The sequence below is a fragment of the Triturus cristatus genome, chromosome 4_2, assembly GCF_964204655.1.
Source record: "Triturus cristatus chromosome 4_2, aTriCri1.1, whole genome shotgun sequence".
Classification (NCBI taxonomy): domain Eukaryota; kingdom Metazoa; phylum Chordata; class Amphibia; order Caudata; family Salamandridae; genus Triturus; species Triturus cristatus.
The window spans coordinates 83791720-83913615 of NC_140586.1; the positions used below are offsets into that span (position 1 = coordinate 83791720).

At 45.8% G+C, this 121896-nt stretch overlaps 1 long non-coding RNA gene across 1 annotated transcript; it reads left to right on the plus strand.

Moving 5' to 3' along the window:
- Nucleotides 1–40808: 40808 nt before the first annotated feature.
- On the plus strand, nt 40809–114904 carry LOC146833044 (uncharacterized). The gene is made up of 4 exons (XR_014960192.1): nt 40809–40974; nt 62352–62450; nt 111852–111877; nt 114591–114904. It is a non-coding gene; the product is annotated as an uncharacterized LOC146833044 (long non-coding RNA).
- The last annotated feature ends 6992 nt before the right edge of the window (nt 114905–121896 follow it).

Consider the following 121896-nt stretch of genomic DNA (forward strand, 5'->3'; position numbering starts at 1 on the left):
CCACATCTAAGGAGATTAATATATATCCAGGGTCCCATTTCACATGTTCAATTTTGCCAAGAAAATCCCCCGTATCCTGTATATATGAAGGTAATTTGTTGACATGTTCTTGTAGAAAGTAATCAACAAATTTTGAAGCGTTCTCCATGATACTACCCTGGGCAGAGATTATTGGTCTATCTGGGGGTTTAGCTGCATGCTTGTGGATTTTAGGTATAAAGTAAATAACTGGAATGATGGGATATTGAATTTTTAAAAATTTAAATTCATTCAAAGTCAGTAAACCAGATGATTTCCAAGCTACCAATTTTGTGTAAAACGTGCTCCATGAGGTTCTAACTGCTTGCATGTCGCTACGTTTGTAGCATTCTCTGTCATTGAGATGTGAGAGAGCCTCCTCCATATACAAAGAACGTGGCCACAGCACAACGTTGCCTCCTTTGTCGGATTGTCTAATAATGATCTAATCGTTCCCCTTGCAATTTTTTCATCAATTGGAAGTATATATTATCCTGTTTTGTATACTTCTTGGGGGCATAGGGGACAGAACATTGTAATTTCTTTAGTTCTGATGTTATATATATATATGTATATATATATATATATTCACAGAAAAAAACATAGGTTTCAGGGTGTTATAGTTAGGTGGCCATTTCACTCGTACTTAACCATAGAAATTCCTCCATTATAGTTAGTTCTGCTAACTATAATTTGCGCGCCCGCAATGCACTGCTGATGATGTCACATATTGCATCATTCATGACATGGTCAGTGACATCACTGATGACATCTCAAATGACATCACTGATGACATCATCCAGTGAATGTGGTTTAGTTTGAAATTTAAATATGTATTATATATATATATATATATACCAATCTGTATTGAAGATTGAGTGGATACATAACTGTCTGGATGGAGGATTTAGTAGCTGTCTGACTGTCTGTTTAAGTGAGTAATTAAAAGTGTCTCACTTAATACATGGATTAGTAACTAAACTATGTGAATGTGTGCATCACTGTCTCTGTTGTTGTATAACATGCTGCATCAGTTGGTCACTAACTACATGAGTGTCTATATTAGTTATTGATTAGTTGGGTGAGTATTTGTATAGGACACTGAGTTTGTGTGTGGTTGGATGGGGTGTGTGTAACTCTATGCATAGATGTGCGAATGGTTGATTGACTAGGTGTATAGGTTTAAGAGTGCATGTGGAAACAGTTGTTTGGGTGACTGAGTGTATTTAGTTGTGTGTTGGTGAGCTAATATATGTTTTAGTTGTACATCTTCAACAAAGTAAAAAAATAAAAGGCATTGTATGTGAGAGTTGGTGTATATAAATACGAATGTGTAAGAGTCAGTGATTGTGAGAGTAACTATATGAATGAGTGTATAATTGTAATGGTGATTTCTTAACATATTAACTATGAGTTACTATGTGTTTGAATAAATGAGGTGTTGGATAATTGGGTAAGTGAGTAAATGTAAGTGTGATTAATTTTTTTCATGAGTGAGTAGGATGACTGCATAACCGACTAAGATGACTGCTGATGTGTCAATGTCTATATATGTGAATAAGTGCATTTGATAGTGTTCTATTAATTAGTGACTGCATGTATAAATGATTCTGTTGTTGAATGGGTAGTTGTGTGTGTAGACTTAGGAATCAGTGAGTGGGTATGTAGTAACTGGTATTGGTGTGTCAATGGTTTCAAATATGGTACTCTGTATTTTACAGTGAGTGATGAAAGGTTATACTAGTGTATGATGAGGTGTATCAGATTGTCACGTAGATGATGTCATCAGTGATGTCATTTGAGATGTCATCAGTGATGTCACTGACCATGTAATGAATGATGCAATATGTGACATCACCAGCAGTGCATTGCGGGCGCGCGTGTTATAGTTAGCAGAACTAACTATAACGGAGGAATTTCTATGGTTTTGTATGAGTGAAATGGCCACCTAACTATAACACCCCTGAAACCTATGTTTTTTTCTGTGAATTTCTAAGGTTTTTTAAATGCTAATTTCTAACTATAACGTCTCTGAAACCTATGGTTTTTTCAGTCAATTTCAAAGCTTTTTTAAATGCTAATTTCTAACTATAACGTCTCTGAAACCAATGTTTTTTTTCAGTGAATTTCAAAGGTTTTTTAAATGCTAATTTCTAAGTGTGATAGTAGTTATACCTATTTTTTTCTACTGATTTTCTACAGTTTTTAACTGTTTATTTATAAATATTTTATTCATTAAATACCATTAGATATTTTTCTGAAAATTGCACAGTTTTTTTTTATTCAAACTGAAATATTGATTAATTTTTTTGATTCCATTTTTTATTTTAATATATTTATATTATATATTTTTTTTTTTTTAATTCCATTTTTTTCGGAGTCGCGCACTCAAAGCGTACACATCACGGTGGGTGCGCAGATTCTAGCCACCATTTTAGAAAAGTCGTGAAGGATCCACGTACGGTGTGCGACAGCTGCGTGTTTTTCAGTTACATCATATACATTTAATATAACGTGATGTGTGCGATTAGTATGCGACCAGTCTGCGACTTCTGCTCCCGCGCATTCGCGACACATGCGCATAACGGTATCAGATGCTTGCGCGGTGGCGGGTCCCACGTGACGTCATATACGTGCTGGGTGCGCGACTCCCGCAAAAAAAATTATGTTCCAAAATGATATGAATGTGTGTTTAATTTACATATTAGGGCAAGAGATTATCGAAGATATTCATAAAAATAATATATTTGTACTTATAATAAACTTATATTATTTTTAAATATATTTTCGCGAAGTTGGGTGCATGCATCGTGAGTGCAGAGAACCAGGACAGCAGAGCTGCTGTAGAGCCATAGAACCAGGTCAGCAGAGCTGCTCTAGAGGTAGAGAACCAGGTCAGCAGAGCTGATTTAGAGGGAGAGAACCAGGTCAGCAGAGCTGCTTTAGAGCCAGAGAACCAGATCAGCAGAGCTGCTCTAGAGCCAGAGAACCAGGTCAGCAGAGCTGCTTTAGAGCCAGAGAACCAGTTCAGCAGAGCTGCTTTGGAGCCAGAGAACCAGGTCAGCAGAGCTGCTCTAGAGCCAGAGAACCAGGTCAGCAGAGCTACTTCAGAGCCATAGAACCAGGTCAGCAGAGCTGCTCTAGAGGTAGAGAACCAGGTCGGAAGAGCTGATTTAGAGGGAGAGAACCAGGTCAGCAGAGCTGCTTTAGAGCCAGAGAACCAGATCAGCAGAGCTGCTCTAGAGCCAGAGAACCAGGTCAGCAGAGCTGCTTTAGAGCCAGAGAACCAGTTCAGCAGAGTTGCTTTAGAGCCAGAGAACCAGGTCAGCAGAGCTGCTCTAGAGCCTAAGAACCAGGTCAGCAGAGCTGCTTTAGAGCCAGAGAACCAGGTCAGCAGAGCTGCTGTAGAGCCAGAGAAACCAGGTCAGTAGAGCTGCTTTAGAGCAAGAGAACCAGGTCAGCATCGGTGCTTTAGAGGGAGAGAACCAGGTCAGCAGAGCTGCTCTAGAGCCAGAGAACCAGGTCAGCAGAACTGCTTTAGAGCCATAGAACCGGGTCAGCAGAGCTGCGTTAGAGCCAGAGAACCAGGTCAGCAGAGCTGCTGTAGAGCCAGAGAACCAGGTCAGCAGAGCTGCTGTAGAGCCAGAGAACCAGGTCAGCAGAGCTGCTCTAGAGCCAGAGAACCAGGTCAGCAGAGCTGCTCTAGAGCCTAAGAACTAGGTCAATAGAGCTGCTCTAGAGCCAGAGAACCAGGTCAGCAGAGCTGCTTTAGAGCCAGAGAACCACGTCAGCAGAGCTGCTCTAGAGCCAGAGAACCAAGTTAGCAGAGCTGCTTTAGAGCCATAGAACCAGGTCAGCAGAGCTGCTTTAGAGCCAGAGAACCAGGTCAGCAGAGCTGCTCTAGAGCCTAAGAACCAGGTCAGCAGAGCTTCTCTAGAGCCAGAGACCCAGGTCAGCAGAGCTGCTGTAGAGCCAGAGAAACCAGGTCAGTAGAGCTGCTTTAGAGGGAGAGAACCAGGTCAGCAGAGCTGCTCTAGAGGGAGAGAACCAGGTCAGCAGAGCTGCTCTAGAGCCAGAGAACCATGTCATCAGAACTGCTTTAGAGCCATAGAACCGGGTCAGCAGAGCTGCTTTAGAGCTAGAGAACCAGGTCAGCAGAGCTGTTGTAGAGCCAGAGAACCAGGTCAGAAGAGCTGTTCTGTAGCCTAAGAAATAGGTCAGCAGAGCTGCTCTAGAGCCAGAAAACCAGGTCAGCAGACCTGCTGTAGAGCTAGAGAAACCAGGTCAGCAGAGCTGCTTTAGAGAGAGAGAACCAGGTCAGCAGAGCTGCTTTAGAGCCAGAGAACCAGGTCAGCAGAGCTGCTCTAGCTGCCACTGACTGACTGACACTGACTGACTCACTCTCTACTACTCTCTCTCTACTACTCACTCTCTACTACTCACTCTCTACTACTCTCTACCACTCACTCTCTACTACTCACTCTCTACTACTCTCTCTCTACTACTCTCTACTACTCACTCTCTACTACTCTCTACTACTCACTCTCCACTACTCACTCTCCACTACTCACTCTCTACTACTCTGCTACTCTCTACTACTCTCTCTACTACTCACTCTCTACCACTCTCTACTACTCACTCTACTACTCTCTACTACTCACTCTCTACTACTCTACTACTCACTCTCTACTTCTCTCTCTACTACTCACTCTCTACTACTCTACTACTCACTCTCTACTACTCTCTCTCTACTACTCTCTACTACTCACTGTCTACTACTCACTCTCTACTACTCGCTCTCTACTACTCTCTACTGCTCACTCTCTACTGCTCACTCTCCACTACTCACTCTCTACTACTCGCTCTCAACTGCTCTCTACTACTCACTCTACTACTCACTCTCTACTACTCTCTCTACTTCTCACTCTCTACTACTCTCTCTACAACTCACTCTCTACTACTCTCTACTAACTCTCTACTACACACTCTCTACTACTCTACCACTCACTGATTGACTGACACTGACTGACTGACACTGACTGACTGAAACTGACTGATTACTCTCTACTACTCTACTACTCACTCTACTACTCTCTCTCTACTACTCACTCTCTACTACTCTCTACTACTCACTCTCTACTACTCACTCTCTACTACTCACTCTCTACTACTCTCTACTATTCACTCTCTACTACTCACTCGCTCCTACTTTCTACTACTCACTCTCTACTACTCACTCTCTACTACTCTCTCTACTACTCACTCTCTACTACTCACTCTCTACTACTCTCTACTATTCACTCTCTACTACTCACTCGCTCCTACTTTCTACTACTCACTCTCTACTACTCACTCTCTACTACTCTCTACTACTCACTCTCTACTACTCTCTACTAATCACTCTCTACTACTCACTCGCTCCTACTCTCTACTACACTCACTGATTGACTGACACTGACTGACTGACACTGACTGACTGAAACTGACTGATTACTCTCTACTACTCTACTACTCACTCTACTACTCTCTCTCTACTACTCACTCTCTACTACTCTCTACCACTCACTCTCTACTACTCTCTACTACTCTCTCTCTACTACTCACTCTCTACTACTCTCTACTATTCACTCTCTACTACTCACTCGCTCCTACTTTCTACTACTCACTCTCTACTACTCACTCTCTACTACTCACTCTCTACTACTCACTCTCTACTACTCTCTACTATTCACTCTCTACTACTCACTCGCTCCTACTTTCTACTACTCACTCTCTACTACTCACTCTCTACTACTCTACTACTCACTCTCTACTACTCTCTCTCTACTACTCTCTACTACTCACTGTCTACTACTCACTCTCTACTACTCGCTCTCTACTACTCTCTACTGCTCACTCTCTACTGCTCACTCTCCACTACTCACTCTCTACTACTCGCTCTCAACTGCTCTCTACTACTCACTCTACTACTCACTCTCTACTACTCTCTCTACTTCTCACTCTCTACTACTCTCTCTACAACTCACTCTCTACTACTCTCTACTAACTCTCTACTACACACTCTCTACTACTCTACCACTCACTGATTGACTGACACTGACTGACTGACACTGACTGACTGAAACTGACTGATTACTCTCTACTACTCTACTACTCACTCTACTACTCTCTCTCTACTACTCACTCTCTACTACTCTCTACTACTCACTCTCTACTACTCACTCTCTACTACTCACTCTCTACTACTCTCTACTATTCACTCTCTACTACTCACTCGCTCCTACTTTCTACTACTCACTCTCTACTACTCACTCTCTACTACTCTCTCTACTACTCACTCTCTACTACTCACTCTCTACTACTCTCTACTATTCACTCTCTACTACTCACTCGCTCCTACTTTCTACTACTCACTCTCTACTACTCACTCTCTACTACTCTCTACTACTCACTCTCTACTACTCTCTACTAATCACTCTCTACTACTCACTCGCTCCTACTCTCTACTACACTCACTGATTGACTGACACTGACTGACTGACACTGACTGACTGAAACTGACTGATTACTCTCTACTACTCTACTACTCACTCTACTACTCTCTCTCTACTACTCACTCTCTACTACTCTCTACCACTCACTCTCTACTACTCTCTACTACTCTCTCTCTACTACTCACTCTCTACTACTCTCTACTATTCACTCTCTACTACTCACTCGCTCCTACTTTTTACTACTCACTCTCTACTACTCACTCTCTACTACTCACTCTCTACTACTCACTCTCTACTACTCTCTACTACTCACTCTCTACTACTCACTCTCTACTACTCACTCTCTACTACTCTCTACTATTCACTCTCTACTACTCACTCGCTCCTACTTTCTACTACTCACTCTCTACTACTCACTCTCTACTACTCTCTACTACTCACTCTCTACTACTCTCTCTACTACTCACTCTCTACTACTCTCTACTAATCACTCTCTACTACTCACTCGCTCCTACTCTCTACTACACTCACTGATTGACTGACACTGACTGACTGACACTGACTGACTGAAACTGACTGATTACTCTCTACTACTCACTCTACTACTCTCTCTCTACTACTCACTCTCTACTACTCTCTACCACTCACTCTCTACTACTCTCTACTACTCACTCTCTACTACTCTCTCTCTACTACTCACTCTCTACTACTCTCTACTATTCACTCTCTACTACTCACTCGCTCCTACTTTCTACTACTCACTCTCTACTACTCACTCTCTACTACTCTCTCTACTACTCACTCTCTACTACTCTCTACTACTCACTCTCTACTACTCACTCTCTACTACTCACTCTCTACTACTCTCTACTATTCACTCTCTACTACTCACTCGCTCCTACTTTCTGCTACTCACTCTCTACTACAACAGGGAATTAGCTCTTAGAAGGAAAGAATCCAAATGGATACTTGATTTGGAAACCAAATTCCCTGGGGGCCACAACATTGATGATGAATTAGCAACACACCTTCATGAGGAATAAAACTTGTATTGTGACTCCATTAAGTAAACTGGACTATATGTACTTTACTGTTTTTATGTTTTTATGCTTTGATTATGAATTGAAAAATATTTTCTTATGGAAAGTGAACTTATTCTCTTTTATCTTCTTTACTCTCACAGGAAGAAAGGAAGAGACCCACTGCATTGTATGGTCACTTCACGGGTACCCTACCCTTTTCTTCCCCGGGCTCGGATACACATTGAAATAAGATAAGAGACTTTTTTACACTTTTTCTAATGTCAAATAATTGTGGACTTTGATCACTTTCACTTTATTTCACTTTAATTTTGGACGAGGACTTGTACGAGTAGGCACTTGTCGAACTTAGTAACCCTGTCTCTAGTACTTGTACTTATGTAGGCCATTCATTTTCAAATTTGTAAGTGCAGTAGGTTATCTTTGAGATTTATCTCAAATACTGGGGACCATATAATTCCACTTGAACTTATATGAATTCCAAATATAGGTATACAATTATGAATATACTATAGTGTCTTGGACACGAATCTGTATACTATAAATGAAATTATCTGTAACCCGGTATGAATTTAATACGTTTAAATTTCAATTTTGGATGAATTATTATGTGTATTTCAAATGCTGTGACTAAGCCACTAGTGCGATGGAAAGCGGTTCTGTTACTAATAATAGCTATGTAACAACGGATAACATAATCGAGTACGTACATGTTCTTGTGCAAATTTGTTTGATAAAAATGTTGTTAAACAAATTTCGCTAAGAATAAATTGCATAAGATGAAACTTATCATTTGGTTAACTGCACTTCAAATGTCGATGTTTTAGCCACTAGTGCGGTATGAATACAAATTATTTATTCTACATATTTAATGTAATGTAAATAAGTCTGCATTTGATATAATTTCATTGGTTAAATGTAAAATTACTGCAATGTGCTTATATATACAAGCTTTATTTGAATGTTACAAGATGGCCGAAATTTTGGGACAGGTTTTGAAAGAAAATCAATGCAGTCCTTTGTTGCTTTTTTTGTTTACATATGCACGTTTATGTTGTCATTCCGTTCGTGTGATCAAGACATTAAGTTGTCGAAACGCGTAGCGAGCAATAAAGAGTTTTCTTTGTAGCACTATTACTTTGAGAGTGCGTTTATCTGGATAATAATTGGGGCTAGTAGATGGGTAGGGCATACCGGCTTCACGCACCACCTGACTATGGGCTCACTCCTGGAATGACCCAGTTTGTGGATTTAATATATAAACATATATATAATCTGCATATCTATATAAATACAAATATAAATGCATGCATACATATACATATATGCATACATATGCATGTTATGTACATGAAAGTTTGAAAAACACTAATAAAAGCAAAGCTAAAAAGCCACCTAATTACAAACAGAATTGCTTTAACTTAAACGAGGGCGAGACCTATTGCATTTTCAATGCTTGTTTACTTTGGTTCCATCAAGAAGGCATTCAGATGTGTCACACATTTGCCATAAATTCTGAATGGTAGCACTCTAGTTGCTCATTAGATCACTGTAGTAAAGCTGCTGCTCACCAGGGAAGTCTGCTGCTGGTATTCAACGTGCATGTTTCAGTCTGCATGTCAGAATTTTTTAATGAAATAGAAGAGTATTTGAGAAGTCAAAATGTGCCCTAATTTTTCTTTCTGCAGCACTAATCATAATTGTTATGGCAAAATAAACCCCCTAATTTCGTTCCTTTGCAAATCAAATGTTTTAAGTGTTACCACTTTATTCCAATCAAGATGGCTTCAGGTGTGCCATACTTTTGTCATAAGTAAGACTGTTACCACTCTAGTTGTTCTTTAGAACACTCTGGGACATTCTGTCATTGGGCTATACTTGGGCTACATCTGGGTGATATTTGTGCTACATTTAGGCTCTTTTGTCTCTGGTGGCCATCTTGGGAGACTTATTTGTTATGAAGTTTCCTAATTTTCTCATTTACTACAGTCTCCTCAGTAGGAATACTTTCAGTTTTTTACTTTGATTCCATCAAGAAGCCATTCAGATGTGTCACACATTTGCCATAAATTCAGAATGTTAGCACTCTAGTTGCTCATTCGATCACTGTAATAAAGCTACTGCTCACTAGGGAAGTCTGCTGCTGGTATTGAAAGTGCATGTTTCAGTCTGCATGTCAGAATTTTTTTATGACATAGAAGAGGATTTGAGAAGTCACTCAAAATGTGCCCTAATTTTTCTTTCTGCAGCACTAATCACACTTTCTATGGCAAAATGAACCCCCTCATTTTGTTCCTTTTTAAATTAAATGTTTTAAGAGTTACCACTTTATTCCAATCAAGATGGCTTCAGGTGTGCCATTCGTTTGTCATAAGTAGGACTGTTAACGCTCTAGTTGTTCTTTAGAACACTCTGGGAAGCTGCAGTAGAACACAAAGGAATCTACTGACAGTCTCTGCCCTTGTTGGATGTACATGTTTTACTGAGAATGTCAGACTTCATTCTCACATGACTGAGAAAGATAATGTGATTTTACAGAAAATATGCTCTCAGTTTAGCTTATAGATCACCTTCCAAACCTCTGTGGGAAAAGCATGAGAAAATAGGTTTCTCTCAAACATGATTCATGATATCCCAGCAGAAGGCTTTTTCACATGGTAAAATCACCTTAGAACACACCACAATTCCTAAAATGAGTATGGTACCATCAACAAATGATTTATAATGTAACTAAAGTCTTAAAACCTTCTATTAACTGCAATCCTTTTTAATGAGGTGCTATCATGTATATTGGTCCCAAGATGGCTGCCAACCCTTCTTGGATGAAGTGCTGACAGCCAATCAGATCTCACGATGAGATGTGTGGTTAGACTCCGCCCAGATTACCTATGATTTTACTTTTGATTTTCTCAGGAACTACTAAACGGATTTACACCATTTTACCAAAAGGCATGAGTGTGAACCAAGGGCTACCTTTTTGCCAAATTTTGAGTAATTCCGTACAGCAGTTCGGGCTGTAGCTGCGATTAAAGGTTCCTATGCAAAATTGCATGGGGAAAACACGTTTTGGGACCCCCTTTTTTCTCAGCCCTCGCTTGACGAATCACCCCGAGACTTTCAGGATAGAAGCGGACCGGAGCACCCCACCAGTTTTGAAAATTTCGCAAAGATTCGTCAACCGGCGCCAAAGTTATTCCAAATAGAATGTTGCGGATTTCCTATGGATAATAGGTCCTAACTATAACTACCTACTGGCGACCGCCAGTAGGTAATATATATATATATATATAATATATATATATATATTCACAGAGAAAACCATAGGTTTCAGGCCGGATATAGTTAGGAATTAGCATTTAAAAAACCTTAGAAATTCACTGAAAAAACAATAGGTTTTAGGAGTGTTATAGTTAGCTGGACATTTCACTCGAACAAAACCATTGAAATTCCTCCGATATAGTTAGTTGTACTAACTACATCTCGCGCGCCCGCAATCCACTGCTGATGATGTCACATATTACATCATTCATGACATGGTCAGTGACATCACTGATGACATCTCAAAGGTTTTTTAAATGCTAATTCCTAACTATATCAGGCCTGAAACCTATGGTTTTTTCAGTGAATTTCAAAGGTTTTTTAAATGCTAATTCCTAACTATATCAGGCCTGAAACCTATGGTTTTTTCAGTGAATTTCAAAGGTTTTGTAAATGACAATTTTAATGTATTCATTGTTATACTGATTGTTTTTATACTGATTCACTACATTTTTTAAACTGTTTATCTTTAGATAATCTTTTTTTTTAATTACATTATAATTACATTATACATTACATTACAAAATATACTTTCTCAGAATGAATTACTTTAGTTTAAATACTTTGCAAATAGGCAATAGACTTTTAAGTACAGTAGTTCAGTTGTTGCAATGGGCAACACAATTTCAAACACAATGCAACATTGAGCTCAATGTGAATTTCTAGTCAAATGCAATTAGTTACTTTATGGATTACTTTTCTAACCACAGGACTGGATCCTAGATTCAGTCCTTGGACATTTCCTGTAAACAGTTGAGTAAAAGCGTTTTGGTTACAGTAGTGATTTTTAAGGAATATTATTGTATTTTAAAAGGTGACAGAATTTTTTTCACTTAGAATCACCAATGTTATCCTATGGTAGAAAATTCACTTAGCAGGTAAGTAGTGTTATCGTTAATTTTCTTACTCAGTGGTGGATCCTGGATCCAGCACTGGTGAATCTCCTGTAAACAGTTGCAAGAATGTGTTTAAGTCATACAGACGAGTTTTTAGGAATATTTTTAGTTTGTGAAAATAGACACTTAGAAACTTTTCTATGGAAGGAAATACAAGTTACTGGTAAGTACGCTTAGAATTGCTTTTCAGGGTCAGTGCTGGTCTAAAAGATGCAGCCCTGGGTTCTCTCCTGATAACATGTGAGTAAATCGGAATTTGTAGTTCGGCTGATTTTAGAGGAATATTTGTACCATGGTAAAGGAAGGGGGCGGGGCCTGAGGTGAAGTGTGCAAACACGCCTTGTGGCACGTTTTAAGTTGGGGAATTAATTCCTCTTCAATCCTGCGGTCCCCTGGAGCCCAAATAGCCCACCAGGTACCTCCAGTATGCGCCAGGGAGCTGCGTTGCAGAGAGGTGTTCAGAGGCCACGCCTCTTTTTACAACACTCTGCATCGCAGCTCCGTGGCACTTCCTTGAGGTACCTGGTGGGCTAGTTGGCCCCTAGGGGACCTCTGGATTGAAGAGGAATGAATTCCCCAACTTAAAACGCGCCACAGGGCGTGTTTGCACACATATCACCTCAGGCCCCGCCCCCTACCTTCACCACTGTGCAAACACGCCCCGTGGCGTGTTTTAAGTTGGGGGATTAAGTCCCCTTGAATCCTGAGGTCCCCTGGCGGCCAACTTGCCCACCAGGTACCTCCAGTATGCGCCAGGGAGCTGTGTTGCATAGAGGTGTTCAGAGGCCACGCCCCTTTTTACAACCCTCTGCAACGCAACTCCGTGGCGCTAACTGGAGCTACCTGGTGGGCTAGTTGGCCCCTAGGGGACCTCTCGATTGAAGAGGAATGAATTCCCCAACTTAAAACGCGCCACAGGGCGTGTTTGCACAGTATCACCTCAGGCCCCACCCCCTATCTTCACCACTGTGCGAACGCGCCCCGTGGCGCGTTTTAAGTTGGGGAATTCATTCCTCTTCAATCGAGAGGTCCCCTAGAGGCCAACTAGCCCACCAGGTACCTCCAGTTAGCGCCACGGAGCTGCGTTGCAGAGGGTTGTAAAAAGGGGCGTGGCCTCTGAACACCTCTATGCAACACAGCTCCCTGGCGCATACTGGAGGTACCTGGTGGGCAAGTTGGCCGCCAGGGGACCTCAGGATTCAAGGGGACTTAATCCCCCAACTTAAAACACGCCACGGGGCGTGTTTGCACAGTGGTGAAGGTAGGGGGCGGGGCCTGAGGTGATATGTGTGCAAACACGCCCTGTGGCGCGTTTTAAGTTGGGGGATTAAGTCCCCTTGAATCCTGAGGTCCCCTAGCGGCCAACTATGCCACCAGGTACCTCCAGTAAGCGCCACGGAGCTGCATTGCAGAGAGGTGTAAAAAGGGGTGTGGCCGAATTACACCTCTCTGCAACGCAGCCCCCTGGCGCATACTGGAGGTTCCTGGTGGGCAAGTTGGCCGGTAACAATGTATCCAATTTCACCGCAGTAAAGAGGGATCGCACATTCTCGCATTTCGGTCCTGCTACTCGGACCTTGCTCGCAGGATCAAGGCCCGAGTAGCAGGACCGAAACGCGTTGGGGCATGGCAATAATTCTTTTGCGTTAATAAACCGCCATCAACCTGAATACAGAGCATGTGCGATCCCTCTTTGCTGCATCGAAATTGGATATATATATATATATATATATATATATATATATTGCAGCAACTCGTGATGCAATCCCGCTTATGCACGGAAATCACCAGTACAGACCAACTTGTGCAGCATTATTTTTTATTTCTCAATCTCCTCCTGTGTCAGGACGCGTTTCGGCCGTACATACACACACACACATATATTCTTGCAATTTATCCTCTGTTCGAAGACGCACTCTGAAGCAGATTAATTAAAGCAAACCGGCATACTGTGTTTCAGAAAATGTTCAAAGCCTTACGTGTTTCAGGGCAGCAGCCCTTTGATCACAGGCATTTCATGAGGCTGTGCAGTGTAGCTTGAAAGGCTTTCTCCCAGCATGTGATTTATTCCAATTAGTGGGCTTCACAGGTGAGTACAACATGTGTTGAATGCTGGGACATGTAGTCTAGGCTTGTTCTCTTCAGTGGGTTTTGTCGTGTCTTTCAATAAAATTATTTCCTTTGGTAGGTTCTGCGCTTGCCCAAGCTGTTCAATTCATTTTTCTAGCCCTCCAAGGGGCCTCTGAAGAAAGAATTGTTTGGTAATTATGCATGTCTGTTTCTCCACCAACAGGCTTCGATTGGAGAGGTGTGGCTCACTGGTTAGAGGCGGCAGACCCGTAAGCAGAGAATCGGCCAGGGACTAGGGTTCAATTCCCGACGCGGCAGGGTCGTGGACCAGGGTCAAAACGGACTCGATCATTCTCGCCTCGGTACCTACTCTAACCAGGAACACACCCGGCAACTCTGGGCATTAAGCTTGCCTCATCTCTACAACGGCCCCCCACAGACGCCGGGGATGCCTGGTTTCACCTTGGAGATACCCAGAAAGGGACCATCTCACAGGGATAGCCAGGACGGGTTCCCCAGCAGTCTACAGCGCCGGGACGCCCCGTTGCTGGGGCAGCTGTGCGCTTTACAAGTCTATAACATTTACATTTACATTTACAGTTCTGTGTCTTGTGGCCCCCTTTTCAACCATGAGGGATTGTGCTGTCTTCATGGCTGGACTGCCGTATATTTAGATGCTTGCAATTTATCCTCTGTTCGAAGGCGCACTCTGAAGCAGATTAATTAAAGCAAACCGGCATTCTGTATTTCAGAAAATGTTCGAAGCCTTGCACGTTTTGGGGCAGCAGCCCCTTGGTCACAGGCATTTCATGAGGCTGCACAGTGTAGCTTGAAAAGCTTTCTCCCAGCATGTAATTTATTCCAATTAGTGGGCTTCACAGGTGAGTACAACATGTGTTGCATGCTGGGACATGTAGTCTAGGCTTGTTTAGCTTCTGTGGGTTTTGTTGTGCCTTTCAATAAAATTATTCCCACTGGAGGGCTGGAAAAACGAAGTGAATCTATTTTGAGGAGGGATTCCTGTACACTGAGGCAAGAGAAGCCAAACCTGGTGCCAATAGTAGAGTGGTAGTGCATCAGCAGTACAGAGAGTTCTTGATCTCTTTAGCTAATGACATCCCCTTAGCTGGGCATCTTGGCCAGACCAAAACTTGGAGTAGGTTAGTCAACAACTTCTACTGGCCAGGTATGTCTCAGACGGTGAAGGAGTTTTGTAACTCCTGTGTTACCTGTCAAGCCAGTGGCAAGGCAGGTAACCACACAAGGACCGCCTTAATTTCACGTTAATGCCTCAAGTAAGCACCATCCATGGAGCTACTGGTTGGTACTCACCAGTTTGCTCGTTCTTTCTTCACTGGCACATTTCTTGACAGAAAGGAAAAGTGGGCGACCTAATCCTTAGGCTTTTTCTGACTTTTCTCACACTTTTTTCCTCCTTGGTGGGTGAGATTAGTTGGGGATGGTTGATAATTTTTAAATGAGGAACACTTAGAGGTAGGCATGACTAGATAATTTAGCATAGCCATACCTTGGAGTATATAAATGCCGGTTATATATAACTTATAAAGACTATGATGTGTTCCGCATAACCAGGATATTTGTGTATGAATTCTATGAGTGGAGGGCAACCTGGTTATATTCCCTCTTTGGCTCCTTATTTGTTTACTGCATTAATTGACTGTGCCATCTTTTCAAGAATGCCGTACGACACCAGCAGGTTACACAAAAAATGGCTCTGCAGTGGTCACTTAACTCACAATCCATACTGAAACCTGCAGAGACCAGGTAGATCTCTACAAAAGGGAAACCAACATACAGGGCTACTCTACCAGAGTTTAAATCTGTAAGGCGAAGGCTACACACAGATCGCATCAGCATGTGCATAACACAAGAGAGTAAAATTTACTATTTACACTGATGATTAGATATTGGTAATCGACAAGGACAACCAGGCCCGTCTTATCCGACAAGGCCAGTCTTATCTGCTCATAACCATAGTTGACACTGATATGGGAAAGAAGCAACCATTGTCACTTTCAACCTTTTCTCTGTTATCAGACCGAAGCCGGATATCTTTCACATGACCTTTGGAATCTAGTTGATGTTTTATCCAACTTCCTCATCTGGGAACATCTTGTGAGCTTTGCGGCTATTGTGTATAGCTTAGCTACAAGGAGCTTCATGCTTTGCTTTCCACGTGAACATCTAATGATAATAACTCTGATGATTTCTAGAGCACACCCCACGGCTAGAATAATCTCGAGGAGATTAAATAACAGGCTTTATAATCACTCCCCTCAGTGGTGCTCTGTTCATAAATCTCTGAAGGATGAAATGCTGAATTGACAATGCCAGTAATCAAACCTGCACACAACAGGCAACACTCAAATATGACAAGCAGGCACACTGACGCTCAGAGCTGCCTTACAGGGATTGGAACCTGTGATCTCGATGATATAGAAATATATCCACAGCAGGTGAACTAACCCACTGAGCCATCTTGCCGGCTGACTGAATACAAATGACCTTCCCTCCTGGATAACTACATCATGCTAGATAACTAGGCAGTAGCAATTGATTTAATTGGTTTCTGCAAGAACAGCCTTTTACTCAAAAGCAGACCTGGTCATTTCTTTTTTCGCCAGCTGACCTTTTTTAATATATCATTTACCATCAATTTGTATGTTTTCATTTTTTATCGTGCTGCTGTATCTAAAGTCATTAGTATGTGTTACATTTACCGGTAGGTTACAGTACAACATCCTGCTAAGTTAATCAGTAGAGTATAGTTAGAGTTCCATGGTTGAACTGAAAAAATGACAGAAAAGGATATTGAATAAAAAACATATAGTTTAAATGAAATCACAATAGGTGTCTTTTCAAGCAATTTCTGAAAGAGAAAGGGTCACGGTGTGTTCGGATGAAAGGTGGGCGGGAGTTGTTGTTTAGCCCCATTAGTTCTCTAGAGGTTTTGCCAGAAAATGTACAAAGTAGTAAAGCCTTCCACGTCAGACAGCATATTTTAAATACAGATGGAAATGTCAAAATAAATAAATAAATATAATAAAATTAGGATCCTTAGATATAATCAAATTTTCTTTTTGTCCTTATGAGGCAAGCCATGCCATTAAAACCAACATTGATCAGGACGATGGATGATTGGGGAACTCCAGGTAGAATGGCTGTAGCTACCTCCAATCTCCAGGCGTCAGACTTGATCTGGAAGATTTTCAAGCCGTACCCCTGCGCCCCGTTAGGAGATGCCGTTCGACTCCGCATGGGGGGCGGCATCTGCACCAGAAGTGATGTGTGTGGTACATACATAGGCGCCAGCTCGGTGCACTGATGTCAGTTTCTTTTGCAACTTTCCACGCCAGGAGTGCAGAGCCATGATGAGAACTGACCACTGGTTTGGAAAAGACCAAGTCCCTGAAAAAGGCATCCATTATTCCTGTTGCAGCTCACAAAGTGGGGAGGATGGGAGGGTCGGTAAGGAATCCGCAGCTAATTATCATCTCAACAAGATAAGCCATTACCGAAAGTAAGTAACTTGTTAATCTGATAGAGACTTCTAGCCGCGTATTACTTACCTGTGAATAGATACCCGAGCAATACCCCCCGGCGGTGGGTCTGCAAACTCGAACACACCAAAACATCCTGAAGTTCCCATCAATACATACCTGACTGTCCAGGCAGTAATGTTTTGTGAACGTGTGCAGTGCTGTCCACGTTGCTGCCTGACTGATGTCCAGGAGAGGAATAAATCGCTCTAACGCAGTGGTCGCAGCCTTGACTCTGGTAGAGTGAGCCTTCAAGTGCTCAGGAGGCTGTTTCTTGGCCAATGCGTAGCAGACCATCGTGAGATTGTTCTCTGCTGTATAGTTTTCTATTTCTTTGTTCCAATATAGCCCATGAGGAGTTGATTGTCCACCCGGAACTCTCTTGTGCGGTCAAAGTAGAATGACAATGCTCTTTTTGAGTTCAGGTGGTGGAGTCTCTCCTCTTCTTTGGAGGGAAAAGATTAAGCAAAGAAAGTAGGCAGGGTGATAGTCAGGCCTACATGGTATGAAGTCACAACCTTTGGAATAAAGGAGGCACGCGTCCGGAGAATCAGCTTGTCTGGGTAAAAGGTGGTATAAGGAGGGTGCGCAGAGAGCGTTTGTAGTTTGCTGACCCTCCTGGTCGATGTTATGGCCAATAAAAAGCATTTTTGATGGTTATGAGCTTAAGAGAGCAATCATGCAGAAGCTCAAATGGTGCACACATCAAAAAGGTGATAGGCATAGGTGGAAACATATGTTGCAGGCCTTTAAGGAACCTTGCCACAACATGTGACTTAAAGAGAGAAGGTTGGTTCAGCAACCACAGGAATGCCGAGATGGCAGAAAGGTAACCTTTAACTGTGCCCAAAGCAGAGCCCTCCTTGGCCAAAGACAACACAAATGAGAACTCGTGAGAGAGGTATAGATAGGGGTCAGCATTGTGGGAAGCACACCATGACACAAATTTCTCCCAACAGCAGGCGCATACCAACTTGGTGGAGGGACGCCTGGTTGGCAGAATAATATCACATACTTTGGTAGGAAGATCGAAAGGTTGAAGCTGTCAGCTGCCACCACTCAATCTCCACGCATTTGGACGGAGGGTGCGAAGGTTCAGGTTAAGATCTGCCACAAGCTCCTCCCATAGAGGCAGCTTGACTAGAGGACCTATAGTCATGCTCAACAGCTCAGTATGCTAGACTTTCTAATCCCAAGCCGGTGCCACAAGAATGACTTGGGCCCGGTCGTTCTTGACCTTCTTGAGAACTCTGGGCAGGAGCAGTATTGGTGGAAAGGCGTACAGGAGGCCGTAGCTCCACTCGAGTCGAAAAGCACATCCAAACGAGAGTCGTCTTGGAAACTCCAGCGAGCAGAACTGCTAACATTGTGCATTCTCTATGGTGGTGAAGAGATCTAGCCAGGGCTCTCCCCACTGCTAAAAAAGATCATGCTTCACCTCTGGGTGTTGATGTCATTTGTTGCTCCACTAGGCATCTTCAGCTGAGTTCATCCGCCCTGGCGTTCAGAGAGCCCGTCAGATGCTGCACCACTAGGAAAATGCCCTGATATTCCAGCCATGCCCAGAGGCACAAAGCCTCTTGACAAAGGGTCACGACCCATCCCCACCCTTTTTGTTGCAGTACCGCATGGTGGTGTTGTCCATGAACACCTGAACCAGCCTTCCCTTGATCGAAGGAAGAAAGGCTTTTAATACCAAGCTGACCTGACCGCTGGCTGCCTGTCCTGTGGGATACTTTGTCTCGTGCCCTCGGCCACAAAAAGGCTGGGAAGCCTGCTGACTGTGGTGGCTGGGAGAGTATGGGTGTGGTTGGAGACCCTTCCCTAGCAAAAAAGAGGTAGAAGGTGGATTGGGCTTGACAAGGGGCCATAGACAATACAAAGGACCTGGCCGTAGCTCTGCTGTCCTTGAAGTGCTCCAGAGCTTAACCCGCCTTCTCTCCAAAGAGATGGGTCCATGAGGGAAGCCTGGACATTCCCTCAAAAATCAGATGTTCACAGCCAGGCATGTCGCCCTAAGGCCCCGACGATGAAATCGCTCTGCCTACTGAGTCAGTAGTGTCAAGCCTACATCTGATGGAGAACTTAGCTGCATTTCCCCTGTCGGCAACAGCCTGAGAGAGTATGGCCCAGACCTCCTCGGGCACCTTCGACTGCACTTGTGCAACAGACTCTCATTGTGTTGGGAATAACAGCCCAATAGGCATGCAGTGTTCACCAACTGCAGTGCCTGGCTGGTGGAAGAGAAAATTCTCTTACCAAAGGTGTCTAGCCTCTTGGATTCCCTATCCGGTGGTGTGGTAGGAAACGCACCAGGGTGAATGCTGGATGAGGAGGCATGGACCACCAAGCTCTCCGGGGTGGGGTGTTGGGTAAGGAGACTGGGATCCCCAGGCGCGGGGTGATGGCAACAGGCAATCATCCTATTCACAGAAGCCCCTGTGTAGGGCTTGGACCAAGCCCCAAGTAGAACGTTTGTAAGGGCTTCATTAAATTGGAGTAAGGGTTCTGAGGGAGTGAATCCCGGCTGAAGCACTTCTCTCAAGTTGTTAGTCTTGACTGCCACTGTGGGTAGGTTACGGTCAAGGACCTCAGCCACCATGCGCACTACCATAGCAATAGAAGCTCCCTCCTCCGTAGCCACAGTAGGAGGGAAACTCAGCCAGTGTCAGGTGAGGTGTCCACCGCACTGGCCTCACCCAGTTCCTCATACCAGTTGTCCTCCTCAACTGGATCTTCTCCATAAGGGTCTATAGACTTCTCCCAAAAGTCTCCCTCACCAGGCCTATCCATCAAATAAGGCACTGGCTCTGGGAAGGATGTCCTCGGTCGGCACATGACGCAGTGCGGACGACGCCCATTCGGCTTCATGTCAGGGACGGTAATGATAAGGGGGATGGCACTGCCTAGGGGCATCGGCAGTGGAGGCGGCTCCAAGGAGGGTCTCAGTTTTGCCGGTGGCTCCACTCCGGATCCTTGAGGCCCGACTGGCGTCGAGGGCAAACCTGCCGGCCTGGTCCCAGTAGGAACCCCTCCCATGGGGCCCAAAGACACTTTAGAGGGGCTGGGAATCTGAAATAGGAGACTCATAAAATTGCTTCAACTGGATACGCGTCGCTCTGGGGAAATCTGTTAAGCACGGAGAAGACCCAGGTTCTGGCCCCACCAACTCACGGGGTCTGGAGTTCCAACACTCCCTCATCTTGTCAGATGACTTTGACAGACGTGGGGAAGTCGAAGAGTGTTTGAGCTTCTTCAACTTCTTGTGCTTGTGGGACTTACCCGATTTCTCTGACTTAGAGTGCAACTAGGAACGTCGATAGGAACTCCGCAATGGTCCCAGGACCTCCCATGTGAATGGTATCTCGAGTGTCACAGAGTTCACCGATGTTCGGTGGTGAGGAGATTGAGGGACAGCTCCCTCAGTGCCTTTCGGTGCATGGTGCAGGAGTTCTCTCATGCCTTGAAGTCGTGTTCTGGCTCCAGGCACCACAAACACATTTGCATATGACAGGCCCCACATGGTTTGAAACCAGCTGGTTTATTGGGTGACAGCTTCACACCAGGAGATGAAATCTCACAAAAAGGTAGGCAAAAGGTTGAAAAAGGTCAGTCAAAAAGTGATTGAGTGGTAGCTCAATCCGGATCAGCGTTATCTGGGGCAGAAGGAAAGAACTGACGTCAGTGCGCAGAGGTGGCGCCTATAAAGCTACCGTGCACACCACTTCCGGTGCGGACATCATCGACACGGAGCCAAACGACACCACCTACTGGCGCGCACGGGTACTGCTCAAAAAGCTTCCAGATTCAGTCTGACGCCTGGGGATATTCAGAGGTAAGGAATCTACAGCTAGAAGTCTATCAGATAAAAACAAGCAGAAGCAGTACAAGATTTAACAAAGTTCATTTTCTTAAGCAGCTCAAAATTACCTTGTCTGGATTATGAGTAATATTTTAAATCTATATGGGTCTCTTCACAAAGGCATTTTGGAGTATCTAAACTTGTATGCCTGTAGTGCTCTTTCACATATTCTTACAAGCCTTTGTGAATTGGCCCGCAACATCTAAAATGGGAAAAACATTTAAAATTATCAGGGAATAGTCATATAAAATTAGTAGAAAAAGAAGGGGCGTCTTTGCACTTTTACTAAAAGGGAGTTGGACATTTTTGGTCAATTTCCAAAGGAATGTAAGAGTACATTAAAGAGAACTCCTGTAGTACTACTTCCTGTACTATAAAAAAATTATTTTGTGAGTCAGCCCAAAAACTTTAAATAATTCCTTTGCACTTGCAGGTACAAGAGACAGGCAAGAAAAAGATGTCCCCCTGTTTATTTACCTCCTAAGGCAAGTAAGTATATATTTCATCATACATTTGAACATCACTCTTAACTGGCCCTTGTTCCTAATTGTATCGGTGTCCAACTTGACCTTTATAATGCATGTAGAATTTGGGGACGAGGCATATGGCAAAGGTACTTCTTTTTCCTCACCTCTACTTTGAGAGAGAACAGTATGTCCAAGATTATTTTGAAGTAAATAAACCAAATCAAAGGGGGCACTGACAATGCACCAACCTTTTTAAATTGAACCATATTGCCAACGTATGTGGTGTCTGCAGATAACCATATTTTGTTACAAACATTCTATATTTGCCAAAGATAACGCAATCTGGTCAGCCATGGGAGGTAAGTTTAGAAATAACTCAGTTCTTCCGGTTTCACAGGAGAAGCCTTTAGACCGCATCACCAGGATGCTACAGGCGTGGTTACAATCGCCTTGCCAACAGTGTCAACAAGACTAGTACCGCCTAGCTATCGACTGCCTCCTGAAACCTGTAATTCAACCTATCTATCTACTTCCTTCTAGGAGAACCATGAAACCAGATATGTTTGACAAAAGTAAAAAGCCCCACAATTGTTTTAATTACTGGGGCAGGCAGTGGTAATATCCCAGGCGTAAAGAAAATTACACAGTTCAACCACAGTGAGGGGAACTCTCAATGTAAATCACCTAAAGGGGAGGAGGTATGGCTATGGATAACTGTCTTCTGACTCGTGCTTTTTCACTTCCACAGACTGTGGGACCCTAAGTAAACCCCTTAGTTGTTCTATGCCTCAATCCCCTCATCTAAAACTAGAGTAGCCACCTCCCTCCAGGATATTACACAAAATGTATCCAATTCATGAGATGTGTGTGACAGTGTGATAGATTCTGGTAGCTGTAGTTATTTTTTTGTTTCCTTTGAAGTAATTACACAAATATACATGAAAACAATAATTTCGAAGTGAAAAGATCAAGACTGAAGACAGTGTGTTCAATGACCTGGTGCTTGAGTGTCATATTATGTAAAACTGGAAACATATGGAAACAGTGAAAATACCCCTATCAAGTTATACAAAACTGAAATGTATGTACATTCTTTTTTTGAGGTTTCATCGTCAGGTTATTAAGCTTTTGTTGCTGTTTGCCACAAGCCACTGACATTAGAAACAGGGTGCTGCAGACCTTACCAGAAGTATGCAGGGCTCTAGTATCCTCTGCATTTCTGTAGGAAGCCGGCGCTTTATATTGTATATAAAAAAGAGATATACTGCGCAAAGAGTCCAGGTATTTCCTTACAAGTGGACAGGGGCTTGCACTAGCAATCCCAAAGTTTTCTTCTAGGGGGTAGTGTAGTTGAGCAGCCTTCAGCTTATCAGAGAGTGGAGTGTTAGACATCCACAAATACACACAATAGTTTATAAATTATGCAGATGACTCAAGAAGGAGATCCACACCAATTCATAAAAATAACACGTATCTTTATATTTAGGCACCAGAATCAATATGATCAGATAAGTACGTTTTGCAAGAGAAATACTTTTGTGGTTAAAAAGTCGACACTTAATGCTTTTTTCAGAGGCTACAGTCATATCCTAAGGGAGGAAAAACAAATACGGCCTACAACTTCTTTGAGGCGACTATCGAGATCAACCTCTTGGACTTAAGGTGAGTATGGGACAAGGTCCAAAACAGCACCAACAGGTCACCTCTTTTTCACGAGGGTGGCCTGGTGCAGTGGTGCAAAACAGCGCTGGGTGCCCAATGCAAGTCAATGGGGATTGGTCTTCATGAGTAGGACTTGGGGACACCTTTGGTCCTCTTCTCCACGGGCCAGGGTCAAAGGGTGCACAGGTATCCTTAAGCTTCGGGTTTTCGTCACCGGGAGCGGTCACGGTATTGAGGGCCTTGCAAACAGAGGCTGCAGGCGTTGTCAAAAAGTCCACAGTGGGGCAACCCAAGGTGGACGTCAAGTCTGGAGGGTCTGGGGACCATGTTGGCACCGTTAGCCCACTTCAGCTTGGGCTAGGCGGCATGGGTGCAGTGGTGCTTTCTGGCATCAGGTTTTCGCGGTCTTGGAGCATCACATCTCCGTTTTTCAGTACCTGCAAGATGCAGGGGAACAGCTGTGCTGTTCTACAGGAGTTATTACGTTTTTGGAGAAGTGCTGACAGTCCTCCGAGGCTTTGGAGGATCAGCAGATTGCAGGGTGGGATAATTTTGGCGCAACTGTCGAGAATAGGTGAACAGGCCGGCAGGGCTGGTGCCAAGTCAGTTGCTTACTCTGCAGTTCATTCTTTTGCGGCCCTTCTTCTTTTGGCCAGCAGATCTAATTACCTGGTGCCAGGGGCTTTAAAAAAATACAGAATTTAGGGGTGTTAGGGGAGTGTAGGGTAGTAGCCAATGGGCTACCTCCCCGTGAGGTCACTATGCCCGATATATGGCCACTTCCTGCGGGAAGTGGGCACAACCCTGTCCCGGAATTCCTAAGTGTGCCATCACAAGATGGTTAACTTTGAAAAGTTGCATCCACTTCAGGTAGCCTACCTTAGGGGTGGCACTAGTCCGAGGGTGGACACGCCTAGCTGACTAGCTAATTTTCCTATTTGTCCACGTGCCAAAGGTCTCTGGACAAAAAGGGTTGGCTTCATCTCCTGTGAGAGAAGTCAGATTCGCATATATAAAGCAGTGGGCTCTCTGAAGCTCCCCTGCCTTGGAATGCTAACCTGCAGGTCATCCTGTTGGAGGGGGTGAAAACATTCTCTACCGGAGCAGGCTTTGTTTCTGGCCTCCGGAGAGCAAAGGCCCTCACCCTTGGGGGTCAGAAACTTGTCACTGGTGGCAAACTTGCGAAAACCACTCAGCCCACCAGTAGCTGGTATGTTTTCAGGGGGCACCTCTCAGGTGCTCTCTGTGAGCATGTATTATTAAATCCAACACTGGAATCAATGTGGGTTTATTAATACGAGATGTTTGATACCAAACATCCCTATTTTTAGTGAAGCCATCTTGTAGCTAGGGAACTTGTTTTTACGCAGCGCCACAGGAGCCAGCAGTGGGGGCACTAGACTAACCGTTCTGCAGAGGAGAGGACTCCACGTACCAGGAGGTAGAGGGGCAGCGTCATCAACAGCGGCCCCTACCTCCCGCACCGGCAGCTTAAAGGGACCTCGCGCTTCGCGGGACGCGAGCGCCACAGGAGCCAGCAGTGGGGGCACTAGACTAACCGTTTTGCAGAGGAGAGGACTCCACGTACCAGGAGGTAGAGGGGCAGCGTCATCAACAGCGGCCCCTCCCTCCCGCACCGGAAGCTTAAAGGGACCTCGCGCCTCCCGCTTTGCGGGACGCGCAGCGCCACAGGAGCCAGCAGTGGGGGCACTAGACTAACCGTTTTGCAGAGGAGAGGACTCCACGTACCAGGAGGTAGAGGGGCAGTGTCATCAACAGCGGCCCCTCCCTCCCACACCGGAAGCTTAAAGGGACCTCGCGCCACCCGCTTCGCGGGACGCGCAGTGCCACAGGAGCCAGCAGTGGGGGCACTAGACTAACCGTTTTGCAGAGGAGAGGACTCCACGTACCAGGAGGTAGGGGGGCAGCGTCATCAACAGCGGCCCCTCCCTCCCGCACCGGAAGCTTAAAACAACAACGCCCCTACCGCCTCGCGGGACGCGCGCGGGCGGCGCCGGGCTAAGCCCGGGCAAAGGGCTGGCCCGTTTAAGCCCGTGCAAGGACGGGACGGGCAACCCCTCTTTCATTTTGCCTGGGGGAACAACTTGTGAGTACATTGCATCCTACTCCTCTTATTGACCAACTGGTTTTGCCATGCCCCCAAAGGAGGCCAGAGGGAGAGTGGTTAATGCTAACCTCACAGGAACTATGGACCAGTTTATCACTAGGGTCAATAGTGTCATAGATCAGGAGATTACGATCATGGAACGTCGAGTCTTCCAGGACCTTGCGATGGCCAGGAGGTCTTCAATGTGGCACATTGCTAATGTGCGGTCTCCTGTCCACCATGGCCAAAATAATGGTATTGCTGTATCACTAACTTCAGAACCCCTGGCTATACATTCGTCACCCTGTGGTACAACACATGCTGCCTTGGGGGATCATTCCACGGCTTCCGAGTCGTTACTGACATCTCCCCATATGTTGCCGTCCTACCCTAGTATAGCAATGGAGAATAACACTAGGCAGCTGCGGGAGAGACACCCAGGGGCTATTCCTAAGTATAAGCAAGGGTTGTCTAACAATAATGGCGGGAAGAGGAGGAAAGCCATGAGACATACTAGAAACACTAGGACGATCCCTGCTATATTGGAGCAGCCCATTACGGGTACTGCTGCCAATATAGTTGTTCCTTTAGCTCACTCATCTTCCACTAGAACAGCATGTCAGGCTGCAAGCGGGGGGACATGCCAAGCTGATAGGGCAGAGGGGATGGCCCCTGAGCCGACTAATATATGTGATATATTTAGACTTCTCCTTCGTCCAGTAGAGGACAGATTAAGTAAGATCGAACAGCTTTTATTAAGGATTGAGCATGACTTTGCGGGAATTATTGATCCCTTAAAGAAGGATGCTAATTCCAGGGCTTCCCAACTACTAGATAAAGTTAGAGGAGAAAATGTCCCAGCTGTCCCGGCTGTCCCGGAAGATCACTCAGTATTGACCTCAGACCAACAGGCCTCAATTGAAGCCAATATGAGTTCAGCTGTGGCTGCTGGTAGTAAATCTCACCAGGATAATACACTCCAGCCTAGTGAGGATGGTCGGGCCTTTATAGGCCAGGTTCCTAGGGGAAAAAATATCCTAAATTTACCCCCGGAAGCCTGCCCGTTTGTGGTAATTTTAGCAGGGGTCCCTGAATTGAGCAAGCATGAAGTTGAATCTCCTGCAACATTGAGGAACAGGGTTGTCCATTGGTTAAATCAAAATAGACCATTGCCACCACATATAGTGTGTAGAATACTTATGGTCAGGAGGGTCCCATGGGTAGGACATCTGACCAAGAATATAAGGGGGGATTGCATTTTGATTAATTTTAATGACCCTAAAGTAGTTGAGCATATTTGTAACTGGAGACACCCCAGCTTGGGAGTTACTATTCACTCTCTCCCATTGACTTATTTTTATCCCCCAGTTCACTTTACATCTTTAGCGGATGGGTGGACACTAGTACAACGGAAGGGGAGGGGGCTGCCGTATGGGGGTTGGCATAGGCCTTTATTTCCCACAGATTTGACCCCCATCCAAAATCGATTCAGCAGTTTGGAGGCTGTCGATTGACTCCAGGATAGAGTAGGAGCACCGACTACCCCCCTGTCTCCTTTAGGCTGCCGTACTACTAGTCCTCTTGCCCCACTCCAGCTCTTGGGTTCTGAATTATCAATTCTTGCCAGTGTATCACAGGGAGCAAACAACATTGCTGGCCAACACTTGGATCACTGTCCAAGTCCTTTAATCCCCTGTGTTGGTCTTTCTTGCCATTTTAAGATTGTTTTGTGGAATGTGGCAGGCCTACGAAATAAGCTTTCATTACCGGACTGGAATGACTTTATTGATGGGTATGATTTGTGTTTATTTCAGGAAACCTGGAGCCTTGAACCGTTGTATAAGCCTGGTTTTTCCTGTTTTTATGTACCAGCTACCTCGGTAGGCCGAGGACGTCCAGCTGGAGGACTCATGGTATGGGTTAGGGTAGAGCTTAACCTCAAGATCACTCACCATCCTTGTTCTACGTTAGATGTAATGAGACTCTCTCTTAAGGGTACGAAGAGTAATAATACCTGGGAACTTTTTAATATATATGCTAGAGGTACCCAAGGGGGGGCTAAATCCTCTACCTTCTCTGTTCTTTCTGATATGCTCCTTTCCTGTCCATCTGATTCCCTTATTTTGGTCGCTGGCGACCTTAATTGCTCTTTTGAGCCTTTAGCAGCAGATGACACTCTGGGAATCTATGATGAGGATGCCAGATGGGGCATCCCCTCTCTGTCGCTTAAGCCAGTGAAGAGATGGTCACCGGTTGTCATTCAATTGAATGCCCTAATGTTAGATTTTGGGTTAAGAGCTGCAAATGGGCGCACGACTTCAGATGTAATGGGAGCAACTACATATAATAGGGTCCCCTGTCAAAGTAGAATTGACTATATATTGGTTGACAGGAGGGCATGGAAGTTTGTGGATTATATGGTCATTATACCATCAGTAAGTAGTGATCATAACCCCTTGTCCCTTACAATGTTGGAAACGTGGCATAGGAAAGAGCACACCTCTATTAATGGATCAAGAATGCTAACCAGGACAGTCTTACCATCCAATTGTAACAGATTTCTCAAATGGCCTAAGTTCATTTTGAATGAGCAAAGATTAAGTTCCCTAGAAGAAATCCTTAGTGACCAGACTCTCAGGCTTTCTGCAGCATGCAAGGATAGGGCTGGGCCTGTTGCTGCAGCAACAATTTATGTGGACACTATAGATTTGATTGGTAGCCTGTTTCTAGATCCTAGTAAAAAACGTCCGATAAGTGCTAAGCCATCACAAAAGTGGTTCAACAGAAACTGCAGACTGAAAAAAGCCAGTTTGGTGCTTGCCATTAAATCTAACATCCTGGGTGATGTCCGGCTGGCAAGACTGCAATATAGGCAGGCCATTGTAGATGCTAAGAGGGAATGGGAAGAACTGCACTGGGATAGTCTAAAAACCTGCGAGCCAGTCTAAGAACAGCGAGCTCTTTTGGACTTTAGTGAGAAGATCCAATGGCCGCGATTTGGACCAAATTCCTAATCATATAACGGATAGGGATTGGTTTGAGCACTTTAGGAAACTGTATGTAGGGGATGAGCAATCAGCTGGCCTAGGGCCTTCAAGTGGCACTATAGCCACGGACCCTGATCAGGCTTCATTTAATAGGATATAAAAGAAAGAGGTGGAGGCCGCTATAAACAAGATTGTACCCGCTAAGGCTCCCGGACAAGATGGCATTCCGGGTGACCTATTTAAAGCTAACATTGAGGGATGGGCTTCTTATTTTGTGATTTTTATCAATGCTCTGCTGGAAGGTTCACCGGTCCCGAATTCTTGGAAGGGGGCCGAAGTAATCCCTATTTATAAGAGGGGCCCAAGGGGTGACCCTGCCAACTATCGCCCACTTAGTCTCATAGACGCTGGTCAGAAGTTGGTTGGTAGGGTTCTCCTGGAGAGGGTTCTCTCATGGGCGGATGAAAATAACATTATCTCTCAGTTCCAGGTGGGCTTCAGGGCCTGTACAAGCACAATTGACCAGGCATTTAGGCTGGCGCTTCTACATTGGAAGGTGGTTACCATTGCCAAGGGCGGTCTTTATTTGGCATTCATTGACCTGAAGAACGCCTTTGACTTGGTCCCCCGTGACCGCCTTTGGCTGGTCTTGCAGGAGGTGGGGATTCCCCTGCCCATCTTGAACCTCCTGGTCCGCATGCATGATGGTAATTATGCTCGCATCAGATGGGGGTCGCAAGAGCAAAAAACTGCTAAACTTCCGGTGAATAGAGGGGTCCGCCAAGGATGTGTACTGGCTCCCACACTTTTCACGCTATTTGTGAACGGTGTAGTTTCTTTTTTGCTTGAAGTTAATGCGGATGCCCCGGTCCTGGCGGGTGATAAAGTCCCCGCGCTACTCTTTGCGGACGATACGCTGTTAGTATCGAAAACTCCGGCAGGATTACAGAAGTTGTTGAACCGCTTTTCCCTGTTTTGTAAGCTGAGGGGCCTTGCCATCAACACTTCTAAAACTAAGCTTCTTTATTTTAAACCGAGTAAATCGTCTAGATCTACTTTGATTCTTGACGGGATGCCACTAGAGCGTGTTAAAGAGTTTGATTACTTGGGGATTAGAATCTCTGATAAATTTAAATGGCAGCCTCACATAGATAAAATGGCGTTAAATCACAAGCGAGTTGTTGGAGTACTAGGGAGGGAATTTCGTGCCTCTACCACCAGGCCCATTGCTCCTGCTCTGGATATCTACGCAGCAAAAGCTGTAGGTAGCGCCCTTTATGGTGCAGAACTCTGGGGTTTTGGTTGTGTAGACGTGCTAGTTACTTCAGAAAACAAGTTTTTTAGGGAGCTTGTATCGCTCCCGAGGGGCACTCCAACCAAGCCACTCTTGAGTGATTTGGGTCGGCTTTCTATTAAAGACCTAGCCACTCTGCGTCCTCTTTTATATTGGGCGCGGTTACGGCGCACTCCAGAGCTCTCCAGATACGCTGATGGTTTAAGAGAGGTTATGAATCTCCAAGGAGCTCACAAAATTGGATGGCTAGTTAACATTAAGAAGCTTCTTTTTGCAATAGGTTTTGCAACTGCTTGGGAGTCTGGGGCCCCGTTATCTAAGCTAGAAATCAAGAGAGCTTTTTGGGCATGGGTTAATAACCAAGAGCAGAGGGACCTTAATCAAGGCAGGTTGACTGAGGAATTCTGGCAGCATAAGTCTATGCCCCACCTGGAGCCCTATCTAGATTTTATTACAAAGCCCAGGGATAGATCCCTTTTTATGCAGTTTAGGATGGGTACCCTCCCTCTTCGTGATCGCACTAGTAAGTGGAAGGCTCCGTATCAAACCCCAGTGGATTGTCCATATTGCTTAGGTGTCATTGAAAACATTCCTCACCTTTTTTTTGCATGCCCAGCCTATTTGAAACCTAGATAGCAATGGTTAAAACCTGTGTGTCTGCAGCTTGGAATTAGGGACCACTCTGTTGCACTTAGAATACTTAAGGCTGACGTTAGTACAACCCTAGTGTGCGGGGTGGCTAAATTCCTAAGTTGGGCGTGGTTGATTAGGCGGAAGGCTTTGTGATGATTTTTTATTAAATCCTTTTTAATATTAACAAAGCTGTCAAAATGTAATACTGTTTTAAATTATTTATTGTAACAGAAAGGTCCTTAAATGACTTCTCTTTTTTAATGTTTTTATGAACTGTGTTCCAATCTGTAAATGTGCTTTTATGATATCACATATTGAAATAAAGCTTTGTACTACTACAGTGTCCAGCACACGTTATGAAATGGCTTTTCTGATCACTTTTACTGGCAGGCATGACCTGACCAGCACAGGGGCATATCTGCTCAAGCAGATATGTCCTCATATGTAATATAAGACACCCTGCCATAGGGCCCTGTTCAGCTTGCTGTAGGGGTGGCTTGCAAATATTACATGCAGTGCCAGGAGACATGGCCCACAAGTGTGTGCCATTTTGTGTTTTCACTTTTTAGAGCACCTTGTCATGTAACCTGCAGTGGCAGTCTGTGCGTTTGGTGCTGGTCTTTTAGAGTGGCACAAGATATGCTGCAGCTCTTAGGGACCCTCTTTAGTACCTATGCCCTTGGTACCAGAGGTACCACTTACTAGGGACTTACAAGAGTGCTAAAGGCCTACCCACTTGGGGATCAAGTGACCAGTTGTCTTGTTTTGGGGAAAGAACACCAGTACTGGGGACCTTGTTAGTAAAAATCCAGTGCACTTCAGTCAAAGTTGCATCAAATACCAGGCAAAAAGTGTGTGGGGGGAACTACTGCAACAAAAACCCAGTTTCCTACAATCTCCATTCCCAGTATGTTTGAGCCGGTGTCTGGAATGCTAAGAGAGAATGATGAACAAAAATTATGAACAAAATGTTGGGGTGTGGTGGGGTGTGAAAGCTAGGAGAATGGGACAGTTGGAGTGAGGAGGGCACCCTAACAGTACCTACCAACTGTTTCTGAAACATCAAGGCCGAACATGAAATAAAGAACTTTCTTCCTACTTGAGTGGCTCTAGCCTCTTGTATAAAATAGTGCCCTCTAACCAAAGCATGGTCTGGACTATAAAACTGTTGCAGATAACATCGCCCAATATAAACCCTTGAAATATCATTGCATTAAACACAGACAGGACAATAGGCAGAGAAGCCTTTGTGAGAAATGTTGAGTGTCAGCCAAGTGTAAATGTAAATAAGGACTAGTTACTTGTACTTTAGATATTTATATATGCACTGTATTGTCTATTGTGTATTGCACCTTAATATATTGCATTATAAGTGGTTATGTATGTATTTTTTTGGAAACATGAAATTGTGATTTACGAAAGTCATTTACAAAAAACACAGTGTTGCCCGACAAGATGACATGAGAATAATGCTTAATCTTGGTTTGTTAAAGAGTTAAAAAGAAGTGAAATAAAACACTCAGGCTCTGGAACAAAAGTCCAAAGTCTTGTTTGATTAACTCATCAAACGGCCCTATCTGGACACTGTTTTTTAGGTCTCGCCTAGCGTTGCAGCACAAAGTGCTGCTCACTCGGCGAGAGATATTGTGGATGAGGGTTTTTTAGAAGGGGACTCGAAGCCCCGCCCCTCATTTCCATTGGCTTGCGTCACCGTTTATGCTAAACGGTGGCCTGCCATTGGAAATGGGGTATTTTTGTTGCCGCCCTTTCGCCCGGCCCATCCGGACTGGCTCGTCTGCTTTGCGGCTGTCGTGAAGCATTTTCTTATCTTTGTTGGGGCCATCTGTTTTCACTCAGCCGCCTGTTTATTTTTGCATCGCGCTTTCACGTAAAGTGAAGGTGAAAGCACGATGCAAATATAAATACGGCTGAGTGAAAACACATGGCCCCCTGCCTTCCCGCAATGGTGAGCGCTTTTTTTTAGTTAGATTTGTGTTTATTAGACTTCTGAGGCCTGTTGAGGTGATGGTTCTTTCATTATCTGTTAGAATCAGAGTTGACAAATAAGGCCTGTGCCCAATCCCTCATCGAGGGGGCAGTGCGTTAAACGCTCGCCTCTGACTTATGCTGTGATTTATATGTCGGGTGGCTGAATCTGGGAAAGCTGGCTCAGCCTTTTATCCTCTCGAGGTCGGAAAATCAAGTATTGTTAAGTGTGGTGAAGGGAACCTCGGCTACTAGGGGTGAGCAGCAAGGCAATATGTAAAACTAGATGCTGTGTCCTGAGTTGTGTGCTGCTGGAAAGACAGATGCGTCTGTGCGCTGGACAGCTGGCCTGCATTACAGGGATGACCGCGCTCAAGGGCGCCGACATGGGATCCCTGACATTTGCACCCTAGTTATTCTTATAAGGTTCCTCTTCCCTAGATCCCCATACCACACACGGCCCATCATTTCATGCAGCCTTCGAATGCAGGAGTCTAAAGTCAGTAGGAGCGCATCATTTCATCTGGAGGGCAGGCTGTGTGTGAACTCTGGGGCGCAGGGGCTGTGGCGAGGCATTGTCATGTGACTTGGAAGCTTTACACGCGGTAACTTACCGCCCAGCGGTATTGCGGAGTTTGCCGAGCTCTAAATGAAAACATGCGGAGGCTTTGTATATGGAGCTTGGTTTAAGCGAAACAAGATCTAATGTGCGGCAGTAATGGGTTCCAGAAAGGCAGCAATTATAGCAGAGTGCGGCATTTACTCTGCGAGAGGGGATTCCGGGGATGTCTTCAAGTGGTTAACCCTGTCCTGTGAACCGACCAGATAACTGTGAGAACATGGTCGAGCCTTCGCGAAACCGAGCAATGCTTTTTCTATAATTACTCATTTAATAGTTGTTTTTATAGAGCACACATTCCATCCAGTTGTGTGTCAAGGCGCTATAGCTGCCATCTTACTTGTATAGATCGTGATGGAAAGAGCGCAGCGCTTGCTGAGTACCTGTGACAAGAGAAATGTTAAAATAAACCCCATGTTACACTCGAGCGCACTGTGTGCCCTGCTGCAAAGCATAACATCCATTGCACACGGACAAAGCACACGGCCGGGCACAGAAACAAAATGAAAGTGGTTATGTATTTTAAATATATTCATCGTAGAGCAAAAGCACAAGTGATGGCTTTGTGATTTTTAATATATAATATGTACATGGTAAATAAGCTGCCATGCCCGTCTACTCCATCTAAGTTCACTTGCGCCATGTACTCGCAGCGCCAAGATATTTCTGGCTGGTGGTGGGTGCTTTAAAAAAGTAGAAGCAGACAATTATGATGATTTGAATGTGGCAGAAGGTAGCGTGTCGACTTTGCCGAGAAATACTAATTTTAAACCTGCTCTTGGGGGTTAATGCAGCCTGGGACCCCCGACTATACTACTGTGTGGGCCCAATTCGCGAATGGCAGGCTTGAAAGCGTGGGGCGTGCGTGGGGGGCAGTGCGTATGTTTAAATTCCAGTTCACAGTGTCACGGGAGTGGGGGGATCTGCATTTCTTCTTGGTGAAAACCGAGGTGGTCACTGCTGCAGCGGGCTCTTCTGACGTTTGTGGAGGGACCGTCCTGTAAGGAAAGAGGCGGCCCTCAGTTGTTAGCTCGCCTGGGAGCTGCACAATTCCTCCTCTGATGAGAGCCCTGCGCCCTTGAGCCATGGAGCACTTAGAAATCCGTCGCGTTTGTTACTGCCAAGCAAGAGCTTCTCTATTGAGCTGAGTTCTGAGGACACTTGATCGTAGTTACAATGTTTGAAAGGTAGGTTAGGGTGAAGTGCACCATTAGATGATTTCGATCAACTGTCGACAGGGACTATTCGAGTGGCACTGGCATTGTCTGACAGTTATATGTATATGCCTTTTATATGCCAGAAACCGCGAATGGACATTAAACCATTGCCTCGACTTAAAAGCTCCCTTTGTGAAAAAATAATTAATAATTATCAAGTGGAACTGTATCTTCCGTCCGTCCATCCACCCACCCCGGCACCAATCTTAAGCACCTATCTGTCCACCCGCCTATCCTAAGCACTCTCATCCATCCACACATACATACATCTGTCCATGCACCTATCCTAAGCATCTATCAGCCCACCCGCCTATCCTAATTACTGGTCCATGCATCCATTCATCCATCCATCCATTCATCCAGCCAGCCAGCCATCCATCCAGCCATCCAGCTATTCATTCACCCATCCATCCATCCATCCATCCACTCATCCACTCATTCATTCATTCATTCATCCATCCATCCAACCAGCCATCCATCCATCCATCTAGCACCACACAATTCCACGCCACACAATTACACAACTAGTCCAATCCAACCTACATAATTCCACAACCCACCACATACACTCCATAACACATAAGTAAAAGCGTTGCCATTTACAATGCCAATAACTCCAACAAATACAAGACCTATTGCAATAGTAATAAATATTGCCATTTACAATGGTAATAGCTCCAACTCCAACAAATGCGAGACCTATTGCATTTACAATGCGTGTGTTATAGAGTATTAGAGTGGTCCAGTCCAGGTAGTGGAAGGACCCAAGCCTTTCTTGTTCAAAAAGAGAGCTATCTAGGAGGCACTCTGCCCTTCACCAAGTCAACCCTCCCCCGCCTTTCCCAGAAAAATAAAAACAAAGGGTGATTGAGGCTGTTGCCGATGTCCTGGGGTGTTTTCACACTTCTTAATGTGCATCGGCTGCTGACAACCTCCAAAAACAAGCTAAAAATCCACTGTTAACAGATCATTTTTCCTGCCACAGTGTGATTTGGTTCCTCACTGGGTGACAATGTGAAAGGAGCCAAAATCATGTGACACACAGTGGCACCGTGTGAGTTGGCAGGTCTCAGTTGGGTACAAGTGCTTTCAGTTGGGTATAGTGAGGTGTCTGTTGGATGTCAAGAGATTTTACATATACTCAGACAAAAAAGCACACACACTCTTCCTCTCTGTTTTGAAAGTCTTCGAAAATGTTGGTTATTTTTGCAAACTCTTGTGTTTTCTCTTATTTAGTTATCCCTACCTATCTGCATTCCTCTCCTTTTCCACTGCCCCTTAAGCCCCTCTCAAGCACCCTAACATTAACTGCCAACGTGTTTACTGAAAAATCTGAAAGCCAAACTGACTGACCAAGCTACTACGCCTCTGGGAATGGTGAATGGTTAGTGAAGACTGGAGGTGCTGCTCTGAGCCAAATGTAGACTGACCACAAGTTACGCACATTTGCAGGTGCAAATTGCACAACCACTAATTAGTGGTGTGAAATGTGCACCCCATTCCAAGTTGCAGACATCAAAATGGGGAATTCCACACAATTGTGAATGTTTTCACCTGGTCTGGGGTGTGGAAACTGGCTTTTAGTGCTATCTCCTCGCTGATTATCTTTAGGTTTTACAACCATGAAGAGGAGGCTGGATTGTAATCATCAATTAGGCACAAAATGTAGTTTGCTTTCGAAACAGAATTACCATCCAACTTGTAATCAGGGCCTATATCCCCCTCATAGCTGCACCTTGTCGGCTGTGCGGGCAGCGTTCTATCTAAAGCATTGTGTTGGCTGTGAGAGTGGTTTCTGTGTGCTTGGTGCTGTTGTGGCTCACTGATATCCAACATGTGGCATGTCGGTGCTGTGGATGATGTATGCATGGTGTTCGGTCTAATGGGATCTTTTGGATGTTGCGCGTGCTGATTATTCTTAGAGGAATCTACAACGTTATTCCGCCGCCTTTTTCCCCGCTTGGAATCACAACGCGGTCGTTACAACGACCGCGTTGTGATTCCGTATATCATTACTCCGCAAGTCGGAACAACGACTTGCGGAGGGGGGGCGCTGGATTTTGGAATAATATAATTTACTAATCCAATTCCAGTCTGTGCGGACACTAGGGAAGGTCCAACACCTCCCCCCCCCCCCCCCCCCCCCCTCCGCAAGTCGATTCCAAGCGGGGAAGAAGTTTCGGGGTAAACGTTGTACACCTTCTTGGAGATGTTCTGTGCTCCTTTGGTACCCAACTGCCTGCAGTATTTGAGCTGTCTTGGATTTGTGTGCGGAGTTCTGTGTAATGTGTTGTGTTGAACGTTCTGTGTGTTAAGACCTAGGAGTACAATGATACCTAAATATATGGCACATTTGTGCAGTTTTGGATGTACACGAGGTCTTTTGTCGAATGTGTCCTGTTTTATGCAACATTTGAGTGAGGTACACAATTTTAGTCAGCAGATTAATTTCCATTTTGTGCTTGCGTGCCTTCACAATAAGTCTTGACTTACCTCCCACCTGAGTGGCTCCAGGCTCTTGTTACAGCCCGGTAAAAGAGGTCACTGGTCTATCAATTTTAAGTCATCTTAAGTCGTCAGTGCAAATTTGCTGTTATAGCCTTACAGCAACATTTCTGAAAACCGTATGTGGCATTTGAAAATACATCTTCTCAGCTTTTTCTTGCAAGGACCAGTTTATGTTTTTGAGCTTTTATAAAGTGCAAACTTGGCCCAAGGTCATTAGGTTGCTTGACAGATTACACTACCCTAAGTAAGATTTGTTTCTTTTTCTAGGCACAGGGAGATTAAGTGATTTTCCTAGAATCAGAGGATGTTGAGCCCACAAGGGGATTCGAACCTCGTTCCCTGGTTCCACGTTGGACAGCTCTGGCCGTTAGGCCACATCTCCTCCAGTAAATACTTTAAGGCAAAGGATCAGTTTAGCACAGGCATAGAAGACAGTTTTGAAATTTCATTGCAAACCAGTTTCCCCCAGCAAACTCACCTATCTTGACACCCAAACTTTTAAAAAATGGACAGAGAAATTAAACACCCTCCCACGCCCTCTAAAATGAAAACCAGATATTACCACAAATCTCAACAGAACTAGCTAAAATATTATTTGGGGTTAGATTTATGGGCTGCGCAGGTACAGTCTGGTAAGGAAACAATGATGGTAGTGTGGTCTTTTTCAAACATACCCTTTTTAAGCAGAGACAGACTGGCACTTGTATTTATTAAACCCCTCTGTGCTTTCATAGAAAATGTTGGGCAACACCAAGCTCTTCTTGCACCTATATGTTGACCTTTTCCCTGTTGGCAGATCTCCAGCTGTCAAGGCGAACACAGAGTTCTCACAGACAACCTGTCCTCTGTCAGCACTGCTTCAAGATCTCAACAACTGCAACCTCTACTTGTACAAAACCACTACCCATCCCTTTCTGAGCAACACCAAAATATCAGACCAATATCATTCTTTTGTACCTCTGTCACCATCTCCCCACCAAGATTTAGGCAATGATAGGCCCCTTTACTGCTCGTATATTAAGTTCCTTCTTGGCACATCATCAGAGAAGGTTCCATACACAGCTCTGGTTGACAGTCCTCTGTTACCATCTCATCACATCTTGACAATGACAACCTCATTTACATCTCAAATATTGATGGCACATCACCAACAGGCAAGCCCAATAAAGAGCTCTGGTAGAGAGCTAGTGCTCTTGTTTAGAAAGAAGAGGACCCCTACAAAGCTAATAGACTTGCTATATGTAAGGAAAAGAGTTATTTATGTAAAGTGCTATAGCAAGTAAATAAATTTGTGACAAACCAGCAACTAGGTGTAAACCATGAAAACAGTCATTCATAATCTCAAAAGTTAAATAAAAAAATAATATTTTCCATACACAATTATTAATTGGAAAAATATATATGGTATTTATTTGGTCATTTTTTATCATTCATTAGATATTTTGATTTTGTTAATTATTCTTTTTTATATATATATATATCATCATTTAACATTCAAACAAGCAATATATACAAATACAATTGATACAAGCAATGCGGAAGATGCCACCCGTATCAGGATCTCGAAAATGACAACCTCCTATACGGCTCACAGAGTGACAATCTTCTTGATGCATCACCAACGGGCTTGACTAATGTAGAGCTGTGGCAGACAGGTTTTTGTTTGTCACCATCTCATCATCTCGACAATGACAGCCTTCCGTACTCCTCGTATATTGACGAGCTTCTTGGTGCATCACTAACAGGCAAGACCATTACAAAGCTTTGGGATACAGCTAGTCCTTTGTCACTGTCTCATCAAGATCTGGACAGTGACAACCTCCTCAACAATTCATATATTAAGGACCTTCTTGGTGCATCAACAGGCAAGACCAATACCTAGCTCTGGTAGACGGCCTGCCAGTGTCACCACATCCTCAAGATGTTGAGAACCACTACCTCCACTACTAGTCGTGAAATGGCAACCCTGAATTGTCTCTTTGCATCACACAGAGGTACACCAGTACTATGCCATGGAAGATGACTTGTTCTTTACACAGATGACTAAATCATCGTCATGCCAAATCTAAAGATCCATACAGTCTTTCTTATTAACACACAGGGCCAGACTGGGAACAGCAACCAGCCCTGGCAGATTATTGCTCGACCGGCCCTGGGAGCGGGGTGGGGGAGTGCTAGCAAGAAGTACCGCTCTTGCTTTTGTTACAGGGGGCCAATACTGCAGCACTGCTGCAAAACTAACCCCCAGTGACAAAACCAGCCCCCATGGGCAGAAAATCAGCCCCCACCCCAACGGCCCATCAGGGAAATGCCCAGTGCCCACTACGGCCAGTCCGGTCCCAGTAACACAGAACACTCTTCTAATGTTAACACATTAAAATGCCATGGTGATGATCTTGGGACCAGCTCTCTCTATCCTATTTACTCATCTCACCCTCCATTTGGATTAGCTCACACTAATGGTCTGACCTAACTCCTAATAACTTAATCTACCACAAAGAAACTGGATGAAATGCATGGAACAGTTACATGAGAGCACAAAACTAATGCCAAAAAACCACCCAGTAGCCACAATAACTAATAACCACTGGAATAACCACTAACCTTGGGCTCCAGAGTAGCGCGCTACCTGCAATAGAGGGCTTCAACTCCTCGTCAGAGGTAGTAAATGCTATATAAATGCAACTACAATACAAACAGGACAGAAAACTAAAGACGTGGATGTAGAAAAGATCCTAAGCCATCTGTTGTACAAGAAAAGACTATATTTAGTTTGTGTGAGTCATAGACCTCTTCATAGTTTGGGATTTTATTGCTATGACCAGTTTATCCTATTGGCAATAGCTCTTAACAAGCCCAGCAATGATTACTCATGCGCCACAAAAGGTCTTGGTAAAACGGTTTTGGATGTGAAAAAATGCCCTCAACATGGATTACACTCCGTGCTACGTACAGTTTTACTTGCTCCCAGTTCATTTACATGGTCCGGCCTGGTAGATTTTATGAATAATGTTTTCACATATTGCTTGCTTATGTCTTACAGCTTCAAGGTGGGTGCTTTGACAAATAGCTGATGTTATTGGCTTGATATTGCCTGTTGTTGTTGACTTTGAGTAAATGAAAGGGACTCCAAGAATCAGCAGCTGCCACACAGATCTAATAGGCAGTTGCATCAACCCCATGGACAAGATTACCAGGAATGGAGTACGACCTACAGGTTATACAGAAAAACCCACCACACACCTTTCGACCATGCTATCACCCCAAAGTCTATCTGTATAGATTGAAGCGTTACCTACATTAAGTGCACCGATTTCTGCTACAGGTGCATTAACTCACCGACTGTCTGACGAGGACTGAGGATTATGGCCTGCCAACTAAGCACAAGTCTTTGCAGCAGGTGCATCAATCCGTTAGGCTATCTTAAGAGGCGCAGGCACCACAAACATCTCCACAGCATGCGCATCATCCCACTGTGCCATGGCCCCAGGATTGAATCCATTGTCCGCAGGATAAATAAACAAAGATCTTTGAAACAGATGCATTGATCACCCTCCTGTGTCACCAGAATTGAAACCTATGACTTTGAGATCACACACAGATCTTTGTAGAAGGGTTCTCATCAAACTAGGCAAGTTTGTTGTGCTCGTAGCCTGTGACGTACAGACAGAGGCGCAACTAGAGCCAAATTTCGGGGGGGGGGGCTGAGCAAAAATTTCGGGGGGGGGGGGCTGAGCAAAAATTTCGGGGGGGGCTGAGCTTTAAGCAATAGGCAGAGTGGAGCTGCAGGGGCTCTTAGAAGGGGTGAAACAACAGCGAGGCCTCATTAACATGCAAATGGTCTTTTAAAGACCTGTGAAGTGCTCGGGTGCGGCTGCTTTTTTGCCCGGGAAGGTGTCTCATCCCGGGCTGCCACACACGACGGGGGGGGGGGCTGAAGCCCTGTGAGTCCAATGGGTGTTGCGCGCCTGCGTACAGATTACACAGAAGGGTGGATCCACTGGGCCGCCGTACCACGAGCGCAGCCGGTGACCTGCAGGTCATACACAGATTTTGACAGCTGGTGCATACATAAGCCGTCCTAGCCCCGGAATCCGTTCCTCAGCTACACGTGCGTATTAACCACAAAAGCCGTTCACGAATATTGGGAAATAGACACAGAGTTATTGCAAAAACGTGGGGCCAGAGTACATCATGAAATGTTCTTCAGCCTGCGAGTTACTTCTTGAATACAAGGTAAGAAGAGGACGTGACGCGCAGACGTGTCATTTCCGTTGCACAGAAGTGTGGAGGCATCCGCGTTTTCAGTGCCTCTGAAACAATTTTTAGAGTTGGGGTGCTGGTCAGGGCTTTACGTGGAATGAAAAAACGGGGGGGGGGGGCTCTCAGGGGCGCGGTCGATGTAATTAAGGGCGTGGCTTAAAGACACAAACTAAAATCTGTGCTAAGCATAGTGTGCCGCACGACTGTTAATTTGCTGTTTCTGTCATTGTATCCACTAACCGGATATTTAATGTTACTATTTAATGTAACTAGTAACATTATGCCAACAACAAGCCAGAGCTATTGGCTTTTGTCAATGGATGTTAGTTGCATAAGATCAAAAAGCAACAACTATGGCTTCGTTGTATATAACATTGAGTTGCAGCGCACGCAAGGTAAATAGTTTTATTTATTTAATTACTTACTCCTGTCCGTCGTATGTCGGACTCTACTACCCCCCACCCTGCCCCTCCCTGCCCTGCCCCGTCCCACAGCCCTGCAGCACTCCCTTGGTGAGCCGGCACTGTCCAGTCATTATGGGTGGTAACTAAAGGAGACAAGGCGGTACCAAGGAGGGGCTAATAAGTTTTTCTACGAATCAGAAGCCAGCATTTAAGAAGTACAATGACACAAGCCAATGACAAATATGGGCGGAGAGTGGGCGCCGGCGTCCACTACATACTCTATTACAGCATGCCTCGGAGAGCGAGCAGCGCATGCACGCTGCCGCTAGGCTCGACCTAAAAATGACCATTCAACTCGAGAAGCCGGTTTATGGTGGACTTTTGATTGTGCCGGCATTACTGGAAATGGTGCTTATGCTTAATTGTGAAATTCACCAACACATCGGCTGAGACATAGTGTGTTAGTTCAATGTGAATGCACTACAGGGAGAGGTGGAAAGTTGGCGCCAGTGGCATGACACAAAACAATATTGGCAAAGCCAATAGGTCTTGCCTATGCAAGAGATATTGAATTTGACAATGTGTTTTAGCCGTTTTCTGCTCCAGTGTGGCGGCTGCTCAGCATAGCAACAAGTTTGTGGCATAGAGGAGAGTGGCGTGGAGTGGAAGGGCATGGAGTTTTGCAGAGTGGAGTGTCATAGAGAAGACTGGAGTGTGATGGGTGAGAATGGAGTGATTTAGAATAGAGTGGCGCAGAGTGAAGAGGTATAGAGTGGAGAGGCATGGCGTGGAGAGGCTTACATTGGTGTAGAGGGGCACAGAGTGCTGTGGCATCAAGTGAAGTACAGTGTCATAGAGTAGAGGGGCCTAGAGTGGCATAGAATGGACTGGCATAGAGTGACAGAGTGACGTTGAGTAGCACAGAGTAGAGGGGCACAGACTGAAGTAGAGGGGCATAGAGTTGTGTGGCATAGAGGGGACTAAAGTGTCATAAACTCCGTCATGGCTGGTCCCAAGCCGAGCTTGAAAGGAGAATGGTTTTGTCTGGTGCTAGCTACCCCACCATGTCAGAGCCGGACTGGTTATTCTGGACACCCAATCCCCCGGTAGGCTGGATGGGGTGGGGGCCGGTTTTGCGCCAGGGGGCCGGTTCTGTTGTTGGGGCCGATTTGGACCACGGTCGGTCCAAATCGGCCCCAACAACAGAATACAGTGAGTGAGAGACCACCATTGACTTACATTATTTATGCACAAATCAGGCCGCCTGGCTGTCTGACTGAGGCGGCGGCCTAGTGATGACTGAGCACAAAAATGCTTGCTGGTGCTCCGACGCGTGTGACGTGTCCGCCGATTTTCATTGCAAGGCAGGCAGGCTCTATGATCAGGCGGCAGGCCGCCCGCCGCCCGCCCTACTCATTATAATTTATTAAACAAACACCACCACCTGACCTGTCACCTGACCATGATGATCTGACGCGGGCATCACGCAGATGTCACCGCCTCCGCACGCCTGTGTTTTTTTAGGGTGGGGTCTGCTGCCTGGTAGAGTGGTAGTGATGATCAGGGGGCAGGGCTCATCTGCATTGGGGAAAAAGTGCGCGTGACCAGACACTGACTCTGAGCCTAGGCGAGGTCGAGGCAGGCTGAGGCATTTCAGAGGCCAGAGGGAGACAGGGACTGGAAAGAGAGCGGCTGCTCAGCACCCCATAATTTAATTCCCCCTGTCTGCCAGTGCCGCCCGCAGGCGAGTGCTATGCTATTTGTTTCTTACTGGCCAGATCTGTTGATTTATGGGTGGCGTGGTGGCACTGTAGTGTCTGGGCAGTGGGCCTGGGGCCAGGGGGCGCGACTCGCGACCGGGCCAGAAATTTCAAAAGCAAAAGGGGCCTAAGGATGGAAGGGGCAAGGGGGCTACTACTAGGCCCGGCCCGGTTCCGCAGCGCAGTGGCACTGCACTGGCTTTTGTTTGTTGTTGTTGCTTGCTTAATTTGAATGTGAGCAGGGAGTGAGATGGTGGCTGGCCTCAGGCTCAGGTCTGGCACTGCAGCCAGCACAGGTTTATGATAATCGCCTACTGCCTGACACGCGACACGGAGCCCGGCCCTGACACTGAAAGCCGCAGGACTGAGTGACTGTGCAGCACTGATTGACAGTCTAGTTCACGGTGCGATGTGCGTGCCCTGTCTCTTTCCTCTCCTTTCTTTTATTTGCTCCCCTGTGAAATGGATCCAAAAAAGAAAAACACTTTTGCTGGAAATCTCGTATTTTTCTGTTATTTTAATTCCAAGGTGCAGCATTGGAAATAAAAGGTTAAAAATATGATAAAATACCTAAATTAAGTAAGACAGAGTGGTAGCAAACTGGAGAGTTTGATTTTATTTACACCCAAACACATTAGCGTCACTTTTACAGAGTTTGCCAGTGAAGCGCTATTTTGGTTTTCTTGTCTTTGTTTTCCCTGGGCTTGCAACTAGTACACCAATCCTGGAGGTACTGCAATATGTGGATTCAAAAACAAAATAAGTACTGCGGCTCGGCGTCCAGGGATGTGGTCTTTTTTACCATACTGCTTACATTTTGTAAGGATATAAGCAATGGACATTAATATGGGTCCATTCAGGGCCCTGTAGTCATGTCCTCAACTTTTCAGGCAAAAGCACTCACTGATTTCTGAATAGTGAGTGTAAAAGCGCTAAGCTAACCATGTTGTTCCTGCTTCAATCAATCAATTAGCTTTATTCGGCAATCAAGTCATAAAAGCACATTTACAGACATTACATATAAATACACATAAATTACCTAAAAGGATAAAATTACAATTAAATTTATGAATAGCCGACGAGCTGGAATTATAAGATATAAAAGTTTAAAAAACTAAACATATCAATTTGTAGTGTACAGAAAGTAACTAGACATTGCATTCACAACCCTGCTCTCCAGCAGTCGACATCAAGATATTTCTCCATGGAAAATTTGCAAGATTAAATGCTAATTCAAAAGAAAGGAGCTGGCAGCTTGCCTCATGGCTTTTGTTCTTATACTCCAGGCCCACCCTAGGAATTTGGCCACTGCTATACATGTTGGGGGAGTGGGATCGGTGCACAGAATGCGAAGAGCTATGGCATATCTTCTGATGCCCAAAAGCTTGCAGATGGGTTGTATCCATCTTTTACGAGGTGCCACATACATTGGGCAGAAAAATAATACATGTCCGATATTCTCACATATTTCAACACATCTGTAGCATTTATCGTTATTGCTGCCTTGCCTCCCCCATCTAGAGGTAAATTCTGCTATGGGTAGTGTACCCACCCGCAGCTGGAAATATAACTTACGATCAGAAGTTTTTTCAATAATATCCCAGTAGTCCTATAAGTGGGGAAGAACTTTTAGATCAAAAAAACGGGCTGTTAAATGGGTAGAAAGGCCTTGCATGATTTCCAGCTTGTAAACCCATTCCCAATACATGTTTTTCAGGTTTTCTTTAGATGGGAAAACGGTGTTAAAAGGGTTTTTCCAGAGATCTATCAGGCCTAAACTTCCCAAAATAGATTTTATTCCTGACAGCCATGGTATTTTTTGGGACCTGTCCGATTCTATGATGTCCATAAAGCCACTCCTATAATGAATTAGTTCATCGGTACACCAAAGACGACGCCAGTATAATATTGGACGTAGCCTCGCCAGATGTTCCAGGGGTTTTTTGCCCAAGTCCAATAGTAGCGGTCGCAGTGGTTTACTGGAGGGAAGGTTTGTGACTTTACGCAAAAAAGCATTTTCTAGAGCTTTCAAGCTATTCAAGTTGTTAAAGCCCCAGAGCTCAGCCCCATAGAGGCATGAGCCCAGAACCTTGGTTCCATAGATTTCTAGAACTGGGGAGATTGGCTTGGTAAGTGAGGTTTTGAATCTAGCCAACAAGGCCCCTGCTTTTTGTTTATGTTGTAGGCCAGCACGATCTAATTGACAACCCCAACGCATGTCTTTTTGCAATGTTATCCCTAGATATATAAATGATGTCACTTCCTCCAAGGGCAGCTTGTTCATGTATATTTTCCCTTTGAAGGTTTTTGATCCATTAAAAGACATGAACTTCGTCTTCCCCGCATTTACCTCCAGGCCCCTTTCAATGCAAAATTCTTCGAAACACCCAACAGCCTTCTGCAAACCGCTAGGGGTCTTAGAAATTATCAACGTGTCATCCGCAAACATGAGGATAGGGATACGCACTCCTGTCAGAATCGGCGCGTCGGTGGGGGTCCGCGAAAGCCAACCGGCCACCCCGTTGACGAAGAGCGAGAACAGGGTCGGCGCCAAAACGCACCCCTGCCTCACTCCCCTGTCAACCGGGAAGTCATCGGTCACCTCCCCCGGGCCACCCCAGCGCACCCTGGCAACGTTTCCCTCATGCAAGCGGATGATCACGGTGAGAAGTTCGGGTGCAATTCCCAGTTCCATCAGGACCTGCCAAAGCTTGCTTCTTGGGACCAAATCGAATGCAGCTTTTAGGTCCACGAAGACCGCATAGAGGGCGCCTTTCCCCAAGACCACCGTCTTCCAGTGTAGATTGACAAAACGGAAGACTTGGTCGATTATACTTGTCCGGGAACGGAACCCTGCCTGGATGGGGCTTAAGATGTCGCGATCATCCATCCAAGTTTGAATTATGGAAAGAAACATACGGCCTACGATCTTTTGGACCGAATCAATCAAACTGATTGGTCTATAATTACTTGGGATTGATTTGTCTCCTTTTTTGAATACAGGGACAATTTCAGCGCCCTTCCATGAGGGCGGAATTTCCGCTCCCTGAGCAATTGCATTGGCAAGTCGCATAATATAACTGGACCAGAGGCTTCTGTCATCAGTGAACACGTCGGCAGGGATGCCGTCCATTCCCGGGGCCTTTCCCCAGACCACTCCGTCTAGTGCTCTATCCACATCCTTAAGTGTAAATATGGCCTTTTTATAAAATACATAGGGAATGGTCTCAGTAGGGGTATTTTGGGTGAGCGCGGCATATTGGGGTTTGAAGTAGTCTGTCCAAGCGTTCTGTGGCACACTGTTTTGGGGACGCTCTGCTATACCACCCCTATCCCATTTGTATGTGTCCCAGAAGACTTTACTATTCTTGCTTTTTGAGGCCTCGAGGAGATCCTTCCAAATTTCGTTTTCCCAAGTTACCTTTGCCTCTTTAAGAGATTTCCCGTAATTGAATCTGGCAAATCTTACGAGTGTTGGGTCTTTCTGCTTTAGTGCACTGCCTAGTTCATCCCGGGATTTCCTGCACTTGTTATTATACCAGCCCACTTTTCTTTGGGGCATGGAACTCCTTGTAGGGGCAGGTTTGAGGAAATATTTCCGCAGGCCCGCAAAAAGCCTTACGTTATTTTCCACTATACCTTGGTGGGACACCTGGCCCTCAGCTGTTAGACCCAGTTCTTCCAATGCAAGAGTAACTTCTTCTTTTATCGCTAATAAGACCCCTGGGTCTTCAGCGACCCGATCCCATTTTAGGTGGCGCATATCATTAGACAGGTGGTGCTCTGCTTACATTTCACATGGTTTGCTAATTTTGCATTCCCTATGAGTGTTTGCTTTTCCAGCATGTTGTTACTTTTTTTTGTAGGCCACATATTGCTCTTGTCTAGTGCGCCATTTAAATTGAGCCGCATCCAGGTGTTTATAGCAGGCAACAATTGGGTTGTAATTGAAGGCAGTGTGAGCTTTTCTCAGTGGGGCAATATGGTGTTCAGTGGGGGAGAATATGTGGCACTATGGCCAGAGCTGCTGCATTTGGAACTGGTGAACCAGGTTCAGCCTTAATAACCAGTCCATCAGACCACTCTCCTGAGAGGGCACAATCCCATGTTAGACCTTAGAAGGCTTCGCAAGACCTTAGAAGCCCTGGTGTCTTAGCAACAGCAGGTGGACACTAGCAGTAGCAAGTGTGGTTTAACCTTCAAGGTTTGTCTACCACAATCCATACTGAAGTTCCCCTCCAGTCTTGCGGGCAAGCCTATGAAGCAGCACACCCTAGAACAACAGTGACTCTGTCACTGAGGTCACAGGACCCTTGAGAAGGGCCAGCTCTAGGGTAGTGCAACCAGTGTGACCTCACTGGGTGCTGACTTTGGGTGGAGGCATTATGTTTGCAAGCATATTAATGTTTTAAAAGCGCTTGCTGCCTCCTTCCTGGCCTCCAGAAATTTTCGGCATCAATAAAAATGTCATGATGACTCTGGTGTTTAATGTTCTTCCTAGAGAGAGATCGGAATTTTGCCTAGTGGAAGTTTTGACTCATGGAAAGGTAGCTCAGAGGGTTAATGTGCCTGCTGCAAAGAACATGTACCATGTAGATCACAAAGTGCACATAATGTAAATAGGTCAGTGGGCTACTGCTTTTGTCAGAGAGACCCTATTGTTACTTGCAGTTAATAAGTTAAAATCCTAACATAGAACAGTGAGCTATTAACTGTCATGTAAGAGCTGCATATAAACTGCAAGGTATAAATTAGAGCATTATGTTTTTCCCCCCAGTCTTTGATTATCCTAAATGCATCTGAGGGAGAGTGTGGTTATGGTGACTTGAGGGGCACTGTTAAAGGGTGTTAGTGGGAGAATCCATGGCGGAGGTGGTCATTGGGGGGCAATAACAAACATTAATGCACAGGGCACCACCAGTGCTAAGGCCGGCCCTGCCCTTGAGGGCAGTCTGCCTCACCCATAGGTACCTCCATTGGCCTTGTTTCAGAAGTAGTTACTGCAACTCATCAGGGATCGGCAATGCAGGATTTGCACGCACACCAGACTAAGTTCGCAAACTTCACAGTGTCTCTGCTTCATGCACAAGCACTTTTAACATGTGCTGCCTGCTTTGAGGCCACTGAAATCTTGCAGCAAAGGAGGACAAAATGATGCCGCAGTGTTGACTAAATTATGCATTAAAAAAAGGCTTCAGCGTGATGCAGTATGTTTTCTGATATTTTATTATTTTTGACATTTGTACACATGCTAACAGTCTCTGGAAAGATTTTGCCTTATTAGTACTAGTGGAACATACAAATGCAGCAGTGAGAAAGGTGACCAGTCAACCTTTGCAATAAGTCATCCACTCCGCAGCAATACAAGTCACATTTTTTATTAACTTTTGATACGTTTGAGCTTTAAACAATTTATTAGTTTAAATGGTTAGATCATGCAGCAGATCTTGCATTATGAGGCAAATACGGCAGAGCCATAATTATATAGAAAACATTTGCACACTAGGATATCTTGCCATTCATGTTTGAACTGCTGTTGTGGAAAAAGGGAAAAGTGCTGATGACAGAAACTCCATGGCTCGACAACAAATGGCTTGTGCTTCCACATATTATCGTATTTGGGACATTCTGTGATTAGAAGCATATCCCACTTTGTGAATGTATTTTAATGTCAATAACTTATTATAACCTTAAATAATCATGTGTATCCATTGGTTGATTAAACTGGGCAGTGAAATGCCAAACAAATACTAAAAATTGGGATGTTTGCGCATTCTTGCCACAACTCTGGCTCCGCCCACTGATCCAATCCTTGGGTTATTCCCACCCTCTGATTCTCCGCCCACAGTTCCCCTACTTTTTTCCCCCACTTGGTAACCTGGTGCTCTTGAAGGTCATCATCTTCTATTTACTGTGCTTTGAAAGTTGATACAATTGAATATGTAATGAAAAATGTGCTGTAAAATTCAACATTTTGGTCTGTTGTTTTCCAAAACTATCTTGGGGGGAGAACCTCCCCAAGCCCCCTATTAGCATTCGGACTCGCTCGCTACGTGCCGGGCGGGGGCTGGTCTGGCAAAATTTGCCAGGCCTACTTTCAGATCCCAGTCCGGCCCTTCTGAGGAGATGGAGTTGGCTTTCTTTATTATAGGTGTGACCTGCCCTACTTTAAGACAGTCAGGTATGGAGCCTTGTCTCAGAGAGGCGTTTACAATCTTTGACCATAAGGGATGGATAAAACTGACAAACCAATGCCAGTGATATAATACTACCCTCAAAGCTGGACAGAAACAGAATGAATGCTCAGTCACCCTCAGTAACAAGTTTCAAGTCCTGCAAGGACTAGCGGATGATAGAGACCCAGTAGAAAGTCAGTGGAAGAAGATCAAAGAAACAGTTATAGGGTTCTTTGCTCTCACCTTTACTCTGCCTGCTGGCCATTGAGTGGATTATGAAGACATCCACATCAAGGAGAAGAAGTGGGATCAAGTGGACACCTTGGAACAGTTTGATGGTCTGGACTTTCCAGACAACTTGGCCCTACTCTCCCATACCCATCTGCAGATGCAAGAGAAGGCTGTCAATGTGGCAGCCACATCAGCACAACTTAGCCTAAATATCCACAGTGGAAAAATCAACATCCTGAAGACTAACACAGCCAGCACATCTGCAGTCACTCGTGCAGGTGATTCACTGGAAACTGTTGAGGCCTTGACCTACCTGGGCAGTGTCATGATTTAGCAGGGCGGCACAGACACCAATGTCAATGCAAGAATCGTCAAAGTAAGGGCTTCCGTCATTTAGCTAAAGAAGATCTGGAGCTCCCAGGACCTAATGCTGCAAACCAAGAGCAGACGTTTTAGCACCACTGTAAAAACAGTTCTATTTGGAGCAGAAACTTGGAGGACAACAGTGAACACCACCAACAAAGCTCAGACATTCGTCAGCACCTGTCTGAGGAAAATCCTCAAATCCGCTGGGCAAACACTACCAGCAACAAAGACCTATGGCAGCAGACCTTCCAACTTCCTGCTCATGGAGAAATCAGGAAAGACACTGGGGCTGTAGGCCACACCCCCGCAAGCCAGTATCAAACACCACCAGGCAAGCCCTGACCTGACACCCGCAAGGGAAAAGGAAAACAGGAAGGTCAATAAACACCTGGTGCCGAGTCCTTGAGGCTGACTGCAAGGAGATGGGTTACACCTGGAGTCAGATTGAAAAAATGAACAGGCCAGAGATGACTGGAGAGTCCTGGTTCATGACCTTTAACCCAGGAGGGCTAGTAAGCATAAGGAAGAAAGTAAAGTGTCAGAGTGGATTAGAGTGCCATAGAGCGGAGTTGCATTGGGTATAGTGGAGTGGCGTAGAGGGGCGTAAGGTGGAGTGACATTGAGTGGCATAGAAGGGAGTGGCTTGGAGGGACGTGGCGTAGAGTAGACAGTCATGGAGGGTCCTAGACTGTACTGGCATAGAGTGGAGTAGAGTGACCTAAAGTGAAGCGGCATACAGTGGAGTAGAGTGTGTTAGAGTAGAATGGAGTGGGGTGGCATAGAGTGAAGTGTCCTCGAGTGAAGTGCCATAGAGTGGCGCAGAGTGTCATAGAGTGGCATAAAGTGGAGTGGCAATGAGTGAAGTGACACTGAGTTTGCAAGGCGTATAGTGAAGTGGAGTTGAGTGGAGTAGCATGTAGTGGTGTAGAGAGAAGTAAAGTGGTGTAGAGTGGTACAGATTGTCCCAGAGAGACACGGAGTGTTGTAGAGTGGAGTGACGGGGAGAAGAGTGGCAAAGACTGAAGTAGATTGCCGTATAGTGGAAAGGAGTAGAGTGTCACGGGACATAAAATGGAGCGGCACAGAGGGACATATTCTCAAGGAGGTATCGCAGAGTTAACGGCACATTACCTCAGCCAAAGTTGCAATAAATTTATCACCCCATTCACAAGCTGGTGCTAACAGTCCATAACACCAGTTTATCCGCGATAGCAGCCGCAAAAAACATCGCCACAGATGACCCCGGCAACTATCGCTAATGAGATGCAGAGTAGGCGTTCCCGTGCAAAAAGCCACGACAACACCACTCCTCAACATTCTCAACGACCAGCCACATCGGTGAAAAGACCATGAAACATGCGATAATGCGTGTTAGCAGCAGGAAATTAACACCTGCTCTGACCTGGTGTAAAGTCAGACGACAACTGGCAGCAGCCAAGGGAGCACAGCCCAAAGCCAAACATGAAGAACAACAGATGCCCCGAGCAACTGAATATGCAGCCCGGAGCCCCAATAGGGCAACAACACCCACCGCCACCACACCCAGGGCCACAACCCCCCCGGAACCCCCTCCCCCGGACCACCACAGAGGCAGCACGGACAAAGACAGCGGACCCACAGGAAACGCACCAGCCTCACAGACTTAACACCAGAGGATGTCACTGCCCACTACAGGCTCAAAAGGACAACCATCCTACGCATCCTGACCATCATCGCCCAACAGGCAGACGGCACCAACACAGCGGACAACCAACATCCCACCCCACACAAAGCTGCTGGCTGTGCTGCACCTGTTGGCCTCTGGTACCCCCCAACCAACACCCGCCAGAATCGGAGGAGTCTCAAAGCCAGCCGCATCCAAGTCCCTCACACCTATCCTGGATGCCATCATCAGCCTGGTACCCCTGTATCTATACGTCCACCACAATGTGCAGGCTCCGCTGGAGACCAAGCAAGGACCATACGCCATAGCTGGATGCCCGCACGTGTTGGGGGCAATCCACAGCACACATATCCTATTTGTGCCCCCTGGTGACACAGCACACAATCACCGCAACAGAAAGCACACGTCTCTCATCAATGTGCAGGCAACATCCGAACACCGTGGAATCTCCACCAACGTCGTCGCCAAATACCCAGCCAGTGTGCATGATTCCTTCATCCTCCGACAGTCCATCATCAACCAGCGCTACCAGGATGGCACCAAGGGAAATGCACAGCCCCTTGGCAAGTTCCAAATGAATACCCCACACACCTCAACTCCACAACCATGCAACTTACAACTCTGGCAATGCACACGTCACAAAATCACATACAACATGCAAAATAACATTCCCACCCACCAGACACGACAGAACAACTCACAATGGTAACCTGGGCAAGCCGTGAACATGAGCCATCAACGGCATGGCACCTTAGCCACACAATAGCGGAATGTGGGGAGAGGTGGGAACCAGGCATGTGTGAAGGAGGCAGGAGAACCATGATTGGGAAAGTACACAATGCCAAGAGTGGCGGTGATGTGCTGGACAGACCGCAGTATGCAGAACACACCCATATCCATGGCGACATACACTGCTGGTGTATGGAGTGTAGTGGACAGTGGACGCAACCATGTCACCCCAGCCAGCGGGGGAGTTCACGGAAATGTTGCCTGTTATGTCCCCCCCCCCCCCCCCCCCGTAAGCGTGAGCGGAGTGGGATGGCCCGGCATATGCCAGGCCAGCGAAGGGGTGTGAATAAAAAGCACGTAGCCCCGGGCGTGGTCCTCTTCCGGAATGGCCAACGTCTCTGCCAGGGCGGCGCCTCTCACCCCACCACGAGGCCGACGCCATCCTCGTGAGCGGAGTTGCCTGCGATCCTGTGCGCCTGCCGTACCCCGGCCTGCTGGACCCCGAACCCGTCAGGCCCGCCCCTGTGCAGCCAGGCCACACTGATCACCTGCCAACACCAGCGTGTGTCAAGGAGGGCCCACCACGTGCCGGCGCAAGCTCCAAGCCCGAGGCCCGTGACCTTGGCAGCCTCCTCAGACCATCAGAGCCTCCACGACACAGGCCCGCTTTACTACTTTCTCGTTGACGTACTCTACTGCTGCATCTGGCCTACACCACGGTCAAGTAGGTCACACATTTGGAACTGAGTCTTGATTACACGATGGCAGAGTACATAAGTTCATGGCAGATTTTATATTAGTGTACTCCCTTCGATGTGGTGCCACCAACTCTGTGCATGGCATTCTTACGACACATGTCTGTCGTCCCCTGCTGACTACTACCTTCGGCCTACACTACGGACAAGTAGGTCGCACATTTGGAACTGAGTCTTTATTACACCATGGCAGTGAACATTATTTCAGGCAGAGTTTATGTCACTATACTCCCTTCGATGTGGTGCCACAAAGTCTGTGCATAGCATTACAACCACACGTGTCTGTGGGCCTACGCGGACAACTGCTCTCGGCCTACGCTGCCCACGAGTAGGTCACAGAATTGGAACTGAACATCGATTATTCAAAGGCAGAATACATATCATTGCACACAAGGAGAGGCGTAAGAGGATGACGCGTTGCAGTCCAGAGGGAATAGGATCATCGTTACGTAGGTGATCGAACACTACAGACAACTGCCTTGGTGTCACTAACTCTGTGCATCGCGAGCCAACGACATGTGGCTGTAGGCCACTGCTGACTGCTGCCTCCGGCCTACACTGCGGTCCAGTAGGTCACAGATTCTTGATTTAGCGATGGCAGAGTTCATATCAGTGTACCGGCATCATCGCAAACTGCACCGCCTCCTGGCCCTGGTGCCACTAAGTCTGTTCCCCGACATTCATGGACACTCTCTCGTCGTACATTTGTGCAGTCTGAGTCTATGGACTAGGGGGCCATTTTCATCCTCATGTGGCTGTCACCAAATAGGTGGTGGCAACGAGGCTGCCGCTTTCCACTCCTCCATTTGCTGCTTCCGGATAACATCAGACCTCTGCATCATGCCCTGGAGGACACTTTCCACTGTCCCCCGCAACCCTCCACCACATTCACCTTGGACATCAATGAGGACCCGCCCAGTCCGTGTGGCCCTACCTCAGTGCATCGCAAGTCACCGTCCCATGGCGGTGTGCCTGTGCCAACCGCAGTGCATCCGGGGCCACTAACTCTGTGCAGCTCACGTCCGGGACCTTGTCAGAATGACTATTGGATGATCTCTGTGACGGTGGTCTTGGGGTCATCAGTGCCATGTGCATGTGGCACTCCGCTGTCTGCTGCCTCCAGCCTCAACTGCAAACCACCAGGGCTCACACATCAAATCGAGTCCTGACCGGGCCGAAGTCGCATCACTCCAGTAGGCACACGCCACCTTTGCAAGGGCCAACTCCATCTACCATCTGCCAGAGTCGAAACAGTGGTAATGGCAGACCAATGGAGTTGCTCAGGCCTGTCGTGGATGCCATCATCTGCCTGATCCCCTGCTCAGCACTCCAGGTGCCACAGACTCAGTGCACTGCAACCCATGGACCGTTACTGATTGAGTTTTGTGCTGTGGTGAGGTTGTGCAGCAATGTCACCTGAGGCAGAGTGGGAGACCTGGGACGTTGATGAGGAAGTTGATGCAGGTGTAACACACCACACTGCATCTGCATCAGGACTAACCCGAAGGGACACAATCCTAGCAATTTCTTCACATGAGCGTGCTCATCTCTAGTGCCCCAACCTCAGTGCACTGCAACTCACGGACACTTCTGTTTGAATGCTGGATGACCGCTGTCCTTACTCCGGCTCCCTCCATGTTGCTCAGCAGTTGACTCTGTTATGCAGGTGTTTTCTGTTTCCATTGCAGTGGTGTCCACTGTTCAAGTTGTTGCCAGCACCAGGCACTCCGTGTGGGCTGGCTCATACTCACCCCACACACATCCAGCACAGGCGTCACTGTACAAGTGGCCCTGCCAATAAAGGGGCCGGGCGCACATACCCGTAGCCAGTTCAACATGATATATGCGTGTGTCCCTGTGGTCTTGTTGTATGCATGAGGGCCCTGGGCCCTACGATATTACATTGTGCTGTGTACAGCAGACGCAGACATGTCACCGCAGGCAGCGTGTAAGACCTTGGACATGTAGCTTTGTCGTCAGCCACTCAATGCGTATGAGGAGTGGACTGGGCCGTCGTACGGAGGACCAGCGTCGGGGTGTGAATGATGATTCCGTGGCTCTGGGCGTGGTTCATTGCAGGACAAAGTGCGCATGCATGTGTATCTGTCACAGTGTGGGTCTCCTTTGTGGGGTGTAGGTGGTCCCTGATGGGACTTGAATACCCACGTATGTGATCTACTTCGGCTTCCATGAGCTCTGGCCACCCGCACCTGTTCGGCCACCTCCTTTTGGCATTCTGACACCTGGCATTGGAATGTGATGTGTGCCTCGGTGACGTGTTGGGAGCCAGCTGTGGTGGCAGGTGCTTCCTGCTATGTGGTCTGTGCAGGGGCTGGGGTCTTCTCTATGTAGCTTGGCTGCCCTGTTCTTGTGGGTGGGTTGCCTGAGAAGTCCATGAGCTGTTGTAGGGCGTCCGAGGTGTGGTGGTCGTCTCCGGCATCACTGATGGGTTGTCTGGTCTGACCTGCTGGAGGTGTTTTTTGTCCCTCTGCAATGTGAAGGGGAGATGCATGTTGACATTGTGTTGACATATATGTTTGCGCATTGTTCTTGTTTACATGCAGACTGTGTGACAATGTACACTGTGACTGTTTGGGCGGTGCTGGCAATTTGGGGGGGGGGGGGAACTTGACATTGGGACTACATGACGGTTGTGAGGTTGTACCCGTACAAATGCATCTCACAGTTCCCTGCTCTGTCCAATGTGATAGGCCAGTTTCTGCGCATGAGCGGACCCAGTTGTGTCCCATGTTCTGCAGCGTTGGTGTTGCACTTGGTGCCACATTGTCATGGGATGTGGTTGGATTGCTATGTGTGTGCTGCAGTGTGCCACGGGGATAAGGGACATGATCCTGAGTCATTGTGGGTGTGCAGTGTGCTATACTTGATTGTGCATGTGTGCCATTGTGCCCATCTCCCCCCGTCCCCCCAGTCCCTGGTCGTTACTCACCCTGTTGTTGTTGTGTCAGGTCCTCTCGAGCTTTGTTCGTACTCCCACCTCCTTGCACCGTCTCCACACTGATGACTGGCCTCCATTTCCTCCTGCGGCGCAGGACTCCCACCTCCTGTCACCGTTGCTGCCTTCCTGTTGGCAGCGGGTTTGTGCCTGGTTTAGATTTTCAGGTCATGCCAGCGCCTCTTGGCCTCATCCATTGGCCTCCTCGACACTCCGGCTGCATTCCAGGTAGTCTGATTGTGGGACAGTTGCTGGTAGTGTTCTGTCACCTCCGTGACGCTGGTCTTGTGTTGCTGTGGACTGCACCCCGTCTTCCTCTCCCTCTTCTCCCTGGCCTTCCCCGATCCCGTTGTACCTTGCTGGTGGTCTGTGGGGCGTGTGGGGTTCGCTTTGGCCTCTGCGCTCAGTCAGGGTGCATCCATGGTGCTGCGCACTTTGGATTGTTTCTGGTGTGTTTTTCTTGTTCTGGTTTTATAGTCATTTTCCCACCAGATGGATGGGATTTGCAGGCCTGTGGCTGGTTTTCGCAGCTTTTTGTATTGCGCTTGGCCTCATCGCAGCTTTTTTTGCGTTCGTGTTTCGCATTTGTGCAGCATAGCATTGATTTTAACACGGCCATTTGACGCGTTATCTGGTGACTATCGCATGGTACCGCCGTGTTGTGAATACTTGGTTAACACGGCGTAAATTTCCCGCGATAGACTGCGATGTTGTAGGTTGCGTTAAGTTCCCTCGTCTCTCCATCCTATTTCCCTCCTACCCCTTTACCCTACCACCTCTCCCTTCTAAGCTCCTTTTATCTCGTCTTTATGCTCTTGAAATGTTTTTCCTGTAACTGGTAACTGATGTAATTTTGTAACTTTGTGGAACCTTATGTAAAGCGCTCTGATACCTCCGGGTCTAGCCAGCGCTATATAAAACTCAAATAAATAAATAAATAAATAAATAAAAATAAGTTTATTTTGCGATGATTATCACACGTTCTTGAGAATATGCCCCAGAGTGTAGTAGGGTGGCCTAGACTAAAGTGACATAGAGTGGAGTAGAGTTTCATAGAGGGGCGTAGAGTGGAGTGGCGTGGAGCAGAATGTCAGAAAGGAGTGGCATAGAGTAGCGTAAAGTAGAATGCTGTGGAGTGTCATGTCGTAGAGTGGAGGGACATAGAGTGGAGTGGCGTAGAGTGGCATAAAGTAGAGTAGAGGGGCATAGAGTGGAGTAGACTGTCATAGAGAGGAGTGACATAGAAAGGGGGGCATAGAATGGAGGGGCGTAGAGTGGAGTAAAGTGTCTTAGAATGGAGTGCCATTGAATGGAGTGGCATAGCATAGTGTGGAGTAAAGTGTAAGAGTAGAGTGGTGTAATGTAGAATGGTGCAGCATCGAATGGAGTATAGTGGAGTGGAATGGAATATCGTGGAGTGCTGTGGAGAGGAGAGACATAGAGTGTCGTGCTGTAAAATGGAGTGTCACTGAGTGGCGTGACATAGAGTGTCGTAGAGTGGAGTGTTGCAGAGTGGATGAGAGTGAAGTGGAATAGAGTGGCGTAGAGTGTCACAGAGAGGTGTAATTGAAGGGGCTGAGAGTGGAGGGTCGTAGAGATCGTACAGTGGAGTGTCGTACAGTAGAGTGACGTAGAGTGGAGTGTCGTAGAGTGGAGTGACATGTAGTTGAGTTGAGTGGATTATAGAGGAGTGATGTAGAGTGGCATAGCACAGAGTGGAGTAAAGTGGTATAGAGTGGCATAGAAAGTTGTGGAGTGTCGTAGAGTGGTGTGTCATAGGATGGAGTGTCGTAGAGTGGATTTTCGTACAGTGAAGTGTCGTATAGAAGAGTGGTGTAGAGTAGAGTGTCGACCAGTGGAATGGAATAGAGTTTATAGGGTGGAGTGTCGTAGAGTGTAGTAGAGTAGCCTAGAATGAAGTGCCATAGAGTAGCGTAAAGTGGAGTGGCGTAGAGTGGAGTGGTATGGAGTGCCATAGAGTAGAGTAGAGTGGCGTGGAGTGGAATAGATGGAGTGGCATGGAGTGTTGTAGAGTGGCATAGAGTGTTGTAGAGTGGTGTGGAGTGTTAAAGAGTGGTGTGATAAGACTTGAGTGTTGTAGAGTGGAGTGTCTTATAGAAGAGCGGCGTAGAGTGGCTGACGTGCCCTAGAGTGGAGTAGAGGGTCGTGGAGTAGAGAGAAATGGAATTGAGTGTCATAGAGTGGAGTGGCACAGAGTGTAGGGGAGTGGCCAAGAGGGAAGTGGTGTGGAGTGTCATAGAATGGAGTGGAATGGCATAGAGTGTAGTGACATAGAGTGGAGTAGTGTGGCATAGAGTGACGTAGAGTAGAGTGTTGTGGAGTGGAGTGTTGTAGAGTGGGGGATGCCGAGTAGAAATGTGTAAATTTGAGGTGCATAGAGTGGAGTGGTGTCGTAGAGTGGAGTGACGTAGAGTGGCACAGAATGGAGAAGAGTTTCATAGAGTGAAGTAGAGTGGAGCAGAGAGGAGTACATAGATTGGAGGGGCATAGAGTGGCATAGCATAGAGTGGACTTGTAGAGTGGAGTGCTGTGTAGTGGCATAGTGTAGAGTGGAGTACAGCGTCAGCGTTACATTTACAGTGGTATAGTGTGGAGTGGTGAGGAGTAGATTGGAGTATAGTAGCAAAGACTGGAGTGTTGTGGAGTGCCGTAGAGTGGAGTGGCATAGAGTGATGTGGAGTGTCATAGAGTGGAGTGTTGTGGAGAGGCGCAAAGTGAAATAGAATGCCATGAAGTAGAGTGGCGCACAGTGGAGTGGCATAAAGTGGAGTGGTGTAAAGGGGAGTGGAGTGTCGTAGTGTATTGTGGAGTAGAGTGTCGTAGAGTGACCTGGGGTAGGATGTCATACTGTGGAGTTGCGTAGAGTGGAGTATGCATGGTGTGGTAGCGCACTGCCATTACAGACAACACATTTTCAATTGTGATGACCATTACATTTGCACAGACATACAGTTCTACTGATAAAACTGTACAGTGCACAAGCGAGAATGTGTGGAAATGGCATCACCAAACGTATTGATTTGTTTTGACTTGGGCTGAATGGGGCGCCCCTGAAGGGTTGTGTGAAGACTGAAGGCTCGCCCCCCCCATGCACCTGGTGCAGATTTGTTGACATTTTACAGCAGGTCAAACACTGACACACTCTCAACACCGGTGTTTGCCCGGTGATGATTGTTGTTTTTCATAATGCTTCCCGTCCCCACGTTCCTCCGCTGCCTTCCCCAACATGCCCATGGGCATTTCACCACCTCTAACTACAGCGCTGTTCAATTAGGTACTGCAGTGCAGATGGCAAAATGCCCTTAGGCTAAATAAACGCAACACAAAGCCCGCATACCTCAGGGCTGTGTTACACTCCTGGGTGGAGCTGTTCCATTGATGTGCTTGTAGGTAAGCCAGAGGGCTTGAAGGTGATCTAGGTGTCTCAACGACTCTTCCCAGTTAACAGACTGAAGTGATTTGCACAGATGGATGATCCTTCTGATGCAACACATTCTCTGCAAATCAGAGGATTTTTCTTTACTACTCAACTCTAAGTTAACTTGAAGGTGTTGTAAAGTGTGAGAGGAGATGGTGTGTGGTGGCCATAAGTGGTGGGCACGCACCCTATCCGAGTCATGGCGGAGCCTAGAGCAACTCCTCTGCTTCTGGCTTTGGTGCTTCCGGAGACCGACTGCCCTCCCATGCAGGAGGAAGGAAGGAAGGAAGGCACTGATGCAATGAAATATACTCACAGCTGAGACTGGAAAAAAACGAACTCAGATGCTACGGAAGAGAGACCTTGTGTCTAAGAGATTTCCTGACGTCACTTGAGTCCTTGTGGGCAAATGTTCCAGTTGCATAAAGATTTCAGATCATCATCTGAAGATTAGAGGAAGGGGCTGGTTTAAACTCTTATTCACACTCGTGAAGAGATACACTGAAAGTGGTGACATCCCCCCTGCACCTGGCACCCCTCTTACTACCTCCTGAAGGATTTCTGAGTCGAGATAGCGCCACCCCAAAGAAACAGCTTAGGCTGACTTTATCTCACACTAGATGTTTTTTAAAGTTCATAATTTAATTTGGTTCTAATCCTTCGCTTCTCTCCACAGAGTAACTCCATCTCAGTTGAACTGGATAGACTGTGTGCGAAGGGGATATCCGCCTTCTTTAGCGCTTAATCCCATTGTGCTTGGGTGGCCACCCATGGTGGCCGATTCCACCCTATGAATTTCCCCCTAGCAGTATCTCCTTGGCGCACAAAGGCAGCTACCAGCTTCCGCTAAACAGCCTTCATAGGGGGAGATTTACTAAGATTTTGTGCCGCAAATCACTGCAAAATCTTTTTTGCCCAATTCACTTTCCTGCGCTAAACTTGGTTAGCCCTGGAAATAAATGAAAAGTAACGCGAAGCAACGCATAGCATTACTTTGTGCCATGGGAGTGTACCAAGGATGGAGCATAAGCGTTCCCATGCACCCACTCGATGTTTCTCACGCTAAACCCAATTTACTAAATAAAGTAGATTGGGTTTAGCGTGAGAAAACTGCGCCCTTTTCAAGTAGGTGCAAAGAAGGAGAAATGCTTTCATTTCTCCTTCCTTTTCCGACTTTGCATGTGTGCTGCACTTTACAGCACGCATACAAAGTGGGAAAATTGTTAAAGTGAGTCTATGCATAGTATTTTGTACTGGAAGAGTACCCTTCCAGTACAAAACCTATGCCAGACTCGTGGAGAGAGCCTTGCCCCATGGCGCAAAGGTGTCTCCGTGGCGCACGGCAACTGATTGAGTGAGAGGGGAAGAGTGCCTTATTTTAGTAAATAGGGCGCTCTCCTCCTCTCTCCTTTTCACGCAGCGCAGCATTTGGGGCTGCTGCAGTGCGCTACGTGAAAAAATAGTAAATCTGCCCCATAGTCTAGATTCAGATCTGCCAATACCTTTCACTGCCTTCCTCAGCATATTGCATTGATTACCATGTTTAGACTTGTACGATTGATAGATTGCACACACGCAAAATTGACTATCTCTGATCTGGCGTTCACTTCGTCCATTTGTCTCCTGCGCTCGTGTTGATCACTGGCGACCTATCTATCTTGGCTTGTATTTCAGTACTGGTTCCCTTTGCTGTTTCACCAACCATTGGCCAAGAATCAGCTTCTGAGACGTACAATATTACACAATCTGTCTCTATAGCTTTTCTTGAGTGCTACTGTCTAGGTGGCTTGGTATAGACTTTTCTGTGCGTGATAGTTTTTCATTTTACTTATTCTACAATCTTTTTGGGACATTAAAGAATGTTGATGTTTTCAAGACATGTAAGAGTAGTCGACTTTCGTAATCACATATTCATCTTGACCAATCAATCAATCAGTATTTGTAGAGCGCGCTAATCACCCCGAGGTGTTTCCAGGAGCTTCATGGGGTCGGGCTACTCGAACAGCTAGGTCTTGAGGCCACTCCTGAATTCGGCGTGGGAGATTGAGGTTCGGATAAACCACTCATTTTAGTTCTCCGATGTTCCGAATTCTTTGCATTCGAGTAATACACTACGATCAGCACAGAGTGCAGCAGTCCTTTCTTTATTTTCAGTGCACAAGGCATCGGTTGGTTGTTTTTCCTAAGTAGGATCTTTCCTAATGGGTTGGCACTCCTCCCAGCTGTGCTAAAAGTTCTTCTGTCCTGGGGGAGCACCAGGATTACTCAGAACAGCTGCATTGCATGTGATCTGAAATATTGATCCTGGGAATCAATGGGGATTGGCCGAAGGCTTTTCGCAGTTGCTTTGCCTGCGGGGGTATTTGGTCATCTTTTCAGTGGTTTTATCCTGAAGGCCCCTGTTATGTCAGCCATCCATTTTCGAGGCTGGGATATTGCAGCTACACAACGCTGAGTGCTGTCATAGCAAATTGCACTCTTCTGAGTGTTAGGAAGATTCCACAAAATGTGTAGGGTCGTTAATTTAACTAAAATATTCAGCAGCTGAATGCATTCGAATATTCCGTGAGGAGAATAAGGCTAGGTTAGTTGCGGCCAATTGAAACCAATCTCCTGTGCCTCATCCCTAACATCAATGGTTATTTCTGTGTAGGTTTTTTGTGCACATGACGTTGAAGGTTCTGCGGCTGCGGCTTTGGGAAGGCGTAGGCCCAGAATGTACCCGTTCGCCCGCCCTGCTCTAAACACATCTCTGTTTTATTGTTTTTAGATCTGCGTTTATTTCTATGATATTTTAATTCATGTAATTAGTTATTGATATATTGATTGATTACACTTATACATACTTTCCCTTTTGTCTTTATCCGCGAGGTTGCTGATTCCACATACTCGGGAGGATGCAAAGAAAGAAAAACAAAGAAAGCTGCAAAGGAAATCCAGAAGAGATTGTTTTGTGACTCGGCTAAAAGGGTAAAGATAACTGGCGCGCATTCACCACACTGCAAAGTTACAGCCATTCCACCCCCCCCCCCTCACAACAGAGTTATAGTCACGTGACTCCAAGGCAATTATTAGCTCGTGCCCTTTGCAGCTGGCTTACTAGTGGAACTGTCAGGTGGGCAGATTCATTAAAGACTTTCATGATAACAAATGGCCAAGTAAGCGTCTTCTATTAAAAACGCTGCACGATAATTTATCTCATTTAGATATCGTGAAATTCTGGACCTACGATTAACAGCCCAAAGTCGCAATAACATGCACTAAAGCTAGTGAGAGAGGCTAGATGGAGTAAACACCCGCAGTCATAATGTGGCCGGAAACAAAACAACAAAAAGGCCAGTGGCAGGTTGAGCTACCAGTGACAGAGGGTGGTCCAGATAGGGCTGGTGCCCCAACTCTATCTTGAACGCCCCCTTCACCACCACAGTTCCTGAATGCGGGGTCTGAGAAAAAGAGGGGTCCCAAAATCGAATTTCCCTATGCATTTTCCATAGACTTTTTTAAAAAGTGCCACAGTCCAAATGGCTGAACAGAACGACAGTACATTTGGCAGAAATCTAAATGTTGGTCCAGAAAGTTTGCTTTTTGTGATCTGGTGTAAATCCGTTCAGTAGTTTTTGAGAAATTAAGGTACAAAAATATTTAAATAGCTGGACGGTTGGGTTTAAGGGAATCCAGCGAGAGTTCTGCAAGCACTGTTCCGATTGTCCTTGGGCGGCTTTGTTTTCCCTTGGGCCATCTTGCTTCCTAGGACCGATCGCGGTGATTGGCTAGTCGCAACATGACCGTAAAATACAGGACTCCGGGGACTTAGGCACACATATATATATATACAGTGCAGGCGCACACATACACAGAGTGTAATACGCCATTTATTACCATTGTGAGTGTTGCAACGGGTCATTAGTCACTGGAGGTGAAGCCTCAAGTGGTTCATTATGCCCTTCCATCAATAATGGTAACAATTCGCATATTTCTTGATGAGGAACTGAGGGACTGCATATATGGTTTAAGCCATGGTATGCTTATATAAGTATTATGTCAGAAATAATGTACTTTCTTGTCAATTCTCTTTATTAGATTATAAGAAACATATAACAATGCTGCCGATATCATATAATATGCTGCCCAGTATGCAGGTAGGAAGTAATGTGTGTCATTAAATATATATCCTGGAATCATTTGACAAGTGGTACAATAACATAAATGTGAGAGTCCCTCCAACAGGAGCATGGGGTAACATGCAGCTCGACTGGTACGTAACATACATCTATGATTGTGGCAGGCCACAGTAGTCCCCCCCCAAGGCTCCCATACCTTTCGGAACTTATGTGGGCATCCTCTACCTTCATATATAGAATGTTCATTAGCCATACACCAGTTCGGGTCCGCATCCTATCTTTCCACTAGGGGCAGGGTTGATGACCCCCATAATAGTGCTATATTACGTCGGGCTACCACTAGTCCCAAACTGCAAAAATTACGTTGGTACCTTTTGTGTCCTTTCATATACCCAACACACAGAGCTTCCGTGTCCGGTAGCCATGTCAGGCCTGTGACCTTCTCTCAGGATCGTATCACCTGTATCCAATATAGTTGTATAGCAGGGCAATCCCATAAGGTGTGCAGGAAAGTCCCTTGGCATCCCCATCACCTAAGACAATCATCACTCAGAGGCCTCCCAATTCTAGTCAATAACACCCTGGTAGGTCCTGTGAAGAATATTCATTTGCACAATTCAGAACCCTGTTTTGATTGCCACCTCCCGTGGCCCCCCCCCCAAGCGCATCAGTACCTTCGTCATCAGAGAGTTCTCCTAGATCATGTTCCCAGAGGCGACTCAGCGCCTGAAGTGCATCCGGCAACTTATTCATGATCTTTTTGTAAATGAGTTATATCGCTTTACATCTTAGAGGTTCCTCCAGTATCCTATCCACCTGTGGATTAGGTTCTGGTATCTCGGTGCCACCCGCTATGTGTTTAGCTACCGCATGCAGGAGGCACAGATAGCAGAAAACTGCCCCTCATGCATCTAGTACTCTTCTTTTTAAGGGCCTGAAATTCCTTTATTGCATCACATACCAAGACATCATGAAGCACACTGATTCCTATAAGATCCCAGCACTAGAAACCAGACAGTCCACGCAACTCAGGCAACCTGCAGGAGTTCCACAGTGGGGTGCCCTAAGAGTCCCAAACCATCCCATCTGATGGAGAACTTTATCCCACGCCTGAAGTACCACCCTGATGCATGATGGCCAGCACAACTTATTTTTCTGCCCATAGAGGCCGCTAAGTAACCTCACGGCCCCATTAGTGCCCTGTCTCCTCTAACAGATGGCTCATATAGGTTCGCAAACACCCAGTTGTTTACCACAACCAGCTGCATAGACCAATAATATCTTCAGAGGTCCTGGAGCACATGCCCCCTTCCTATAACCCCTCGGTGAGTCTGGTCAACATAATCCACGGGCTCTAGAGTTCCAGAGGAACTGTCTTAATTTGCATTCCACACTCTGGAAGAAGCTGTCCTGAATGACATAAGGCGCATTTTATAACATGTATGAAAATGTTGGTAAGATTTCCATTTGATATTACGTCACCCTACTCAAAAAGGAGAGTGGGTTTATTTGCCAGTGCATGATATCCCCCTTGAATTTGTCCAATAGATCATATACGTTATCTGTAAGGAAGCCCTCTCAAGAGCGTATAACGTGAATCCCCAAGCAGCAGAATTTGTGTCAAGAGATCTGCAGGTCACCCCTGATGGGCAGAGCAAGTGCCCAATTCATAAGTGTGTAGAGGACGGACTTAGATCAATTAATGCAAAAGCCACTGTAGTTCCCACATATGTGCATAGCCTGTACTATCCCATCAACAGAGAAGTTCGGATCAGTGACATAGCAGAACATCACCTGCATATAAGGAAATTTTGTCCACCCAACATCCTCTCATCACAAGCCACTAATCAGAGAGTGACCTTTCCATGCCAGGGGCTCCACCAACAGGGCAAATAACATAGGAGATAGCAGGAAGCCCTGTCAAGTACCCATCTGCAAGGGGAACTTGCTAGAGTATTTGTTGTTCACTTGAACACAAGCCGGGGGGGGGTGGGGGACGGGGGGGGGGGAATAGATTAACTTCACCCAGTTAAGGTATTTCGGCCCCAGGGTCATCTGTTCTACGACTCAAAATAAGTAGGGCCACTAAAGGAGTCACACGCATTTGATCAAGTGAGACAATCGCACCTACTGTTGCCAAATCGGCCATCCTGGTGTGGCAACCAAACAGTCGTCAGAGACTGAGGGTGGTAGGGTGTATTAGGACTGTTATTACTGGCGATAAGAGACTCACAAGCACCTTAGCTAAGGTTTTGGCTTAGGCATTTAAAAGAGAAATGGGCCTATAATCTACATTAGTGCGCTGGTTTGCCTTTGTTAAGAATGACTGCGTTTATGGCCATTCGGATCCCCTCTGCCATACTCCTCTCACTCAATGCCGCCATGTACATCGAGAGGAGGTAGGGAGATAGTCCACTAGCTAAGCATTTCTACACTTCCATGGGCAAGCCATTTGGGCCAGGGGCTTTTCCCGATTGGAGGGTGGGGATCGCATCCTCTATCTCTTTCACAGAGATAGGTGCATCCAGCACCGCTCTATTGGCATCTGAAAGGCAGGAAAGGGGAATATCGTGAAGGAAGGTACCTCCTTCGCTGTATGAGTCATTTTTGACATATAGAACCTTGCATAAGAGCAGGCAAACTCCTCAGCAATGTATGTGCTGCCACTAATCTTCCTCTGGGCTTTGGTGCTCTCCAACCCATCTGCCCTCTCTTCCCTCCTGCCCAGCAACACTAGTAACTTCCCTGCCTTATTGCCACCCTCGTAGTCTCTTCTCTGGACAGCTGCAGCACGCTTGCACGCATCGTCAGTAACCAGGCTGTGATACTCTCTATGGGCAGACACTATGCAGTGAGCCAAGTCTTCACTAGGTTGAATTACGTTCAGCCTCTCCAGATGGAAATGTTGTTTAATTTTTTCAACAGATGGCATTCTGTGCCATCTTTCATTACAATTGATTGGCAACTGCCATGGAAATGGCCTGTCCCTTTACTACTGCCTTGTATGCCCCTATAGTACCACCTTTGACTGGACTGTCTGCTCATTGTCACCGAAGTACTACTCCCTGGTCTGGCTTACCTCCTTCCTCACTCCCATTTGTTTCAATAAACAGGGATCCAACTTACATCTTCTGTGATTCCTCCATCAAAGTATACCCAAATCTTCTTAAAGCAGTGAGTGATCCGATATCCAGTGGGCCAAGAAATGTACATTCACGACCTTGATCAAATATGAGTTCTATGTGAATATGTGGTCTGACCATGAGTAGGAGTTATGTGCCCCAGAGTAGAAGGAGTACTGGCACGCAGTGGGACTGTTTTTCCTACACACCTCTGCCAAGGCGTATAATTGTCTGTGTCCCTTAGCACCACCCCGAGTAAGTCAGTCAATGGTCTCATCCATCACCAAATTAAGTCGCCCCTTACGATCAGCTGCCCATGAGGTAATGAGAACAGCCAAGCCCCCAGATCTACCAATTCCATCAGCTGCAGTCAGGGCGGCAAATAAACCACTCCATCTTTCACCTGCAGTCCATTCCACCAAAGGCTCATAAGGACAAAGCATCCTTGATTATCCCCAATCACTCTCATCACTTTCATTGGGAATGTGCATTGCAGCAATATGGCCACTCCATGGGAGTATGTGGTGTATCCTGGAAGTGCCACCAATCTGTAGCCTCTCCTCCTCCACATCTTGCAGTTGGGTTCCATCAAGTGAGTCCCCTGTAAGAGCTCAAAGTCTGGAGACTGCCACCTGAGGAATTGGTAAAACATTCCCTTTTTAGGTCTCGCTGAGTCAGTGCGCATGCGCTGCTCGGAGAGACATTTAGTAGATGAGTTTTCAAAGTGCTGCTGGCTGGCCTAGCGCTTGCGTTCACGGGAGCGTGCATGTGCGCAGCCGGCCGCCAGCAGTCTTTCACGGGTCTTTAGAACCATGACGACTTTCACTTTCGCAAAAGTGAAGAAATAGAATAAAACATCTATTTCTTTACTTTTGCTATAATCGCGGCACACGCGCTTTACTTTTAATGTTCAAAGTAAAGTGCCGGTGCCGCGATGCTTGTTCTCGCGCGCGCGGCCAATTCTTGTTCTCTTGGAGCACTGTGAACAGCAGCAGGGCACGGCTGAGCGCCTTAAATATAGCCATTGAAACTGACTTGTTGTGGAAACCATTTTGATGTCGGCTCATTCAACACCGCAATATTTAGAATACATTGTGAAATTATAGGGGTCGAATTCTCGCCAGTAATGACCATCATGTATACAGTCTGCACCTCAAGCTGCGTTGCCTCTTAGCGCTTCAATTTTATTTGTTATTGCCAAACTCAGCGATACTCCTGTTATCGACCAGCGAACGATAAACACCAGAGCCGGGCTTCGGCGGGATTTGGACCTCTCTGACTTGGAACTTGCATATATCTCAAAAGCAATTACTCGACTCGCCGGGCTGATTTAATGGCTATGTTCCAGTGGCACTTTCAGGTTGTAGTCATCCTTATATGTGCTTAGCTCAAATTTCCGACCGTTTTCAGAACCTCTTTCGAAAACACCCCACAGTTGCGCAATTCAATACATTTCCCAAGACAAAAGTAACAGGGCACTTCTGAATTTTCCTGTCATAAACGCGTGATAAATAAAGGTATCCCATGAAAAACATTTTTATTAAAATAATGCAAGTAACATACATTCCTGCCACTTTTTGAACAAGCATTGGCATAGCCAATAGGTCTCGTATTTAGTTATGCAGCACAATATCCTTGGTGCAACAACATCAACTGTTGTATGGCTAAACACTTGTAAGGTCCCAAAGGTGAGACCTATTTGCTATGCCAATGCTTGTTTATTTTACAACTCATCCCATTAACATTCCAAGAAAGGACTGTGAAGCACCCCTCCCCCATGGTCTCGGTATCTCCCATCAAGAATCACTAACAGTTGTAAAGGAACCTCAGTCCACATGTACCAAGCAGAATCTTCACACTGACCATCACAACCCCAGCAATATGCCCGAAAAAATAACACAGAAAGAATCTGTGTATTATGAAGTGAGGATAGTTATGCTTCATTATGCAATACTCTCACAATACCCCAAAATAGGTCCTTTGGATTCACACAAATAAATCCCCTGCCAAGTACTGGTATTGTGGCAAGGAGCAGACAGGCTTTACTAGAGGAATCTGTGTTAAGCATTTGAGAGTGCAGATATGGACGATAAGTAATTGACAAGACCCAAATGAAATCCAACATCAATTCATAAACATAAAGCAGAGTTTTATTTAAATTTAGACACCAAAGCGAACACAATCGGATGAGTATGGATGGAGTTATGGCTTTTAGAAGGAAAAATAATTTCATTACTACAGACTTTAGTGTATTTCTTCGTTGACCACAGTGTTAGTGACAATCGGTCACTTGCAGGTCGAGTCCACTGGAAACCACTGAGGGGTAAGGTGATGCGGGTCCCAGGTCCAGGCCACAATAGTCGATTCAATTTTAACTGGCTCATAGGAACCGGGTGCAGAGTGGTGCTGGCTGTCCCTGGTGCTGAAGCAAGAGCCGGGGAAGCTGGTTTTACCGCTTAGATGGTGCCAGTGAGGAAACAGATGCAAAAACCCAACAACGGGGCCACTGAGGTGGCTAGCTGAAGATGCTGTGGAGTTCCCTTGAGGAACAACATCGAACAAAGGTAGTGGTAGCTGTACTGGCCACTGATAAGCCTTGGCAGTGGCAAGCTCAGCCTGAAGTTACTTCAAAGTCCTGGAGTCCAGGGGAAAATGGTATCTATCTCAAACTTGCTGGAGGTCAGGGCCACGTTTCCCAAAATGCACTAGACAATTTACTTTTGAGTGTCCATTGAACGGACGTTTGCATGTGGCTCCGTTCTATTTAATCAATCAATCAAGCTTTAGTCGAATGTTTGAGCAAAAACAATCATAAAAGCACAATAAAAAGAAAAAAAAAGTCTTTACACTTGTTCATTAAAAACATTTTGTGAATAAAATAGTATTAAACTTAAGGAGCTTTTGATAAGAATTAATCAAATATTGAACAATTGTTTCCTATAAAAGAGAGTTTTTTTCAAGAAAATAGTGACACTATAAATTCTGTACTCATTGTCAAGTAATTGCAAGGCCAATAAGGCAGGTCGGCTTTGACGTAATCCAAACTGTTTAAAAATAGGTTTTAAAAATGTGGTCCGTAATACAGAATAATATTTACAGAAAAGAATAACATGAGTCATGGTCTGTAATGAAATGTTATCACAAGGGCAAGGTGAAAGATTTTGAGACCACTCGTTCATTGTGGGAAATGTAACAAGGTGGTGAAAAGTTCCCATCCTAAAGCGGGTCAGCAAAAACCTTTCATAGGCGCTTTGAACAATAACTAAATAAGGTTGAATATTAAAAGTACTTAAAACCATCTGGTTATGCTAGACTGTTGGTTTTAGAATCTCTGTAGTCATTCTGGCAGACTCTAACAGAAACAAACCCTCTTGTTTTAGTTCTTTCCTTGATATAGTGTCGAGGGTACTAGGATTAGTAAAAAAATTCTGGGTGGCCGAGGTCGTTTAAAAAGTTAAAAACATATTTAAGCCATGGTATACTCATTGCTCCCTCCAATTTCATAATGTCTGAGAGGAAGTCTCTATTCAATTTGGCCTCTTCTTTAAGCCACAATCTGTGCCACAAGAGCACGGGTTCAGTCTTGATTAGGTCAGAAATAAATGACAGGCCTAATTCAGCATGACAAACACTTGTGGCACAGCTATTTGGTACAGATAAAATATATATATATATATATATATATTTTTTTTTTTTAAAGAAACCTTTATTGGACTTCAATGAGTTACAAACATGGGCCTACAACCCTTTGGGCCGGCCGCTAGGTAGCATGAAACTTATCATTCACAGTTATGCAAATTGATCAATCCGGGTAGCCCGTCGGTCCATCATCTCACCCAATGAAGGCGAAAGCAACAGTTGAGTGACAGTATTAAATACGGTTTCAGTTTTCAATTTAAAATTAAGAAACATTACACACAAACAAGGCAATAGACAGTGTAAATAGCAGGACGCGCTCCCCGAGGTAGGGAACCAATGATCAGCAGCAGAGAAGGGAGGGGGGCACGGGAGCAGAGGAAAAAAATAATAAAATATATTTTAAAAATGAGTTTTCTACTCTTTGAATTGGTAAAGGGTCAGCAAATCCCCAGACTCCGCTCCCATAAATTGCCACTGAGACACATTTAGCCTTGTAGATCTTTAAAAGTTCCACCGGTGGTCTTTTGCCCAGTTTTCTTGAGAAGGCAATTAGAGCAGAAGTGGTGCGTACAAGTGCCAATTTTTTAGCGGAAACTGCTTGTACCCATGTATCATTAGAAACAAAAAGAATACCAAGATACGAAAAGTTTGTAGTGACTCCGATTTTTTGGCCTCCAATAAACATATCCTTTTGTTTCTTGATGCCTTTACCACAATGCATAATAAAGGTTTTAGTTGTGTTCACCCTTAGGCCTAGTTGATTCATAAAATGGGAGAAGATGTTTAAGACTTGCTGAAGGCCAACTTGAGTACGGGACATCAGCACCGCGTCATCCGCGTACAAAAGCGCTGGAATCGGACGGCCCGCTATTGTAGGGAAGTCCTGATTGTCGTTCAGGAGCGCCTCCCCCAACCCGTTTATATACAGATTAAAAAGGAACGGAGCCAAGACACATCCCTGTCTGACTCTGCTCCTGATCGGGAAGGCTTCTGAGCATTCACCCCTTGTGCCATAACGCACAGAGGCCTTAGCGTCACAATAAAAACGTTTAAGAAAGTAAATAATGTTTAAATCGACTCCCATGACTTCTAAAATTTACCACAATTTAGCGTGGACCACACAGTCAAAAGCGGCTGTGAGATCCACGAATGCTAAAAACAGGTGCCCATTCCTTGCCCTGGTATATTTCCCCACCAACAGAGAGAGATTTAAACCCTGCTCTACGGTCCCCAGGCCGGGCCGGAATCCATATTGCAAGTCTGACAGGATGGAGTTCTCCTCGGCCCAGTCCTGAAGACGCTCAAGTAGAACTCTACCTGCTACTTTTGTTATGGCATCTAGCAGGGAAATTGGTATGTAGCATCCTGGATCCTGTCTATTCCCCTTTTTAAAAATTGGCACAATGGTTGAGAGTAGCCAAGTAGATAAAAAATTTGTACTGCAACTTGCATTAAGTACTTGCACCAGCAGGGGCCCCCACATGGGAACGTTTGATTTAAATATATCAATGGGGACCCCGTTAGGGCCCGGGGCCTTTCCTCCTTGACTTGCGTGAAGGGCCCTCTCCACCTCCTCTAGGGTGAACCATAACTCCTTCTGTTGCAAAAAACAATTTTCCCCCAGTGTCTCCCGGGCATGCATATCGATCGTAAGAGCAGGGTCTTCGCCATTGTATACTTGGGAGAAATGGTTAATCCACTGTTCCACCGGGATCGCTATCTCAAGCGACGGGCCGCCATCACCAGCTAAAAAAGGAGCCCTAACTGCCTTCCAGAATGCCGCACTGTCATTCGTTACTGAGGCCAAATATAGGGCCTCCCAAGCCTCCTGCTTCATTTTTGACTTTCTGTCCCTTAGTGCTTGTTTGTAGACTCCTCTGGCCAACCTGGTGGCAATCAGGTTTCTAGGAGTTTTCTGTAGCTCCTTCTTTAGCTGGGAATGCGCTCGAGAACAGTTAGTATCAAACCAGCCCTGTAATGATCCGATGTTCTTTTTCTGCCTGATAAGGGAGTTACTTATTGCTGTAGATATGGCCATAAATGAGGCTAAAATCTGGTCAGGGGCAGCTTCTTCGCTCAAGCACATATCTATATCAGATTTATATTTCTTTACCACGTTGTTGACCAGTTTTTCCTGGTCTACCAGAGCCCAACGAATTGAGTAACCATTATTGCCGCCAATTGCTAGATTTTCTAACAGCTGATCATTAATATTGTGGGGTCTTGGTAGATTCCTTGCAGGTAATAAAATAGTCAAACAAAGAGGGAAGTGGTCACTAAGTGGATTATCAGAGACATGGAAAGAAAGAAGACTGTGTGCATGGGTACATGATATAAGAACATAATCAATTATAGAGCAATATCCTCTCCCATTAAATGTGCAAGACAAAGGGGCCGGAGATGGACATAGCTCATGTACAAATCCCAGGTTGTGGCTAAAAATGAGTTCATTGAATTGTTCCCCCAGGACATTATGGCTAAAATGTGACAAACAAACATCATCTTCTCTTGAGACTCCACACAACTTCTCTCCTGCATTCTGGCATTGGGTGAAATTAAAATCTCCTGCTAGTATTAACATATCGTTCGTCTTGCCACTACCCAATGAATTCAGGGATTTCGAGATGTTGGATATAACTACGCCAGTTTGTCCTGACGGGATATTATTATAAAAGTTGGCCAGAACTATTGAACGTGTAGGGTCTATGTCTAATTTAATCAATTGACAGTAATCCTCACAGGCGAGCATCCTGATATTCTCTACATTTAGAGTGCTCGCGATATAAGTACATAAACCTCCCTTTGCCCGGCCACTATGGACACTGACTGCTGGAATGTGGTAGGTCCTAAACCAATTCACATGTATCGCTTCCTTAGCCCAAGTTTCCTGTAGTAACAAAATCTCAAACTGCATGACGAAGTCCCACCATTGTTGATTACTCAGCTTAGAACTAATCCCAGCAATGTTCCATGAAACAATGTTACAACTTAAGGATTTTCCGCCCTGAGTAGAATTTTCAGAATAAGTGGACGTGCTACTTAGTTCTTTTGGTGGGAATCTAGGTGTTGGGGAGATGTTATGATTACATGCAGAGTCGACCAGGGGTTCTTGTGCAAGGGTCGGTGATCCTAGTGCCTTCATTTCTTTATTTAAAAGAAAATCATTGGTTGGAACTGTACTTATGGAAGGGATCTTTGAGGAGATATTTAAGGAAACCTCACACCCAGCCTGTGTCTCAGGAAGCAAATTAGTCAGTCCACTAGGCTTTACTATGTTGCCGACAGTGTGTATGGACATGAGGAAGTCATTGTCCCCCATTAGCATTTGGGGATCATTCCCCTTTCCATGTATGAGTGGGGAACAAAGATTTCCAAGATCCAGTCAATCGGGATCTTCCAGAGGGTTAAAAACATCAAAGCGACTGTATGTTGGAACAGAATAAATAAATTGCCTTAAGCCTCTGCATTTATCGCCTGCCAACATGGAAACGTGACGAGGCAACGGATTACTTGGCCGATAAAAATATCCCAGCGGTAATATATTAATTTCGTTAGGGTCAATAAATCCATTATTTCCCCATTCCAGAATAGTGTGAACTGTTTGGGGTGACCTAAAAGTTAGAACAATGCAATCTCCGCTGAATGATTTAGGGGTAAGACCCACCCATCTTATTCTGCGGACCATTTTAAAGTCCGAAAAAAGAAGACTATTCAGGCCAGTCCTTTTGGTCAAAAAGTGTAAGGACTTATTCTTTAAAGCAGACCAGTGCTCAGAGTCAATATGTGGACAGAAAGGTACATTTGCCAGGACCACCGTATACGGGGTAGCCTCCGGCGGTAGATTTAGATTTTGAGATGAATAGTGAGAAATATCCCGTCTTATCGGAGGAATGTTACCCCTCTCTACAGACCCAGTGTCATCCCGTGTCCCCAAGGTCTCATTCATAGTCACAGTTCCTTCATATGTGTTTGAGACAGTGGCACTAGAACTACCTCGAGGGGGACATTGTCCCTTGTGCTCTGAATTTTTATTGCGATTAGCATTGTTGCTGCTATCACTACTGTAGGTTTGTTTTGAAGTGAGAAAGGTTTGTGGTGGGTCAAAAGTAAAACTTACACCCCTACCAGGTGGAGGGCAATCTCTAGATGTAACATCATTTACGTGAGTGGATGGGTTTTTACTCCTCATCGATTCCTCCATCTTAGCCAATCATGATTCGATACTGGTTACCTTCGACATAATAGGTTCCAGGAGCGATGTCATCATAAGCTCAAGCTTCCCCCAAAAGTTCCCATCTGACATGCTATTTAAATAATTGTCCACCTCGTTCTGTGTTGGGGATATTGGAGATCCCCTATTGGGATCATCCATCTCAATAGCAGATTTCCCCCTTCTCCCATTCATAGGTGGTGCCAATTTGCTCTGTTTGGGAGGATTTTTACCTTTCGCTTGGTGGGGGTCCTACAGTAGGTTTTAGTCTTTGATTAGCCCTTTGCCCTCTTGTGGTAACTTTAGGTCCAACAGGGGCAACTTCAGAATCCGGGGTTAACAATGGCACTGTATCTATTCCCTGTTCGTTTGTGCCTTGTATTGAAATATCAGTCAAACTCACGGGCTGCTCTTTGTTAGTCGCCAACACTGGTTTACTTAATGCCGGTGTCCTTGCGAGACTACTCGATAAAATAACCGGTTCCAAAGACAACCTGCGCTCGCTCAGTTGTATTTCGTGGATGAGGGCAGATTCGGCCCTCAAAAGAAAGGCATCTAGGGTCCCTGCAACACCTCGGTTTTTCCGGGTACTCAACACTACCTAACACTCCATGTAAAAAACACAATGATATATAAACAATGTAAAATAAATAACAATATGCCCAAGGTCCAGCCCTGCCTCCGACGAGCTCGGACGGGCCCAGGTGCTGCGGGAGCCCGATCTTGGTTTTATGCGCCTGTTGGCACGATGAAACGGTGTGCACGGCTCCTGCCGCGAGGCACACTGGGCGCTGCAGTCCTCTGCCTTCTCCTCCCAAAGTGCTAAGTGCAAGGTGCAATTTAGGCTCCCAAAACCAAGTTGCAGCCCACAGTTGATCAGTCAGTCAGACCCCTCTCTGCAAATGTGCCTTGGGCCGCTCTCGCTACGATCGCTGTACCTCCCAAGCCAAGCACCCGCTAACCGGAAGCCTGCAGCGGCCCTCTCATAGAGGCTCGCCCAGATATGAGCCGATGATCTGGGCTGTCGGGGCGGCCAAGGAGGTTGATGTCTGCTACTGCTAGGGGTTGATGCGAGGGCTTTTACTGGCTTTTCTGTGGCATGGCAACCCCCTCACCTTGTGCACGTGCTGGCTGCCCCAGCTCCTCTGCTCCCCCTTGATCCGATCTCACTCAGCTCAGCCGCAACCACAACCTGCTCTGGGTCGAATGTTCCACCAGAACCCGTGCCTGGGGGTCTGCAAAGTCTGCGGAGTTCGCAGGAGAGCCCGCTGTTCACCTCGAGCAAGCTATACGCTACGAGGTACCTTTTGCGGGGGTGTTGAGGTGCGGCAGCGGTGGTGCGGTGGGGTGCAACAGAGCTCAGCAGCCTCAGCGGAGTGGAATTTCAGCAGGGATTCAGCAAGCCAAAACCGGGAGGAAAGACCAGGAGGAAAAAAACGGGAGGAAACGGCCGAGTGGTGCGTTCTTTCCAACTCCTCGCTCACACATAATTAGGTGCACACAGTAGCAGATATAACTAATCTTACCCCTTTAGTCTGGTTGAGTTGGCTTCAAGAAGGAGGAATATGATATAGACTGATGCCAACACAAGAGGTGGCAATAGTATTCCACAAAAAATAGTGCTGTAAATCCAATAATCCAGATTCCCGAAAATAGCACCTTCTCGAGGAAACATAAACGTGAGAGGGGAAAAGGAAACACTCAGTGAGCCCAAAAAAAACTCAAACACGAATGTGAGGGAGCAGAGAGCACAACAAACCACGGACTTGGAGCTACTCCCTGATTCCACCCGAATTCCCCATAACGAGATGGATAGGGTACTAAACTACAGGAAGTCCTGGAAGGGGGGACGGGAACGCAGCCGCGTTACTCCCCTCGTCCCCTCTGCATTCAAGGTCCAAAACAACCCACTTTTGAGTGATCCCTCAGTGGGCCCTATGGCCAGTGATTCTTTGGTTCCAGGAGCGTGCAGTGCCTGCTGACTGCAGGGGGCTTGCGCCTCTAGTCCAAGAAAGTTCTGGAGTTGCCTTTTTTCTGGGGAACTGGTCTCTGGCCTTGGACGAGTCGCAGTCAAGCAGTTGCAGGGTGGTTGCCACATGTGCAGGGTATCGCACCTTTGCTTTGCACAGGTCCTGAAGTCGCAGACTCTGGCCTCTTCTTTGTCCTTCATTGCAAGTCGAATCAGATCGGAGGTTCTGGTGCTAGGGCTGTCACTAAAATCCTAGATTTAGGTGTGTTAGGGGTGTAGGTGCAAGTTGTCAATGAGCTACAACCCGAGCAGCTAATTAGCCTCTGAGGTGACCACATCCAGGGGCGTGTGCCACCTTTTCTACCCAGAACTCTCTATTCTGCCACTTTTTAGAATGGCAGAACCCTTTCTTGGCTGTACAGACAAGGTAGCTCACCCTAGGGGTGTGGCTAGACTTCTGGGGGTGTATACCTCCTGACCACCTAATCTTTCTCCCTACCCGGGAGCGCATGTCCCTGGAGGCGGGGGAGGGGGGTGGCTGTTTCCTTCTCCCATGCAACCTAGACGCATATTAGAGGCGGTGAAAGCTTTGAAGCTCACTGCCTTGATGTGCCATCTCACTAGCCATCCGGTCAGGGAGGGAGATGTCACTTCCTTCCCAAGAACGCCTTTGTTTCTGACGCCTGGGAGTGTTCACACCTCCTGGCAAGGGGTCAGATTTCTGTCTTGGCAGCAGCAGCTGTAGGCTGTCAGCTAGGGCACAGGCAAGGCCGGGACAACCAGGTGGGCAACCTCTAAGGTAGCCACCTGGGTGCAAATCACATTAAATCCGGCTTTAGAAAAAGGTCTGGTTTAATGAGACAAGTTGTTTGATACCAAACTTGACATATTTCAGTGGGACCATAATGGAACTAGCAACCTCGAGGGTGCCCGAGTGCTAGACCATGTAGCCTATGCCCCCCCATGGCAGTTATAGCACTCTCTAATGGTAGGAGGCTACTATAGGGATATATAAGCTTGCACTTACATTTCCACACCTTTAATATCCTAGTCTCAGGAGGCCTACCTCAGGGGTGACTAACATATATTAAAAATAGTGCTGTGACTTTGCAAATCAGGGTGAGGGCAGAGTTGAGGTGGAGCAGTTCGAACTGTTCCTGTAGTCTGCAATACCAGGCCTGCTGTCATCTGTTTACTTGGGTCACTCAGGATGACACTCAGTGCTTCAGGACTTGGTGACCCCATTAACTCTCAAGCCCTGGTACCACTTATCAGAGACTAATTAGGGGGTTAAAGTCCTTGCCAATTGGGAATACCAATTCACATACTTAATGTTTAGGGAGAGAGCACTGGGGCCTGGTGAGCAGGTTCCAGTGCACTTTCAGAGTTATAAACCATCACCATTGGGCTCCAAATCGGGCAAAAAGTAGAGGAAGGCAAACCTGCAAAAGGGCTGTTTCCTTACAATCAGCATCCAATAATCCCACCAGCTTGACCCCAATCTATCCCTCCGCACCACCCGGCGCGGCAGTCCAAACTTACTCCCCCCCACAAATTCCCTGGGAGTCTGTTGCCCCAAACATTATAAACTAAACTCTACAAATACAACCAATAATCAGAATACTTTCTTTAGTTAGTAGTCGTCTTTGCCATATCCCCTATTGAATAAGAGTAAGGAATACCAGCACCAATGCAGGAGAAAATGCAGTGTAGCCTAGAGGGAAGCACCACCCCAAACACCATGCACTGAAAAGAAGATGGGCCTCATTTCTGCCTATTTCTCCAGGTTGCCATCACTCAATGGCTGGTGTCATCGCGGTAGAGTCGTAAGGTGCAACTGATGGGTCGTAAGCCTCCAGAGTAGGGCAGTCCAGCTCCACATGGCAAGGCATAGGTTAGGAGCCTTGCGTGAGGTCATCACTCCGATTCCATTTCCCTGGACCCCGCCAACAGACTCGCGCCACACCTCTCCACGGTGACTGATGCTCCACTGGTCACTATCCCTCGAGCCAGTCCCATGACTCCTTCTGCGTTAAGAATTTCCAGGTTTTTCCATCCACAAAGATTCGCAATTTGGCGGTTAAGAGCATCATTTATTTAATCTCCTGTGCCCGCATGAGACGTTTAACAGCATCGAACAAGTGGCGCTGTTTCTGAGCAGCAACAATGAAGTCCGGGAATATAAGGATAGTGGAGTTTTCAAACTTTAAGTTTCGCACCCAGCGGCTTACCTGCAGTACGGCGTCCCAATAGTTAAAGATTCGGACAATTATCGTACATGGCAGTTGGCCCGGTTCTGGAGAGGGGGGGTCCAAGCCGTTCTGGTTGCGCTACACTGAAAAAAACTTGGATAGGCCTTTTGGTTTAAGGTTGTTAAGATTAAGTCCTCCACGAAAATGTCCACACTAGGGTCCTCCTCCCTCTCCGGCACTCTAACAATGCGGAGGTTGTTGCATCATGAACGTCCCTCCCCGTCCTCCACACGGGCCTGAAATACACCAGCATCCTACTTGAGCGTAGAGATCATAAATTTGAGTGCTGTTTCATTATCCTGCATGGTGGTGACGGTCGTTTCTGTTGATCATACTTTGTCACTGACCTTACCACAGTCTGTGCATAGGAGAGCCATTTCCAGTGATACATCATTGATTTTGGACTCCAAGGTGGTTTTGACATCTTGCACCGCCTGCATCAATTCCTTATGCGTGGGTTCCCGTTGCTTAGGCTGGGCTACAGGCAGTGTATTCAATAATGCTTCTCGGTCCCGCTCCGCCTCCGCATATGTGGTTTGAGGAAAGTATAATTGTCCAGTTTGTTGTACTGTGACAATTTTGCCCAATTTATCTTTATCTATAATGGGTCCACCAGACATAGACAGGAACAGAGTCAACATAAAGGCACCACCACCATGCCCGCAGTCACGGCCCTCTACCCTCAGGGCCAACAGAGCAAAACAACACCTGTACTCACAGTTCCACATACAGAGACAGCACACAAGAACATCTCCAAAGTCCAAGGGCACCACCAGGTGGGCAGGAGGGGCCCTACTTCCAAAGTAAGGTCCTGGCGTGCACCCGGCCGTCCATTTTGTGGGTGCCATCAACAATTTGGGCAGGCGAGCTACTTCCCCACTATGCTCAGTTTCTCCGGGGCCCTCATGACCATCCCAGTAAAGGGCCACCCCACTCACTCCAGGCCGAGGGCCCAGCCTGCCATGATCTCTAAGGCCGCACTCAGGGCCGGCACACAAGAATGCTTCTCAGGGGCCCTAACTGTTCACTTTGCAAGAGGGAAGGGTCTCTGCCAGGATGCACGTCCCCAGCCTGAAGCCATCCACTCCACGGGCAGAAAAACTGGATCAGGGCTTTCCGAGTGTGCTATCTCTCCTCAGTTCCAACTTCCTCTGGGTCCTCACTTGCAGCTCAGGCATCATATCGCTCCGCTCACCCCAGGCCTAGGCCTCTCCAGGGCGGCCCATCGGTCACTCCACCCGGGTGTGGGGTCGATGGATACCCGAGCCAAGAGGGTCTAGCCAGTGCCTCCACCCGCTACACGTACCGGAAGTCCAGGCCACTGTCACACCCACCAATCAGCCTCCAACCTAGGTTCACTAAGCTGCGCAAGGCCGCCGCCGCCCAACGATCATATCTGCAATCCCTCGTCCTGATCTTCAGGTGTCATCACCTCGCAGGGGTCTCCACTCTAGCCATGCGACCCTACATTGTGCTGGTAAACGGATTTTAATCAGGGTGGAGGGGTATCTCAGGAGTTTAATATGGGTGCTGCACTAAAGTGCCACCATCTTGCTCACGCGTAGCCACGTTCCCCCTTGCATACCAGAAATAATGTATCTAACCAAAACTAGAGTCCAGTTAATTTGTGCAGTGAGATAAAATCACATTTCAGATGCCTCCTGACTATTTGCTTGTGTAAATCCAAAGAAACATGTAATGTGTAAGGCATGTGAACAGTCTATTCTTATGTCAATGCCACTGTAGTGTGGTAATAACATGCAAATGTGATGTCATTGTAGTAATACATGTGTGACTGTATTTATTAGTACCCCTGTTTTAAATAAGATGTTCCATTGGGCCACATGTATTTTAATTGGCATGGCATGAATTCATTCAAGCAATGGCAGTGGAAATAAATGTGCCCAACATGTTATTTAGAGCTACTGTCCTAATAAACGCATATTCCCATGTTTATTTGTAGAGCACCATGATCAGCCGTCACTGTTTATGATAGTTAGGTCAAAGTTTTCACAGGAAGAGCATTTTTTGTTTCTCTAATAACTTTGCCACTGTTTGGCAAATCTTCACAAAACATTCCAAAAGCAAATTTCACCCACCCCAGCTCTTTCTTGGAAAGTTGCACGATGACTGCTCAAGCAGGAGCCAATGAAAAGGGGGGTCCCAAAACATTGATTCTCCATGTTAATTTCCATAGGAAATTTTGGAGAAGCGATACAGAAAAAAATGGTTAACGGAATTACACCAAATTTAACAAAAAGTTAGAACTTTGCTCAGAAAGCGTCCTTTTTTGTGATATAGTATAAATCTGTTTAATTGTTTTCAAGAAATTAGCATTTAAAAAGGGACTCGGTAGGGCATGAAGAGGTTAGAAAGTTAGGTATAACTGAACTGTTGGTATCCAGATATGCTCCGTTTTTCACTTTAAAGTGCTACTGGATGAAAGTCCCCTGCAAAGGGCCTTCTAACGTCAGCTGATAAAGCATTCTATAAAGATCTAAGGTGCCCAGCGGAGACCTCTCCAGAGATCTGCAAAATGTATACAAGGGTACGGTCTGGTTCCAAAAGTTATATTGTTTTTAATGATTTGCAGTTTCAATGAGTTAGTATGAATGAAGTATGACTGGCACAGGTATGAGTGTGAATGTAACATTTTAGCACAAGTGGAATGTCGGGTGGCTTGTAAAAGTTATACATTTGTTTTATGTATTATATGTTCTGAGAAGTCAAATTTTACTGAATCTTTAAATGAAATGACATGAAAATTCGCTCATATATGTTAAAAATATGAATGTTACAAAAAAAAGTTCATTGAATTAATAAATGAGTTTATTGTGTATGTTTTGGCTCTAGAGTACATTCTTATATGAATATTGATGAGTTATACCAATATTATGATGTGTAGTTGGCAGATTTAATTGTGTTTATAATTCTTATTGAGAATGCCACAGCTTTATTTTAATGTGCTAGATTCAATAAAATAGAGACGGGTCAGTCGGGGAGTACCAAATTCCACAAAGTAACTACACCACTCCAAGTAGTTGGCGCGCATTGGGTAAGCAAAAGAAGGGGGATGAATGTGCGTGCCGACACATATGGTAGCAGAGCCAATGGTTTTAATTGGATCCGGACAGCACTAAATGGACCTGCTTGGATGAGGTAAATTGACTATAGAACCGAATGCTGTAACTTTCATGGTTCAGGTGGCTTTACCTTGAGATTCAAATAGACCCAGCCCCAAACCCATCCTGATGCCCGAAGACAAGGTGGCTGTCACTGTAACCCCAAAAGAAAGATGTATCAATAGGGATTTATGCGCATGCGAAGAATGAATGAGAAGTGAGTAGAGACCCATTGTATGTTGGGACTTGTAGTTGATAGTGTGGTGAAACGTGGATGAATTTTCAACTTAACTATTATGTGTCATTAGTTTTTGGACTTGTGGGGACAGCAGTTATTGTATTCTTGACTATGTGCCTGATTCAGATCTCGGCGGGCGGGTTACTCCGTCACAACAGTCATGGGTATCCCATCCGCCAAAATATAAATCCCATTATATCCAATGGGATTTATATTTCGTTGGGCGGGATATCTGTCACCATTGTGACGGAGTAACCCATCCACCGAGGTCTTAATCAGGCCCTATATTTTTTGATTTCTGAGAATGACAGCATGTGAATTGTGTATGTGTATGGCATAAAGTTGAAGAGAGGTGCCTGAGTCAGATTTGTCTAATTTTTTAACTGTCTGCTCAGGTGAGGTGTACTGTGAGGTGCTATCAGTCACACCAAGATAGGGACTAATATTTCTATTGGGTGAGTTTAGGGAAATGCATCTTTTTGTATGGTCAGCCCCAAGTTTTTCGACTGAGGCTGCAGGGTTTTCCACTTTGAGAGTGCACTGAGGCCTGCTAAACAGACATATGCACACGTGCCCTGACCCTAAAGTGTATGTTGCATTGGCTGTCCCTAATTGGAAATGGTTAACTTACCTGTAAGTCCCTATGATATGATACCCTGGTACCCAGGGTATGTAGGTTAGAGGGGTAGCCCAGGGTTTGCAGCACTGGCTGTGCCACTCTGGAGGTCCCCTGTGTAAAACAAGTTCCACAGTCTGCCACTGCAGACTGGTAGAGCAGTCGTACACTGCTAGCCTGACTTTGCAATTGAAAGCAATGGCAAAACCACTGCCTGTACATCTGTGTAAGTCACCCCTCTGGCAGGCCTACGGAGTCAAAAGGCAGGTTGCAACATATGACATGGGCAGAACATGTATTTTACATGTCCTGACAGTAAACACGCAAAACTACAGTTATTACTGTGGAAATACTTGGTTGCCCAATTGGTGAGTACAGAATTACACTCTGACCCCACAGCTCTATTAACTACTGAATAGTGCAACCACAGTGGGTACATTGAGGTATCAAACAACTCATTACCTTAACCCTAATTTGTATCTCAAATTAAAGTTAATGTAACCTGTTGCAGTGTGCAGCTTTTACAAAGCTGACACTTTGTTGCTTTTAAAACTCTTGTGCCTTTCTGGGCTCATGTGGAGCTTGTTCAGCGAGACGGCTTTCTGCCCTCCTTGGAAGATGTGCCAATGATTCTGAGGAAGGAGAACAATGAGGGACCGCAGGTCAGGGAGGTATTACCTCCTTCCTGCATGAAGCCACTTGGGTGTTAGCCCCAAAAAGGCAGGCTTCAATGAGAAGTCGCTTTTGAGGGGCAGATGTTTAACACTAGGGAGAAGAGCTGCCCCATTTTTTAGGCAGGCAGGCTGGCATGGGAAGCAGGGAGGGGAACCATGTTGCCAAACTGGTTCTCCCCAGAGGTGTGTAACCCTGAGGTAGCCACACCCCAGGGCTGGCTAGTGAGGTCTGAACAGTGAGAGAGGGGTCTCGCCCTCTTAGGAGTGGGCATAATTGTGCATTCTGGGATAGCCAGATGCCACACTCCAAAGGAAGTGGTCACCAGGTGGGAGGGAACCTGGTAGCCCATTGGCTTCCATTCGCATCCTGCCCTGGGGGCATTTTCAAGCATAAAGGGGGCATGCCCGGCACCCAGCCCTAAGAGCTCTACTAACTGGAAGAAGCACCGAAGGAAGACTGCCCTTCTGCACCGAGGGACCAGCAAAGAGAGGTTGCACCAACAAGGACTGCATCTGCTGTAACTGGTTGAGGGCTACACCTGACTAGACAGACTTAACTTAACCTTAAATGCTGGCTTTCTCTCTAAGGCTCAAGGTCCATCACAGTTCAAAGTTCTTTGATTTCTAAGAATGGTGACAAATTCCAACGGAAGTAACAAAATACCCATGTAGAACATTAACCATGCCTGTTCCAAAGAAGCAAGAATTCCTCGTCATAAGTGAAAGAAATCCATGGGTGTGCTAGTATGAATAAAAGTCATGAGGCAATACATACAGTGTACAACAACTGAACAGCCAGACTATTGAGCCTATAAAGTCAACCCATGTCTAATCTGCTATTCTGTAACTGATCAGGCACCTGCTGTTGGTAAATAGGATGGACAGAAAAGCAGACAGATAATAGTGACAATAGTCTGTGAGAAGGAAAGTATTTCGATACCTAGGCATACTAGGAACTTCAGATCCTGAGCTATTCTATGCCCAAAATATACAGGCCCTATTGACCCGTCTCCGGAGCGATGTCCAACTATGGAGAAAGTTACCGCTGTTGGTGCTGGGCTGAGCAGTACTCTATAAAATGATGGCCTTGCCTCGCTTCTTATACGCGCTACAAAACACACCATTCCTGATCCCCCAAGCATTCTTTCGAGCAGTCGAGGTGCAAGATCTATTACGGGTTGGGAAGCCCCCAAGGATACCGTCGGCAAAACTGGCATGGGATGGAATGATGGGGGCATAGCATTACCACACCTGGACACTTACTATTGGGCAGCCCAATTGGCAGTAATAAATCAATGGGTCCACTGGCCACATGACGAACCAGCATACAGAATGGGCAGACTACTTATGAAGAAGGGGGATACACGAGAGCCCTATAAACAAAACCAAGACGAAATGCCCTGACTGGACCTACCTCACACACAATCACACTATGGCATAAAGTGAATTAAAAGCTGGGATGGTCTAACATCTTGACGCAAACCACCCCACTATGGGATATAATGGGGATAGGAAGACTTTATATTACCCGGGGGTTTGATGGATGGGACCTCATAGGTATCTCGACGATAGGAGACATGTGGAAACAGGGGGGAGTTATACCCTTCGTGGAGTTGCAGTCCAAGTATGCAATGGCTCCAAACGAAACCTTTAGGTACTTACAGGTCAAACACGCTTTAAAGGCAGCCATCACACCAGAGAGTAATCCCCCGCAAGCCTCTGCGTTAGAGGACAGGCTGCCTAAAGAATACATGAAACGACAAGCAATCTCCCTGACCTATCAAAAATTGCTGCACAATGCCCCGGACCCCCTCCAGAAATTCCGGACACAATGGCACAGGGATGTGGGTGAAATGGAAGAGGAAGACTGGCAGGAAGAGCTTGGATCTCCATGAGAAGTTGCTATCACAACAAGATTTAGATGAATCCAACTTAAGATCTTACACAGAGTTTACCTCTCCAGTGCCACACTGGTCAAAATGGGAAGGGAGACAACCTCACACTGCCAGCGAGACTGTGGACAGGAGGGTGATTTTATCATTTAATATGTGACTGCCCGTCGATCCACCAGTATTGGAGGGAAGCTATGAGTGAAGTGGTCAACGTCTGTGGGAAAAATATAGAGACACAACCAAAGGTGTGCCTCCTCAATATTTGGGAAGGAACAGACCTAAACTGAAAAGAACAGATATGAGCTACGTTAGGTATGATGATTGCAAAACGAAATATCGCACGACACTGGGGGCGCAAACCGCACCGACACACCAGGACTGGGGCAAAGATATGGACGCCTGTATGATAACAGAAAAAACTGTATAGTCATGAGAGGGTGCCCGATGAAATGGGATCAGATCCGGGGCAATTGGAATAGACATTGGGGAGGTTTAGCACCAGTCCCTCAGATAATGGGAGAGGGGCCACAGAGAGGCGAAATAGCAAAGGGAGTGCCATCGTAGTCATCTATAAAGTGGCTGACGAAGAGAAGAAGTGAACCTAAACCAATGCTGTAATATATTGCTTGTTGAAACCCACTGTGAATTTCAAATATTCGGAAAAGCTGTAGCTAGCTGAACAAGCTAACTCTAATAAAAAGACTTTATGAAAAAAAAAGTGGCAATAGAGAAGCACAAATATTTTATTTTATTTGGGATTTTTGTAAAGCTCTGCATTCCACATTATAGAGGTTTTAAAGCACTTTGACGAATAGGTACATACAGGAGACTCAGAAAGAGGAGTAGGAGAAGAAAACAAGCATTGGCATAGCCAATAGGTCTCGCCTTTGGGACCTTATAAGTATTTAGCCATGCAACAGTTGCATAACTAAATACTTATAAGGTCCCAAAAGCGAGACCTATTGGTTATGCCAAGCGGCCGTGCGGCCGCGAAAGTGATCGCGATCAAACATCAAAGCGGCCGCGCGGCCTCGAAAGCGAAAGTAATCGCGGTAAAGCACGGAGCGCGCGCCCGCGCACGTCCACTGTAGCTCTAGGCTGGCCTGGTAGCAGTTTTTGGACCCCTCTCAATAAGTCTCGCCGGACCAGCGCATGCGCTGGGTCAGGTGAGACCTAAAAAGGAGTCAATGAAGGAGGAGCAGAAGGAAGAAAAAGAAATGGAGAAGCAAACAGACCAGAAGAAGAAATAATAATAAACGCCTGCACATTATTGATGAGGAATCCCGAGTTAAATTCCAGTTTATTACATAGCGAACAGTACTGATTTTCATCCCGGATCAAAGTTTTCCCAGATGTAGCAAATAGGCAGCTGAGCCATAGGGAGATAAACTGAGTAAAGCAGTACAAAAGGGGGTGGTGATGGACGGAGCATCAGAACCAATCAAACACTCACACCCAGTCAACAGATCTGGGTTTGATCCATCACCGTTCTTTAGCCCACTCTGCCACCCCAGTTCAGACATGGCCATATGCAAATCAGTCTGACCCTGTGCCTCATGGGAACAGTCCAGCCCGAACTGCCAAGCCATGCCTTCCCTGGACCGGAAACAAGCTTCCTAGGACCGGTTTCTGGCATTTCAGCTGTCTTCAGCCAGGCTTGCTTGAATCCAGTGGCAAAGTGAGCAAGGGACTCACGTCTGAGCATACCCTGCCAACTTATGGCGAACAAAGCAGTACAAAAGGGGGTTGTGATGGACGGAGCATCAGAACCAATCAAACACTCACACCCAGTCAACAGATAAACCGAGTAACCCAGTCTCACAGAGCTCTGGGGAAGCCTAGTTTCCTTGAATTGTGGGGACTTAATAAACACTAGGCCACATCTCTTCCCTCTCCCCTTTACTCTTCTCACTACCCAACGATCATCAAATCCCTTTGAAATGCTAGTCCTCTTCTGCACTCAGGACGGTTATGATTTGTCAGAAACAGCGCAAACATTGACTCCTAATTTTAGTATCTAAGGGCCTCATGTAGGAAGCCAAATACCGGTCGGTAACGGCCGAAATTCGGTAAATATCCCGTTACCGACCGGTATTTAGGCATTTGCGATGTAGGGGGCTGATTTCTGGATTCGGTATTTACCGAATCGGAAATTAAGAAATCGGTAAAATACCGATTCGGTAAATACCGAATCCTGAAATCAGATGTAGGGAGCACTCTAAAGAGTGAAAATTAGTATTAGAAATTCGTTATTTACCAACAAATACAGGTTGGTGATAAATAACGATTACCTTGCAAAAAGCAATATTTTGCTGAATTAAGAGTGCCATGTGGCAGACATACATGCCCTTAGGGCATGTATGTGCGCCACATGTGCACACATGCAAGATTCAGGGGTGCAACAGGGTGTCAATGTGACACCCTGCCACCCTTGTATATGCTCCCCCCATTACCGAATCGATATTTATCGATTCGGTAATGAGGCATACCCTCCCATTGATTCCTATGGGCCTCCAGGCCCATAGGAATCAATGGGAAGGTATGCCTCATTACCGAATCGGTAAATACCGATTCATAATTACCGAATTTTTCCGATTCGGTAAACTTTACCGAATCATTCCCTACATCACATTTACCGATTCATAAATTCCGAATCGGTAAAATTCGGTATTTATGAATCGGTAAATGTGAGGCTACCTACATATGGCCCTAAATCATTTATTATATTGGAACTCCATTTATATGGTGCTTACTGTCCCTGATGAGTCGTTAAGCGCTTTACGGAGAGTAGCATGCTATTCTGGAACCCAAGGTTAGTGGTTAATCAAGTGGTTACTGTTGGTTATTGACAGGACTTTAAGTGGGATTAAAAGACTGGAGGGTCTTTCAAAGGGGCGTGGCCAATGTAATTAAGGGCGTGGCTTAAAACATGGAAGCTAAAAATCTGTGCTTAGCACAGTGTGCTGCCCGACTTGTATTTTGCTGTTTCAGTCATTGCATCCAGATATATGATACAACAAGCCACATCATACCTACAAGTCAGTACTATTGGCTTTGTCAATGGTTGTTAGTTGCATAAGATAAATAAGCAGCAACTATGGCTTGTATATAATATTGAAAAAGCTTCCACATAAAGCCCTGCTGACATCACGACAATGTTGCTGCTCCTGAGTTTCAAAAAGAGAAGGGAAATCCAGAGAGAAAATGACTCTCTTGAAAGGATTTCCCTTGCCCTACAACTCACCTGGCATGACGTCATGCCGTAACTTAACAAGTCAGAAGTGAGCAGTGTGAGCAGCGCACATCTATGTGCCTTCTGTCACTGCAGTCCGGAAAAAAACGGGCCGCCTGCGCCGGGGCACAAAACAGAGCCCAATAGAGAGAAAGAGACCCGCTTCGAGGCCCCCTTTAAAAAACTGCCAGTGCTCAGCACCCGTGAGACCCGGCCCACTTAAAGCCCTGGTTATTGAGAATATTCCTGTGTTGTAAAGAAAATCATTCCATGCATTTACTCTGGTTTCTTGGTAGTAAAATGAATCAATTGGAGTTGGGTGTAAGTTTGTGCAAATAGTTGGAATGAATAATGGTATAAAGGATATTAGTTATTATTAGGTTGCAGGAATATGCTTTTAGAGAGGGAGGTGTGATCTGTGAAATAAGATATGGGCAATTTTCAGAAATCCAATAAAAGATGAAGACAGGCAGGCATGTAACTTAGAGTGGGATATGCTCAGAGGTCCCGATTCACAAAGGGCCTCTGCACTCGTGGGGGAGGCCCTGCAGTCGTGGGGGCCACACGTGGACCCCGCCCATGCTCCCTTTGTGGTAGGACCTCCATACTGCACTTACCCATTGCAGTGGTGCCACCATGACTGCGGGCCTCCACCATGACTGCGGGCCTCCACCATTACTGCGGGGCCTCTGTGACGAGAGCGCAGGCCTTTTGTGGATCGTGCCCGCAGAGAGTACGGCATGCGGGGGATGGAACGCAATGAGACAATCATTCAAATGAAAGAGGGACAAACCGCAAGTTTTGAGTCAGGATCAGTTTTTCAGGCAATATTTTAGGACTATAGTAGGAGGAGGCTCTTCGATAGCATGCAATACAGGGAATAAAAAAGAGGCAAATAATCGTGTTAAACACAAAGATCGTGGCCCATCTGTGACGTTTCCTGGCTCCCTTGCCTCAGGCTGGAATGGGGCTCATACAGGTTTGGGTTGCCTTCAAGGATCTGAAAACTAAGGTCTTGTTCTTGGGCTGATAACAACTACCTGCAACTGTACCTTCATTGAAATCATCTCCAAGCGTCAGGAATAGGACCTTTCACAACCACTGACCTTCTCTCCAATACAGGTTCCCGCCATCCGTGAATCAGCTCAACATCTTACTCTCACCATGAACTCAGACAAACACCATCAGCTTCCCATGCTTCTGTGCATAAATAGCAGTAGTGATGCTGACTTTCTGTGTAATGTCAGGCTATGAAAAGGGAGAATAAACACAACACAACGTAAGCATAACTCTCTATACACCTAATGCACCAGTAGAAACTGGAGGAAATGCTTCAAGTAGTTCCCTTGGAGCACAAGACTAGCCTAATAACCAACAATATCCTACAATAACTGATAACCACTGGGTTAACCACTAACTTTGCGTTACAGAGAAGCATTCTATCTGTCATAATGCGCTTCGATACCTCGTCCATGGTAGTAAGAGCTATATAAATGAAATTACAATCAGTGGTGGCTGGCAGGGGAGAGGGGCGGGAGGGGGGGGGGGAGAAGTTGGGGGGGTTGGTAATAATTTCTTTTTTTAAACTTACCTGGTCGTTGCTTCCGCCGTCGCCAGCCGTCGCCTCTCCGCCACAGGAACCAGGAACAGGAAGCACCCAGGCTTTCAAGATGCCCCCAGCCAATCACGCCGCTGCTGATAGCAGCGTCGTGATTGGTCTGAGCACCGTTTTTCGGCGCTCAGACAGGGGCTGGGGGCCTGGGCATGTTTTTCACCTAGGCTGTAATGCAACCTGGGAGGAGAACATGCAAAGTGGGCATGACTGTTTGGCCGGCGGTAGACGGCCAGCCAAACAGTCATGTGCACTTTAGGTGCAGCAATAGCCACTCATCCTTCTCTGGGTCACGTTGCCCGGCCCCACGCTGCCCTAACCTGGCGGTAACACAAAAAATAAAATGAAAATAACTTCCGTTAATATCATTTTATTTTTTCCATAGCACTGCTTCAAAGCAGTGGGGCGACGCTCTTCCTCCTTAGCGGAGGAGCCGCCGCTGATTAAAATACAATACAAAACTTACGTCTTTTCAATCAATGTCCTTTGGCACGGAACAGGAAATCTCTATTGTGTGCGGCTCGGCCTAGCTCAAGAGTTGTGAGTGGGCAATGGGTGCACACCTCTGTACTGCACTGGCTTCACTTTGCCATTTGGTAGTGAGAAAAATATAGTTAAGTACTACTATGCAGACTGCGTGAAAGCAGTGAGAAGCAAAATCCCAGACTTTGAAAAGGCATGCAACATTAAAGAGTGCGAGGACTACAAATGAGGCCCTTGGAGTTCTCTGGGTGTTCCAGTAGACTGGGCAAATGGGAAAACTTGCCATTTACTTAGTGCAATGGTGGTCGGAGAACTTGTCACAGTGCTGTTCCATGGCCAGTAACTGAATGCAGTGGCATACATGAAGGCATGGGAAGAGTGCTGGTTGGTTGACATGGACTATGAGTGGGTGACGTGTCACATGCTGCATATGTACGGAGGTCATGCAAAACAGTGATGGTGTGGCCCAGTGTTGAGAGTAGCTCTGTAGCAGGAGTGCTGAAACTCATGTGGGAGGTTGTTAGTGCTTGAGGCTGAGATGGTCAATTGAGCCGCAGTGGTTATGTGTAAGTGGCGTGCCTGAGGGCCACTCGTGTTCTGATCATCATTAAGGGTGCAAGATGGCAGCAGCCACAGTGAAGTGTGGCAGTGGTCATGGTATGTGGGATTCTGCTACTTTTTGTTTGGGAAAGGTTAAAGATGGCAGCTAGATTGTTGTGCATCTGTCATGAGTAAGGGATAGGGGTGTACTCCGATTGAGGTACAACCAGCGAGATGCAGCAGATAGTGTAGGAGGTATGCCATTGCCAAGGCATTGCTAGGCCAGATGCTAGTTGTTGACGCCAAAAGTAGCTATGCATCTCCACTGAAGCTTGATTAATAGTTCATCCTAAATCACTGGGCATATAGCTTTATATGGGTGTTATGTGTTGCCCTAAAAACAATGGATATTTCAGAAGGCGGTGTTACATTAACATGCTGATCCACAGTACTGTGCACAAAGATATTAAATGCATAAAACAGCTGGCTTGGAGAACTCACAGAAGCAAAGCAAGTGAGAAGATCTAATGCAGGCTGTGGAATATTCAAAAGGATGTAGAAACCAGGTCTATCATTAAAGTTCTGGAGCCAATAGACTGTTACGCTGGGAGTTGAATATATGCAACACTTGCTTTGGTGCACAAAGAAGAAGTACACCAGAATTGGCCACAGTTGGCAGTGGTCCAAAATCCAGGCACGTGGAATGAGCTGTCAGGTCAGCGATGAATCACTGACCCAGTGCTTCATCTCGGTGAGATGCGTTGCGCCTTGACATGGGTGCAAGGCACAGCTGACAGTGTCCAAAGTTCATGGGACTCACAGAGATGGTGTAGGGTTGGTGCATGGTAAAATTAGCATTTGATGGTCCATTGGAAGGCAGGTGGTTTTTGATTGTGAATGCAAGCTGAAAGTCTCAGGTTTTGGCAAGTTGTAAGGAAAATGTCAGGACCTAAATTGGCCATTGCATCTACATTTCTGAGCTTCATCTTCAAACGAAAGCATTGCCTGGGTCAGTAGGTCCAGAGTCTTCTTTGGAGGAATATTGATCAGGTGCAGAGGCTGAGTGATGCTGCCGAGAAGGAGATTATCTCAGCTACAGGATGCCCAGGAGAGTATGAAGATTTGTCAGGAGTAGGAAGCATTGATGCTGTTGGTGATACAGCCGCTTTTCTGAAATCTAATCCTTTGCACTGACAAAAACGCAAACTCTAGTTCATATAGAGATTCTAGGCCGCAAACTCCACCTTGTTTGTGACCTTTTACTGCACCATGTAGATAAACTCACGTTGCGTGTCTCAGCAGAATGCAGATTGATGAGTTTCCTGGGCACGGCCTGCAACATTCCCAAGTTGTTCCGAATAAAACTTTGTATTAACTCAAGGTTGCACCTAGATGTCTTAGAATTGTACATGATGTAACTGTACTTGTTGCAGCACAGGTGTTGTAGAATTAAGCACTCTCTGTCTGCGGGGCTCGGCTGGGCACCTAGTCTCGCTGAAGACACCCTGGCGGGAGCCTAAGCCCAGGGTGTTACACTTGCCACCATCTGTTTCGTGCTCCTCTTTGGGCCGCTACTCACCCTGGTGGGACTTCAAGTCCCAGGGTGCAACGTGCAGCTTTCCCGCCACATCACCACTGCCACAGGTGAGGGGGAGGCGCCTCCATCGCGCTATAAAGCGCTGCCTCAGCCCCGCGGCGTGGGACGCGCCCAGGCCAAGGGCGGGCCCATCCTTGCTCGTCATTGCCAGGAAGAGGCAGGGCAGGGCCACCTCTCTTGGCCCTGCTCCCCGGGACCACCGCGGGTAAGATACTGCTGGCCCTTTATTATGACTTAATGCCTGCTCTGCATCGAATCTAGTGATCAGCCCCAGTGGATTCTTTGGAAGTAAAGCGGGGCGAGCATATGCAGTGAGGACCTCTTGACTGTCTAAATCTGCTCTTGGGAAGAGTCCTGTATTTTACCTCTTACACAACAACGGACTGGGCTGATCCCCTGCCCCTACTTCTGATAAACTTCTTACCAATCTTTGCATGCCCATGTTTAGAGTCATTTAACAACTGTATCCCTGTATTGTCAAGTAGATTCATGTTGGACTGGGTTTAAGCGTGAGTGTTGTGGGTCCTAGTGAGAGGGAAACTTTTAGGTCTGCACTAGCTTTACAATGGGGAAACGTACTTGTGCTGTAAAACAGTCTTGCGAACAAATAACCACTTCTTCCACGCTACCCCCGACCTCTATTGACAGAATGTTACAGAGGGCAATAGGGGTGGTAACTTCAGAAATTGAACTTACCGAAAGGCGCCTGTCCCTAACTCCAGATTTTTGCCCTCTGTTGACAGACCAATCCACCTCCAAAAGCCCTACCCAACCTTCATTACCCCGAATAGATCTGCCCCAGCCATCCCCTAGACAAGAACTCGCTCCTGAAATAGAAACTCGCTAGGGGGGTGTCACTCATATTTTACATAAGACTGGGAAACGTAAACAAACTAGTGGGGGGGCGCCAAAGAGCAAGAAAGCTAAAGGAGGGCTCACAACCAGTGTGGTTACTTCTAATACAGCAAGAGATTGCAGTGTTAACACCCAAACTGACTTGGTTTATCCATTCAGGATGCAGAATATGGTCGGAGATTTATTGGCCCAATTTAAAGTCATCGTAAAAGAAGAGGTTGCCGCTCTAGTTGATCGTATATGCAAATCAGAGACACTGGGGGGCACTGGGCCAGTAAACATGGGTAATAACCCAATGCAACCTATTATGAAGGTGACCAACTTTAGTTGCCAGGCAGACTTTTTCAGGCTTGCCACCCGCAGATCATCCGGGGGTCCTAAGGAGCCAGAACTCCATTCTCACACGTGGCCCTAGCTGGCCTAGCAATCAAATTAACAGAAGTGAAAAAACTGTGAAGTCGCCTTTATCAAGACTAGGTCAACAGCAGGCGCAAGCTTACACGACCCACACAACAAGCAGGAATTCTAATTCCGAGGCCAGGAGCGACAGCTTAGCTAACACCATGCAGAATGGAAACAAAAACGTTACTACACCATCAGTGGCCAGCGACCCCAGAGAAGGGTATGGTGGGAGAGAGAATGTAGTCGGTAGCACAGAAGTAACAAATCAACCCACTATAAATCTACCCCCAGCCGCATCTCCTTATGTCATCGTGCTAACATGGGTACCAGTGCTTAAAATTGGCCAGCGAGAGTCTTACCTGGATCTTAGGAATTAAAGCCTGTTTTGGCTGGGAAGGTATAGAAGGTTTTCCTACGACATGGCAGGAGAAATTTTAATGGTCCGCAGAGTTGGATGGGTGACAAACAGCCATAAGACGAAGCAAAGAGACTGTGTTGCAATAAACTTTAGAAACCCTCAGACTGTAAGTGGGTTCTTAGCCAAGGAACACAGCCCCCGAGAACCCTGCACTGAGATTCAAGTGTTACCATTAGACCATTTTTACCCAAGCCATCATATACCAGATAAGGCTAGTACATTTTTTGACCACGTTAGACGACCACTGAACCCCTAGAATAATGGTTGCAGGTATCCCCCATTCAGACCCCTACTTTTCAACGTACCTGTAAGGAACAGATTTGAGGGCCTTGAAGAGGTGGATTGACAAACAGAGAGGGAGGGTACAGGCCTGGGTATGAGAATAACGGGGTATTATGGGGAATCAGAGGAGCACACAGGGGACCAACTAGGCCAGTCCATTAACCCTGGGGCGGGGATAGGTCCATGGGATGTGGCCACGACAACACAGCAGATAAATGGCGACATGGCAAGGCAATGGGCAAAGTCCCCAGGTTCACCAGCCTCTTTAATACCTGTTCCTCTGAAACCCAGTGAAGTGGTGATAAGACAATCTGCTAGGATAATGGGTAATCCTCCCATGGCTGTAACAGGGGGAACACAAATAGCAGGCAGCCATGTTATTGACAAAAATAACCCAGGAAAGAAGCTAAAGGTCCTGTCCTGAAATGTTGCCGGCTTGAAAAGTAAATTGTCTTGCTCTGACTGGGGTCTTTTTGTGGACCAGTTTGATATTTGCCTGTATCAGGAAACATGGGCACGGCAAGATTCTCACAGGGTGGGGTTTGCGTCATTTACCATCCCAGCCACTTCGGGAGGGAGGGGTAGACCATCTGGGGGTCTATGTATCTGGGTAGGCTCACACCTTGGCTGTACAGCCAAACAGTTGGATTCTTTATCCAACAATATCCAATGTGTGGTACTTAGCTTCCCCTCCAAGCTGGAATGTCTCTTATTAATATCTACTCCCGCCCTGTTAGTGTGAGCAAGGAATCTCTAACTTTTGACCAACTGAGTGCTTTTATTCCCACAGTCCCCCCTACTACATAGGTGATAGTGGGGGAGATTGACAATTTGAGCCCTTAACAGATATGGCTGACACAATCCATACCCAGGAGGATGCATACTGGTTAATTCCTGAGCCGCAAATTTTCCCAATAAAGGCCTGGTCTCCGCTGGCAACCCAGATCAATTAATTTACTTTGACTCACTCCTAGAGAGAATGTAATGGTCGCACAGCCTCGGACACACCAGGGAACTTAACATTCAACAAAGTAGGTCACGCCTCCCTCTTTGACTACATTCTAGTGGAGACGAGGCTATGGCACAGAGTTCTCGACTTCGTAGTCCTCCTACATCATGACAGCGACCATAATGCTTTATCCCTGGTATTGGAATTGCTGGATTTAGGAAGTGCTTTAACCAACGGCGCCCCTGCAGATAATAGATTAACGCTCTCCAACAATAGGAAAAGAATAAAATGGGAGGCAATACAGCAGTCGCAAGGAAAGATGTCTGCATTATAAGCAGCAGTAGTCCCGGCCCTAATAGAACTAAGAGAAGTGGCTGCTTCAGCGGATATCACTGTTTCTATTAACAAAATTGCAGAGACACACGCAGGGTTGACATCTAAGCTGGCCGATGTATTTTATCCAGATGCGCACCAAGGGGAAAAAAATGGCTACCCAATCATGGTTTAATGATAGCTGCCGCAAGGCCAAACGGGCTCTATTAGAGGCCATTAAAGTCAAAGACAAGCCACTTACCAAACAATTGAGGGCGTTGTACAAAGAGACTACATGCCTAGCAAAAGAGACATGGGAACTGGACAGATGGGAGGCTTTAAAAACTGCCTTATCTACCAAAGATTAAAAGAAGTTCTGGTCTATAGTCAGTACAGGCAGTGGCCAGAGTAAGCCAGCAGTAGAACCCAATATAGCAGCAGAAGTGTGGGAAGTGCACTTCCAGGCCCTATACACTATCCCGGGCTTCTTTGTCCCTACACCTGCAACCCTGCTTAGGGTCAATCTTGTAGAAGCTACAGAGTTTACTTTGCTAGAAGTGACAAATGTGATAAATAAGATCCCCCCCGGTAATGCACCAGGACTGGACAAGATCCCGGGGGATCTCTTCCGCCACCAACCGAAAATATGGGTACCCTATTTACAGGTTTTATTCAATGCCATCTTGAAGGGCATGCCGATCCCCGAAACATGGGCAGGGGCAAAAATTGTCCCAATTTTTAAAAAAGGTTCTCCTCTCCTGCCAGCCAACTACAGACCAATCAGTCTGATTGATGTTACACAAAATCTCTTTGCAAGGGTAATTCTTGATCGCCTAAATAGAAGGAAATTACCTGCCAACAAATTGACAATGAAACACGGCCCGGTGCAGGGTCCAAACAATTAATACTCACAACCAATAGGCAAACCAGGACAATCGGCAACTCAGAAAGGGTGTCACTAGATTTATTAAATCATTTTTTATTTTTTTTAATACATATATATATACAAAAAATTATTTTTTTTCCCCTCTTTTAAATGTATTAATTAACGACACAAGACAAAGACGGATATTGAAAACATTACAAATTCATAAGAATGAAACTGGTAAAAGTCCCACACAACTCCCTCAAGACAACACAATCATACTACTACACATTCAGCAACAGCATCATACATCAAATCACATCAATACACAAATATAAAAACAATAGGTGATTGGATGAAAATTCTGCTTTTCAAATTCCCTGGATAGGGTTTCAGGAGCCCAGTAGGCTTAAGAACGCCAGTGAATACAGTTTCAGGAGCCCGGTGGGCTTAAAAACGCCAACGCGCGTTTCGGTGTCACGACCCAACGGGGGCTACACCTTCATCAGGGCGAGGGAGGGCATGTGAGGTGGGACAAACACGCCTAGCGATAAGATAGCTCTCAGCAAATATGGCGGTTCTCAGTTGGTAGGCAGGATTACAGTAATTGAGGACAGCCTGAGATATTTATGCTTCCGTCAGCGGTCTAAGGGTCAATCCTGGTCCAAAGGCAGGCGAGGGGAAATTTTAGTCACCAAAGGATCCAAGCAGATAGAGGTTTGAGTCCTCAAGGTGGAGATAGGGGAACGGGTTCCTCCCAGTCAGAGGTACGGGATGCGAAGCATCGAGAAGAGTCGAATAGCGTAACGATCAGTGCAGGATCTGGCTTCGACAGCAAGGACACGGAGCAGAAAACTCGCTGGTTCGCGGCGGATGGCGTGCTTCCGTGAATTGATCGCCTTCAGGGGTGGATGGACGATCATGAGATACTAAGTCCATATCAGGCTGGATTCAGGAAAAACACCTCCACCGTTGACCAAATATATAGACTTCAACTTATATTTTGGAAATCGGTGAGAATGGAGGGTGGCAGCCTCTATTTGATTTTTGTGGATCTTAAGACGGCCTTTGATTTGGTGCCCAGGGCAAAGTTATGGGAGGTACTTAGAGAAATGGGGATCCCCTTACCTGTTAAACATACTCATAAGACTGCATGAAGGCAATTTTGCCCAGGTAAGGTGTGGGAAGAGAGGAGACCTGACCTCACGATTCCCGGTTGACAGAGGAGTAAGGCAGGGCTGTGTGCTCGCACCGACCCTGTTCTGCCTCTTTGTCAATGCACTGATTGCTCAACTCACCGAGGTCAGGGACAATGTGTGAGAAAGTGCTATCTTTCTTGCATGGTATGCCCCCACTTTTTGCTGAATTGCTGAATGTACTTTGACTGAGTGTGCCCTGGACTCCTGCCACTCAGGTGCCCAGGGCCTATGTTCCTTCCCTAAAACAAACAAAACCCCAATTGGGAAACCCTGGCCACATGTCAGCCCCTGGTAAATGGTACCCTAGGTACCCAGGGCCTTGTGACCAGGGAAGGCCTCTAAGGGCTGCAGCACTCATTGTGCCACCCTTAGAGGCCCTGTGCCCTTACACTTATACTTTGCAGGCTGAGTGTTTGGGTGCAAGACAAAAACAAAGTCGACATGACACACATCCCTGTGTGCCATGCCCATCACCAACACTACCATGGCATACATCAGCCACCCCTCTAGCTGGGTGCCTTATGCCAATGGTGTGGGCACAGAAGCAGGAGCCCTGTGCCCCTACAGCGCCCAGGTCCATTCCTGAGCACTGTAAGTGCAGTGCTGCCATTTAAGAGTACATGGTGCTGAGAGCTCGTCAAACACGAGCTCAACAGCACCATAATGGCAACACTGAAGACTGAGAAGTTTGGTATCAAACTTCTCAGCACATTTAACCCACACTGATGCCAGTGTGGGATTTAATGTATCAAGCACCCCAGAGGGCATCTTAGAGATGCCCCCTTAAACCTAACCTACAATCCACGTCTGCTCTGAGGCTGCCTAGGCTGCCACACAGCAGACATGTTGCTGGACCCCTGGGTAGGAGAGCCCCTGCTCTCCTGGGCCTGCAACAATGCACATCCGGGGCGAGGTGCTAAATCTCCTCCCCCAGGATGGGCAGGGGGAAGCTTCAAAGGCATGCCGCCTCTGTGAGCTTCCCCAGGCCACTGCAACCCCCCACTCTGGCGGGAAGCTTTGGCCGGAAACCCCAAATAAGGACAGGGGATGTGCCAGCCTGCCAACCCCACCCCTCAGGTGGGGGAGGCGAGGTGAAGCACATCTCCGGGCTCGCGCCATCTTGATGTTGGGGAGCCCTACCCTATCAGGACTAGGCTACTGCCCCCCTCCCACAGGAGAGAGGCAGGATAGGGGGTGTACCCACCCCTGGACAGGGACCCATTGGTCCCTGCCCTTCACCTACCTGTAACGCCCCTAAATCTAGAATTTAGGGGCACCCTGAACCTTCCTTCCCCAGATTCCAGATTCAAAACTACAAAGAAGACCAAGAAGAAAGAAGACCTGCCCTGCAGCTGCTAAAAAGAGGAAGACACCAACTGCTTTGGCCCCAGCCCTACCGGCCTGTCGACCCTCGATCCAGCTCCTGCTCCAACCCGTCATCTCATGTGGCCAACAACCTCACAAACCCCGGTGGACCTGGCTACCTTTTGGCTCTAAGCCCCTGGGACTCCCATGAGTAGAAGCTCTACTCAAAACCTACCTCTAATCCCTGGCAGCAGCCCGGAACCGCGAACCCAGGACACTCTGCACCAGCCAAGCCTGGCCAGTGCCGGAGTGGACAAAGACCACGAGGACGACCCCACGGCGACTGTGACCCCGAGTCTGGCACCCAAGGACCTCCCTTGACACTCCTGAAGGAGCCTGCAGCCTCAGAACAAGGTGCCCCCCCCCAACCGCGATCAACAGAGGGTAAGATTTCCAGACACTAAAAGGCACCCCTGCACGCGCCGCCCCGCGGCCCCCTGTGCCCAATCCCGGGGTACCTACCTATCCTCCAACTACCCAACTTACCTCTCGAAGTGGTGGTGGCACCTGAAGAATCCTCGTCCCCAAGCTTGCAGTCTTTTTCCAAAACGGAGATTTCCCATTTAAATCAATTGAGCGCCCGAAGGCTCAAAAGCACCCTGCACCCAGCCGCCCAAGTGGCCCTGGCAGTGAAACCTCTACACCTACCTACTTCCCCACTTGCCCTGAGTAAGTGACCAGAAGCCCAGCTCCCACAGCCGCGTGGCTTGCCAGTCAGCAGCCACCAACCAAGGCCCCCCTATCCCTCGTAGGATAACATTGGGCCTAACTCACTCTGCACCCGGCCGCCCTAGAGTCGCTGAGGGTGAACCAACTGTACCTACCTGACCCTGGGGGACCCCTGAGTCTATGCCCAGAACCTCAACTCTGCCAGTCGAGTACTTACCCTTAAACCGATAACTCTATGTTCCTCATAGGGTAACATTGACTGGCTTTTTCCTGAAATTTCTTCTAAGTGTGGACTTTTCAAATCTTAAAATATTCACCAAAAATCAGCCGAGTAACGAAAACGAAATTACTCACCTGCTCTTAGGTGAGCTCCCAGTGCTGGATCTTGGTGCCCAGCACTGACTCTGAAAAATACTTACAACTGTACTTACCCGTAACCCAATTTTCTTCCGTAGGAAATCATTGACTGTTTTTCTGTGAAATTTCTTCAAAGTGTCAATGTCTGCAATCTTTAAATATTCTTTAAAAATCGTATAATATCTGAAAACGTAATTACTTACCTGTTTTAGATAAAGGTCCCAGTACTGAGTCTAGGCACCCAGTACTGGATTACAAAAGTAACGAGAACATACTGTACCTGCAACTTGAATTTTCCTGAAATATTTTCTAAGTGTCAACTTTTAAAATAGCTAAATATTGTTTAAAAATCATTACAGTAATTAAGTCGACTTTCATCACTTGATTATGAGTACTGACCCAGGACTGAATCTAGGATCCAGTCCTGGAATTCCAAAAGTAATCCAAAAAGTAATCTGTTGCAAATAACTTGAAATTTCCATTGAGCTCAATGCATTGTTGTGTTTAAAATAGAGTTGCCTATTGCAACCACCTGTAACTGTTTACAAAAGTCAATTGCATATTGCAAAAGTATTTATATGAAACATCTCATTCTGAGAAAGTATATTTTAAATCCAAGTGTTGGTTCTAAAAGAAAACAAGCATATATTTTTTTATATATAAACCATTGGCCTAGAGTTCAGTTATTGAGTGTGTGAGACCATTTGCTGACTGAGTGTGTACAACAAATGCTTTACACTGTCCCCTGATACTGCCTTACTGCTCGACCAAGCTACCACTTTAGAGAGTACGGTTATATCTAACTTTAGCCTCTGTCAAACCCTTGGGGACTGTGGACTCTGTACACCCTGTACCTATTAAGGAACAGTATATACAGAGCCACTTTCTCATACAATGATGCCCCCAAACTAACAGGTACTTAGGTCCCGGCAATGATGTTTGCCGATGACACCCTCCTAATGTCGAAATCCCCTATGGGTATCCAGAGGGTCTTGGACAGCTTTGCCACTTTTTGCAATAATAGAGGGCTGGAGATCAATACTCAGAAGACAAAGTTTATGATCTTCAATCCACCTAAAACATTGCGACCCAACCAGAGTTTAGATGGTATCATGCTGGACAGGGTGACGATATTTGAATACCTAGGGGTCACCCTGACAGAAAATATGGAGTGGGCCCACAAATCGCTAGAGCTAAACTTAAGCTAGCCCAGACTACTGGAGGAATTATTAAACTATTGAGAAACTCTTCCTCCAAACCTGCTGGGCCTATAGTGGAGATCTACAAAATGCAAGCCAGGGGTGCCACATTGTATGGGGGTGAATTATGGGGGCACTGTTTTGGTGGAGACATGAGTAAAGTGGAAAACAGTTTTATGAGACAGATTTTGGGTCTCCCCCTCCAGCATCCCCCTTATCCCCCAACGGGTGGATTTAGGAATTAGACCCATCAGGGAGGAGATAGGACTTAGACCCCTAACCTTTTGGTGCAGACTGTGGGTGACGCCTGAACTGACAGTCTGCACAGCGGAATTAAAGGAGATATTGAGCTTTTCAGGAGTAGCAAAAATCCATTGGTTTACCTATATAAAAAAAGAATGTAGTAGGCTTGGTAAACCAAGCCTGTGGAGTAACCTAGAGGAAGCGTGTTCTGCTATCTCCCGCTCCGAAGTAGTAAAAGTCTACCGAATGAGCAAGCTAGCAGAGATGCAAGGGAATCCCTCTATAGGACACCTGACGGCTAAATTTTTATCCCTGAAGGACGAGTATTTATTTGAGCCCTTTTTAGATGACATCTATCCATCCCTGGCAAGAAAATTATATGTCCAATTCAGACTGGGCACCCTGTCGCTCCGTGTCTTTTCCTGTGAATGGACAGGCACGGCCCAGCGAGAGTGTCCAGCCTGTAAATGGGAGGAATAGTCAGACCTGAATGCCATCATTTCTGCCCTGCCTACTAACTAGCGAGGAAATAGTGGCTTGTCCCACTATGTAGGAATTTGGGGTTTGTACACTGCACAGAGGCATTCAGGGTTTTAAAGCAAGATACTTGCAAACCGATAGTATTTGCTGTATCAGATTTTTTATTTTATTTATTGAGTTTTATATAGCGCTGGCTAGACCCGGAGGTATCAGAGCGCTTTACATGAGGATTAAACAATGTTACAGCATTACATCAGTTACAGTTACATTTGTTACTAGTGCATTGATGACATAGAAAAATTAAAAACTGATGGAGTAAGGAAGGAAAAAGGGGGTACAGTAGAGGGGATTGGGAGAATATCAGGAGGCAGAAGAAACGGCATGGGGTGAAGAACAGTAGGGGACAGTAGAGGCAGAAGGGGGGGGGAAGGAGCCTCATGGTGATCATGCCCCTAGATGCGGGGGAGGGAAAGGAACATAACGGGGAGACGAGGAAAAACAGTGTCCGATGTCCGGCTGGGTAGGTGCCGGCTGAGGTGGTGAATCCCAGGGCCCAACTCCTCTATAGCTACGTATGATAGCTCCACCGGGTATCAGCCAAAGGTTAAGCAGGCTCCGCGGTAAGTCCAAACAGTTGAAGATTCAGCCCAGGGGGCAACATCATAATTCTATTGAAAGAAGTGTAGTAGAGAGCTGGAAGTCCATAGGGAGGAGAACAGCAGTGGAGAAAAAAACTATGAGACCTATGTCCGAAGTCCGGCTGGGTAGGTGACAGCTCTAGCGGTGAGCCGGAGCCAATCTCCCCTATAGCTGTCGATGCAGCTCCACCGGTAATCGGCCATGGTGCTCGTGCTCCGCCGGGATAGAATGAAGATCATTAAGTGTCCAAAGGTCTCGAGTCCCGAAACGGGAGAATGAAGAGGACAAGGATGGTCGGATAGGATATGAAGCTTGACTGCCATCTTAAAGTCAGGCAAGTTAAATCAGTTGATCCCTGTGATTCCGCGGCTAGGCTTGCCTCTAGATCTGTGTTTCTTTATCTCTGCTATGCCTTTGAAGGTTAAGATAGGACCTCCGATCTCAGGGATAGCCAAGATGGAGATGTCAGGGACGGAGAGATCCAGAACCCGGAAAAGGTATAAATGAATCTTGAATGCTCCCAAATACGAGTGTTATTTCCCATCAACAGGGGCCCCACGGATCAGAAGGTACCTTCAGTGCTACACTCACCCACACTTGCAGTCCTTCATTCAGGCCCACAGTTCACTGGCAGCATCTTCAGTGCACTATTCTCGAGCGTTTTGGGGCTTATGGTAGACAGTTTGCAACCTCCAGGTCCGCCCCCCCCCCCGCCTGCAGTACATCCGGACACCAGCCTTTGACGTGGGGGTCCTGCCAACAATAATCCCCTCAGCGAGAGTTCACCGATATATTCCACAATAAGGCCTCACCAAAGCGGCGCCGCAGCTGCAGATGACGATGTGCCCTCCTGCGCCTACGAAGAATCGGCTGGGACGAGGCAAGAGCTAGAGTGATTTTCAGGCCGGGGAGAGGTCGAAATCCGCTAGCGCCTGCAGACCGCTTCCGTGCACCGTGGTCTCGTACTATGATTTTTTAACTCAATGTGGCGTAGGCGCTGGTCCTGTGTACATATGCCTGTTCAGTAACAAATAGCATACTGCTTCGGAATATTTATGGTTCTTTTTTAAACTAATTTTTAAACAGCAAACGTTTTATTATTTTTAACCTTAAAATCAAGAGTTTCTACTGTTCTAAAATGTGCAAATTTTTTATTCCTATGGCTGCCGCAACGAAATTGTAATGAATTGCTACTTCCATGACTATCTCATGAAACTTTTAATGATACCTTCACTAACAGCATTCCTATTGCCATTATTGATGGGTTTTATTAGGAATCTGTCTTTCTAGCCCTTAACCTCTTGTTCTGCACACACCTTGCTTATGTAATTTAAGGAGTCTGCTGGACTTAGTTATGTGTTGGTGTAGATCCTCTTTTTTCTTTTTTTAACTCGAATTGCTGATGTGATGTAAATATATATTTTTGCAAAGAAGACAGTTTTAAATTGTTGTGAATTGTAACGCTTTGTTTACTGTAAGTATACTTTTATGGTCGCTTAGACCGAAATAAACTTTTCAGAACTGAGCTGAGAATTACAAGAGATTTCCTAAATGTATTAATTTTCAACTATTTCACTCTACCTAATTCTGATTGGTTTAGTTTGTGAGAACCATGCACAACCATAGTAAATGTATGAAATCCTTTGTTCAGAACCCTATAAAAGTATATTCTTTTGTATGTGAAAGAGAGCCTTTTTCGTACTTCTCCTGGGAAGTGAATGCATCCTGAATTTCTCCCCTACTTTGGACTTTGAAATTTGCTGGCCTGAACTTTCCCGAGTTCTTTGATTGATTTCTATACTTTAACTGAGCTTTGCACTCTGGCTTATTGATTAATCAATCTTAACTAGCCGAATCAATAACTGTACGGCAACATTCAGAGAATAAAACCTTTAAAGTTTAAGAGTTCTCTGTCCAGCGTTGGACTGGCTTAAAGGGTAATCAGGTAGCACCCAATGGGCTGGTCTGACAGGTCTGGGTGTGGGCTGATTTTCTGGCAGTTTGTTGGCAGGTGTTAGTGTCTGGTGGACTGGTTTTTACTGGTAATTTTCCTGATATTAAAACAAATACTGCTTGCAACAAGCTCAATGTGAAGTAATCTTCCATATCTTACAAAACAGTGAGTCTTTACAAGTTCAAAACAGCAAAAAACTGCACACACTGGCCACTTTTTTAGCTTTCCAATTCATTAATAGGGGTCACTTTTATTTTGGTGCGCAAGCCTATATTCAATCCCAATCCAATGCTCTCTCTGCCTGTCATATTTGTAGGACCAAATGGGTTCTACATGTCAAATTGAAATCGCCACCTAGTAAGGTTTAAATTGAGACACAGTGTAGGAAGCTGGTTCTTTATGTGATATATCAAGAACTTGAAATACCATGTAAAGTTTCCAGGGGTTCCCTTATGAGTGGACAAGGCTTGCTATGCAATCCCAAAGTACTCTATTAAAGGATAGTGTGGTCGAGAAGCCTTAGACTTAACACAGAGGAGTGCAAGACATTTGCAAATATACACAATGATTAATAAATCACACACAACTCAAGAAGGAGATCCACACCAATTTATAAAAATACCATGTACCTTATATATGATTTGGCATCAGAGAAAATCATTCAGGTAAGTAAGTTTTTAAATATAAATACTTTTCAGTATAAAAAGTGGACGCAGTGCAATTTCTGAGTTCTTTTATGTTATCCTATGGAAAGAAGAGCAAGTGCTACAAACAGGTACTTACAAGACCAATCTCTAAGAGTTAAGGTGAGTGGTGGGCAAGGTCCAAGGCAGCATTAACAGTACACCACCATCGGGACAGGGGCAGCAAGGTGCAGGGTGCAAAACAGCGTCGGAAGACCAATAGGTTTCTCTGGAGATCGGTCACTGCGAAAAGAGGCCACAGTCTCTACTTGGGAGGCCGGTCGGGGTGAACCAACGGGGGGTTTCAGGGCTTACGATGCTAGGTGACATAGGGAAACCTGGAGTCCTCTTCTCCACTGCTTGGGGCGACAGCTTCAGAGGTGTCTTTAGGTGCCGGGTTTTCTTACCAAGAGCAGTCAGGTGGGTCTACGTGCAGAGGCTGCAGGCGACGTCGGGGAGTCCACGAGGGGTGAAACCACACTAGACTTGAGCTCTGGAGGACCTTATTGACACTTGTAGCCCATTTAAAATTGGGCTGGAGGAGACGGGTGCAGTGGTGACTTCAGGTGTCGGTTTAAGTGGTTCCGGAGGCCTCAGACTCTTTTCTTTTGGAATTTCTGCAGGATGCAGGGAACAGTTATTGTTCTTCTGGAGTTCTTGGACTTTATTGAAGGCAGGCAGTCCTCCCAGGGTTTGGAGGCACACAGCTGCAGTAAGACTCATTGCTGACTAATGTTCGACAGAACGGCAGACAGGACAGTGGGACTGGGCAGAGTCAGGTGCTCTCTTCAGTCTTCTGCGTGTCTTTCTTCATAGATTATCAGGATCTGCTTGTTTGGTGCCAGGGCTCCCCTAAATATGAAATTTACCGGTGTTAGGGGAGTGTAGAGTAGTAGCGAATGGGCTACTGACCCTTGGGGTCACTACGCTCCCTATATGACTGCGCCTCCTATATGACCACTTCCTGCTGGAGGTGGGCATAACCCTGTCCAAAAATTCCTAAATATGCCATCACAAAGATGGCTACTCCTGAGAAATCATGTCCACCTCACAGTAGCCCATCTTAGGTGTGGTACTAGCCTGGAGGTGCCAACCCTACCTGACTTTTTTATTTTATTTTCCCACCTGTCCAGGTGCCAATGGGGGTCCTGGACAAAGGGGGAAGCTTCCTCTCCTGTGGGGGAGCCAGATTCACATTCCAAAGGCGGTGGCTCGTTGAGGCTTGTCGGCCCAAGGAGGCTAATCAGCAGGTCATCCTGTGGGAGGTGGTGTTACTCCCTCTTATTGGACAGGCTTTTGTTATGGGTCTCCTGTAAGCAAAAGGCTCTTACCTAGGAGGTCAGAACAGTATCTCGGTGGCAGGCTCAGAGACGTTTTAATGCATGGGCAAAGTGGGCTCTGGCCCAGGGCCCCAGCCTATCAGGGGGCCCCCTCAGAGTCAGCTCCGTTCTCCAGAGTTTTGCTCTAATGACCTTGAATATTTCTTAAACAGTTTGTTTTAAAAACTGTTTTCCTTTAATGTATTTTTTATGTACCTGAAGTCAATCCGTTCTTTTATGCTGAGCCAGTGTAGAGACTTAAGAATAGGGGTCATACTAGATCTGGGTTTAGGTCTCAGGATGGCTCTGGCCACCGCGTTTTGTACCACTTGTAGGTGCTGGATAAGGGATTTGGTAATACCGAGGTACAAGCTGTTGACATAGTCAAGCTTTGATGTCACCAGAGCCTGCACCACGATCTTTCTGCTCTCAAGCGGTAACAGTGGCAGGAATGTTTTTAGCATCGAGAGTATGCCAAAGCAAGCGCCAGTTAGATTTTGGATTTGAAAGTGCATGGAGAGTGTCTTGTCTGCGACAATTCCTAAGTTTTTGACTTTCTCCTTTTCCGCGGGCGGGGGCGGCAGATCTTTTGGCCACCAAGAGCTCCAGTTAGGCGTTTCTGGATTACCAAAGAAAACAACTTCAGTTTTGTCAGGATTGCACTTCAGCTGATTAATCTTAAGCCAATTAAAAACCTTTGTGAGGCAAGACCTAATCATTGCCCCGTCAAAGTCGGTTCCTTTGTCACACGTAAAAATCAGCTGAGTGTCATCAGCATAGGAAACAACTTTGGCGCCCTCTTCCTCTACCAGAAATGCAAGGGGGGATAGATATATATGAAAAAGGGTAGGACTGAGTGAGAATGGGGCCCTGAGGGACACCTACATTCATGGCAGGAATCGAGGATGAGAAAGGGGGAGCCAGATGTCCTGATATCTATTTGTCAAGAAGGATGACATCCATGTTAAGGAGGTGCCCCTAGGCCGATGTTAGCAAGTCTCTCCAGGAGCCTCTCATGTGGGACCGTATCGAAGGCCGCCAACAGATCGAGCAGTATCAGAACAGCCTTTCCTCCCTGGTCCAGCTTACCCTTGAGAAATTCAGTCACTTCCAGCAGAGCGGACTCCGTACTGTAGTTAGCCCTAAAACCAGACTGGGACTCATGAAGGAGCTTCCCATCTTAAATGTGTTTTTGAAGGGCCTTGTTTACATGCTTCTCTAATACTTTGGAGAGGGCCGGAAGAAGGGAGATTGCCCTGTAGTTGGCAGGGTCCGTCAGTTTGGCGTTAGCCTTTTTTATCAGTGGAAGAATCTTAGCATTCTTCCATAATTTTGGCGTGTTGCCTGAGGAAAGGAAAGCATTAAAGAGCTGGTTTACCATGGGGTTTATGGTGGGAGCTAATAGACCCAGGATATTTGCTGGACATGAGTCGGTTGGAGAGCCAGACTTAATGCTTTGGAGAAAGGTCAGTAACTCGTCAAGCTGAAACTCAGGGAAAGCTAGTAAAGATAGAGGATCCAAGAGGTGAAACTACGGTAGAAGATCAGTTCTTCCTCTGAGATGTTAGTGAAGGCTTGTTGGATAACAGAAATCTTTATGTGGAAGAATTGACCTAGTAGTTTAGACCATTCTTCCGTGCATGGCCCTTCCTTTGTGCCGGCTTTCGGGGTGGTAAAGGATTTAACTATGCTAAAGAGTTCCTTACTCTTATTTTGGCCATTTTCTATCTTGGTTTGAAAGACATTTTTCTTGGCTGCCTTCACGAGAATGTAATGAGCTTTTAAGGTGTCTTTATACACCTTCCTGTCCTCAGGTAGATAGGATTTATGCCATTTCCATTCAATTTTTCTACAATATCTTTTGCTAAATCTGAGGGAATCGTTAAACCATGGAGCTGGTGGGACCGACCTCTTTGAAGAGCAGAAACAAACGGTACCGCTCCATCAATGTTGGTTCAGAGCCATGTATCTATTGAGAGGACGTCTGAGTTGGGACAGCCAGACAGCTCCGGTGAGGAACGACCGAGGGCGTCTGCTAACATCAGGATGGATATTTTATGGAGCGTCCTATAATTAGAGACCCTCTGCCCTGCGTTAGCCCGAGGGGCTGTGGCAGAGTTGGGCATGACAAATTTTAATAGGAGGTGGTCAGACCAGGTAATGGGAAGAGGTAGGGTTACTGATATGTCAAAGTTGTGAAAGATTTGGCCTAGGGTATGGCCCTTCTCATGGATGGCCGAAGAAATAGATGTAAACATGTTGCAGGCCTGCAGCATCTCCAACAAGGAAATTGTGTGAGGGTCTTTTCCATTGTCCATATGTATAGTGAAATCACCCTGAATAAGGCAGTTGTTTTATTTTAAGGCCAGGGAGGTGGTGGCTGTATTAAGCATAGTAAGACAATTTCCAATTACACTGGGAGGTCTGTAAATCAGAAAACCAGCTATGATATGATGGGGGGATATGGTACAGAGGAAGCCTAAGGACTCTGCACCCTCGATGTTTTACATCGGGATGGGATAGCAGTCTAGGTTTTGATTGTAAATTATGGAGACACCACCCCCCTTCCCACTCGGTCGGTCCCTCCTAAGGATTTTATAACCCGTAGGGATGGCCTAGGTCATAGTAGGGTAGGAGGCTTCAGACAGCTAGGTCTCAGTGAGAAATAAAAGATCAGGCTGTTCGTCTAAAAGTAGGCCATAAATGTGTGGTTCATGCTTTTGCATAGAGCGTCAATTTAAAAGGGTGGCCTTTAAGTCCTCTGTTTTCTTATAGTTTTTACGCTTGTTGTTGCTTGGGAGGATCTTGGGTGCGAGTTTCCTGGGCTAGAGGAGAGACCAGTTGCACTTATTACATCGAAAGTCTACCTCCAAACTCAGATCAGCCGCTGTACACTGACATAATGGTAGCCGCCTAGGGCTAAGCAGTTTTTGCCTATTGTAATATAGTGGAAGAAACTCATCGGAGGGGAGCTGCACACGTCCGCTGTGCGCGTCCGTTTGCATTGGGAATATATAGGCTAATGCCTATGATGCAAACTGGATCGCTAACGCAGCTGAGGAAGCGGAAACTGCATGGGCGGAAGTGAGGAGCCCGATAGTAGCCCCAGCCCTCCACACAATCGATGTATCAGCCGCAGCGGACCAGGACTGGAGGAAAAGCGAGATGCGAATGGGAGCAGCTAAGGAGGTGTAGGCAAGCAGAATCAAGTAAAGTGCAAGTTCTCGTAGGTAGGAGCATTTTGTTAAAAAGCACAGAGTAATTCAGCCGTACATATACAATTTCAAAAGCATTAAAAACCTTGTAGCAGGGCAGGAATCAATGAATCCTACCGCTGTCACCTGCGTGCATCCATTTACATCCGGAATATATAGGCTAATGCCTATGATGCAAACTGGATCGCTAACGCAGCTGGGGAAGCAGAAACTGCTTCGGAAACAGGGGCTCAAATTGGATCGTAAATTCAAAGCTGTTCTGAACAGGGGCCCCCAAAATATGTTTGGCCCAGGGCCCCCAAAATCCTTAAGATGTCCCTGGGCAGGCTGGCAGACACCAGTCAGCAAGGACACCAGAGGCTTGTAGGTTTTCAGGGGGAACCTCTAAGGTGCCCTCTAGGTGCATGTGTTTAGTAAATCCAAAATTGGCATCAGTGTGGGTTTATCAATATGACATGTTTGATACCAAACATCCCTATTTTCAATGAAGCCATCATGTAGCTGGGGAACTCGTTTTCACCAGTGTCCAGCACATGTCTTAAGATGGATTCCCTGATCACTTGTACTGGCAGTAATAGGACTAACCAGCACAGGGGCATATATGCTCATGCAGTTATGTCCTCATAAGTAATATTCATCACCCTGCCTTAGGGCTATTAGGCCTGCTTTCTGGGTGACACACAAATATTACATGCAGTGGTAGGGGACACGGCACACAGGGATGTGTAACATGTGTTTTCACTTTTGTCTGCAACAAGACGCAGCCTGCAATGGCAGTCTTGCATGTGCTTGGTGAGGGGTCCCTTAGGGACCCTCTTTAGTACCTCAAGCCCCAGGTACCAGGGGTACCATTTACTAGGGACTTACAGAGGGTGCTAAAAGTTTTGCCAATTGGGGAAAACAATTGAAACGTTTTAGAGAAAGAACACTGGTACTGGGGACCTGGCTAGCAGGAACCCAGTACACTTCAGTCAAAGTTGCATCAAATACTAGGCAAAAAGTATGTGGCAGTACTGCAACAAAAATCCAGTTTCCTACACGCAGGTTCAGCAGGGAGTACCGGAATCCTAATAAGGATTAACACTGCCTCAGGTCTATCAGTCGCGCAGAAGTATTAGAGCTATAGCACGACGTCATTGGCAGTACACCATTCATGTGATCTTTCTGGCGTATATCAGAGCTAGGGTGTTCAGTGCGCATGCAGAGACCCAAACAGCATGCAACAATCCAAACTTCCTTTTGACAGTGGCACAGGAGAATGTTCCTGGAACCCACTGTGTCCACTTCCAAAAAGGCCCTATAATGTTGTGTCTCTTCGTGCAGAGTTGGCACTTTCCTCTAGATCGTCCTCACCTATGTTACACTATGTTTACTTTTCATGGATCGGCCACAAAATAAAATAAAAAAACATCTTTTTCTGGTTTCATTTGAAATTGGTCTCTTACTTTTAATATTTAATTTTCTTGCCCATGTCTTTTTTCCAATACATTCATGAAAGTGCCAGTTGAAAACTACAATAAAAGGCAAGTTGTGCTCAGCATTGTACATGGATAAGATTTTCTTCACTTTTTAATCACACATGTGCATTATCATTATACCACCTCTAATAACTGGTTTTAAAATATATACTTTTCTATTGCTTTCCAGATAAGATGCTTAAGAATGAAAATCTGGTATGTAGCCACAACGTAAGATGATATGTATATGTGTGTGTGTGTGTGTGTATGTATATATATATATATATATATATTACCTACTGGCGGTCGCCAGTAGGTAGTTGTAGTTAGGACCTATAGGAAATCCGCAACATTCTATTTCAAAAGTCGTGGCCCGCTCCTATCCTGAAAGTCTTGGGGTGATTTGTCAAGTGGGGGCCAAGAAAAAAGGGGGTCCCAAAACGTGTTTTCCCCATGCAATTTTCCATAGGGACCATTAGTCGCAGCTATATATATTTATATAGCATCAAACATTTAGAAAATGATTATTTCTCCTTTGATTTGAATCATTATGTCAAACTATGGAACTCTTTACCACCCAAAATAAGATCCAAGGATAACCACCTTATCTCCAGAAAACTACTCAAGAATTGGCTCTTCCCCATATAACCACCACAGGCTAACAGATAGAAATATACAGCATACCTCTTGGTATATAAGCATTTATTTGTATTACAGATAGGTACCTATATATGTGTATTGCTTTGTATAAACGTCTGAAATAATTATGTTTAAAACATTTTTTTATTATATATAGATATTCATTAGTTCTGCTTAACAAATGTACATATTACTGACAGTTACATTATTCTATGTGTTTAACATGTATATAAGTGACTGCATAAAGAAGTAAATCTTTTTATCATAACTGTTTATCTACAGTTACTTCACTATTGATCTCTCTCTCTCTCTATATATATATATATGGATATATATATGGATATATATATATATATATATATATATATATATATATATATATATATATATATATATATATATATATATATATATATATTATGTATATATATATATCCAGCAAACTCCTTCCTGAGAGAGAGCAGAGGCCACACAGGGGAAGAACCTTTGGAAGCACTTTATTGCGTTCATTGTTGGCGAATGCATTTCGGCTTTTCATTTAGCCTTCGTCAGCGCCCAAGTGTCCAGGAGGTCTGCAGCAAGATGTTAGAAAGTCCTGCCTCCTTTTATGTCAATTCAAACCCGCTCCGCCCCCAGATGGTCCGCTCACCTGTTTGAGTTCACGATGCTTAGTTGAACTCCAACACCCAGAATCCATTGTTGTGGATCCAGGTAGGTAGTGCGTGGGGGTAAAGTTGACACCATGTGGTAGTGCGGGGGTGCAGGGTATAATGCGTGCAGTTTAAAAACCAATTTCCTGCTTGTGAATCAAACAAAGCACCTCCTCCGGTCCCCTAACCGTTTCAGCCCCAGAGTCAGGATTACTTTCGGCAGGGGAAGCAGTGCCAATGTACTCCGCCCAGCATGAGGTTAATAACCTCACTACCGCCTAATCTCTTCCCAACATCCGAGGCGTGCCTGGACCTTCCAATACCTTGGACCACGAAGAAAACTGCCGCAGCAGAGCCAGTGACATCCAGGCCATCTTGCGAAACGGGTGCCTCTGTTTCGCGTCTCTGGCTGACGCGACAACACATCCAGCAAACTCCTTCCTGAGAGAGAGCAGAGGCCACACAGGGGAAGAACCTTTGGAAGCACTTTATTGCGTTCATTGTTGGCGAATGCATTTCGGCTTTTCATTTAGCCTTCGTCAGCGCCCAAGTGTCCAGGAGGTCTGCAGCAAGATGTTAGAAAGTCCTGCCTCCTTTTATGTTAATTCAAACCCTCTCCGCCCCCAGATGGTCCGCTCACCTGTTTGAGTTCACGATGCTTAGTTGAACTCCAACACCCAGAATCCCATTGTTGTGGATCCAGGTAGGTAGTGCGTGGGGGTAAAGTTGACACCATGTGGTAGTGCGGGGGTGCAGGGTATAATGCGTGCAGTTTAAAAACCAATTTCCTGCTTGTGAATCAAACAAAGCACCTCCTCCGGTCCCCTAACCGTTTCAGCCCCAGAGTCAGGATTACTGTCGGCGGGGGCAGCAGTGCCAATGTACTCCGCCCAGCATGAGGTTAATAACCTCACTATATATATATATACAGATTACTTTTCAGAAAAGCAAATCACTTCGAGATGAAATATGCCCTAACTATGTGACTAGTAAGGGTGAGAAGATTTGCACTAGCCGATTGGGCTTCCGATGCTGTAAAAAATGCAAGGCGTGCAGCAATAGCATTGACTGCACTACACTTATCATAGCAAGCAGTGAGAGGGAATTTAAAATCAGAAAAGCCATAACATGTAATACCACACATTGCATTTATGCATTGATTTGTCCTTGCAATAAGGCCTATATCGACAGTACAATTCATTGTGCAAAGAAACGAGTATTGGAACATGTCAGAGCGATACAACATAACAACAGGCAATATCCAGTCCCCCGACATTTCTTTGAACATCATTTTCAAAACGAAAAACTTTTGAGAATGGTGGTCATTGATGCGGTTCCAATCAAGGCAAAGGGTGGAAATAGAAAACTGGCATTACGCCAGTTAGAATCTAGATATATTATTGATCTGGAAACTATGACCCGTTCGGGATTGAATTCAAGTGAAGAGCTAGCGGTGCATCTCCGTTATTGAATAAATTGGTAATGTGGCTATCTTTAATTTGTAGATAAATATGGCCAATGAATTGTAAAGTAAAAAGGAAAGAAAAAAAACCTCTTTTTATTGTTACTGTAATTATTGCTGAAATTGTCTGCTTTTTAACAGTTTTATCGTCACTAAAATTTATTTTTTCACATTTTAGGTAAGGTGTATTCCTCTCAAAATTCAGGCCAGACATTCGAAACAGTACTGTGGAAATTAATGCCTATTGGGGTGGAATCGTTTGTTGAACATGTGTATGAGAAGTATACATACAAGATATACTGGCCCACTGGGGCTAAAATGCATTTTGTTTTGCTTTGTATTCATAAGTACGGATGTTCATAAGCATTATCAATGAATATTTGACAGTACTAAAATGGCCGAAATGATTTTGAGTGAAACTCAATGTAGAATATATGTGTCCTTTCACTATGTTTATTGCACTAAAGAAATAAAAAAGATACTGTTACTGCGTGACCCTCAGCGTGACCAAGGCGAAAGCTGAAACGCGTTGCTGGTGCAGTCAGTATTATTTGCACTGCATTTCCAAGGTGTCCTGGCATTTTTCCACAAACAACGAAAATTGGGTGTTAGATATTGCAGGGTGCCGACACCCTGAGTGAGGAACGCCCTAACAGACAGCCTCTACCAATATTGGGATCTGTATATATATATATATATGTTTCTCCAAAAAGCCCAAAAGCAGCGAGTGAGCACTCCGCAGCGCTCTCACCATCAGGTTGTCAAGCCTCACTGCAGCTCGTCTTCCGACTCCCAAAATTCACCAGAATGCTTCTGCCGACGCGTTTCGGGGCTAATACGCCTCTTCATCATGGGCTAGTAAAGATGCACTGATCACGCACCTCCATTTTGAACCACCTTTATTTATAGTAAGATTCCCGTAGTGGGTGTGGCCAGCACAATAGGGTTGTGGGAGATGTAGTCTTTGGAGATGCTGTTCATTGATATCCTCTAGTAGGTTCAGCGCAGAATTACTATGTTCACAGTCCAATTATAGCCTTTAGTAGGAAGGGGAATTTGAAAAACGAGCTTAATTTGCAACAGAGCGCCGCGCTGTAAGGTTTAGCATTGTTCCACCTCTCAGCCTTCCAAATCCAAAGTGGTGCTCTTCTCCACGGCGTGAGCAGCCGTGATTTTATGTTTCTCCAAAAAGCCCAAAAGCAGCGAGTGAGCACTCCGCAGCGCTCTCACCATCAGGTTGTCAAGCCTCACTGCAGCTCGTCTTCCGACTCCCAAAATTCACCAGAATGCCTCTGCCGACGCGTTTCGAGGCTAATACGCCTCTTCATCATGGGCTAGTAAAGATGCACTGATCACGCACCTCCATTTTGAACCACCTTTATTTATAGTAAGATTCCCGTAGTGGGTGTGGCCAGCACAATAGGGTTGTGGGAGATGTAGTCTTTGGAGATGCTGTTCATTGATATCCTCTAGTAGGTTCAGCGCAGAATTACTATGTTCACAGTCCAATTATAGCCTTTAATAGGAAGGGGAATTTGAAAAACGAGCTTAATTTGCAACAGAGCGCCGCGCTGTAAGGTTTAGCATTGTTCCACCTCTCAGCCTTCCAAATCCAAAGTGGTGCTCTTCTTCACGGCGTGAGCAGCGGTGATTTTATGTTTCTCCAAAAAGCCCAAAAGCAGCGAGTGAGCACTCTGCAGCGCTCTCACCATCAGGTTGTCAAGCCTCACTGCAGCTCGTCTTCCGACTCCCAAAATTCACCAGTATGCCTCTGCCGACGCGTTTCGAGGCTAATACGCCTCTTCATCATGGGCTAGTAAAGATGCACTGATCACGCACCTCCATTTTGAACCACCTTTATTTATAGTAAGATTCCCGTAGTGGGTGTGGCCTGCACAATAGGGTTGTGGGAGATGTAGTCTTTGGAGATGCCATTCATTGATATCCTCTAGTAGGTTCAGCGCAGAATTACTATGTTCACAGTCCAATTATAGCCTTTAGTAGGAAGGGGAATTTGAAAAACGAGCTTAATTTGCAACAGAGCGCCGCGCTGTAAGGTTTAGCATTGTTCCACCTCTCAGCCTTCCAAATCCAAAGTGGTGCTCTTCTCCACGGCATGAGCAGCCGTGATTTTATGTTTCTCCAAAAAGCCCAAAAGCAGCGAGTGAGCACTCCGCAGCGCTCTCACCATCAGGTTGTCAAGCCTCACTGCAGCTCGTCTTCCGACTCCCAAAATTCACCTGATCAGTGCATCTTTACTAGCCCATGATGAAGAGGCGTGTTAGCCTCGAAACGCGTCGGCAGAGGCATTCTGGTGAATTTTGGGAGTCGGAAGACGAGCTGCAGTGAGGCTTGACAACCTGATGGTGAGAGCGCTGCGGAGTGCTCACTCGCTGCTTTTGGGCTTTTTGGAGAAACATAAAATCACGGCTGCTCACGCCGTGGAGAAGAGCACCAGAAGAGCGTAAGAATGTGATACTATTTGTATGAGTAAGTGAACTTGAGTGTGTATAACCGCATAGGTGAGTAAATGGGAGTGTGATTATTTGCATGACTGACTAGGTGTGAGAGTACCTCTATGGATGATTGGTAGTGTGTGAGTGTCTATATAGGTGTATAAATGCATATGATAGTTTTGTATGGAGTGACTGTAAGTATGAGTGACTGTACAGGTGAATGAGTGGAGGTGTATGTAGACCTAAGAGTTAATACGTGGGTATGTAGTTATTGGTATTGCAGTTTGTATGGTTTTGAGAATGGAACTCAGAAATTTTGAGTCGGTGTATCAAAGGTTATATTAGGGTGTGAGAAGATGTGGTAATTTATCACATGGATGACGTCATCAGTGATGTCATTTGAGATGTCATCAGTGATGTCATGAGTGATGTCACTGACCATGTCATGAGTGATGTAATATGTGACGTCATCAGCAGTGGATTGCGGGCGCGCGAGTTATAGTTAGCTGAACTAACTATAACGGGGGAATTTCATTGGTTTTTTACGAGTGAAATGTCCAGCTAACTATAACATGTGTGAAACCTATGGTTTTTTCAGTGAATTTGCAAGGTTTTTTAAATGCTAATTCCTAACTATAACGTGTGTGAAACCTATGGTTTTTTCAGTGAATTTGCAAGGTTTTTTACATGCTAATTCCTAACTATAACGTGTGTGAAACCTATGGTTTTTTTAGTGAATTTGTAAGGTTTTTTAAATGCAAATTTATGTATGTATTATTATATTTTTTATATATTTATTTTACAATAAACTACCTATGTATATAGTTATAGATTGACTGTATCCTGTAATATTGAATGGCTCAGCTCTTTTTTTTTTTTATTTGGATAAAGTTGAAAAGCATAGTTAATATCTTCTATAAACTTATAAACACTTTAAAAAAACCCTTTTTTTTTTTTTATGGGTTTTTGACCGTGCGCGTAGGTGCTCGCTGGTGCACGCACGGTGCACGCATGCGTACGTGCTCCGTGTGCGCATGCGTACGTGCTCCACGTGCGCATGCGTACGTCGTGCGTGCTCTGTACGTGCGTGCTCCGTACGCGCATGCGTGAGTACGCGCATGGGTGCGTGCTCCGTACGCGCATGCGTGCGTGCCACGTGCGCGCACCGTGCACGGCAAGTCAGGTGATTTAGAAACAACATTTTTCATTGGTTTATAGTAGTTTCAGGTCATGTTATTAAGAAACAACACTTTTCATTGGTTTATATTAGTTTCAGTTCCAGAAACTTCCAACACCACACCCACTCCCCTCATTATTACTTCTGATTCCCTGGGAGAAGGAGCTGAGCAGCTTTTCCAGTACTCCAGTACTTGAGAATGGCAGAGCAGCAGTCATCTTCTGGGAGTGAGCAGGAGACCCTTGTACCACAGAGGCAGAGGCAACAGAAAAACTCTTTTATATAGCAATTTTTCACTTTTCCAGAGGGGCAGAAGAAGGTGAATGCTCTAAAAGTCACCTGCACTATTTGTGGTGGTGTCTTATCAAGAGGAGATCCTAAAAAGAAATACTCTTTTAGTACCTTCACTATGATCAGGCACGTTAGAGAAGTACATCCTGTGGCTTATGCTCGAGCTACTAGAGAAAACCCTCCAGCAGCTCAGCCGAGCACATCCGCAGCAGCTCAGCCGAGCACATCATCGGCAGCTCAGCCGAGCACTTCATCTGCGGCGGCAGCTTCACCTGCTTCTGTTCCTCTGGATATACACCCTCTTTTCAAGAGGGTGCATATACGGTGCAATGCGTGCAATGCTCTTCTCTCTTATGGGGACACCAGCATTCCCCTAATAGAGAGCAAGATACAGCAGCACACATACGGCACCCTATAATTTTTTTCATATTTTTGTTCCTCTGTTCCTCAATTAACACAACGGCTCTTTTTAGAGCCACCTAACATCTAGACACTTAAATTTGATTTTTAATTCTATTTTTTTTATGATTTTTTTCCGCCTTGCACGCACCTCGCGACGGTGCGCGCACGGTGCGCGCACCCCGCGATTTTAAAAAAATAAAAAATGTTTTTTCACCCTTTATGGTCCTTCAGGGTCCCCCTGACAAAGCTAGGGGGTCAGGAACTCTGTACCCTGCCCCCTTTTCACGTTCTACACCTTTCTTTTTCACTGTCACACACAAAATGGCAGACAACACTTTCTGATTTTGACCAATTCGAATGTTGACTGACATCTAACCAGCAATCAGAATTACGCTCGCGCACAGCATCGTGCGCGCACGGTGCGCGCATATAGATATTTATGTACTTTTAACTGCAATTTTCTCATGAACTACTGAACAGATTGACACCATATATGCAAAAGGCACATCCCTGACCTGAGGACTACCTCTTTGCCAAATTTCAAGTCATTCTGTTCAGCCGTTCGGGCGGTACCTTCGACTAAAGGTCCTATGGGAAAATGCATGGGGAAAACGGGTTTTGGGTCCCCCTTTTTTCTCAGCCCCCGCTTGACGAATCACCCCGAGACTTCCAGGGTAGGAGCTGAGCGGAGCGCCCCATTAGTTTTGAAAATTTCGCGAGGGTCCGTCAACCGGCGCCAAAGTTATTCAAAATAGAATTTTCAGATTTCCTATGGAAACACGGTCCTAACTATAACTATCTACTGGCGACCGCCAGTAGATTATATATATATATATATATATATATATATAAAACTAGTTTAAGTACAACACTTAACAGCCAGAGTTTATTTAATGCATCTTTAATCTACATATACTACCTTCCTTTATGCATCTATATACGTTCCATGTACTTATAGATGTATATCTTTATTACTTTTGGATCTATATCTTTATTACTCTTACTTATGTATTCCTTTTCTTCTAATTTAGCATATCCAAGGCACTACCCTATTTTTCACCCTATACCGCTCTCAATATATTCTCTACCTCAACTCTGACACATCTCAAACCTCTTTCTACTAGTCTTTCCAATGCACTACCCTTTTTCTCACCCTATACCTCAAGCAATATATCCATTACCTCCACTCTCTCATTCATCCCAAACACCATTCCACTACTATGATCCACAAAATAACTCCCTTTGACTCTACCCTACTCCGCCACTTCTTACATCATATCATAACTCGTTTTACTATTCCGATCCCCCAAAACAAGCCTTTCTAAACCCTCCCTCTGACGCTTACCCCTCCACCTCGCTTTTACTTATCACATGCCTCTTCCTACTGTAATGAGCTCCAAAACAAACAAAACACAATTCTAAATCCTTCCCTTCTATCCCTCAACTATCCTTTTCAATCCAAATAACAGACTAACATGTCCACCACTCAAATACATTTCATTATATTAATTCACCACTAATCCCTTATGGGTTCTGGAGTACCATGCTACTTGCCGAAAAAGCACTTCAACACCTCATCAGAGGTAGAAAGCGACACAGATTGAACTACGTAGTGTCTCCTCCTCAGGACTGCTCTCATCAGGGACATTATCTCTTACTTTGTGAATGAGATTATTCCAATATTCGGAGCTGAGAACAGAATTCATTATCATTTCTTGGATTACAAAGGACTTTGGACTGGTGTTTAATTATATGTGTTGTGTTTAACAGGTCGAGCCTGGGCAGCCCATGCGCTGTTGCTCTGCAAGGTATGCTGTATTTAGTCTATGTGCTTTCAACACACCCAGAGCTTCTGGTTGGTTGGTCTGCCTTTAGAAATTCATTTACTCTGATTGGTCAATAGTGTCCATCTGTCCCACCTTTGAGTGCTTGGTTCCCTACCACCAGACCTCACCGATTCTTTCTTTCGGTTGGCCATCTCTGGCCATCTGTTGCCTCCTTGCTCGCACCCGCTCCCTCTCGTCATTGCTGCTGACTTTCCTGGTTGCCCATCGCAATGTAGCATGCAACACGATAGCTTGCAATCACCAGTCAACAGTTTTATATTGCAGCTTTCCCCGCAATGTCCACAATTTAAGACCACTTTTGTAGACTGAAAAACATTTGTATTTTTAACTTACAGCATGTTGCAAAGTGACTACTCTACATCTATTTTTGGTTGCGTTCAGAACGGACAATATGTGTTTATTTATTTTCTGCCACAAATTCATCAATCTGTACAATAAAGCGTGCTCTCAAAAGTTGAAAACGGCTTTGTTCGTCAGCATGCTCTGCAGATTTGGAACCTTCAATGAGCTAAAGAACCCCAGGGCTCTTTCAGTCAGAACTGCATGCTCGTTCCCTACTTTCCTTCTTCTATTTCTCTGGATGTACACCGCCAATTCCTTTTATTGTTTCCATTGCCTATCTTCAGGTGGAGGCTTTTGAAATTCAATGTCACCCAGGCGTCAGATCTGTAAAGGTAAGAGCCTGGGGACTCCGGTTATTCTTGTCATTACACCTGGCCCTATAGACGTGCTCCAGAGTCTTCAAATTATCAGAAGGATCGAAGATCTTCACCACTTTATTAACATCTAGCACCATCCGCAATATATAACTTTTCCTCGGACCGGCTTTTAGTGCAATGAGTATCCATGTTCACCTATCAGAGGCGCAATGAGTATCCTGTCCACCTATCAGAGGCTATAAAGGTTGGAAACGAGTCGCTCTTCTCTGGTGCTCGCTGAGCACGATGCAGGTATGGAGGCACTTTTGCTAGGCTGCTGAAAGCATGGATATTGTCAGCATGGAATATTAAGAGTATAGCTCTTGACATTAACTGAGCTGTTCGTTGCTTTGAATATATATTGTTGATATTCAACTATACTCATGGATCCTAGGAGTATGCACGCCCGACTAATCCTGTTCTGAAGCAAATCTTTTACCTTCACGTTTTATACAAAGTTTTGCACTAAACACTCACTTTACCCAATTACCTTCTTGCGGTGCAGGCAACAAGTTACTCTAATGATTGTTTTTAACAAGCCATTTTCGTTCAAGTTGAAATTAATATAATGCATGTGCAGATGCCATACGAATGGCAATAAAGCTATGGAAAT